This window comes from Euprymna scolopes, chromosome 7 (assembly GCF_053919585.1).
Source record: "Euprymna scolopes isolate OS-2025 chromosome 7, ASM5391958v1, whole genome shotgun sequence".
NCBI classification, from domain to species: Eukaryota; Metazoa; Mollusca; class Cephalopoda; order Sepiida; family Sepiolidae; genus Euprymna; species Euprymna scolopes.
In genome coordinates, this window is record NC_136488.1 from 126,514,008 (window position 1) to 126,635,473 (window position 121,466).

The 121,466-nt window shown below is 33.7% G+C and overlaps 2 protein-coding genes across 2 annotated transcripts in view; both read right to left on the reverse strand.

Moving 5' to 3' along the window:
- Positions 1–22,506: 22,506 nt before the first annotated feature.
- LOC145279933 (uncharacterized) lies at positions 22,507–100,342 on the reverse strand. The gene is made up of 3 exons (XM_080131508.1): positions 99,261–100,342; positions 36,556–36,666; positions 22,507–23,356 (listed from the first exon to the last, which is right to left on the reverse strand). Exons 1-3 carry the CDS (start codon positions 99,709–99,711, stop codon positions 23,109–23,111), a joined length of 810 nt encoding a protein of 269 aa, XP_079987634.1. The 5' UTR covers positions 99,712–100,342; the 3' UTR covers positions 22,507–23,108.
- Positions 100,343–113,340: 12,998 nt separating this feature from the next.
- LOC145280245 (uncharacterized) overlaps positions 113,341–121,466 on the reverse strand; it is a 19,991-nt gene continuing 11,865 nt past the window's right edge. The window contains exons 3-4 of the mRNA XM_080132022.1: positions 120,421–120,502; positions 113,341–113,598 (exon numbers count right to left, since the gene is read on the reverse strand). Coding sequence (XP_079988148.1) covers positions 113,414–113,598; positions 120,421–120,502 — 267 coding nt within the window. The 3' untranslated portion in view covers positions 113,341–113,413. The remainder of the gene's footprint in view (positions 113,599–120,420; positions 120,503–121,466) is intronic.

Consider the following 121,466-nt stretch of genomic DNA (forward strand, 5'->3'; position numbering starts at 1 on the left):
AACTGTACTGACATGCAAAAGTTCAAGTGTAATGTGAACAGATATCTTGCTGCTCAACTCCCTACATAGTATCTCTGCTATTAGTAGCCCCCTACATCAAAGTTGCACTGTTTGGGGGGAAAATGGAATTAAAAAAAAAAAAAATTTGAAAGAAAAAAAAAGTTACTCAAAACCGTGAGAAACAACCTGAAAATATAATTGATGACAAAGTTGGACACCATAATGCTATTCAACTTGTACTAATTTGACAAAAGATTTAGATGAAGAAAAAAAAAATTTCTGTTACCAATGGAAGCCAACAATTAGATAAAAGAATCTCTGCGTGGTCGTGCTGTTGCTAGGCAACAAACTCAGATCGAGTTTCATATTGCCAGACAATAAGTTCAAACCGATTTTCAACCACAGAGCATTTTTTTCGTGATTTTATTACACAATTAGATATGCAGTCTCAACTCTTCCTCATCTATTCTAATTTTAAATGCGTTCAAATTAAAATTCCATCCATGATCATCCATTCATCTTAAATACTTCAAAACATCATAAGTTCTTATTCAATTTACCATTGTTTCGTAATGAGAGGGAGGGGAAGATAAATACAACTAAACATGTCGGTTATTAAGTCTCTTCCAATCCTCTTTGGGTAATAATGATGATCACTCCCTTTCATCTTTGTGACTCAAAGTAAACAGAGTGGGATCTAAGTGAAAGTGTGGGTGACTGGCCGAACAATTTGAGCTAAAATAATAGGGATGAGACTAACTGGAATGATATAACTTTAATATTCTTCAGAGATAAAAGAACAATTAAAAACAAAAAAAAAAAAAAAAAAAAAAAAACAGGACACTTGTGGGAGTGGGTGGGAGAGGTCACAGAGTATTTGTAATTCGCAGAAAGGGAGTCATAATTGTTAAGCTTTTAGCACTGACCTTCATTCCAGACCTAAAATGGGAGACTTACATCAAATCTATTGCTAAGGTCGCTGGGAAAATAGTTGGATCATTCTATCGCTCTATAAAAATGCACCTCACTCCTGACACAATCCTTTACTTGTATAAAAGTCAAATACATCCTAAGATGAAGTTGCCACATCTGGAAAAGTTTCTCTTAGACTATAACGATGACGACGATGCCTCTGTTTAGTCTCGAAAGACAAAGGATATACCCTGTAGGGGCAGCTGTGCGTATAATTGTGAGGCAAGGGTTGCGCAATCCCAACCACACCTCTCCTGAATCGACACTGTTTGAGTCCAGCGGCAAGGAGAGGTTTAGGACGACTGAAAACAATGTTGAGATAAGCAAAGAGCACATACAACACCTGGAAGTCCCAAATGGTCACCCATTTAGTACTGAACAGGTTCAATGTTGCTTAACTTCGGTGATCCAGCGGGAACCGGTGTGTCAACGTGATCATGCCGTACTTAGACTATGGACACAGAATATCAAAATAAAAAAGCTACTCACAGCATCAAATTATTGCGCACTATTTGCTTTGATTTATATCTATTAACTAGCAGGGTGATCCGACGTTACCCGATATTGAATGATGATCAACGAGTGTTTTACATTCCCATATTTTATTGTCATCAGAATCAATGAAATCGGCCATTTTTCAATCAAATCGATTTATTGCCTGCTTTAGTTGAGGCCTGGTGGGAGATGTCCTTTTTTCTTCGCTGCAACCTCTATCTCACAGAAGAGATGTTGTGAGTTTGTCTCTGCTTTATTGTTATTTTCATGGAAAGTGTTCGACTGAGCTTCAATCTATCGTCCCCCCTCGCCAAACTTTCACAAGAAACACTAGACTAGCTGAAAACATTATCAATAATTTTCCCCACTCTTTATCTTTGCCTAAACCTAAACATAGATTCCATGATCAAAGCTTCTTTCTTAGAACTGCACGCCTGTGGAATTGTCTTCCGTTTTCTTGCTTTCCAGCTGTCTATAATATGGTTGTCTTCAAGTCCAACGTGAACAAGTTTCTAATGAGCCGTTCCACTTAAGTTAACAAATTTACCGAACTTCCATTACTATCGATTACTATATTGTCCTTTTGACTACTGTACACTCTTTAACCCTTATCCTTGAGTGGCCTATCAGCCTTGATAAGTGGTGACGCCTATATAAAAAAAAAAAAAATACATTGTAGCCTACATTGCACTGTAGAGAACCTACTGTTGATTTTATAAAATTATTTTTTATATATAATGGCTTGAATTTAAGTTTTAAATGCAAAAGTCAAATATCATGTTTCAATTATGCTTTAAACAGAAACATTCATTTTGAACACGCCCTTGTCATATTAAAGAACCTACTGTTGATTTTATATGTCAGGCCTTTTGAGTTGTGTGGTAATAAAACTTCTTCAAATGCACTTGTGGTTAGGTTGTGTAAGGTGTTGACTTTGCTGAAAATCGCCTGTTCCTTCTTTCATCAGATTATTTTGATTATCGATTATTAATACTTGGCGCAAACTTTCTGATACAAAACCTAAGAACACTGCCAGGCACATAAAATACCTTCATAATAAAATCTGCCCAGCCGTTTCTGAGTCCATAAGGAACAATACTCCTACTTTTTATCTTTAGATTCAAATATTAATAACTACATTTTATTTCAGTATTTAATTTATGTATTTCTGTTTTATTAAATGCTAGCGTTTTTCTCGTCCATAAATGTTTATTTACCTACCAAGTTGATTGCAAAAATAGATTAGGTAATTGTATTCATTTTTAGTTCGTGAAAGTATCACCATACTTTCCCTTAAACACGTCCGTTGGACTTTTAAGTATAATACTTAATAATTTTTTTTTTTTTTTAATGGAGAGTAGAAAACGCATTGTGGATGCGTTATCGGTAGCTCCCGTTACTCTCGCTTCTCCTTATTTGTCCCTCAGTCCTTATTTTTTAATGAGTGATTTTTCTGACAAAGGGAGAAGAAAAAGCTGTTTTCTAGGTTGGCTGTATTTTGCGCGAACAGTTGGCAGAGATGGTGGAAATTTTCTGTTTCTATGTCTATCCTTGTAGCCATGTCACTAGTAAGGGTGCTGGAGGTAAACGTTTTATCTGGGCTGACATTATCCGCCTGATAGTCAGGGACCCAAACCTTGGATTAACCACTAAGGAGCAAAGTACTGGGACTGCTGTATTGCCATTTCGTGAATGAATTCTGGACCATGCAGTAGCTTCTGGTGGGGCCTCTCGATGCCATATTAGTGGGCAATTGTTACGGCTTTACCTTATCATGTTCTACAAAAAAAAATTCTTTGTTTCTTTTTCTCTCTTAGTTTCCTCTCTCTGTCTTGCTCTAAGCAAATCTGACGACCTAGTTCACAAATTCCAAAATTTCATCATAAGTTTCAAGAAAAAATACACGATTAAACCTGGTTCTCCAACTTCCAACGTAGATCCCCACTACCATGTCTCCTTCTCCAATATCAGGGGTCTCCATTCTAACCTTCCAGAGGTTGAAACCCAATTACAGGAGACTAAACCAGATCTTTTATTTTTAAGTGAAACTGGCATTGGACAAGCTATTTCCCTAGAAGAGTTCGCAATTAAAGGATATTCTAACTTAACTTCTAAATCTGACCCCCAAGATCGCCATGGGCATGGAATATGTGCCTATATTAAAGATGTCTTTCCATGTGGTAGGGACATCTCCAGAGAAGTTCCTAACTTACCCTATATGTGCTTCCGGGTTGCATTAGCTCACAGTACTGCATTTATATTTACCCTCTATCGCCCCCACAACAGCGGAGTTAATCTTTAAAAGCATGTCTGAGAAAATTGACCAAGTTCTATCTGCTTATCCTTCAGCTAACATTCACGTATGTGGAGACTTCAATGTTCACAACGTGGAATGGTTTACTCACTCAAATAAGACCGATGATGAGGGGAGGTTCTGTCATGATTTCTCCATTGCTTATGACCTCACTCAGATTGTTCACGAACCCACCCGTGTGCCCCACAATGATGGCCAGTATGCGAGTCTACTAGACCTATTTCTCACAACTTGCCCTGAACTATGTTCAGTTTCTGTTCTGTCTCCTCTTGGATCTTCCGACCACTCTGTTGTATCAATTAAGATAAAAATGAAATGTAATAAGTCCCCAGACATACCTCTCCATCGTACAGTATATCGATACACTAAGGCTGACTGGGAAAGCTTCCGTACATTTATATCGGATCTACCTCTGCGTTCCATGTTTAAAAAGGATGTGCCCTCTTAGTATCAGACCTGACGGAATGGCTAATTGTAGGTATAGATCGTTTCATACCCTCGAAAAAGTTCCAGCAAAAACCTAACAGCCAGCCATGGTTCTCTCTAGAATGCGCTGCTGCCATTGCGCACAGAAATCATTTTTTCCACTGCTTCAAACGTAATAGATGTATGGAAACTAAAGCCACTTTCAGGACTGCCAGCAACCATTGTAAGAAAGTAATAAAGAACGCAAGAGAGTTGTATGCTCAGTCCGTTAAGTCCAAAGTAGCTGAGCAGTGGCTTGGTTCCCACCAGTTTTGGCAAATAGCAAACAGAATCCTGAACAGAAGTGTGTGCTCTATCCCAACTATCATCAATGGACCTGAGGTAATCTCGTCAGCATCAGACAAAGCCAAACTCTTTGCCAAGAACTTTGTAGCTAATTCTACCCTTTGCAACCAAGGCCGCCAACCCCCAATATTTCCTCCTGTATCAGAAAACACACTATGTGATATACATATATCTGTACATGATGTTGCCAAGCTAATCAAAAACCTTGATTCCAGTAAAGCAACTGGCCCTACAGCATCCCAGTTATAGTACTCAAAAAACTTCAACCAGAACTAGCGCCCATACTTACAAAACTGTTTAAACGTTGTCTTAAGGAGAATAGCTTCCCATCACCCTGGAAAATCTCATCAGTATGCCCTGTATTAAAGAATTCAGGTGATCGCTCATCCCCCTCTCAGTACAGGCCAATAAGTCTCCTGTGCGTCATGAGTAAGTTGCTGGAATCTGTGTTAAATACAAAAGTAATCAACCATCTAAACAAAAATAACCTTCTTAGTGACACTCAATATGGTTTCTGTTCTGCTAGATCTACAGCAGAGGTGCTTACAGTTATATCTCATAGGATTAGCAAATCTCTCGATGGAGGCAACCTTTCTAGGGCAATTGCTCTTGACATATCTAAGGCCTTTGATAGGGTATGGCATAAAGGTTTACTTCACAAGATCTCTAGCAATGGTAGAGCTGGAAATGTCTTCTCAATTATTAAATCATTTCTTTCTGATAGGTTCATAAGAGTAGTAGTTGAGGGGCAAAAATCAGAAGCTCACAGTATTAATGCTGGAGTCCCTCAGGGGTCCATCCTGGGCCCAACTCTATTCCTGATCTACATTAATGATCTTCCAAATCACATGCTTACATCATTTGTAGACATTTATGGTAGCACATCTAAGACAGTAAACGACCAAGTTCTCTCCGATTCTCTCTCCTCTGATCTTGAGCACGTGGTACAATGGGGAAAGGAGTGGCTGGTTACTTTTAATGCATCTAAAACCAAGCTTCTCTCTTTACATCATCAACATTCTGATCCACATCTGACATCAATTGAAATGAATGGCTCTTGTCTTCAGGAGGCCTCAAGTTTTGACAAGCTTCTGGGCTTGACCATTACTCCTGATCTTAAATGGAACACGTACATCAAATATGTTGCCAAGGCCACTGGAAAAATGGTGGGATCTTTCTATCGATCCAGTAGATATCTCACTGCTGATGCAATTCTCTATCTATATAAGAGCCAGATATGTCCAAGGATGGAATACTGTTGCCACATCTGGGCAGGAGCTGCTAGAAAGGACTTGTCCTGCCTTGATAGAGTTCAAAATAGACTCCATAGCCTCGTAGGAGATTTCCTTTTCTCTTCCCTGCAACCTCTATCTCACAGAACAGATGTTGCGAGTTTATCTCTGATGTATCGTTATTTTCATGGAAAGTGTTCGACTGAGCTTCAATCTATGGTCCCCCCTCACCAAACTTTCACAAGAAACACTCATCTAGCTGAAAACACTATCAATAATTCCCCCCCACTCTTTATCTGTGCCTAAACCTAAGCGTAGATTCCATGAACAAAGCTTGTTTCTTAGAACTGCACCCCTGTGGAATTGTCTTCCGTTTTCCTGCTTTCCAGCTGACTACAATATGTTTGTCTTCAAGTCTAACATAAACAAGTTCTTGATGAGCCGTTCCATATAAGTTAACAAATTTACCAAATTGATTACTATATTGTCCAATTTCTACTGTACACTCTTTAACCCTTATGTGGTGATGCCTGTGTAAAAAAAAAACAAAAAAATAAAACTCACACACAGGCAGTCAGACAGACAGACAGACAGAAAGTTCCTTTTATATAATAATAGAGATAAAGGTAATGGAGATTTTGTATCTGTCTATCTGGAGCATAAACTCTATTATTATCTTTTAACGTTTAATTCAGTTTACTATACTATTTTAGACTAACTTCCTCTCTAGAAAGTTAGACACAAGGTCAAATGTGAGTTTGATGAAAGTGTTTCTGTGGAACCAATTAGATTTGAACCTGGCACACACATACTTTTAGTCTGTGTCATTAACCACTTAGCAAACGTCACCCCTTATTCCAGACTAATATGCTATCTTTCAGTGTGCAATTCAGAAAATAGTGTAGTATCTGTTCCGTTTTCATGATACCATCTCTTAGGCATTACTTCCTTTTTATGGGGGCGAGCAGTGTAGTACATGATCATTCGGCATATATACTAGCAAAACTAATTGAAGTACCTACGTACCCTAGACTTAAAACCATATTATGGCATCCCTTTAGTCATTATGAATGAGGTTTTGAAAATCCAATCAAAGTTATTTTTGTGTACTAGCAAAAGAAGTTGTATATACTATTGGTCCCCCGATTTTTAAGTTTAACTTTCTTTTTCTTTACTTAAATTTTTTTCATTATGTAACAGGCCATCTACCTGGAATCGCATGACTGGGCTAGACCTTCCCTCCCGATTTGAAATGGAACACATACAGGGTGTCCATAAAGTTCCTGTGCACTTTAAAAAATTTATAACTTTATTTATATTTGTGATAGAAATAATCTGTAAAAAATGTTATAACGTTTCATGTATCTAGTTTTAAGTATAGTTATTGAATAATTTTTCACCACAAAATTCGTAACAATTTTTAGATAAGTAAAAAATAAGTAAAAAATATTTTCCTTTGTTTTTCAGAATCAATTTGATACCATGGCTTCAATTGAGGAAAAAGTAAACTGTGTCCTTTGGTTGGCTGAATTGAAATCTACTATTGCTGTACAAAGAAAGTTTAGAATTGAATACAATAAAAAAAGCGCCTCATAGGAACACCATTATTAAATGGATGAAAAAATTTAAAGAAACAGGCTCTGTCCATGATAAACCATGGTCTGGAAGGGCATGTGTCAGTGACGAAAGTGTTGCTTCCATAGAAGAATCGTTTACTGCAAGTCCAAGAAAGTCTGTAAGATGGGCATCATTGGAGCTCGGGCTGCCAAAGTCTACTGTGCATAAGATTCTGCAGGCAAAACTTAATATGAAAGCTTACAAAATTCAATTACATCAACAGTTGTTAGAAGAGGATTATTATGCACGGCTAACTTTCTGTCACCAGTTCAATGAAAAACTTTGCAATGATGATGCATTAATTTACTGTTTTCTGATGAAACAACATTTCACATTAGTGGCAAGGTCAACAGGCATAACTGCCGAATTTGGGGAACTGAAAACCCAAATAAAACTGTTGAACATGAAAGGGACTCTCTTAAAGTTAATGTGTGGTGTGCTTTGGGAATAAATCGAATCATAGGGCCATATTTTTTTGAAGATCGTGTTATTAACAGTGACAGCTACTTAGATATGTTGCAGAATTACTTTATTCCGCAACTTGAACAATTAAACTTGAAAGATGATACAGTGTTTCAACAAGATGGTCTCCTTGTCAATTAGCTCGGTTTTTAAATCAGGAATTTCTTAACAGATGGATCGGAAGGGGTGGACAATTTATTGGCCTCCACGTTCACCAGATTTTACTCCATTAGATTTTTTTTATGGGGACATGTGAAAACAATTGTGTATGCAACCAAACCTAGTTCATTGGAAGATTTGAAAGCTAGAATAACTAATGTGATTTCAGGCATTACTATCAATCATTTGGCAAGTTTTTTTCGTGAACTGCAAAATCGTATTACCCTTTGTATTGCTAATGATGGAGGGCATGTGGAAAGTTAAATAAAATTTCAATAAAACCTTAAAAAACATAGATTTACTTCTTTCAAATCAATTTTACAGATTATTTCTATTGCAAATACAAATAAAGTTATAAATTTTTTAAAGTGCACACGGACTTTATGGACACCTTGTATATCAAATCCGTTGCCAAGGTCGTTGGGAAAATGGTAGGATCCTTCTTACCGCTCCTGTAGATATCTCACTCCTGATGCAATTCTCTACCTATATAAAAGCCAGGTATGGCCAATGATGGAGTACTGTTACCACATCAAGACAGGAGCTGCTAGAAGCAGCTTATTCTGTCTTGACTAAGTTCAAAATAGACTTCGTAGCTTAGTGGGGGATACCTTTTTCTCTTCTCTGCATCTCTTTCCCACAGAAGAGACGTTGCGAGTCTGTCTCGGCTTTATCATTATTTCCATCGTAGGTGCTCGTCTGAGCTTCAATCTATGGTCCCTCCCCCCCCCGCCAAATTGTCACGAAAAACACTCGTCTAGCCAGAATCACTATCAATAATTTCTCACACCTCTTATCTGTGTCTAAACCTAAACGTAGATTCCATGAACAAAGCTTCTTTCTTAGAACTGCACGCCTGTGGAACTCTCTTCCGTTGGCCTGCTTTCCAGCTGACTACAATCTGATTGGCTTCAAGTCCAATGTAAGCAAGTTCTTGATGAACCGTCCTCCTACGTAATCCAACTTACAAAAATCCCACTACCTATGTTAAAAATAATCTATAATCACATTGACTAATGTATACCCATTAACCCTTATCCTCACGCAGTCTCCGGGCCTTAATAAGTGGTGATTCCAGTGTAAGAAAAAAAAATCAAATGGGGTTGGTGTTGTCATCAGCAACCGTCAATTTCGGGAGACGATGGTGTAGCTCTGGTGTCTATCTGCACTGCCGAGAATGGCTATACAGTTCAACTCTGGAGTGGTAATCCTTGCTACATTTATTACAACACATTGAAGTTCACAAATTGTATTTGTACCTGGGTCGATGCACATTTTCCTTGTGTATACACTTCTGTATGATCCTTCTCGACTAAAGCAAGCCTGCAAATAAATTCTTTCAAACCTTGAAAAAGAACTAAGTCGATATAAAACTACTGAAGACAAAGGAGGTGTATTCCCCTTGATCTTCATTCAAAATCACTGACAAGCGGGGTGGGGTGGGGGTTATAGAGAGAAAGAAGGAGAGAGATAAATCAGTTTTTTTTTGGTTTTTTTTTTACAAAGGAGTTACCATTTATCAAGACCAGAGGCCATTCGAGGATAAGAGTTAATAAGTGTACATTGGCTACTGGGACAATGTCGTAGTAATTGTTAGTAAGTGGAAATTTGGTAAATTGGAATACTTAAGGGGAACAGCTCATCAAGAACTTGTTTACGTTGGACTTGAAGATGACCAGATTATAGTCAGCCAAAAAGCAGGCAACTGGAAGAGAGTTCCCCAGGTGTGCAGTTTTGTTCATGGAATCTACGTTTAGGTTTAGACACAGATAAAGATTGGAGAAATTATTGATAGTGTTCTCAGCTAGAAGAGTGTTTCCCGTGTAAGTTTGGTGATAGGAGACCATAGATTGGAGCTCAGACGAGCACTAGTCATGAAAATAATGATAAAGCAAAGACAGACTCACAACCTCTCTCCTGTGAGAAAAAGATTGCAGGGAAGAGAAAAAGGCATCCCCCACTAGGTTACGAAGTCTATTTTGAACTCTGTCAGGGCAGGATAAGTATTTCTTGCAGCTCCTGCCCAAATGTGGCAACAGTACTCCATCCTTGGATGTACCTGGCTCTTATATAGCTAGAGAATTGCATCAGCAGTAAGATATCTACTGGATCGATAGAAGGATCCCACCATTTTAGATCTATTTTCTTTTGCACTTACATGTAATCTCTTACATCGTGATTGATTCCTGCTTTGCTTGGATAACGCAGGCATGCTCAGATTTGTGTAGTGATACATTGAGCCATTAGAACATGTTACGCATGCGCAATCTTTCTCACACTGTCGCTTAAGCCTGTTTTGCGCCTTTTACAATCAGTTCCTCGGGAATTGTAAGACAAGCTGCCATATTGCTTTCCTTACCTCTTGCCAAAACTAAATGGGAATTCCAGTCAAAAATTCCGATCCAAACAGATATATATTTTGACTGTCATCTCATCATAACTGACCAAAATATCTGGACTCAATTTCTTTTCTCTAATACATGTCGGTCAAACCAGCATTTCTTATATACTTGTGTGCCCAACTCTTGGATTTTATTTTGTGTTGATGAAACTGTTAAATGAAGTTGATATAATTGTAGAGAAGTTTGACTTTCTAACCGAAACTTGGTGACCCTTTTGACTCATTCATCTCAAGCAAGTCCAGTAAGATGAATCTTAGGGAAATATCAAGCATACCAATGATTAAGTGCTACAGGGCTTATGAAGAAGAACCTGAAGTCCTACCTAACTAATATTCCTGATGAAAATCAAATGCAGGAGAAATCCAGACAATTGCACTTAAGGGAACAGCGAGGATACTAAAAAGAGCTCTTGGTTGGTTTCAATAAAAAGCAGGGGAATGTTGGCAGCTGGTTTGGCTGCTCCATACCTAGCATTACAATCTTCAAAGAAAGAAAATGAAAAAAAAAAAAATAAATAAATAAACCTGCAGATGCAACTACAGAATTTCCAACAAGCATCTCACAATCCCACCAATACCTCATCAGTTCATTTATAAAACTACACGTTCACACTTCTAGTGCTTCCAAGTTCAGACTTCTTACTCATTCTCTCTTCGAGCCATATGAAGTCATCCAGTTCTATCAATTCCCAGTTTCAGTAATTCTAATCTCAAGTTTTGCAGCTTGACTCTGCCGCTTCTGACTGAACCTTCATGTCCTGTTATTCTTGATTAACTGTCCTATGAATGCGTTTACTTACAATTCAACAATACGATAGCAAATTACAAAAGAACCAGCAAAGAATTCTACTGCAAAAACTAATCAGCGAGATTCTATTATGATCAAATAAGAATTTACAAAAAGCCTTTTTCTTTTAATTACTTCTTAGGTTTCCTTGTTTTGAATTGTAAGCTTAAGCTGCCAAGAATGATTAATATGTGCTCAAATTAAAATTACACAGATTTTCATATTTGCTACGACAGAATCTACTTACAATTAATCAAAAGAGAGTTGAGAGGAGGAGCAGCAAATTTCACACTCGCATCCGAATGCTATTATCTACACAAAAGTTTATTTTTGCCAGAATAAGCAATAAAGACCAGATGGTTATAAATAACAATAGCAGTAGATAGAAAATATAAATCTTGAAACATTCCTAAGCTAGAATTGACATTTTGACTAGAATATGGAAAATAAGAATCATGAGGGTTTCTGATTTAAAAACAAGGTTTTGATTTTATCCTCCAGCCTAACAAAAGTTTTTACTGAGATGTTGAAAAAAAAAAAAAAAAGAAGTGGAAAAATTAATTATGAGCGAGATGAAGGAAGAATGGAGGAATTCTTATCAAGTTTTGATAACAGATTAGCTGAAGGAGTCCATTTTGCATGTCTTCCATTTTTTAACTGCTGCTAATAGAATTTTCCATTTAGTAGAATCCTATGATTCTTCAGGACCCCCCCCCAAAAAAAAAAAAAAAAAAAAAAATTCATATCATGGTCAAAACCAGCAGCTGACCTAAGGAGATAGAGATAGATGACCATTATTCTTATGAGTCCCAGCATTCTCTAAACTAATATTACCTAAAAACTATCTCGACTCACGATACAATTATATAGACATTTATTTAAAAAAAAATTTACAGCCTTTTTCTCTGCTCTAACAAACATGTTATATTACCAACAGCAATTATCAGAACGAGTATCTGCTTCCAGCATATCCAAATAGCAGTCTACACTTGAGGATAGGTGACAATTGTTACCATGGTCCTGATCAACTATGGTTAGTCATGGACTACACAGCATATACTGATCCCATCATTAGATGATTGATACACACCAAATTAACACCTTATATTTAGAGGCTAACCACATCAACCAAGTACTGCTAGATCTATTCACTCTACAGATGGGTTAGATGATGGAAGCACATGTAGTGGGTGAACGGTTACAACTATCAAATTAAACCATAAAATAAAATTACAAATTTTAATAAAAAAAACAAAAACAAAAAAAAAAACTCAAGTATTTGTTAAATTAAAACAGAAAATTAATTTCTTGTACATAATTTTTAAAAAGTTAATATTCTTTTGCCCAATGACATGATGGAGAGTATTAAGTCTCAATTTTGTTTTGCTTTAAGACAATAATGAGATGTCTTATGGTGTTTGCTTCAACAGAGCACATTTCAATACGAGATACACTATATGTTTTGCCACAAATTATTAAGTTGAGTGAGGTTAAAGATCATAATTTGTCAGTTTCAGCAAGTTAACATTTCTAAGTGTTGTTACTTCATTTTCGTTTAGTTATATATCATCTTTATTGTATTCATTCTTTTTTTTGTGGACTGTTATCCTCATCTTCATAGTTGTTTCACCACGTTTTGGCAAACTCTCTCTGGCCTTCTTCAGGTGATTAACCGCGATGGGATAGGAATGTTGAGTTTTGTGACTATATCTCAAGTCTGAAGAAGGCCAGAGGATGAGTTGGCCGAAACGTGGTGAAGCAACAACTATGGGATAACAGTTTGTAAAAATTACTACCTTCCATAGTTGTTGTCTCACCACGTTTTGGCCAATTAATCCTCTGGCCTGCTTGGGAAGGATTGAAACTGCTATCTTCGGTCAATGCTCACTTGAAACCGTAGAGACTCAACACCTTTGTCCACTGTGTCATGGGCCCAGAAGGGCAATCAGGTCATATTTTTTGGTCTTATAAATCCAAGTTTTTATTCTTATCTGGTTTTCCATTTTCGGGTCCGTACCGAATGGTATTATATATTACAGTTACAAAATTCAACATTCATATCCTATCATGGTTAATCACCTGAAGAAGGCCAGAGGATGAGTTGGCCGAAATGTGGTGAAGCAACAACTATCAGGATAACAGTTCACAAAAAAGAATGAATACACAAATTACTCCTCTCAAAGAATTCCGATAAAAATAATGTATAATCATGTTATTGGTTATTTCACCCAATGTTAACTAATAACTCTTAAGCAGCATCAAAATACCTATTGTAATGTCAAAGAAGCTTAGTTTGCCATTTTTTATTGAATTGTATACATTTTCTGTAATGTCTAAACATTCATAGCTCATTATTGCTATTTTTTATGTCTTTAAAAAAAAAAAAAAAAAAAAAAATTTTAAGGCCTTGTCTAGTATTGCTTTCTTTGAGTGAAGAGTAAAATTATTTAATATCAAGTTGCATAATTGTGCAGTTTCTTTCATTGGTTTAGTTTTTTTTTTATCCTTTTCAAAAATATGTAATTCAATCTATATTAGTTTTCTTTTTATTAAGGATTCAGCGATTTATAATGTGAATGGAGTTAAGATTTGCTTTAGGTGGAAAAAAGTGTAAAAAACAGACAGATAATTTTCATCTTTTATTATGTGAGATTTGGTATCTGTCTGAAACTATTTTATTACTTCTATTAATGTACTATTGTACTATATTTTGATGCTCAATTCAATTTACTATACCATTTTCAACTAATGAGCCCTTTCAGTTTTCAATTCAAGGGTTGGGTCAGCATAGTATTTATTCTGTAGCCATGATTAGGGCTAAGACAACAGCATATTCTTTTCATTGGTTTGACTCTCGAGTATACATCCAACACAGACACAATTAACCAACAGAGAACCACATCACTCTACATAAAAATATATAAGATATCAATGGATATATACCTGAGAATCAAAACAAGGAAAGGAATATGCTGTTGTCATAACTCTAGTCATGATACCATCCTTCTAGGGATTACCTTTCTTTTTCTGGTTGCATAATTTTTTGTTAGTATAAACAGAATGAAAAAAAAAAAAATGAAGACAAATGCTGAATTTTGTTTAAAATTTCATTCAGTGATTAACAAATATTTCAAATACACAAGATCAAATCCAGGAAAGTCATGGATTCCAATTTCTTCAAAATCTCATCCCCTTGATGATCGGTGATGAAATACATTGCATGCTGAAACTATATATACGCATGTTCACACACACACACACACACACACACACACACACACACACATTGTGCCATGAAATAATATTATTGTGCATTTAAGAGGCCATGGGTTGAAGTTTGGTTATGATACAAAAATCCTTGCATCACTTAAAAAAAAATTACTTAAAAATAAAAAAAATTTTTTTAAATAATTTAAAAACAATAAAATAAGATTCTTTCATAAATTAGCAAAATGATTTGATTAAAAATAAAAATATTTTCAAACAAAAAGCATACAAATATTTCATGTATTATTTGGATTATTCAGACTCCTGTTGTCATCTTGAGTGTTGTTTTGCACAATGTTTTCGACGACCTTCTGGTTTATCTTGCCAAACTTGGGAAATTATATATTTGTGAGGATAAAACCCAAGATGAGAACAGTAATCCAAATTATCAATCCACATCTAAAAAAATTCCGAAACGAAATATTTAACGTTTCAGAATTTCGTAATGAGGATTGATAATCTTATTATTGTTCACATCTTGGAACTGTGGCACAATGGATAAAAGTGGTAAGTTCTAAGCGACGATCTTTGTGTTGAAGTTTCAATTTCCAGCATTTAAGAATTACTAATTATTTCTACCTAGTTATAATAAAATTTCTTCTGTAATGGCCGATGGGACAAATAAATGGTTTTGTTTTAAATTCCATACAGAGTTCGACAAGATTCACCTGAAGATTGGCGGTTACATCAGCCAAAACGTTGTGAGAATGACATGGAAGATGAAGACAGTAGTTTGAATAATCTAAAAAAAATTTTTTAATTAAAACAAAAAATAAAAAAAAAAATAAATAAAATCGGTTTATCAATTAATTTGCAAATATTTATTTTTTTTTAATTAAATTGAAATAGTACCCACCAACATAAAATGAAATAAAAAAAAAAAAATTTACATAATTTTTGGATTTTTGTCTTTACAATGATAAAACCAATATTTAAAAAAAAAAAAAAAAAAAAAAAATCTTTCTCAAAATTCATTCATGATTTCTCAATAGTTTTTTCTTTTGTTTCAAGTTTTTGTCTTTGCTTTCCTTTTGTTTTTACAAATCCTTCTTTGTCATAAGAAGATATCCAAGAGCGATGAAAATGAACATCCACCAATCTCGGCCAAAAACTTTATAATTCAAATATATCTTTTAAACATAAAAAAATACACGTTTTACACACATGGAATTTAAAATGGAGATATACAAGAGCTATATTCTCCCGAAAGACATTAACAATCATGGTCTTCAACCATTTCATTTGCTCTTGATGTATTTTACACGATTGTCCACAATGATTAATATTAACAATCAACGTTCCCTCGAAACTGCATAGATGTTGTAATGGTCCCGCGCGCATGTCAAAACGTTACCGCTAATTTTATAAAATTAAATTGTTCTTGTGACCATACATTTATCATTTCCAAAATAGACATTCTTTTGTGAGGAAAAAAGAAAAAAAAAAAAAAAATGTCAAACGAATTTCCACTCAACTTACTTCAGTGTAAGTGACAGGGTTTGACTAAAGTTCACCTGTCGCCCGATACGAGGGTAGATGTCGGATTGGTTGGTTTAAACCATATGACATAGAACGATTTTGAAGTTCGATTAGTTGTAGCTTAAATGTTTAAGTAAGGAAACATAATGGAAGGTCATTTTTAGATAAGGGTTTTTAGACCCCTTGAGTCGTCTTTGAAGATAACCAAAAGAAACTCTTAGTTAAGGAAAGCGGGATATCCGCTGTTAAGATGAATAAAATTGGCAAATGTTACTATTGGAAACCTAAACGATTTCAAAAGGAAATACAGTTGGAAAATTAGTAAAAAGTAATTTATCTTAGCTTATCTCCTCACAATGTATTTGTGTTAAAAAGAATTTAATAAAAAATATAAGCATGTTAAGTTAGTTAGGATTGCTTTCACATTACTAGTTAGTTCTTCATTGGTCATGTTTTTTTTTTGTCTTCTGAAGGCAATCCTAACCAACCTGAACCTTCAGTTTTATAGTTTCTATTAAATATTTCTTCAAATATCTATACAGTAGAACCCCGGGATACAGTGGCCCTAGGATACTTTTTTTTTCAGGTTGCAATGTGGAATACAATGTTTTCCAGGCCCCTGGTTACGGTATTTGCTCACCTTACAGTGTTATTCATAATGTTATTTGATTATATACATGTGTATTATATACTGTACTATATTTTGTTAATAAATTTTTAATGCTGTATCCCGGGGTTCTACTGTATCGTTATATTTTCAAATATTTATTCATGATATTAGGTTTGATTCGTCTTTTTGTTTTTTTGTAAAGAAAAATTGTTTCTGTTTTTGACTCTGAAAAACTCAATCATGTTCTGCAAAGGGAAAGAAAAAAAAAATATTAATGTTTGATGCATTTTAAATCAGGATTGGTTGGTTGGTTGGTTGTTTTACAGCATATCAACCATTTTCGAGTTATTTAATGCCGAATCCAAAGATTTTGAAGAAAATTTTTTTAATAGAATATATTTGTTGTTTTCAAATCAGTTTCTATTTAATCATAGTACTACCACTCCGGGTCAGAGTGGACCTGGGAGCAATGGTAATTAAAGGGTGGCTCCACACTCCCCAAAGCCTGCAAGCTGGGGCCTCACCACTGGATATAGTTTAAGGTTATATCCAGGACCCTTAAATCAGGAAACCGGTATCTTCAGACAGCCTGATCTGGTTGGTTGTTTTTGTTTAATGGCATATTAACCCTTTTCAGGTTATTTAATGCCAAATCCAGTGATTTTGAAGAAAATTTTTTAATAGAATATATTTGGGTTTTTTTTCAAGTCGGTTTCTATTTAACCCATAGTTGGGACCCTAACAGGTACTACCACTCCAGGTCAGAGTGGATCTGGAGCAATGGCTCCACACTCCTCAAAGCCCGCAAGCTGGGGCCTCACCATCGGACATAGTTTAAGGTCATATCAAGGACCAACCTAATGTGGTAGCACCAGACCTAACCAACCTGAATATTAACTTGAAATTCTCATATTTTCTATGAAATATTAAATAATTTCTTCGGCAAATATGACACAGACGAGAAAATAAAGCAAAATAAAGTGGTTTTGACTGATTTTCTAACTCTTTCCTTTAAAATCTATTAAGGCACCAATAGTAATGTTTACCAGGACCTTGTCATCAGCATCTCCTTCTTTATATTAGAACATGTTCCAGCTACCCGTCCGAGAGAAGAAGAAACAGGAGAACAGCATCACCCTTAACCTCACGAGAAATTGAGCCAAACAAACGTTCATACCTTCACTCGTCAGTTATGTAATTTGTTCATTAAAGGATGCTCTTTAATTCACAGCAAAATGTGACAACTGTCAAATGTAGCTTATTATTAGAGAGTAATGTGAAGTTGAGTTACGAAGCTATGATTGGTCGAACATGATCATGTGAAGTTAGAGAGAGGGTATTTTGGAAATAGTTCAAATAAGGCAGTTGGTGAAACACAAAGCTATCATCAGGTGGCCTTCCCAAATAAAAAAAAAAAAAATGGGGAGGGGAGAGGGGGGAATGAACAGTGAAAAGTCATAAGGACTAATGACGAAACTGAGCGACAGGTGATTGTTGTGAAATTGAGTTAATGAATAAATATTTTAGATGTTTCATGTCACCCAGAGTCATCAATTCATCCTAATGCAAAGACGAGATATAAAGACGACAATATGGTGGTCAATGATGTGGTCCACATGTGGAGATGGAAGTCCAAACAAAGTTATTGAACACCACAGAAGAAATATCAAAACATTGTTATCTTATTATAAATACTAATAAAATCTTTAACACAACCTTTGATGATGAACAATTCTTTATACAAACAAATAGAGCACTCTTTGTCTGTGGATATTGTTCATATAAACAGTAAATTTTCTATTTTTCATTTGTGCTGAGAGTGCAGTACATAAAAGCTCAGACTGCTGAGAAAACAACTGGATTTCAATCTCAGCCTAGAGCATTAGTTACACTGAAGAACTATGATATAGCGCCAAAGTTTGTGCATGATCAAGATATTTTGAAATGTTTAGGAGTTGAATATACAAAAATTATCGTGATTTTTATGTATGATTTTACTATAATGAAGTGCTCAATTGTATAAATATAACCTTTTTAAAACGCAAACTTGCCTGAACTGCAGGAGTATTATTAAAATACAATCAACATAATACAAATAAATATAAAAAAGTTACTATATTGTCAGAATGTAACAGAATCGCTGACAGTGATAGCAGCAGCAGCCTGCATAAAGATATGCAAATGACCAAGCCAGTTGTGCGAAGTTATGTCACGGAGATAAAAGGACACAGGTGTTCAGAGAAGTGGTGTGCAAGACGTGACAAGAGAAGCACGTGTTCGAGACACGTGGGTGACGTCACAGCTGAGATGAAAAGTCACACGCGGCCGGAGAAGTAGAAATGATCTTTTTAAATATTTAGAAAAAAAATGTGTTGAAAATATCAGATGTAAAGGCATTTGTTTAAAAAGAAACCGATTAGAGTCCACCCCCCCCTTCTGTTTCTTTGATATAACGGCTACTTTCCAATAAATAGAGAATCTACTTATGTTGCATACTACTTAGCAACAATTTACATTCAAATTTAAGTTTAGATAGGAATTGCCAGATACAATGGGTTATGAGGCATGATTGACAAAGAGTATGATTTTAGGGTCAGCTTAAACCCCATATGAAAGTAGAGAGCAGATTTGTTCGTTTATCATATGACAAGATTTGAAGTCGGTTTTCAGTTGTAGGCTAAACCCTACATTTGTTGTGATATGTATGTTAAAAATAGTGTTAACCCCCCCTCCCAAAAAAAAAACAAAGAAAAACAGGAATTTCACCATATACAAGATAAAGAAATCTCTCATTAGAAATTAGAGCCACATGTACAGTATATGACATTATAAGAGGAAATCCAAAGTGATATGCAAGAATGAAGAGAAGTCTTTTTCGCAGGCGAGTTGACTGGGTTCAAATACCTTTTCTTTTTTTGTTTTTAAATGTCAAAGGGTTTGAGTTCCATATTGAAATGTTGATTTAATTTGAATAAAATAAGATAAGCATTAAGTGCGCTTGAAAGCCAAATCACAACGTAATATTAGGAAAACAAACAAATATTTTACTTGTTTGAAATTTATAACAAATATATTTTGGAGCTAACCTCCATACTCAGTATGTTTTTTTCTTTCTTTTTAAAAAAAAAAAAAAAAAAAAAAAAATCCGACATACTGAGGATGGAGTTTAGCTCCGAAATATATTTGTTATAAATTTCAAACAAGTAAAATATTTGTTTATTTTCCTAATATTACGTTGTGATTTGGCTTTCAAGCGCACTTGATGCATATTTTATTTTATCCTTTTTTTTTTTTTTTTCTTTCAAACTCCATCTTTATCTGACCCCTTAGGGAGCTGAAGAGAAGCTCATACAACGTGTAAAAGAATAAGACATCAAAGGGCATGATGCCATTAAACAAATATGTATCACCGTTTTGCTTTTCTTTATTACGTCATTGTAGTTACAAAGAAAAAGGAAGACAGAAACTTCGGCTGCTACATCACTACTACAACCACCTTTACAACTAGACATCACTATCCATACTTATAACATGGAGTCTCAATGGTGGAAACAAACTGGATCCAGGGCCATAAAAATCAGTGTGTATCACCTATCACTATTGAAAGGTTATTTCGGATTTTCTCTCCACTAGCGTCTGTATTAAATACTATTATTGTAAGTATAAATGCACATTTGGAGTTGGACATGAAAGGAAGGAATATCATTCTGGGATATGATGAAATAACTCACGAACTAAAAAGTTGAGATCTACTGACTTAGAACATGTGGTTACAGTCAGCTAATGTACTTAATTTCTGGTGTAGTGCTACCGGAAGTGGTGATAAGGCAACTCTGTTCCTTCGCTTTTTTCTTGAACGTTTATATCTCTCCTGTGCATGTATTCATTTTTTTTTTTATTATGTTTTTCCAATCTTTCTTTTTTATTATTATTTAATAATCATTGAAAAGTTGTTTTTTTTTCCGGTCTTACAATAATTAAGAATTATTGAAATTAGTTTTTTTTTTTTTTTTGTTTTTTTAAAGAATTATTGAAAACACTTTTTAAAAAATATTTTAAAACTATTTTTGGAAAGATAATATATTGGATACGTTTTTTTTTATAACGTTTTAAATTTTGTTATTTTGATTTCAATAATTTTATAATTTCATAAACATATTTATTATATAAATTCAAATAAAATAAAAACATTTAAAAAAAAATGTTATTAAAAGTGAAAATAAAGACTAATTGTGTTATTTTTCTCTTTTTATAATTTCGTTACTTTTTATAGTATAAATTTTTCAATAATGTTCTTTTCTTATATGCCAATAAATCGCTTCACAACAGAAATGCTGAAGAACAATAAAAGTGAAGGAGCTGATTTGCCTTGTTACCGCTTCCAATAGCGCTACGCCAGAAGTTAGGAAGCATGTTAGCTGAGTATGACTGAACGTGTCAATGAGAAACTCGGCTGTTTTCCATTAATTAAGATATCATGTGGCCATCTTTATAGGGATCAACAAAGTCCCCTTCACAATGTTACACATGTCTAGAGAAATAAGGGAGTTTAGACCTCATGCTGTTGGGATAGTTCAGCCAAAAGTAACTCTTCATTAAATAAATGCATATCCCCTTGTTTACATGCAAAGAGTAAAAACTATTTTTGGAAAGATAATATATTGGATACGTTTTTTCGAACTTCAAAGACGAAATCTGTTATCACTTGCATAGCAAAGGGTTGCAAGGAGAATTGATTCTGGCATATATCATCATCCAGCAAGAAGCAATTCCTAGTTAAGAAAATTCGTGTTTGTTTTGCTATACACAGATTCGAAAAATTTGTCAAAAAATGTAACAAATAAATGTTATCAAAGTTACTTTTCTTCCAAACTGGATAATTTTTTTAGTGTTTATTCGGCTCAAAAAACACAGTGTTTACCAATGTATTTGAAAAATACAAATGGCGGCGGAATGTGTTGAACACATTAAGTTTGGGAAAATGAGTTAAAACTAAAAAACTACAAAAAATACTGTTAAAATCCCACCGAATATATGTCAGCCTACGGTAACATATATTGAGCAAGTTCCTAACAGTATTTTGTATAGTTTTTTAGTTTCAACTTATTTTCACAAACTTAATGTTTAACACAGAGTATACAGTCATTTGTATGTTTCAAATACATCAGTAAACACTGTGTTTTTCAAGCCGAATAAACATTTTACATTAAATAAAAACACTTAAAAATTATTCAGTTAGGTAGAAAAGTAACTTATCTTGCCTTTGATAACATTTATTTGTTATACATTTGTTTTTTTGACAACTATTTCGAAATACAAACCCAAAAATTAATATTCACCTGTTAAATAAATGTTATGGGGTAGAGTATATCAGCTTATTTAAGACAATAAATACAGTTATATTTAAAACATCGGGGCAGTGATTTGTGGCAGTTATGGTCCCAGAATCATGACGTGTACTTTTGTAATATACTTTTATTGATCATATTACTATCTCTTTATTATCACTGGCTGCAAGGTTACAGCAGTAAATAAAGTATAAGTTAAAATCATTAGCCATTTTGTCTGTTCCTAAATTAAACTAAATGTAGCCAACATTTGGTCCCTTTATGCATAGCAAGTGTGTTTCAAAATTAATAATGATCTGTTAATTAGTATAGAAGTAAATCTTGTATGTACAAATATATGAATGTACCTGTATAAATAGAGGTGGCGTCCACCATGAATGATTAGGGATCTTTTTGGTAGCATTAAAAAAATATGTGCGCGATAAAATGAATTAAATTTCTGAATATCACATCAGATTTTGTGTTAAATTAGTTTGGCACTTCTTTAAGAGTGCACAACCAACTTTTGTTTTTGTTGTTTTAAACTGTTCAATTTTTAGAGGTGGCTACTCCAATTGTCAAACTTTTAGAAGGTCAATCCATTTCATTAATAAACGCATAGTTTTTGTATTTTTTTTTTTTTTTTTTTTTTTTTTTTAATTTATACTTTTTACTGCTACTCCACACTATCAAGGGCGTTGTCATCTTGCTGGAATTAATTTTTTTGAGTACCACACAACAGATTTGAAATTAAAATAGTTTTCTAACTACCATCAAAAGTTCTGTTTAGAAGTTTGTTGAAAAATAAAAATAGAGGGAACGTTGATCACAATCAAATTAAATAAGTTTTTTTTAATTTAAAAACAAAAAACGGCAAAAATGAATAATGAAAGAAAAAAAAAAAAAACGGCACACTAATTACAGTGACAGTTCCAGTCAAATTTTGAAAAGTTTTTTTTCTTTGATATTTAAAATATAAGTTAATGTGCTAAAAAAAAAAAAAAGAGAAAATAAAGGCAGATGTGCGTTTAATGTCTTACTGATGTCAGCAAAAAAAAAAAAAAAAAAAAAAAACCTTTTAAGTCAGTCATTCCCATGATTCAACAGTATAGCTTCCAAGACAACGTGATCACAAAGCGAGTAACTTTTGACAGCTTCTACTTCCTCATCCCTAGATCACTATGATTTTTTAGTCTCACTTGAGTGAAGGGGTTTTTACTCAGCGAGTGCCGATTCATATGATGGGAGTGGCGTAGCAACATCTGAATATTTAGGCGGAGACAGAATTACTGCTCGCCCATCTCTGTGAATGTCCACTGTGGTGAGGATGGTGTCAGAAGTGGTCGATCGACCGAGATCGATCATTCCGATACTGGTGTGGTGGTCGCAGGCAATGCTGTCGTAGGCGGGAGGCGGGTCCAAAAACACAGGACTGATTTGGTCTTGGGAATGGGTGTAAACCACTAAAAGAGAGAAAACAAAAAAATTAAATGAAAGTAAGCAAAAAAATAAATAAATAAATAAAATAAAATAAAAAAAAAAATAAAAATAAAAAATAAAAAAGAAAGGGTGGGGGTCAATTGAAAATCAAATTGTTGATTAAAAAAACAAAATTGATGAAAAAAAAAAAAAAAAAAAAAAAAAGGATCATTTGTATTATTTGGGATTATTCAGATAATTTTTTTATTTGCAAAATGGCTCTTCCAAATCATCTCTTTCCACAAAATTTCTCAAGAGAACATGAAAGAGTCGTCTGAAATGTGTTAAAATTGTTTCAATGATTGGAAAAATGAAAATATCAAATAACAAAACAAGTATATATAAAAAAAAACAATTGGTGGTCACCCCACTCATTTAAACACATTTTTTTTCTCAGAATCTCTGTACCCCTTTTACATATATATATATAGCTGTACCTTTTTTCTTGTTGCTATTGAATCACCACTTATCAAGGTTAAGAGCTACTCAAGCATAAGAGACTTAATGAGATGGAATCATTATCAGCTGAAAGATAAGAAACATTATGGGAGTACTAAAATTGATCAATAGTATTAACCACGTTCAATTACTTAATCAGCAATGCCTGGTAGACTATTTATATGCAATTTCTTCCTTTTTCTTTTCTTTTTTATATTAACCTATATCGGATTTTGTCATTTTTTTTTTACAGCCAAAATATACTACATCTTGATTAGAAAAAAATATCACTTTAAATCCGACCCCAGGACTAATTTTATTCCTGGTGATCCCTAAAATGATGTTCATAGTTTGAAGCCAATTCATTTCACAAAATCACTTTCATCTAGGATGTTGGCAACCTTTATGTTATCCCTACTGTAAGTACCCAATATCTTCTATATATATAAAAGCGGAAATGTATGTGTGTATGTGTGTTCGCTTTTTGTGTATGTCTTCAAAAGGCTTTTTTCCGGTGGATTCTCAAGGCCGTCGCTCATTTTTAAAACTTTTTATATCACGTCTAAATGATAATATCTATGACTTAACAATGGTGGTCGCCTCTCTATTTAATTTGCCCGATTTTGAAACGTTAATTATTCAACATTTTCGGATCTGCACGTGTTGCATTCGTTTTTCGATATAAAAAAAAAAAAAAAAAAGAAAAAGAAAAAAAAAAAAAAGCGAAACTCAATTCAAAATACTGGCCCACGGCCAATGATCTCTAGAAAGCTATGTAACGTTTGGTCAATGTCGGCTTCGTCATATCAGACGGTTGCTTTCATTTCGAGACAAGACACCCCCCTAATAAACAGGGAGCTGTTTTTTTTCCAAAGTTAGTTAAACACAAACAAACCGGTTTATTGACCTCATTAACAACTGTCCCGCAGAAAATGTTAATTGCTGAATAGCTATCGCGTACCATCGCCGCATGTGCATTAAGCTTTTTTGTATAAAAAAAACAGACTCGCGTTAAATAAAACACTGTCCCGCACTCAAAGTTCACGTCAATAACTCGTCAAAAACGGGCACCTGTTTTTTTTGTTTTTTTTTCACACTTTACTATTTTCCAACTGCGCGTCAAGGCTTCGTTTTTCTTTTTATTTACCCAAAACCACACACACTTCCAAACACCCGGGCAATGCCGTGTACCCTCGCTAGTATATATATAAAAGCGAAAATGTATGTATGTATGTATGTCTCGCAAACACTGACACGGGTCACGGATTTTCGCCAGATAGGTATCATTTTAAAGCTCCAACCTTCGCCCGATAAATAGTGAAAAATTATCCAAAAACATTAATTCCTTCACCCTCAAATCATCAGTTTTGTACAGGGAGGGGTGCCGAAAAGATCGTCCCTTCATTTTCTCTGTTCCTGCTACTACGACAATGACGTCATGTTTGACCTAGAAAATGTTGACATTAGTTTAAAACCACCTGCAAGTGTTTTTAAAGGTTTAATTTTATCCGTTCTCAGTTGTATGTCTTTTTGGTGTAGGGGTAAAGTGTCGGGCATTTTTTTTTCCGCCTTGGCCTCGATGTTTCGGGTTCGAGCCGGTCTTTCTACCTAAACTTTTTTTCCTCTTTCACACCTTTTTTTTTTTCTTCTGTTTGCTGTTTTGCTTTGTATTGGTTTTCCCAATTTTTTCTTAACATCGTGTTTTTTTTTTATAATATTAAAACAGGATCCCCCTCTCCTACATACACCCCCCCAAACACCCGGGCAATGCCGGGTACCCCCGCTAGTCTATGAATATAAAAGTGAAAATGTATGTATGTATGTATGTATGTATGTTCGCTTTTTCTGTATGTCTACAAAAGGCTTCTTTCAGAGAAGCAGTCGCTCGCTTCACAACTTTTTAAAACTTTTTATATCACATATAAACTGTAATATCTCACAGTTAATAATGAAGCTCGCCTGTCTATTTAATTTGCTCGATTTTGGGAAGATAAATATTCAACATTTGTCGCTCGCCGCATGTGGGTTAGTCTTTTTCCTATAACATCTCGGGGGGGGGGGAAAGCGTTCAGCAGTAAATACTATCCCGCAGTCAAACTTGACCTCATTAACTCATTAAAACGGGCACCTGCTAAATCCAAGTAATCAAATAAATTCAAACATGTTTCCGTTAGCATCTCGTGGTGGGGCAATGGTTAACGTCGCACTTTTTTTTTTTTTTCACACTTTAATTTACAACTTTGCCTCAAGGGTACCCCTCGCTAGTCTAATATATAAAAGGCAAAATGGGGAGGGGGTGCGTTTGCGTATGTCTACGAAAGGTTTTTTGCGTTGGGGTTCTCACATCAGTTAGATTGCAGGAGGAGTTTTTGCATACTTCCTGGATCCTAAGATCTCAGATTCGCAAACGGACATCGTCTATCTTTTCTTTCATCGAATTTTAAAAAAATTCCTCGTTTGTTTGTCTTTTTCATATAAATAAAGCGAAATTAATCAAACGCAAGCGTGGCCTTCGTTATAAAGATGGCCGGCCAGCTGAAAAAATGACGTCATCGCCGAGGTCCCAACAAGCAAGATATGTGGAACTCTTAGACTGTCAATAATGAACAGTAATTTTTACAGACAGCGTTACAAAACTTCAAAATTGGATTGAAATAAAGAAAGAACACGATGATTTATACTGAAACTCATCTAATATTAATAATAAAAAAATAATAAAACACAAGTTGTTTGTTTAAGTATTATAAGCAATTGAATATTTTGTTGTATTATAGATTTTAAAGATTAGAATGCGTTCTTTAATTACTTATAAATTACATTTTTAAAAAGTGAAGGAACACGATTTGATTTGTAGTAAACTTGAAGTTTATTTAATATAATTAAATGAAAATGTTATCAAAGGCAAGATAAGTTACTTTTCTACCAAACTGGACATATTTTTCGTGTTTTTATTCTATGTAACATGTTTATTCAGTTCGAAAACCATACAGTGTTTACCGATAGCAGTGTCAGAAATTTCGTAAAAATAGTGAATAATTCCACCCCATCTTTCCAAGCTTATAACTCCTCGAAAAATGTAATTCAAGCCCTAATTTTTTTTTTTCAATTAAAGGAGCAAGGACCAAGGTTTTATTAAAAAAACAAACAAAAAAAAACAATGTGTTTTTTTTTTTTAAAAAGGTTTTAAACTTCGGACTTTACAGGTAAATTTCTAAAAAAGGCATTTTTTTTTTTTTGTTTTAAATTTGAATATATTATTTATTGACCTTTTCTCTTCAATTTGTGATATATAAAACTCCGACATAAAATTATTTACTTTTTAAGAGAAAGTTAAAAATGGGTGACACTTGGGGGGGGGGGGGGGGGGGCGTGAATTTAAAAAAAAAACGTTTGTCTAAAATATTATATTCGGTTTATTGGAAAGAACATAAAATTTCACATTGACCCTGAAAATATCGTAAAAATAGAATCAATAAAAAAATTTTGATAGATTTTTAAAGTTTAAAAATTGAAAAATATTGAGTTCGGAAAATTCATTACTGTTTTTAAAAATACTATTAAAAAACCACCGAATATATATCAAGTTATGTCACGGTAACTTATATTGAGCAAATTTCTAAGAGTATTTTGTCTAGTTTATTATTTATTACACCTTTTTCCGAACTTACCGTGTTAAAGAGAGAGTCGGCCGCCATTTTAAATTTTCCAATACATCGGTAAAGACTGTATGTTTTTCGAGCTGAATAAATATGTTACATTGAATAAAAACACAAAAAATATATCCAGTTAGGTAGAAAAGTAACTTATCTTGCCTTTGATAACATTTATTTGTTTGACATTTATTTTTTGACTTTTTCGAATCTATGTGTACAGTAATACAAACCCGGAAATTTCAAGATGGCGTCTGACTCCCTCTTTAACACGGTAAGTTTGGGAAAAGGTGTTATAAATAAAAAACTGGTTAAAATACTGTAAAAAAACTCGCTCAATATATGTTACCGTGACATAGCTTGACATATATTTTTTCTAGTTTTTTTATTTATAACACCTTGTTTTTGGAGCTGAATAAACATGTTACATTGAATAAAAACACGAAAAATATATCTAGTTTGGTAGAAAAGTAACTTATCTTGCCTTTGATAACATTTATTTGTCATATATTTGTTTTTTGACAACTTTTTCGAATCTATGTGTACAGTAATACAAACCCGAAATGAACGCGCGTTTTTTTTTTTTTTTTACTTTTAAGTTTCATATATATATATATATATATATATATATAAGTATTTTTAAATTTTATCTTTCTAGCTTTAAAAAAAAGTTTAAAAATGTTATCAGCCAGCATAATTTATTTTTAAATATTGAAAATTTCAGGAAAATTAATTTTTGCTAAATTTTTAAAACGTGTCAACAGCTTAAAAAAATCGTCTCTTCAAAAGAGTCGATGTTGTCTCGCATTTTCATTAGTTTTGTATGCTGTAAAAAATTTTTTTTTAATATTAGCAATTTATTTGACGCTTCTTTTGAATGGTAAAAAACTTAGGATGATAATATTGAATTAAATTATAGTTACATCGTGTTAAATACAGGGGGGGGCACGTTAAAACTTACTTTGTTTAATGGAGATATCCACGAGTTACTACCGGTGTTTACCGGTGTAAAGAAACAACTAATGGACTACCCGTGATGACGTCAGCAGATTAAATTATTTTTGCCCACCGGCCATCTTGTCTTTTAAGACGGTCTTGACGCAAGCACCAACTACCAGCCTTCGCTCGGGTAGTATCTGTTCTGTAATTGGTCCTTGGTCAATGTAGGGGAAACCCTTCATACCGAGACAATTACTATTTATTTAGATACTTCCAGAGTTCCCCCCTTTTTTAGGGGGAGCTGCATTTCTCCCCGCATTAAAAACGACTTTCGCGGGAGGTTCAAAAGCAATGCCATTTCTGCAAGTCATCTTTTTTGATTGACTACGTTTAATTTGAACGCTTTACACTTCCGGTTGTGTCATGGAGTAGGGGTAAGACATCAGGGTTTCTTTCAATTTCTTTTCAACCTTTGCATCGCGGGTTCGAGCCTGCCTGCCTACTACCATTTTATTTTTTAATTATTTTTTACACCTACAAACACCCGGGCAACGCCGGGCATCCAGTCTAGTTCTATATAGAAAGAATTCTGACCAATGCCAATAATAGAATCTCCGAATTCATGCCATACGATGATGATCAGTTAAAAATATTTTAAACCAAAAAATAAAAGCAATTTACTTTTTGTTGCTAATAATTATGTATGTGAAGGGAGAATGGTGGCTTATCTTGTTGTCTTGACTGAAACCTATTCATACATTGATATAAAGAGAAATGTATTGTACTTGAGCAAATCAAATATGTCCTTTGAAATGAGGACGGATACTTTGCTTGATTTGTTCACGTAATATTGTCCATTGTGGCCATAAAAGGAAGCCAAGTTATAAAGTGAGTCGCCGTCAGTGGTCAGTCCAGTGTCAGGTATTGATTGGGAGGCGTCCATTGTGTCACATCAGCAGTGAATCATCAGATGGATTGCGATGGGATTTGAATGAAGCTTGTCTTTGCATTGAAATGAGTCAAGGTAAGCAGAGAAGAAGCTGAATAAGGATGTAGGAATGGAGAGAGTAGAGGAATGAGAGGGAAAGGATTTAGTACAAAGAGGGGGACAAGGAATGAAAAGTAAAGAGGGGGAGGAAAAGGAACGAGCTAAGCAAATAAGAGAAGGAGGGAGAAATGAGCTAGGCAAAGAAGGGTAAGAGGAAAAAAGAATGAGCTAGGCAAAGAGAGGGAGGAAGAAAAAAGAATGAGCTAGGCAAAAAGAGGGAGGAAGAAAAAGGAATGAGCTAGGCAAAGAGAGGGAGGAAGAAAAAGGAATGAGCTAACCAAAAAAGGAGAGGAGGAAAAAGGAATGAGCTAGGCAAAGAGAGGGAGGAAGAAAAAGGAATGAGCTAACCAAAAAAGGGGAGGAGGAAAAAGGAATGAGCTAGGCAAAGAGAGGGAGGAAGAAAAAGGAATGAGCTAACCAAAAAAGGGGAGGAGGAAAAAGGAATGAGCTAGGCAAAGAGAGGGAGGAAGAAAAAGGAATGAGCTAACCAAAAAAGGGGAGGAGGAAAAAGGAATGAGCTAAGCAAAGAGAGGGAGGAAGAAAAAGGAATGAGCTAACCAAAAAAGGGGAGGAGGAAAAAGGAATGAGCTAGGCAAAGAGAGGGAGGAAGAAAAAGGAATGAGCTAACCAAAAAAGGGGAGGAGGAAAAAGGAATGAGCTAGGCAAAGAGAGGGAGGAAGAAAAAGGAATGAGCTAACCAAAAAAGGGGAGGAGGAAAAAGGAATGAGCTAGGCAAAGAGAGGGAGGAAGAAAAAGGAATGAGCTAACCAAAAAAGGGGAGGAGGAAAAAGGAATGAGCTAGGCAAAGAGAGGGAGGAAGAAAAAGGAATGAGCTAACCAAAAAAGGGGAGGAGGAAAAAGGAATGAGCTAGGCAAAGAGAGGGAGGAAGAAAAAGGAATGAGCTAACCAAAAAAGGGGAGGAGGAAAAAGGAATGAGCTAGGCAAAGAGAGGGAGGAGGAAAAAAAAGAAATCATGAAATTACAAATATTTGTTGATTTTAAACAAGCAGAAAAACTAAAGTTTACAGATCAGCACTTACAAAAATATAGGTACATATTACATGGATTCTTACGGTAATCCAAAAATTAAAAAAAAGTAACTAACTATACAACTCTATAGCTTAATATTTAGAGGTTTAAAATGAATCCATTGGTAATTGTATCGGAATCGGAAATTTAGAACAAAATCGGTAATTGTATCGGAATTAGGTAACATTTTGGAATCATCTCATCACTAACATATATAATATTGTAAATCTCAAAAAACCGTTATGCAAAACCATATTTTTTGGGAACTCGGACTTTATAAGGGTTATTATACGTGATGATTCAGCATCACAAGTTGATTCAAGTAGAGAAAAAAAAAAAAAAAAAGAAAAAGAAAATAATAGGATTGGGCAGTGGAAAATATTGATGCATTAGAAAAGCATCCAATTGGAAAATTCGATGACTCATCTTTTGTTACCAAAGGTTTTACTGGGTTAACAACACCTTCATTCCATCACTGCTGTATCTTGAACATTACATCTATTATTATATTAAAGCTGAGTCAATCAAAGTTTGTTTTTCCTAAAGCTTTTATCTGTATACTTTAACACAAAATATATACTAAAATATACCTCAGTTCTAGAATTCAGTTTTATATACGTATATAAGACACTTTGTGTGTATGTATGCACAAATTCATTCCCTATGAACTCCAAAACAGTTAGGAAGATTTTTTGAAATTTCACACAAATGTACTTTGTCTCTGGGAGTGTTCTTGGATAAGTTTTGTATCAAAATGTTCCTAATAAATATCGAAAATTGTAAAAATCTGATTAAAGAAGGAGTCAGTTCGATTTTGACCAAAGCCTCACATCACAAGTGCATTTGAAGTTTTATCACCCTATGAACTCCAAACAAGCACAAGCAGAAAGACCCAGCATATAAAATTAACAGTAGGTTCTTTAATAAGATAGGGGCACATTCGAAATGAATGTTTCTGCATGGTTGAATCGTGATACTTAACTTGAGCATTTTAAACTTTAATTCAGACAATTATATAAAAATGATTTTATAAAAAAATCAACAGTAGGTTCTCTACAGTGCAATATAAACTATAATGTATTGTGGATCAAGTCACTGCAAGGATACATGTAAAGTTTCCTTTTGATGCACCATGATGGGCTCAATTTGATTGAAAAACCAACAATTTCACTGATTTTGATGACAATAAAATTATTGGAAGTGTGGAACATTCAATGATCCTCATTCAAACCCAAGCAACGTAAGGTCTCCCTGCTAGTGTGTATATATATATATATATATATATATATATATATATATATATATATATATATATATATATATAATAAATGACAAAAATTTATATTCCAAAATTCATGATGTTGACAATCTTATAGTTTATTCCTTTAAATCAGTTGATTTATACAATTCTTGGCAGTATCTGTTTTGTAGCGCAAAATCAATCAAATTCAATATGGCGTAATGGAAAAATAAAAAGGTATTTGCAGCTTATCTTCCAATTTTCGGATTTTAATCATGTCAAATCACATTTTAATTCCTTTTGATGGATTTATTGTTGCTATTTCTTCTGAAGAGTTAAGGGCAAAATAGATTCACTAATTGATATGATAATTAAGTGATTGATTTTGTGCTACGAAACTGATACTGTCAAGAACTGTATAAATCGACTGATTTAAAGGAATAAACTATAAGATTGTCAACATCATGAATTTTAGAATATAAATTTTTGTCATTTATTCTATATATTGCTCTGTAATCATATTGAGATTCTTATATAAGGATTGATATATAATAAGAAAAATATATTTCTACAGAAAAAAAAAATATATATTTATATATATATATATATATATATATATATATATATATATATATATATATATATAAGGATATAAAAATACACAATCTATACTATATTTCTCTTAGTCTGTCTATCTGCCCAGCCGTCCATTCCACCTTTTCTCGGAAACTACTGGCTCGATTTGGACGAAATTTTGTATGGATATTTGTTATGAAATGGTGCAGCGAACTATGTATTATGGTGCCTGATGCATAATTAGAGATTAATAGGAGTTAGTATTTAATGCAAAAAATGAGCATATATTTAACCATATTCAATTATTAATTTAGCATAAAACACTCATTTTAAGTGCTATAACTTTTGCCTGTTTTTAACGTACATCATAAAATGAAATGCTGTGGAGACAGAATGTATGAAAAAGATAAAAGGAGGGGGGGGACAATTAAACATGGGAAGAAATAATCGAAATGAGATTTACCGCTTTTTTTCAAACCAATGAACATCTTCACAAAAGGTGAAAATTTGAAAAACTTTAAAAAGTTTTAATCTATTATTTATGGATAATTTTTTCCTACTTCGTAATATAATCATTAATAAATCAAACAATTTAACAAATATTTTCAAAATAAAAAAATACATTCCAATTATAGAAAATAATTGGACTTGATTATTTGTAAATAATTAAATAAATTGATGAAAACAAATTAAAAATATAAAAATATACAACCTAAAATATAATTGAGAACTTTTTCGAATTTTTAATTAGCACCAGCTCACAATTTCCAACTCTGAATGTGGCAGCCATGAGGAAGTGGATATTTTCTATTTTACCTATTAATTTTATGAATTTTTTGCAACAGCTATTTACTACGTGTACTATGAAGATACAACTTGCAAACAATTTTAAATATAACAATGTACATCTCCAGCACTCTCCTTCAACAAGTTTATTGGTATTTCTTAACATGAACCATCACTAACAAAAATTAATACGATTCTAATTAGAGTCAAGACAAGTTGTTTTATTTTAAAGAACAATATTCAATCAGTAAACTCAAAATGTTTATTTTTACCTTTGAACTTCTTTCAATTTTTAACATTTTTAAATTTAAGTGCAATATATTTTATAACCATGCATAGTATGTAAATTTAAAAACAAAAGGTGCAAAAACAAAACGTAAGATGCTTCGAAAACAAAGGTTAGTTAGTTGGTTGTTTTTGTTTTATGGCATATCAACCCTTTCCAGGTTATTTAATGCCAAATCCAGTGATTTTGAAGAACAAATTTTTTAATAGAATATAATGTCTTTTTTTCAAGTCGGTTTCTATTTAACTCATAGTTGGGACCCTAACAGGTACTACCATTATGGGTCAGAGTGGACTTGGGAGCAATAGCAATTAAAGGGTGGCTCCACACTCCCCAAAGCCCGCAAGCTGGGGCCTCACCATCGGATATAGTTTAAGTTCATATCCAGAACCTCGAAAACAAAGGAAAAATTGAAGTTTTTTTTCTTTGCAACAAAATGCAACTGCAATGGTGACTGCAATTTGTAGGTTGTTTAACCGGTTTATTTGAATAAAAAATTGCATACACTATCAGAGCAATAAATTAAAGTTTCACAAAAATCTTTATAAAAAAAAAAAAAAAAAAAAATTATTTCCTACCAGCATGCAATGTCTACTTTGTTGTTTAGGTTTTAAAATTTCACAATTAGTTATTATTGTTTTATTTTAAACATATCTCCTTACAATTAGCTTCCATCTTATTTTTACAATAAAACATTAAGGTCTCATCGTTTTATCTGATCATTTTTAGTGTTTTGTTTTATGGCATATGAACCCTTTTCAAGTTATTTAAATCCAAATCCAGAAATTTTGGAAAAAAAGTTTTATGCTTCAAGTTCTTTATATCTTCAAATATTTATTCATGGTGTTTGGTTTGGTTGTTTTGTAGGAGATTCTTGTCTTTGTTTTTGGCTTTGCAGACAATTACAAAGGGAAAAGAAAAAAAAAATAACATCAATGTTTGTAGCATTTTAGACATTTTATCCAAATTTTAGTTGATATTCATGGTTTTTCAAATTATTTAGTTGCTAGCAGGGAAACCCGACGTTGTTCGGGATTGAATGATGATCAACAAATGTTTCACACTCATATATTTATTGTCATCAAAATCGGTGAAATAGCATTTTTTTTTTATCAAATCTATTGACTGCCTGCTCTAGTTGGGGTCCCACAGCAGGATCCCACAGCAGTAGATTGGGAGGAAGCTTCACATGCCTCCCCTGCATGCAAAGACTTGGTCCACAATACATTATATAGTACATTGCACTGTAGAGAACTTACTGTTGATTTTATAAAATTATTTTTATATATAATGATTTGAATATAAGTTTAAAATGGAAAACTCAAGTATCATGGTTCAACTGTGTTCTAAACAGAAACATTCATTTCAAATGTGCCACTGTCATATCAAAGAACCTACTGTTGATTTTACATGTCAGGCCTTTCTGCTTGTGGGGTAATGAAACTTCTCAAATGCACTTGTGATGTTAGGCTGTATAAGGTGTTAACTTTGGTAAAAAAATCCCCTGTTCCTTCTTTCATTAGATTTTTTTTTGATTATCAAATACAGAATTAATAGCTCGTTTTAATTCTTCAAGAGATAGAGGCCGGTGGCTGAATACTTTATATTTTCCCTCCAAACCTCTGGCCTTGATGGAGGGGAGACAAAAACTTGCTCATATGGTTACAAATGATCTGCAATAACCGCAAGGGGAGACTTGATTCCATATATTTTTCATATGTTATATCTCCCCTCTTTTGGAAATAGAGTACGATTATGAATATCTCCAGTACCAAATAAACGTTATACGCTGTGAAATTTACTTTATTATGAAAACCAAAGAGAGGAGATATAACATATGAGAAATATTTGGAATCAAGTTTCCCCTTGTTATTTCAAATCATTTGAAACCATAGCAGCAAGTTTTTGTCTCCCCTCCTTCAAGGCCAGAGGTTTTGGGGAAATATCAGATATTTTGTAATTCATATGCAAAACTAGGAAAACAAATGGCTATGATTGAAGTATTGGTAAAGGTGTAGTATCTTTCCACCCACACAAAAAATCAAATAAAATTGCCACTATTACAGGTTTTCAAGGGTGCTGAAAACAAAAATCACAGTAAAAATCCCAGAAAATGAGTAGTTTCCAAGATATGAAGAAATTATTAAGTGGGGGGGGGGCACGGTTCTATATTAATTTAATGTAAAATGAATATCCACTTTATAACCAAGGTGGCCATAAAGTGGGTGCTCATTTTTTAAAATTAATATAGGATCCCCCTGTGTAACCTTAAGGGCAAATATCACATAGCCCACTGCACAATTCAGATCATTAACTTTCCAATGAGCCTCATTTGTTAAATTCTGATCAGTAGTTGCTGAGATTTCGAACTTATAAAATTGCCCCCAAAAGTGGTATATCTATATATGGATATATCGATACTTGTCGCCAACTTGAATATTGAAATCTTTGGATCTATGGGCTGAAACTACATGAAAATTTGCAGGCTTTTTAGGTTATAATACTATTCTATAGTTAAATTTTTGTGAAAATTAGTTATAAAGAACCTATATTCTTAACCCAATAAAATATGCCCAAATTAGCATGCATTTATGTAAGTGTCCCAGCAAACCAACTTTAGTTTTGCTGCTTTGGGATGAATTTTGCTCTTGACTTTTTTTCCTTGGTTGTCTCCCCTGTGGCCTTGCCAGGCCACTATTATATATATATATATCGTCACCATCCTCCCCTATATTATATTATCCCCCTATTTCTCATATCCTCTATTCCTTCTAGCTCCAAATTTCTCTCAAGTCACCAATTAGCTTAAGTTAGTTGCAACCTAGCTCCTAGTCCCTCTTCTGATGAGAAGCATTAGGCTTCGAAATACCTAGGTATAAAGAGCATATAACACCTCTCCCAATTATAGCTTTTCCTTATTACATCAACAAATAAATTTATGTGTACCAATATATAGCTCTATCTTGTCTATATTTTAAGCTCCACTGTACCTGCTGAGCTATACACATCTTGATCTGCATTTAAAGAAGCCTTTAATACTTCTTTAACACGCTTCAAATATTCTTCAAATATACACACACACACACACACACTCTCTCGCTTGCACACAATACTTGGAAAAACGTTTCGTTTTGTTTGTTTCGTTTGGGGAAAGGAAAAAGAAAAAGAAAGAAAGAAAAATTGTTCTCACCCGAACATGTTTGAAAACATGCATGTGTTGGCTGAGGTGGCCTTCTCCAATCTCTGGATATAAATAATTTACCAAGTATCACAACCCCAACCAAAATGATGGCACCACAAACTGAAAATAGAAGCAAACAAATCGGACAGTTGAGTCAAAAGCCAACATCGGTATTTTAAGACATGTTTACATATGGCAGGAATGTATTCTTATGTAATTTGAATTACTTCCACATCAATGCAACAGGTGTGAGCAATTAGCAACAGTTATGTGAGCGCGTGGGGTAAACAGATCAGCGCTTGAAGAATTTCTTCCAAGAACTAGGTTCAAGTATCGATGCTGAGGTTAATGTTTTCACAAAATATGCAGAAGAGAGTTGAAGTGATATATTACCAGTTTTATATTATTTACGAGAGGAACCTGTGGAAACTCTTTCATCTCTTGTACTATATTACTGCCATGCTTAAAAACATTTCCAGTTTATGGATGCCCGGCTCGATCTCGGACCCTATAATATTATGAGACTACATTTGTTCAAATTGAAAAATATTTATCCAAGTACTTTAGTTAAATGTAGGTTCAGTATATATTTAGTTATATGGGCCAATCTAAAAGAATTTTGTAGGAATTTATGGAATATTTGGATGCAGAACCACAATATTATTGTACTATATCCAGACAAAACAAAAATTACAGTGATTCTAGTCTGAAGACTAGGAAACTGTATTTTAATTTGAGTTTCATGAATAAGTAAATAAAAACTTTTTTCATTGCCTTTTTTCAGCAATGAGGCAATAGAATTAAAAAAAAAAAAAAAAAAAAAAAAGGCGGTGGTGGTGAAGGGTTATAACGTACGTACATAGATGAAATTGCCTTAGCATATTATTATTAGGGCTGTGACAACAATATTCTTTTCATTCTTTTGACTCGAGTATATATCCGACAGTCAATCAACCGAGAACCACATCAGTTTATATAAAAACACACAAAATATTAATGGATATATATACTCAAGAGTCAAAACAATGAAAACAATATGCTGTTGTCACACCCCTAATTATTATACAGATACTTGACGTATTTGTCACTCATTGGATTATAACCACTACCCAGCTTTTTGTTTCCAATTCATATATTATCTTATAAGACACACACTCACACAAGTGATTGACGATTTCAATATGTCCCCCCCCCACGATACAGATACAAGTACTGATTTCGTACTAAATTCACAATTCAGATATATTACCGATTTTGATTCTTTATAAATCTCTAAATATTTAACTATAGAATAGTTATTTTGTCTATTATGTTAAATGTGCAAATATTTTCTCAAACGTAAAAAAACACACTTGTGAGGGGGAGGGGTCTATAAATTTTAGTTTTTTTTTTTTTAGTTTTACTGAAAGTTAAAATCAATAAATATTTATTATTATACTCGAAGTGGAAGATTTTTATTAAATCAAAATCAAATAAAATAAGATAATTAAAGGAATCGTTTTTCACATCAGAAAAATAGACACAATTTTATCCAATTTCGATACCCAAAAAAGTTCCAATTTTTCAGATTCCGTTTAATTGTCCGAACGAACACACACACAAAAGGTGAATTTTTTTCTTGCTTTGACGTTAATATTAAAACCTACTTTTTCTATTTAAAAATGATTAAAACGAACTTCTTAATACACTCAGTTACGGATATGCAAAAACTTCATAATTGTTAACTAATTTACATATTTCTTTGAAAAATGAATTTTATTAATTATTCATTTTTTATGATTGGACGATTGGATTCATTTAACTATTACACTCAATTGTACTTATGCATAGTTTCAACACTGTACATACTTGCATAGCATTTAGGGTAAGAAAGTTGGAGCAAACGCACATGTATTTATATTTGTATCTTTATATATGTATAAAAGTGACCTTGTCTACACGTGTGCGGAAAGTCTCTACAAAACTCCTCTCTGAAGTATGGATCTCCATACTTGAAACTTGATATATAGGAGATTTGAACCTATGGAACAATTTCGATTTTGCTTTTAGCCTATAAAAATAACTGCTAAGGAGTCAAAAATTACAAAAATCAGTTGATCTTGGGAAGAATAAGTAAAATAAAGCTGTTACTTATGTGCAAAATTAAATATTCATAGGTTAAAATTGCTTAATTTTTAACTCTTTGTATCCATTCGTAAGTAGCTCAGACGGTAGTGATGCTGGAGTAATAGATAACTAAGGTTGGAGTGCTAAACAAACCGTTTAGAGCTAAACGTTCTGGTTTCAATTCTAGTGGATGGCACCCACGTTTTTTTATATAACTTTTGAAATCATTACTAATATATATATATATATATATGTGTGTTTAAATATAATGGGCGGAAGTCTCGAGAGCTCTTTCAGCTATCATCTCATCAGGAGAAAATCGATAGCGTAAAAATAATACTATGTCGAAAGTAAAGAGTTCTGATGGGGAACTATTGAATGTGCCAAAAATTACGGGGACACTAAAATAAAGTTTATTAACGTTTAGAAAACGATTAAAATAATGGTACAACGAGGGGGGAAAAAAAAAAAAAAAAAAAAAAAAAACGGGAGGAAAGATTTACAATTCCCCAAAGAGAAACAATGCGTTAGATGTTTCTTTCTGCCGGCACAAAGAAGGTTTCCGCACCGCAATAGAGACAGACTCCAAAATCTTTAAATGGTTTCTGGAGTCCGCTCTAGGTAGCACCTCAAACCATTCAATTTTATATCTATCGGCACAGCACGGGTTGTCAACCAAATGCTGGCCAATAGCAGAGTCCAAGGCTGTAGAAGGAGGGAGACTACAAGACCCCATCCTCCCTTGTCTGATCTTCGATGGAACATGCTGGTTTATATGAGTCAAAAGATGCAAGGATATTCGCCCAACATAACCAGCATTACACTGGCATTTGAATTATATTATATTTAAAACTTTATTTAAATTCTGTACCTCTAAACATACATACACATATATATATATATCACACACACACACACACACCTCTGTGGCAGCATTTACCTGGTGAGAGTTGATCCAGCTCCATACAAATTCACTACATCTCATACCAAGGCGGCCCATCCACATCAGTCAGTGGTCAGAGTCCTCTGCAAGAATGAGCTACTCTTATTCCAGCAATAAACACCGTAGATTCAAAGCCCCCAAAACATGCTCCAAATGGAATTATCAGCTATAGGTAAATAATATGGTAGACTAGACCTCTAGAAGAAGGAAAACTCCAAACTAATACAAACATTTCCCTGCTTATCCCAGCATCATTTCCTGTCATTCAAAACCCCTACTTGCCACTGGTTATGAATCAATACCAGTTCAGAAGATATGTGGTTGGCGATTATGCAACCCTTGCTTCACTAAAGACTCCTCTAACACCACCGTAACATAGGTGAAGAGTATCGATTGTTTCTTGAGACAGGAGACTTTGGAGAATTAGATTTCAGCAAGATGGGTGCTCCGACTAAACTTTTAGTAGAAAATTAGGTATGCTCATATACCTCCATGTACAGTATTCACTCCTACACTAATTAACCAATCATTATGAATTTAGGAACACAGCTTCTAAGTGTAAGGAGTGCAAATATGGGCTATATCTAGTTTACTTTTATGTAGAAGAGGTACATAAGGGTGCGTGAAAATTTTGATCAGTCCAATTTTTGCAAAATTCTATCAATAGGTATCATGTTAAAGTTGCAGTTACAAACAACGGGGAAAAAAATAAATAAAAAATCCGGGTCAGCATTTTTTTTTTTTTTTAAAAAGTTTTTATTACTGTTACTCTCCTGTTTCGACACCACTTAAAATATCTCTCACTGCCACATGCCCATCTAGCCCGACCTGTGTTTCTCTTTCTCATGGCCACATGCTCGCCACAGCCGGCCCATTCTTTTCTTCGACCTTACACATCCATTTTCTTCAATACTGACTTTTCTTCTCTTGACCACGTGGTGTATTTTTTTTCTTATTTTTTTTCCTTTTTCTGCTCACGCACACTTCCTAATTTGCATATGCATGGTTTTCGGCTGCTGCTAATCTCTTCGCAAGCCAGCCAGCTATCTTTCGCTGCTGCTGATATTTTCACACGTGCTAATATACACTATTTTATAATGATACATGAATCCATATTCAGATTTTAGTTTCTATGGAGTATTTTAAAAAGGTTCTTGAGAGCATGAGTCACTCTCACCCCCCCCCCCCCCCGAGTTGAAAATTAAAATATTTAAAAATTGCATTGAATTTATTGTATCTTGATTTTAATCTTTCTAAAGGAAACATAAAAGTGCAAAAAATGTTTGGTTTGGAATCTTGAACCAAACCTTACCCGTTCTGGGACAGGTTTTCTTATTATGCATAATGTTATTACGATTTTTACCAAAAAACGTTCCATATATTTTTTGTGCTACAATCTATACATATAAAAGTGGCCATGTTTGTCTCTGTGTGTGGAATGGTCTCTACCAAACTACTTTACTAATTTTTGGTCTACAGACTTCAAACTTTTTACATAGGTGATTTGGACCTGTGAAACAAGTTTGATTTGGTTTTTAGCTGGTAAAAATAGCTATTAAGGGGGCAAAATAGAAAAAAAAAAAAATGGAACTTGATAGGCGTAAATTGACTAAACATGTAACTTCTACGCATGTGCAAATATACATTTAAGAACATTATTTTTTTTAAGTTTTTATATGCATATGAACGTGGCTCAGATGTTTTGGTTTCGATTCTAGCTGATGGCACCAAAGTCATTCTTATTTTTGTTAACTTTTCAAGTTACGATATATTGAGTACCATATAATAATCAATACAGAATTTACTCTATAATAATAAATACAATACCTACATAAATTAAAATATATGTAAGCGTATTTTATGTCTGGGCAAGGTCGAGTGGCATGCTAGTAGCTAATAGTTATATTGTTTCTTACAATAAAGTATTATCAGAAATCAAACAGGAAGTGGCAGATTAAACACTTTGTCACAAAACCACCAGCTGTCGCATATCAAATGGTAACAGACTGAGATTTGAACGCTTCTTAATGAGATCACCAGCTGTCGCAAATCCAATGAGGGGTTGATTTAGAAGCACTTGTTAGTGCCACAGCAAGCAAACTGTTTAATGCATGATCAATTGCATTTATATTGGACCGCCATTTGCATAAGTGATGAAAGGGCACCTGCAAAGCGCACAGTTTTCTCCACTCGCATGCTCATTACACACTTTTTTTATTTTATTTATTAACTAGCCTGGGTGCTCGGCGTTGCCCGGGGTTTTATAGGTGTGTGTTGAGGAAAAAAAAAAAAAAAGTTGTAGTAGGCAAGCAGGCTCGAACCCGTGATGTGAAGGCGGAAAAGAAAGTGGAGGTGTGTGTAACGGTGTTAGCTGGACAAAAAAAAGAGTAGCGACTCGAACCTGGAATGCACCAAAGGAAAAGGAGGTGAAAAAGAAAACAAAAAAAAACGGTCTTCTCGATGTGCCTACTGCGATTGTGACGGCACGGGCGGTTGAAATAACGTCTTGTATGTGACGTCGTTGACACGAGGTTTAAATGACTTGCAAAAATGTCAGTAAAAAAAGCGACCCCTCCCTGTAGAAAAGTGCCTAGTTGAGGGTTAAGGAATTAATGGTTTTGGCCAATTTTTCAATATTTGTCGTCCGAAGGTCTGAGCTTCAAAAGGTTCGTCAGGTAGTTAACCGCAACGGGATAGGAACGCCAAATCTAATTGTATCCTTCCATAGTTGTCATCTTATCATGTTTTAGCCAACTAAGCCTCTGGCTGGTTTTGGGATAGCGGTTCCAATCCTACCCAAAGCCAGCCAGAGGCTTAGTTGGCCAAACCATAGTGAGACGACAACAACTATGGAAGGCAGGAATTGCTGAGAATGCAGTTAAGAGATTCGGAGTTCCTATCCCGTCGCAGTTCACCACCTGACAAAGGCCAGAAGAAGAGTTGGCCGAAACATCATAAAACAACAACTAATAAAGGATGAGAATAATAGTCCGCAATAAATAAATTAATGAATAATCCCATATTTTTGTCATTGAAATCTGTGAAATCGACCATTTTTTAATCAAATCAATTTATTTCCTGCTTTAGTTTGGAACCTGCAGTGACTTACTCTACAATACATTGTAGTCTAGATTGCACTGTATATAACCTACTGTTGATTTTATGAAATTATTTTTATCATATATAATGGCTTGAATTTAAGTTTAAAATGAAAAGGTCAAGTATCATGGTTCAATTGTGCTCTAAAGAGAAACATTCATTTCGAATACACCCCTGTCATATCAAAGAACCTACTGTTGATTTTATATGCCAGGCCTTTCTGCTTGTGCGGTAATAAAGCTTCTCAAATGTATCTGTGATATTAGGTTGTATAAGGTGTTAACTTTGGTCAAAATCGCCTGTTCCTTCTTTCATCAGATTTTTTCGATTATCGATACTTATCAAAGACATTCCAATACATAACCTACCTAAGAACACTGTCAGGCACATAAAGTACCTTCGTAAGAAATTTCATAAAAATCAGCCCAGTTTATAGGAAACAAACTCACAGAGTTCTTTTATATAAAATAGTAGATTCCCTCTCTCTCATATATATATATATATATATATATATATATATATATATATATATATATATATAGAGAGAGAGAGAGAGAGAGAGAGAGAGAGATTTTGTTAAAATAAAAAATTTTTAAAAAGCACATGCTGACAATGTCCGGACGTTTACTCAGTTTTTTTTTTGTTTTTTTTTAAACTTATTTTTTTGAATAGGATTTTGAAGATTTAATTTAATTACTACGATATTGTTCAATCATTAATTAACTGAACAAAATTGTTATAAAACTATAAGTTTGTTAATGTTGTTTTAATTAATCGTTATTAATTATAGGATGTAAATTGGTATCAAATTTCTCAATCTTTTAAGACATGAAGATTTGCAAGGAATTTTAAAACCAGAAATGTTTTGCTATTGACAGAATAAATGCTTCCAGATTCCTAAGAGTCACAAAGTAATTTATTCTTTGTTTTCCTTTGTTTTTTTGTGTGTTTTGTGTTTTTAACTATTAACAAAAGATTTAAATGGCAGAATGAAAACAAATGCGTTCTGGCAGATTTAATTTCGTAATTAATTAAAGAATAAAAATTATTCCGTTTTCCTGCTTTCCATTCCAACTGACTACAATATGGTTGTCTTCAAGTACAACATGAACAAGTTCTTGATGAGCCGTCCCCTTAAGTAATCCAATTTACCAAATTTCCACTACTAACAATTACTACGATATTGCCCCATTGACTACTGTACACTCATTAACCCTTATCCTCGAGTGGCCTCCGGGCCTTGATAAGTGCTGACTCCTTTGTCAAAAAAAAAAAAAAAAAAAAAAAAATGACTACAAGAATAACTGTTCATGTATAAGTAAATTAATGTATATGAATTTGTATCCATTTTCTGATTCCTTAAGCAATTAATTTTCTCCGGCTCCACAGCCTTGGTTTTAATATTAATCATTAACATAAACGGTGATCAATAGAGATTTAGACACGAAAGACAGTGAGAACGAGTAAAAAAAAAAAAAAAAAAGCAATTAATCCCAGATTAAGCAATCGGATCTAAGTCCTACAATAAAAATACACCAGTCAATAAGAATAATCATCTTTATAATCCAAAAAACATTTTAAAACCTGATTAGCTTATATGCTTCATGTAAAGTTTCTTTTTTCTTAAATATATATATATATATATATATATATTTACACACTAGCAGGGGAGACCTGACTTTGCCCGGGAATGAATGAGGAATAACAAATGTTTCACACTTCCAATACGTTCATTTCATCTGTTTATTTTATTTAATCATTTTTACATAATATTAATACAATATTTATTTTATTTAATCATTTTTACATAATATTAATATAATATTTATTTTATTAAATCATTTTTACATAATATTAATATATTTATTTTATTAAATCATTTTTACATAATATTAATATAATATTTATTTTATTAAATCATTTTTACATAATATTAATATAATATTTATTTTATTAAATCATTTTTACATAATATTAATATAATATTTATTTTATTCAATCATTTTTACATAATATTAATATAATATTTATTTTATTAAATCATTTTTACATAATATTAATATAATATTTATTTTATTAAATCATTTTTACATAATATTAATATAATATTTATTTTATTAAATCATTTTTACATAATATTAATATAATATTTATTTTATTAAATCATTGTTACATAATATTAATATAATATTTATTTTATTAAATCATTGTTACATAATATTAATATAATATTTATTTTATTAAATCATTGTTACATAATATTAATATAATATTTATTTTATTAAATCATTGTTACATAATATTAATATAATATTTATTTTATTAAATCATTGTTACATAATATTAATATAATATTTATTTTATTAAATCATTGTTACATAATATTAATATAATATTTATTTTATTAAATCATTTTTACATAATATTAATATAATATTTATTTTATTAAATCATTTTTACATAATATTAATATAATATTTATTTTATTCAATCATTTTTACATAATATTAATATAATATTTATTTTATTAAATCATTTTTACATAATATTAATATAATATTTATTTTATTAAATCATTTTTACATAATATTAATATAATATTTATTTTATTTAATCATTGTTACATAATATTAATATAATATTTATTTTAATAAATCATTTTCACATAATATTAATATAATATTTATTTTATTAAATCATTTTCACATAATATTAATATAATATTTATTTTATTAAATCATTTTTACATAATATTAATATAATATTTATTTTATTAAATCATTTTTACATAATATTAATATAATATTTATTTTATTAAATCATTTTTACATAATATTAATATAATATTTATTTTATTAAATCATTTTTACATAATATTAATATAATATTTATTTTATTAAATCATTTTTACATAATATTAATATAATATTTATTTTATTTAATCATTTTTACATAATATTAATATAATATTTATTTTATTTAATCATTGTTACATAATATTAATATAATATTTATTTTATTAAATCATTTTTACATAATATTAATATAATATTTATTTTATTAAATCATTTTTACATAATATTAATATAATATTTATTTTATTAAATCATTTTTACATAATATTAATATAATATTTATTTTATTAAATCATTTTTACATAATATTAATATAATATTTATTTTATTTAATCATTGTTACATAATATTAATATAATATTTATTTTATTAAATCATTGTTACATAATATTAATATAATATTTATTTTATTAAATCATTTTTACATAATATTAATATAATATTTATTTTATTAAATCATTTTTACATAATATTAATATAATATTTATTTTATTAAATCATTTTTACATAATATTAATATAATATTTATTTTATTTAATCATTGTTACATAATATTAATATAATAGTTCAAAAGTCAAGTTCAATTGTGCTCTAAAAAGAAACATTAACCCGCCCCCCCCCCCCCCCCCGTTTTATAAAAGAACAGTCGATTTTATAGGCTGGGCCTTTCTATTCATGCAGTGATAAACTTTCTCAAATGCACTTGTGAAGTATAAAAGTGTGAACGTTGTTCAAAATCAGTCTTTTCTTTAATCGGTTCTTGTTGATTATCGATAATTACTGCAAACATTCTGATGCAAGACTATGTACGAACACTATCAGACAGATAAAGTACCTACGTGTGAAATCTAAAAAATAACCCCCCCCAAAAAAAAAACAACAGTCCAGCAGTTTCGGAGTTCATAGGGAACGAACTCACACAACGTTTCTTTTATATAATAGTAGAGATACATATCAAAATGGTTAATTTCATTCTTAAATCATAATTACGTGTTTTTAAACGAAATGTCACTTAGATTCTATTCTGAAAGCGCTAAATTAGACATACTTGTACATCTCGTTTGGAGAAAATGTATTAAAGGCTTGTTTGTTTTAAGAAATAACTATGCTCACTAACTTATTTAAAACATAATTGCATCATTTTTCTCTGTATAATAGTTTTACAAGTATAAATTATACTTTTTTACGAAATTTATAAAAGTATAAGAGATATTTTTATGAAAATCACTCCAGACAAGACATGGAGCCATTAGAAGTAAAGAGAAGCTTAATATATATATATATATATATATATATATATATTAATTTTCTTACCAAGTAAATCCATACCTTTATTTTAATTTTTTCCAGATACATCTGCCTTACTTTTAATGCTAGGTTTATTTATGGTGTCTTTTACATATAATAAAAACCCTTCCCAATAATTTGCTGATGAGGAAACTTTGTTAAAAACACTATATGTAAAAATTATTGTCCGTAGCTTGATGTCTACCACAATAAAAACATTGTTTTCCGAAACGATCGTACAAATTACTGATTTTGTTGTTGTTCCTTATGAAACGGATTTTTAATTTGATTCTAATTTGATTTTTAAATTATCAATCACATTACTAAATATTAAATTAGCTCTAGGATATTTACCTATAGAGCTTATTATATATCTAAATTACAACGAGCACCTTTTCTTTCCCTGTATTTTAATTAAACTAGTAATTTTACTATTACATTAAAATACACTCTGCTCTTTAGACTATTGTTCTAATCTCCTTATATATATATATATATATATATATATACTACTCCAATGTCAAAAACCAGCCAGTAATAAGTACGAGATGAATAGATTCCGACTAAAAAAATAAAAAACAGCAATTCTTCCCCATTTGTCAAAAGCATTGCTCATGAAATGTGAGGACTAAAGGACGAAAATAAGGGAAGCGAAAGTTACGAGGTCCACTTGCTACTTTCCTTGTACTTTGAAATCCTCTTAATTAAACTTTTCAGATGATTTTTTTTTTAAACTAATATTTGATATTTAGATTAGATAATCCGTTTACAATGTAAATTTAATGTAAACTGGTATTGATGTCTTTTCTACTTCAGCTAACAAATCAACTTAAAAATTCAACAGCCTGATCTTTCCTAGAGCCTTCCAGATTCATGGGTGAAAAGTCTTATACTAGAAAGGGCTGCTGTCGCATATAATCTCACCAAAGTTTGTTGGTGTTAGAGTAGTAATGTAACAATGTTGAGCTGCAACCATGTTTAAGATAATCATTGTATGCTACCAGACTCTCGAGCCTGTATACATTCCCATTTTCTCATCGTAAAACTTGTAGAGATAGCTGTACATATTTGTTTTATATCAGTGTCCGTCTGGATGATCTAACAAGATATATAGGTCCAACATATCAAGAAGGGTAAACCTGCACCCGGGCAGTAGACCAGGTACATTTATGCCTCCTCCCCCTGCAAGATTAAAAAAAAAAAAATACACACATTAAGTTTCTACTTAGAATAAGTTTTTGAGACCTACACTAAAAATTTAAAGATATATTTCTTTCCATATAAAATTTGCAGTGACCTCATTACACTACATAAGACAGGACTGAATTATACACTCAGTAAATTAAGTAAGTCGTTGCAGTTTGGTAGAATTAAAATTCAAAACAAAAAATTATGCGTTATTGTAAAAAAGATAATTTTTTAAAGACAAAATTTCAGTGAAAATAAATTAGCTGTTTTGTCATATCACAACCTTTTAATATAGCTAGATGTGGTGAGTGTTTATTGTCAAGATTCGAAACTTAACTGCAGTTGGGATACTTTACCTTGGTACAATTACACTTTCTATTATATAAGGGAAATTATAGTGCTTATGTTTGTTTACATTTATACTATCGATTTCCAAGAGAGCTCAATTCTTTTTTTTTTTTTCTTTTTTTTTTTTTGACAGCATAGTACTTTGATTATATTAGGGATACTGGATTTTATACAGGATATAAACTGTAAAAATAGAGTAGAAAGATGAAAGCTAAACAAAAACTGAAAGTTTGCATTTTTTTTAACCCTTGTAGGCATTAAACATTTTGTAACACTTTAGTGTAAACAATATTATGTGTTTTCTCATTGAAATGTCAAAACAAAACATGAGGTGTTTCAACGTATAGTTCAAGATGAACGGGGAGAGGGTCAGGGTGCATCACTTTGCAGGCCAGCAAGCATCAAAAGTTTTCCCTTTGTATCGGAAGAACACCTTTGTATCGGAAGAACACCTTGCAGCCAATGAAAAAAATGTAACATTGTTTACAGCAACGCCATACCTCGCCTTTTCAATGAATAAAAACATTTAGGTATTCATTATTTTAATTTTTTTTATTATATTCTTAGATCTTTGGCAATGCTAATTATCTCTACTGGAGTGTGTGTGTGTGTATATATATATATATATATATATATATATATATATTGCAAGGCGGTTACCACTTATCAAGGCCCAAAAGTCACTCGAGGATAAGGTTTAATGGGTGTATGGTAGTTGTCAAAACAGTGTCGTAATCGTTAGTAGCGGGAATTTGGTATAATTGGATTATTTAAGGGGACGGATCAGCAAGAACTTGTTTACATTCGACTTGAAACAACCATATTGTAGTCAGTTGGAAAGCAAGTCAACAGAACAGAGTTTCACAGACGGGTAGTTCTGGGAAAGAAGCTTAGTTCTTAGAATCCACGTTTAGATTTAGGCAGATAAAGAAGTTAGATATATACATATATATATAAGGAAATTATTCATGGAATGTTTTACCCCAATATGAGATATGAAGATGAAAAATTAAAATAATAAATACAGAACACACACGCATGCAGGTTAGGACTTAGCTAGAGAGAAGAGTGCAAAGAATGACGCCCCCCCCCCTTTTCTTTTTTTGTTTTAAATATATATTAGTGTTGAGACGATTAATCGGAATCGAGAATTGGAAAAATTGATTTGGGGGTATCGGAACCGGAAAAGTAGGCGCTTATTTTCGATGCCAAAACGATTCTTTTGATTGCCTTTGTTTATTTGATTTTGTTCAAAGCAAAATTTTCCATCGCTAGTAATAATAAAATAAATATTTATTGATTTTTTAAATGCCAGTAAAGCTAAAATCGATAGATCATCATCCACAAGTGCATTTTTACGTTTAGGCAAATATCTGCATATTTAACAAGTGTTTTTATGGAAATTGGGAAGAAAACAATTCTATAGTTATATATTTAGAGATTTATAAAGAATCGGAATCGGTAATTGTATCGAATCATGAAAAATATTGGAATCGTCCCATCACTAATATATATATATATTTATATATATATAAAAACAAATGATGAACGATTTATGGAAAAATCAAAAACAACAACTAATTAGTGTACGATTGTTTCTGAGAGGATACAAAAATGTTTTTTATTTGTTTCTCATCAGCACCAGGATTAGACATTAAATAAAAACTTTAAATATATGATCAGTACCAACAATGCGAGGATACCAAAATATTATACAGCAAATCAAGGTTTAAATGCTGTAAAGAGGCAATTATAATCTACTTAGAAAAATGCTTATAAAGGGCTATATTAGGCAATTAGAAATACTATTTTAATACAAGTTTGTACAGAATAAGTTCATAAACGAATAAAACAATTATGAATTTTGGAACATATATTCTCAGCAACATGGTGAGTAACATGGACACATTTAATTTAATTTTTTTTTTAACTTTAACATTTAAGAGAGGGGTGAATTTAATATTTTTTTTGTTTGTTTTTAATGAACCCATTGAAGGAACTGACAAGAGGTTTGGGGGTTAGTTGAGTTACAGCAGTTGAAGTAGAGTAACAGTATGGATGCATGTATGCAAATATCGGCACTTCTGCATGTCAGTGACATTAGGCGAATGTGTGTATTTTCGTTTCAAGAACCGCCGGTAGATGTCGCTTATCAGCCAAAGAACAGGGGCCGATAACTCTTCCTTTTCTAAAAATGTGTGCAAACTAAAATTATATTCTGATACATTTTTATACAATTTTTCGGTACAAAAAAAACAAAACAAAAACAAATTCTTAAACCTCTATAAATGTTTCATGTTTTTCAAATTATATTTTGTTATATTTTTATACAGACTTAATGTAAAAAAAAAAAATAATTCTAAAATTAATCTAGAAATGTGTTACATTTTTTATATTTATTATTTTATTTTCAGTTATGACTCATTTATTGAAAATAAATTATATTAATACATTAAAATTATATTTTGATACTTTTTTATGCAATAAATGTTTCGATTTTCATATATTTTTGTGTTATTTATTTTGTTATTACATATTTTTTACATTAACACTTATTTATATTTGAGGTTCACATAATGGCCGCTAGACGTCATTTCCCTTTCGAAGAACAGAGGTCGATAACTTATCTCTGTTGCTAATATGTCACTATCCTGTAAAAGTGCCTAAATGTCGAGCCGCGTGTGAAGAAAAAGATTTGAAAAGAGTATCCACAGACCGACGATCACGTTACAGACATGTGTGACGTCACAGCTACAACAAGAAGTTACGCGTGGCGAGAGAATGCGTAAATAGAGGTCCTTTCTTAAAACCTGAAACAGGAGTTGAAGTTCTTTCTTATTCTTCGTCACCTTTGAGCCTACAACGTGTTGGGTCTATGTGTGTAACGTTACAATGGCAGGTTCAATTAGTAGGGAAAGATCAAGGAAAACATGAAAAGAAACGATAAGAATGAACACAAGAGAAAGAGGAATAAATAAAGGCCTGACCATGGTGGGTTAATTTGAAAATCTAGTTTTAAAACGGTAGCATGTTAATGGTGGTGGTAGTCAGTAATCATAAATCTACCACTAGCCTTTTACTCTTAAAAAGGTAAAAAAAAGTCTAAGATCAAAAAAGAAAAAAAAAAAAAAAAAGAAAAAAAAGAAAAAAATCTCAAATCTAATAAGTCCTACACACTATCGGCCAAGTTCCAATCTCTGCCTCATCACCACAATATTGCATCCCTGTATCTGTTTTACAAGTATGTTAATGGAATGCGCTCTGATGAACTCATACTTGTGACCCTCCTTCAACATACTTAAACCTGACAAGCAGAAAAATTCCAGGCCTAAATGCCGGAAAGCCTTCTACTCTAATAACTTCTTCCCTCAGACTGCTAGACTTTGGAATTCCCTCCCTTCTTCTGACTGTACTAACCTGCAGAAGTTTAAATCTAATGTGAACAGACATCTCGCTGCTCAACTCCCCACAGTCCCTTGTTGGGCATGATCTCAAATAGTAACCCATTATGTTTCAAGTGACAATAGGCCTTATTTGTGATGAAAAAAAAAAAAATAAATAATGATGATGATAATCATCATCATTGATGGTAATAATTTTTTTTTTTTTTTTTAAACTCCACATTCCAAGTCAGACTCCAAAAACAATGTATTGCACAGGATTTCTAAGTAACAGATTTTTGTTTTTAAATCTGCATCAGAATTTTTATCTCCCTCTAAAATAAACCTTGCCCTCTTTTTTTTATGATCTTATTAAAACCGATAGGTATAAAATGTGCAATTGTCAAATTCAATAGAGAACATCCTTTAAGGGTCACATTGTGAATCAGATTATGTCCAGAAACACAGATGAAAAGGGAACTTAAGTCGTTTAACTTATTTCATTATCTATCCATAATCTGGGATTAAAAGTAGAAATACCAATGCACTATATCCACCATTGGAATGTCGATAATCACGTCAGCTATGAGGATTATGCGTTCTTAAGCTTTCAATCTTGTTTAGACCCTAAACATTTTCACATTTAATGATCCTTTATCGTATAAAAAAGGTCAGTCTGGATATGACCCTTGAATTCATGGTTTTATTTAAGGTCGTTACTAAGTTATCCATGCTAAGAACTTTTTTTTTTTTTTTTTTTTTACCTGGCCAAATACTCATCTCTCGAGAGGTATTTATACACATCTCCCACAAGGACAACTTTGACACAAGATTTGGTATTTTTTAAGTGAATTGCTTGGCATCTAATACTACACTTTAAACCAGTGGCTTTATCCGAAGCCAGTCACTCAAGGCAAGTTGAACTGGTTTCCTCTGAAGGAGGAAGTGCCAAGGGAATATTAAATTCATAAGCAATCCTCAGTCGCATGTATATCTTGGTCAGTGGCAGATGTTAGGCTTTTGCCCTTCTTGCAGGGAGGTGTCGAGGCTCTCCTACATGTAGTGCCTGGTATTCCCAATTGGTTACCCATCTAGCTCTGACTAGGCTCAACGTTGCTTAACTTTGGTAATCTAATGAGAATCAGTGTGTCAACGTTATTATGGGGTTTTCAAACGTTCAGATTTCTCTTCACCAGTTTTCAGTTTTATGAAAGCAATTATGTCTTGGAGCTGGATCTAATTTTACATTATCTAACGTCGTGCCGCTTCAGCAAACCCAGTATTATTCACTTGCGGAATGCCACAACCATTGGAGAGTTCACTTTCGAGAATGAACAGTCTCCTAACGTAGTGTTTGATATCAATTTTATGGAAATGTTTATAAGAGGCAGGTCAAGATCAGTTTGGTATTGATTTTTAATTAAAACAATTCTGAGACTGAAACCATAAAATCTCCAAAAGAAAAAAAGAAAATGAAACAGATAAAATTAAAATTACAAAATTATTGTATTTTATTTTCATTTCGATTTTATTTTTTTCTTCAGAATTTTTGAGATGAGGATTGATAATTTGCATTAATTGGACTACTTATCTCATTCTATGTGTTATTCTTGCATTGTTTCGGCAGATGTACCCACTGACCTTCTTCAGGTGCATCTTGTCAAACTCTGTAATCTTTCTCTTATGTTTTGGTAAAATATGTTTTTTCAATTATATTATTTCACTCTTTGTGTATACTAACCACTTTGTTTACAAACTCAATGTGTGTTAAATATAACAGAGTATATAGAAAAGAATAATAGACCAGTTAGATTCCAAGATCCAAATATATGTTTTTCATACAAAACAGATCCTTCAGCATGTTAAAATTTTGATATATATATATTTTTTACAGATCCGTTTCGTTTTGCAGTTTTTTTTTCTTCTTTCAGCATTATATTGCCATGTTTTTTGTTTCTATCTAAGCAAAGAATTTCTAATTTTTCTGAAGAGTATATGCATGAAATGAGACGGTATTGATATAACCGTTTGTTTCTACATAACAAAACGGATCTGTAAAAAAAAAAAAAAAAAAAAAAAAAAAATGTACCATTATTTTAACATGCTGAAAGACCTGTTTTGCATGAAAAATAAATATTTGGATCTTGGAATGCAGCTATACTGTTATTTTTTATATATATAAGTAGTGAGACAACACACCCAAAACAAAAATAACAATGGTTAAAAGTGGTGATTAACAAAGAAAAGAATTCTCAGTAATAGTTTTCTTAATGTTGAAGGTTTAATCCTTACTAAAAGTAATAATAACTGAGAATTAATTAACTTATACTTTTACCCACTCATGGCTAACTGAACAAAAACAATGTACCTCCATGTATAAAAGGGTTCATTCAATCTGGAGTTTCGATACAAGAGTTTTTAAAAATGTATTAGAAAAAGAATTGAGGTCATTTCAGCTCAAACATTGCAAAATTAACAACCAAAATGGGAATAATAGCCCGAATAATACTATTATCATATTCGGTTTACCATCCGTTAACATGTTGGCATGTGTTGGACAGCTTTTAGAAACGGACTTGCAAATTAACCTATCTCTAACCAGGTCTTTTTGCCCTTCTTTGTCTTGTATGAATCCTTATCACTTCTTCCAAGGTTTCTCTTGGATCTACTACACTAACTGTTCTACATCTATTGACCCAAGAACTCTTGCCTATTCTTTCAATGTGACCATACCATCACAGTCTTTGAATAATTATTTTGTTTTATTTCAATTTGTGGAAATAAAAAAAAGACAAAAAAAGAAAAAGGAAAGCCTATGTTTGAAACTAAAAATTTAAGACACAGAGACACAGAGTAAGACACTATCTGTGAGTGTCTAAGGTCTATCTATACAGGGTCTTGTCAGACCAACCTGGCATGAAGATACTTTTCCCTAGAAGCAAACCCTGACCAAATATTCAAAATCACACAGTATTCACTGTCTAAATAAGATCTCCTTTCTATGGCTAACCCATATTAGCTTTTACGAGGAATGGTGCACCTTCTCCACGTGATGTTACCTCAGGTAATAACACAAAGCTGGATACTCCACCAGACTAGATAAATTCTTCTCCTGAAATCCAGTGAGACTAATGAAGGATATACTACAACATATGAAAATGGTTAATTGGAGAGAGGAAAATTATGTTCTCAATTTCTTTATTAATTCAGTGTTTGAGAGATAAAGAAGTTTAATGGAACATTCGAATATCTATGTATCTCATATAAACTTCAAGTGTTAGCCCCAGGTAGTGGGCCCCTTGATTTCTGAAAACTTCGACTGAAGTAAAATAAGACAAAAAAATAAGATTGGTTCAAGAGTGGGAGACTTCCATTTGATGAGGAAAAACCTATGGTAGCCAGTTGGGATTGTAGCTTACACACAAATGGATTTTAAAAAAATGGCTAGCCTACTAGCAAATGGCTAGTGTAGGTTTTGCCGCTCAGTGACTGAAAGCCCAAGCCCCATGTCTGGATGCCCAATCTTATTAACAGATCGTCTTGACACTGTCCGTCACAACAAAGTATGTAAATACCTTCATTGGAAAATTTGGAGAAATGCAATTTGGCAAATTGTCGAACATCTGAAAACATGAACCATCACTGATAGCATCAAACGGGAAAGTGACAATGTTTTATGACAAAGATATACAGGTAGGTAGATATGTAAAAGACAAGGCCATTAAACTAGACATTGTAATATGGAACAAGGCCATTAAACCAGACATTGTAATATGGAACAAGGCCATTAAACCAGACATTGTAATATGGAACAAGGCCATTAAACCAGACATTGTAATATGGAACAAGGCCATTAAACCAGACATTGTAATATGGAACAAGACGAAAGAACTGCGATCATTATTGATGTCACTATCCCAAATGACTATGGCTTTAATAGAGTTGGACGAGAAAAGATAAATATCAGGACCTAAAAAATTATTAAAAAACATGGTTTGTGAGAGAAATACACATTATACCGGTTGTGATAGGAGTAACTGGCCTAATGAAAAAAAAAAAAATAAATAAATAAAAAATACTTGGAAACAATCCCTGAAAGACCAAGCTGTAATGAAATACAGATAGCAGCCATAAAGGGGACAGCGTTTATTTATAAAAGAGCCCTCAGATATAAATTCAAATCATAATGAAATCAAGAGTTAGCTCGCTTGATCTCTTAAAAATTCATCAAAGTAAAATAATAAGATAAGGAGGAATCATTGTTTCTAGTCACAGTATCTTGTTTGAAGCTGGTATCTTGCAACATCGCAACAACAATCTTTAGATTGGGAAAGGACGATAATCAGAATCTTTAATACCTTTTACCATGCCTGCACAGTCCAAATCAGATGGTTTTCAAAATCCATTTTCCTCTCCCTCCAGTGAACATCCAACAAGCGCTAATACATTTTTCTACTTCCTATTTTTTTTTTTTTTTTTTTTTTTTTTTTTTTTCCAGGTCACTGAGGTCAGTTTTCATGTTCAGGAAATCACTTTTTTTTTTCTTTCATTTTTTCCGGGCATTTAACATACACCAAAAACATCCAGAACATGTAATCCCTTGGGTTAGTTCCTCTTTTTGACAAACTTTTATGTTGCTAAACCATGAGGGCGCGGATAGGGAGTTTCTTCTCAGTACATAATGTTTAACACTTAGAATCAAACCCATTGTATATATGATTTTACAATTCTCCACTGAAAAATCAATTAAGTGCAATATTGCAAGAATTTTTCTTATGAAAGAAAAAAATCTCAATGTGTGTGGAAAAGGAAAAGCCTAAATTATTATTATTATTTTATTTATTTATTTATTTTTTTTTACACACACACACACACACACACACACACACACACACACACACGTTTCGTCTTCATTTGGAGATTTTCTCAAGGTGATTGATTTGAAGAAATCTATCTATATATCTATAAAAGTGAGCGTGTCTATGTATCTGTCTGTGTCTCTTTGTGTGTGTACATTTCCCTACGCAATAACTGTCAATTTTAAGTTTACAGACTCGAAATTTTATATACAGAGTACTAAGGTTTGGGAAAATGGATATGATCGGTTTTCGGACAGAAATTTGGCTGGTAAGGGGTCAGAGGTCAACGATTTGACTTTTTAGAACTCTACCAAACTCCTCCGCCAATTTTGGGCCTAAACACTTGAAATTTTAGATATAGGTTCCTTGGACATGGATCTAACTTAATAACTTGATTTGAGCCTAAAACAATAAATGTTAAGGGGTCATAATAGGGGTCAATTTAAAAAAATTGACCTTGTTTTTGTGTGTGTGTTTTTTTTTGCTCAACATACACCTCCAAACACCCAGGCAACCATGCTAGTATATCTATAAAAGTGTGTGTGTGTGTGTGTGTGTGTGTGTGTGTGTGTGTGTGTGCATTTCCCTACGCAATAACTGTCAATTTTCGGTCTACACACTCGAAATTTGATATACCAGGTATTGAAATTTGGGAAAATCTTTGTAATTTGTTTTCGGCCAGAAATTTGGCTGTTAAGGGGTCAAAGTTCAACGATTTGACCTTTGAGAACTCTACCAAACTCCTCCGCCAATTTTGGGCCTAAACACTTGAAATTTTAGATATAGGTTCCTTGGACATGGATCTAACTTAACTTGATTTGAGTCCAAAACAATAAATGTTAAGAATCATAATAGGGGTCAAAGTTTTAAAAAATTGACCGCTTTTTTTTATTTTTTACTCAACATACACCCCCAAATACCCGGGCAACACTGGGCTGATATGATAGTACCTATTTACTATGCCTCCCCACGGGACAGAGTTAGACACCAGGGTCGTTTTTTAACGTGGAGAAAAGGTACAAAAATAAAAATTGTCTCAGTCGTGAAGGATTTCTCCTCCACCGAAAGAGAACAAGAAATGGCACAACATGTGATGCGTTTGTGATTTGACAAGAATGTTTTTGTTCAAAGTTTTATTATAGGAATGAAGTGTAAAACAACTAGCCTAAATTCATGTCCTGTTTGTATTAATTCGCTGATTAAAAAGGTAATAACTTGTAGAAGTCATTAAGTTAACTAATTGTTTGAGAGTTTATAATGAGTAACGATTAAGAAAGAGAAAGAAGCAACCTTAGTGGAAGTTAGTGTTCCCAATGATGCTGGGTTAAACAGAGCCGAGAGAGAAAAGCTAATGAAATACCAAGGTCTCATGCACAACATGAAAAGAAACTGGAATCTTGGGAAGATCTCTATCATTCCAGTAATTATAAAAGCAACTAGACTCATGAAAACGAATTTCAAAAATTAACTGACAAATATACCCAGTGAACCAAGCGCAAGAGATATTTAAATAATTGCACTTAAAGGGACGGTTACAATCTTTAAAAGACCTCTCGGTTGGAATATTTTAGATAGTGGGTGAATATGACATCTGGTAGGATACCCTATCTCTAATTTGAACATACTGATAAAAAAAATTAGAAAAAAAAAAAGAAAAGTTTTCACCGAGATTTATTTAAAGTGAATTTAATGATTCCAGTCTGTTTAAAGTTAAATGTTGTAATGCATGAGAGAATGGTTCATTTAGGGAATTCTTATTGTTTATATCTCTTATGTTCACTAAGACTTTTCTTTAGGTACCATTAAGTTTCAGCAATGTATATCGGATGACATGTGAAAGTATATTTACCTGCATTGGATGTGAGTTTGTTTTTCTTTTTATACGTTATATTGTTTGTGATGTCTGTTTTATGGTTGTATTGTATTGTATTGTATTGTTGTAGTTGATTTAGAGTTTTGTAAATTATTGTATTATTGGCATGGGCAGATAAAAGATGATTGTTTATAAGAGAGATGGTCGGTGCATATGATTTTGCTTACATGGTCATTCTTTTAACTTGAAAATACTTAAGATCACTCGAGGGTAAGGGATAATGAGTTGGTCAGATAGACACTGGAATAGCATCTTAAAGATTTGAGATGATGGTTGAAACTGCAAATTTAATTATTTAAAAGAATGACTAGACAAGAACTTTTTTTAAACTATGAATTTGAAAACAATCATACTATAGTCAGCTTAGATGCAACACCATGGTATTGTGTTCCGCAGACTGGAAGTTCTTGGAAAGAAACTCTATTCTAGGAAGTTTCGTTTGGTTTAAGATATACAAAAGAAAGGAAAATTATTTACAGTGGTAGTAGATAGACTAGTTTTTTTTTTGTTGTAAATGTTTTAAGCCATATCAAATTAATCAAAGTCGATTGATAGAGGGAGTCTAAAACTATCTAAAAAATTTAATATAAAATATATAACGTATAAATAATACTTAAAGTATATATATAAAAAAAAACACTAAAGATTTGTAAATAACAAACAATTTTCCTTGGGTAAACATTTTTTTTTTTTATTTGAGCGTCACCATTTATCAAGGACCAAAGACTGCTCAAGGATAAGGGTTAATGGGTGTAAAGTGGTAATGTTGTAATCCTTAATGGCGTAAATTGGGTAGAATTTGATTATTGGGGAGGGGGGGCTTAACAAGAACTTGTTTACATTGGATTTGAAGGCTACCATGTTGTATTCAACCAGGAAGCATGCCAGGGGAACAGTGTTCCACAGGTGGGTAGTTCTGGGAAAGAAGCTTTGTTCATGGAATCTGTGTTTAGATTTAGGCACAGATAGAGAGTGGGAGAAATCGTATATAGTAGTTGTAGTTAGTTGAGTGTTTTTTTGTGAAAGTTTGGCAGGGGGGGGAAAACATAGATTGAAATTCTGTTGAGCACTTGCCATGAAAATAATGATAGAGCCGAGACAGGCTTGTAATATCTCTTCCATGGGAAAGAGGTTGCAGGGAAGAGAAGGTATCGCTTACTAGATTATGAAGCCAGTTTTGAACTGTCAGGGCTGAATAGGGCGTGCTGCGTAGCTCCTGCCCAGATATAGCTAGAGTACTCCATTTTAGAATATATCTGGCTCTTATACAGATAGAGGATTGCATTAGCAGCGAGATCCATCCCATGCTTTAGTTCAGTCTTGAAAGACAAAGGATACCCCTTAGGGGCAGTAGTGCGTGTAATTGTGAAGCAAGGGTTGCGCAATCACAACCACACCTCTCCTGAATCGGCACTGTTTGAATCCTGTAGCAAGAATACCAGGATGACAGGAAACAATGCCGAGATAAACAGAGAGCACATAAAGCACCTGGAAGTCCCAAATAGTCACCCATTTAGTACTGACCAGGTTCGACGTTGCTTAACTTCAGTGATCCAGCGGGAACCGGTGTGTCAACGTGATCATGTCATATAACATAAGATATACCCACTGGAGCGATAGTGATCCAACCATTTATTCAGCAATCTTGGCAACAGATTTGATGTATGTGCTCCATTTTAGATTAGGAGTGAAGGTCAATCCTAGATAACTGTCAAGGCATGGAGCTTCCTTAAGACAAGAATCATTCATTTCAATTGAGATGTGATGGGGGTTAGAGTGATTATGATGAAAGGAGAGAAGCTTGGTTTTCTATGTATTAAAATTAACTAGCCACCTTTGTCCTCCATTGCATCATGTTTTCAAGATCAGAAGAGAGAGGATCAGAAAGATCTTGGTCATTGCTGACCTATTAAGTGTTGCCATAGACTCTCGTGTCGTCTGCAGAAATGTCTACAACTGATCTAAGAATGTGAGTTAAATACAAATAATGCAGGAAAGACATTTTTTAATAACATAAATAGGTTATCAAAAAATTAATCTGGAGTAAAAAGCAAGATATATTATCCGGAACGTTTTTGTTCTTTAATTTTTGTTTTTAACAAAGGAATCACCACTTATCAAGGCCCAGAGGCAACTCGAGGATAAGGGTTAAACAGTGTACAGTGGTCAAAAAGGACAATATCATAGTAATCGTTAGAAGTGTAAATTTAGTAAATTGGATTACTTAAGGGGAACGGCTCATCAATAACTTGTTTACATTGGACTTGAAGATGGTCACACTGTAGTCAGTTGTAAGCCAGGTAAACAGAAGAGAGTTCCACAGGTGTGCAGTTCTTAGAAAGAAGTTTTGTTCATGGAATCTACGTTTAAGTTTAGGCACAGATAAAGAGTGGGGGAAATTATTGATAGTGTTTACAGCCAAATGAGTGTTTCTCGTGAATGTTTGGCAGGAGGGGGGGAACCATAAATTGGAGCTCAGACGAGCACTTGCCATGAAAATAACAAGAAAACAGACAGGCTCGCAACGTCTCTTCTGTGATAAAAAGATTGCAGGGAAGAGAAAAGGGCATCCCCCACTAGGCTACGAAGTCTATTCTGAACTCTGTCAAAACAGGATAAGTCTTCCTAACAGCTCCTCCCCAGATGTGACAGCAATACTCCATCCTGGGAGGTTGTGCTTGATCAACACCGCTAGGGTGCCATTAAATAACGCACTGTTTTAAAACCTTGAAACAGTTTTTGATGGTAAACAACTAATGATCTCTTTAATGCTATTAAAAACAGAATAAATTCTTGGAAGCAAACTAATGCATCGATTGTAGGAGATTAATCGAATTGCAAACGGAAATTTTCCCATGAAGGACTTGAGATTAATTTTTATTTATTTTTTTTTTTTCTGGATTTTGAAGTCGCTTTTGTACCCTGTTAAGACATAAAAGAGTGCTCTAGGCGGCACTTTTCCATATGTGGCAGCAGTATTCTATCTAAGGAGATAGATATCTACACCACTTTAAACTGACTGTGCCAAACTTGCCTTGTGGAAAAGGTGAGTCAGTCCTCTTTCTATAGATATATATTTTTAAATGTTTTAAAAGGAAATGGAACAAAGTACTTTTTTTAAGGTAACAAACAAACAAAAAGAAAAAAAAAGGAGGAAATAGATTCCCTCTCCGCATCATTTAAATGAACGTACTTTATGGACGTACCGTGTTTTTTTTTTTTTTCTTTGATTTTTTAATGAGTTTGAAAGGAAGAAAGAAACTGCATAAGGACGAAAATGCGTATGGACAAGTATAAGTTCACAAAATGGTGACGGGAGTAACAAGCAGGAGGAGGGGAGAAAGTATCAAGTCGATAAATAAAAATGTGAATGAATGGGAGAAAGTGGGGCGGTAAGGGCAGCGAAGAGAAAGGAATGTGATCGTAAAAGACACTTCCGGTGTTATTTGCTTTAGAGAATTCTGATGCGTGTGTGGGCTGGCTGGCTGGCGGTGTTTCGCTCACCTGTTAATGGAATTTTTTTAAACATATCACACACGAAAGTTAATAAGATTCGACTTACTACGTCTTCCTTTTCTGTTTCATTCCAAGGCACTTAATTTATTATTTTTCCATAATACAATTATTCTTTTCATCAGTTTCCTTTTCTCTCTCATATATATATATATATATATATATATATATATATATATATATAGAGAGAGAGAGAGAGAGAGAGAGAGAGACACACACACACACAGACAGAGAGGAATCACCACTTACCAAGGCCGGGAGGCCACTCAAGGAAGAGTTAATCTTTATTCCTTTTTTATCTCTCGCCTGCATACATCTATCTATCGCATACATACATTCGAATATCTATGTATCTCATATAGAGTTCAAGGGTTGATCCCAGGTAAAAGGCCCCCAAATTTGTGAGAACTTTAAAGGAAAATTAAACGGGAGAAACATACACACATGCGATGCGACACCTTCGTTCACTCTGAAGAGACAATGGACACCCCCCTGTAAAGTTAACTGCGTGTGTAATAGCGATGCAAGGGTTGCGCAATCCCAACCACATCTCTCCTGAATTGGCGCTGCTTGGGTCCAATGGCAAGAGACCCAAGACTGACTGGACATAATGCCGAGATAAGCAGAGAGCACATACAGCAGCTGATATTCCCAAATGGTCACCCATTTTAGTATTGACCAGGTTCAACGTTGCTTAACTTCGGTGATCTAACGGGAACCAGTGGGTTAACGTGATTATGCCGCACACACACACACACATATATATATATATATATATATATATATATATATATATATATATATATATATATATATATATATATATATATATATATAGCGCCTTCTATTTCTAACACATTAGTTTAATCTCATCTGTTCACAGGAACATGATTAACATTTTGTACCTATTTGTCTCTCACGCACTTCCTCCTTGTCACCTGTGCAATGCAAAGAACAAATTGTAAATACCTTAGACACGGTCAATGGGAATGGGGTGAGGGTGGGGGTACAGTGTGCGAAATTGCTGACCCCTAGGAGAAGAGGATGAAAAAAAAAAAAAAAGTCGTGTCAACTTAGTTCATACGAGATGAAAATGAGAGAGAAAAAAAAAAGTTCAATTGGAAAAAAAAAAAAAAAAAAAAAAAAAAAACTCATTATCATCAATCTGTCTTTATTTGAGATCCGTGACTATTCCAGTCATCTTACCCACCCTCCACGCACACCGCTCCAGTCCTTGTCCTGTTGCCATGAAAACTCGAGTACACGAAATGTGAGAACCGATACAAACACCTTTTGTACAGCAAAAACCCGTGGGCGGAAGAGCGAAATGCAAAAATGATATAGAAAGAAAAGAAATTGGTGGAAAAATACGTAGAGAATTTTATCAATGGGTTTTCTTTTTCAACAAAGAACAGGAAAAGCTCAGATATAATTTCCTTAACGCATTTTTTAAAATACTACTTAGCTGGATTTTGTCAATGGCTAGATCGACAAGGTAAACGCGAGAGGAGAGAGAGAGGTATTGCCTTCTCCACCATACCAAAAAGGATCGAGCCAGAATTTAAGTTTATTACCAGATGTCTTATTTGGGTCATCTGTTTTACGTCATATCAACGCTCAATTTAATATAGAGCAAAGTCACATTAACACACCGATTCTTGTTAGTTAAGCAATGTTGAGCCTAATCAGTACCAGATGGGTGACTATTTAGGAATGCCAGACGCTGCATGTAGGAGGAGGTCGACACTTCCCTACAAGAACTGGAAAAGACCTAATGTTGTCATCTCCCTTAGCTGAGATATACATGTGACTGGAGACTGTAAATTTGATATTCCCATGAAACTTCCCCTTTGAAGGAAACCAGTTCAACCTGCCTAAGGTGAATGCCGCTTCAGTTGAACCCTTTTTAGGGTTATTTTTTGCTGATGCACATAACCTAGGAGAAATAATTCAAATCTGGTGGCTGTCCTTAAACCGGCCTTGATACTTTGGTCATAGTGATCATAGTATAGTACCTGTGTCTGCTGCAGATGTTTGTATTAGCCAAGATTTACTTTGGCATCATTTTGGAATTGAGAATGCTAACTTACCCACTCTGATATTTTTATAAGCTTCCAGAATGCCCTCTCAGGGGAGTTGGTTCTTTGCCCTATCACAATAACCTGACTTAATGACCTGCTTTGGAAGAAAGCGGATAAATAGTGAGTTACCGATTTGTTTGTTTTGTTCATTTTATAGCATCCGAACCATTTTTGAGTTATTCAATGCCAAAATGTAACTGCATGGGAGGAAGGGGAGGCATAAGTGGAGATTACACTTTGAAAAAGATACCAGAATCGTCTCACCCGCCAAAGATAAAGGTCACTTGATTACAATTTATTTTAGACATGTGTACCCCTTACTCCTCCAATGATGTCCAGTGAGTGAAGTCAACAAATTTGGACGTTCTAGGTCTTGGTTGGTCACTTGATATCTGGCGGTCACTCTGGTGAAGGCCCTAGGTGTTGAAAGGTCTTGTCTGATGAATCACCACTTCCCTCATATTGTAAAATGATCAGAAAGTTAAATCGCCCGGTACTGATCACTGTATCACTGAGGAGCAAAGATCATTTCAAGCCAAAAAGACAGAACATGTTGATGACTGGTCTTTTTGGATAAAGTAACAATAACTATTCGTAGAAAGATTATACAACTCTGGTCATTCACAAGTTTCCAACTTAAGCTCTTCATATTTGTGTCTGGTCGGTGTTAAGTCTAGTTTATTTTCGAGTTAATGATTTTAACCCTAAGTTGAGAGTCAGTCTCTTAACAGCATGAAATTGGTGAGTGAGCACAGCTGAGTCTGAAGCTCACTATGTTTAGTCTTATATTGAGAATCAAAGGGGCGTAACTGCCTTCCGTTCCAAATAGAATTTAATTCATAATTCTCAATAATACATTAATAGACTAAGTGGTCAATGGACTTTTAGGTCCACCCCTCTTCTGTTCTTTATTTTCATCTCTCTCGACTACCTAAAATTACAAATGCATTTGCTTATTGGCATCAACCACAATCCTTTTTGTTTAATTTGTTATCAAAAATTCAACTCCAGAGAAGGGTTTATTGGCAGGTACTTTAATTATTAACTCAGTCTTATCCACAGCAACGTGCGTGATCCTTTTCAGTTTTTGACAAACAATTCTTATCACTTGACTTATTTCAGAAAACTCAGTCAGTGGCATCTTGTTCAAGATATCGGTCAAGATCCTAACATTCTGAAAGACAGATAGATCTTCCCAAGATCAGCTGACAGGACCACTCTCAGTGAAAGATGTTTATCAGACCTGAATACAATCCATTACTTTTCTTTATTAAAACATCAGCCAATTTTTATTGTACAAATCCTGGGGAACGTGAATCCACAAAACTCTTATTATCAGATCAATATTTTCTTTTATTACCCAAAATAACTCTAAAGTTTTCCTTAAGAAACAGAACATTTCTTTATCAATCCCACTTTTATGACACCTACAAGCATTTAACACAGTTAAAAAAATTTCTTTCTTTCCTTTTTTTTTCTCTGCCTTTTTTGTTTTCCATCGTCTGAATTCCAAAGTTTGTCTTCGTGGCAGATCAACCTTTTTAATCCAACAACATTGTCACACATTGTTCAGTTGGTATTACAAGTGAATCTTATGGATCCGATTACATCTGCTTAGCCAATTCCATAGTCTGCGTCAGTATCCATTAGACCAAAAATATGAGTTACAGCAAGAGGCAAGCAGGCTCTTCAATAATAATAAAGTGACTCCTGAGCAGCAACTCCACTCTCCTAAATTTCAACCCTAACTTGATAAGAGTGCAGGCAACATGTCAGAGTTATGACATCTGAAAATTGGTTTGTTGCAGGGTAACCTATGTCAGACAGATCTGGTCTAAGCAGTATTAAGACTACAATTTGGATCATCATCATAGTCTTGAGCCCTTGGAGAGGCATAAGCCATCTGCAACAGTCCACCAGCGTCCATGGTCCTGGAGGATTTGCTCTAGTTCCCTCCAGGAGTAGCTGGTCAGCTCGACATTCGCCTCCAGGTTTCTTCTCCAGGTGTTCTTTAGTTGGCCTCTTTTCCTCTTCAATAAAAAGGTGTGCATCGCTGAAGCGTCCTTTCGGCTTTAAACCCAGCATGTCATACTTTCTGCAGGTGCAGGACCTTCTTCTCTCAGAACCGGAGCCCCTCGGGTTTTTGTGGATGCTTTTGTAGTGAAGAAATCTTTTTTTTTCAGAGTGAGGGTGCTGGCCCCATGCCAAACCTTCCCAGAAGGTAGCTGGAGTGCTCTTAGTCTGGCCTCTACCCATCAACGTGTCTGGCATGGGTGGCCCTACTAGGAGACGAATCTCCCGTCAGCTTAGCTCTTAGGGCTTTATACTACACCTGGATCTAGACAGTTCATCTAGTATGTGACCTGATAAAGGATCTATTCTGATAGGTCATCGATTATGCATGGAGGAAACAAATAAGTATACAAGATCAATGTCCAGAGTTTTAGCAGTATAAAGATATACCAATGTACACACTTCATTAAAAAATAGAAAAAAATATGTATACTTTATTTGTGTTCGCACTAAGCTGCCGACTATCAACTAGAAAGTTGAAGGTTCGATCTCTGGCTTGGGAATGGTGCTAGTCTAGCTGCACTGAAGAGCTGTGATACAGCTATAGATGACTACATAAGCCCCTTTTTTTCAGGTGGACCACTTTTCATTGGGTGAGGTCTCTTGCTGCTTCTTAGCAAAATTTTAAACTTTGTAAATAAACACATTGAACTCGGAAGCAGCAGTCAGTATAGACATTGTAAATATCATTTACGAGCGCTTCTTCCATAACCTAATGGTAAAAGCTGCCAACATTCAACGAGATAGTTGAAAGTTTTATTTCTGGCTTGGTGGCTATGCTAGTCTCACTGCATTGAAGAATTGTACTACATTGAAACAGTGTGGATTATATATATATATATATATATATATATATATATATATATATAATCCAATCAAGAAGAAAGAACCCAAAATCAAGGTCTTCAAAGCCTGCATAGAGTCAATCCTTCTGTACGGCTCAGAATCATGAACGCTGAGCGTATCATGCCGAAAACATCTCGATATTAAATATACAAGAATGCTTCAACTAGTCTACAACATATCCTGTAAAAGTCAGACAACAAACAAGTCATTGTATGGTGTTTCCAATATTGTGAAACAATCTTGCACTTTTTTTGTTTTTTTTATTTAATTATTTGGACTAAATCCTCATCTTCTAGTTGTTTTTATTATACGATGTTTCGACCAATTATTCCTGTGGCCTTCGTCAGGTAAACCGCAACGAGATAGGAATGTCGAATCCTCCAACAACATCCACAGCAATTACTGCTTTCAGTGGTTGTTATCTCACCACGGTTTGGTCAACTAATCCTCTGACCGACTTTGGATGGGATTGAAACCGCTACCTTCAGACAATACTCACCTGGAATCTTGGATATTCCTACATCTCTATCCGCTACGCCACGGGCCCCAAAGGGCAATCAAGGTTGGATTTTTTGATCTTATAAATTCACAATCTTCCAATTGTCGGGTCCGTACCGATTGTTATATTGAGTTAATTTATGGAATTATTTTGGAGATGAGTAAATTTCGGCCAATTATTCCTCTGGCCTTCGTCAGGTAAACCGCAATGGGATAGGAATTTCGAATCCTCTAACTACATCCACAGCAATTACTGCTTTCATTGGTTGAGATAACAACAACCACTGAAAGCAGTAATTGCTGTCGATGTAGTTGGAGGATTCGACATTCCTATCTCGTAGCAGTTAACCTGATGAAGGCCAGAGGATTAATTGGCTGAAACGTCGTAGAAAACAACAACTAGAAGATAAGGATAATAGTCCAAATAATTAAATAAAAAAATCAAATTTACTTGTCTCCAAAATAATTCAAAAAATTAACTCAATCTTGCACTTGCGAGTCATATTAGACGCCATGATGAATCGGCAGGAAAGCTTCTATTTTGGATTCCAGATGCAAAAAGGAGAGTTGGACGTCTATGTGTAACACTGAAATCCATTATTAAAGAGGAAACTGGTCTGGCAGGAACCAAGCTGGTTGCTGCAATGGTCAACCGAGAACTCTGGCAATCGGAATTTGTTCACGTTTCACCTACCCCTACTGGCGTTGGATGAAACAACAACAAAAAAAATAATAATAAAGACCAATGTGTATTCATTTGCATACAACTAAAAATGCGTCCTGTTACACAAAAATTAAAACATGTGCCTTTGGATGAAATGATTTTAAGTTAGGAGATTAAAAAAAAAGAAGCAAATCCAACAACTCTTGCCATCTAAAATGATTTTTTTTTTTAATGGAAAGCGCTCTAGGCAAGATGTGAAGCCACTTGATGTAAGGAGCTAACAATAACGAAAGCTGATTATTGTAAAGACAGGAGATGCCTACTGACCATAGTTTTGAAAAGACGAAGGCTGTAGGTAGAAGGAAAACAGTGAGCAGGACGAGAGTTTCAAAACCTTGCAGTCCTTGGAAAGAAGCTACTGGAATAGGAAGCTGTATGACAACGAGGAAAGAAATCCTTGACACTAATTAAAAAGTAAACGGTAGGGTTTTTTTTTTCTTTTTTGTTAATTTAGGTCATCAGAAATTAAAATTTATACATAAAAAAAATTAAGATTGACATAATTATAGAATTAAAATTATAGAAAAAAAAGTTGCAGTTTATTTTTTATTTTGAGTGAAGCAGTTTTTTCTGATTTCATTTTCACGGGCAACAATTGTTGGATTTTTTTTCTCTTCGCTTCGCCACTTGAAATTATTTCGTCAAAAAAAAAAAAAAAAAAAAGCATGTGTTTTACTTGCTAACCTTTGTGTAACGGGACGGATTTATTTTTAGTTATATATTAATGAATACACATTGGTCCTTATTATAGAGCGGTGGACTGTGGAGTTACGTTTTTCAAGTTAACTCTAAAGAAAGCATGGTTATATCGATAAATTATTTACACATTTATGCAGAAACTGTTTCAACGCATGTTGGAACCACATATAAGAAATGACTAAAGTGTTTTCTTGTATTACTAATGCAAAAAGATACTACTACCGCTACTACTAGTAATAGTATTAATATTACTGACATAAGGACGTGTGAAGATAACAGACATGAAATGATTTCGATGTTGAGGCCAAGCCATCAATTATCTCATATGCTTGCTTGAAAAAGGTCAATCGACTGCAGGCGAGACAAAAAAATAAAGAAAGAAAAACAAAGTTTGTAATATTTACAATCATAACAGGAAAAAACAGGAAACGTATTTAAGGTCAACGAAATGAATAATTAATGCGCCATACAAAGCCCAAAGAAAAAAAAGATAGATAGATCTTTGTATTGGGCAAAATAATATAGAAAAATGAACAAAAGCAACCTTGCTTAACTAGATATCGGATGTTTACATTTGAACAGTTTTTTTTTTTTTTCCTTTCTCTCTTTTACTATCGGGTCACCACTTATCAAGCAAGACCAAGAACCACTTGAGGATAAGGATAAAGGAAATAGGAATGAATGCCAACCGAAAGATGAGGAACACTGAGACTTGGAGTTCTGGTCAATGATATGAATTGCGTTTAATTATCTTTGTTGTAGCCCATGAGTTATAAATTCTAACAGTTTCATTTCGGACAAAAGTTTAGTTTGATTTACGGCATATCAACCTTTTCTTGGTAATTTAATGCAGAAAAATACCAACTGGAAACCATTTATTAACCAATATTTATTATTTTAGCCATGGTCGATGAGGAGTCTTCAGACCTTTCCCTAATATGAATAGCATAAATCTAACTGAATTTTAACTTGGCTGAGAGGATTTCATAGTCGGTCAATATCCATTAGTCCATTCAAATACTTCTCATCTAATATACAACGAAAATTCAGATTCTCAAAATTGCCTCTGGCAAGTCGATATTTTATTCTTGTAGTCAGTTTCTTGCATTAAAAAAAACCCAATTAATTTCTCCCGTAAAAATATAATTACTTGTCCATGCGTCTAGTGTCACAAAAAAAAAAAAATCATTATCACAAACATTAATTAATGAGAAACGAATTACCTCCCTTTATAGCCGCTCTTTATCAGTTAAAAATCATTAAAACCAAAGCCTCTCCAAAAATTAAAAAAAACAAAAAACATGGCTATGTTTATGGTTTGAAATTGGCGATTTTATTTTATAATTAAAAAAAAAAAGTCATCTTGAGAAGAGACTAACTTTTTATTATAGTTTTTTAAAAATTAAAAAAAAAATGTAAGTGAATTAACATCTATCCCTGTAGAATGTATATGATAAATTATTCAGAAAAAAGTGTTGTGTGTTGAATTTTCATTGAAAAAAAAAAAATCTAAATTTTTTAAAACAATTCTTTTTAGCTTTAAAATGTTAAAGAATTTGCTATAAAAAAAACTGTTTTAAATTCGTCGTTATTAGATTTATTTTCTTTTTTATTCATTTTATTTATGTTTTAAAATTTTTCAACTACCGTGGAATTTCCACGGGTTCTGCTAGTTATTATTCTTATCCCTAACTCTTTATTCAAGTCATCCACCTTTTTGTGATATCATGCAGTGTGCACGGTGATAAACAGGCAAGATTCACACAGTTTTAATGTTGTTATGGGCTTATTGTCTCTATTTTTAATTTAAGAATTATCTTGAAAAATTTATATTTCGATCTTTCAGGATGGTCGTAATAAAATTAGCAAAGGTACAAAAACATTCCAAAGTTTGTTTTCTCGTTTATTTAAATTTACATTTATTATTTTCTTTATTCAACGTTATTTTGTTAACCCGTTTCTGTTTTTTGTAGTACCCACTCCACATCAGTGTCCATTATGTATTCATTTACAAGAATTATTGAATTGAAGCCCTACCACTAGCTTATTTCTCATATTTACCAGATATCTATTTGATCTTCAGTTAAGTAAATAAAGCTAACCTCTATATTTAAAAAAATGGTGTGATCATTTTCCATGTGTCTGCATATGTGTTTCCCGTTTGGCACGAACTATATAGTTTTTTTTTTGTTTTTTTTTTTTAAATCACTATTAATCAAGTATTTATTGAAATCAAATTTGAAATAGCATAAGAAAATTATAAAATCGCATTTATAATTTATAGTTTTGATGAAGGCGGGTACATTATCGTGGGATCTACATTAGAGATTGGCATCCATAAAAAGTAAATACGTTTTTCTTTTCTTTTATAACCTTTTAATAAACAATAAAAAGCAACACCACACGCTACCACAACAACGCCACACGCAACCACAACGCCACACCGCAACCACAACGCCACACACAATCACAACAACACCATACACAATCACAAATACAGAGTTTTGATTAGAAGTGTAGTAGTCATGGCATTTCTTTCCACTAGTGGAGAACAGCTGTAGCAAGGTTGTTTGGTCACATGATGACCCATCAAACTAATTTTGACTGAACTTTTTACTGACACCTTTAGAGCGATCATGGAGCTGCTAGACAGCTACAAAGACGTTACAACTTAATCCTGACTGTTAATAAAACGCCGAGCAAAGCTATCATCACTTGAAAACGTTTTGGCAGCCAACATTCATTATTGTTATTAATTCATTTCTTCACTGCCTTAAGTTCTAGCAAACTACACCAGATGGTGTAGGCCATACAAATAAACATTTATAATTTGTCATTAAAAAAAAAAAAAAAAAAAAAAAAAACTCTTTTTTTCTTTCTTTAGCATTTTTTTCGAAAACTAGCAGAATGGATGCTCAGCTTTGCCCGGGCGTAAAATATGCTCAAATATGATATTTTAATTTGTCCAGATTTCGTATATATTATTATAGAGTCGTGATTTCAGAAGTAAAAGAAAAAAGTATTTGAGTGCCTTCAACTAGAATCGAAACCAAAAGCAAAACTGTAACATTCAAAGCTGTTGACGTTACTACTGGACTAACATGACACGCATATGAACTGACTAAAAATTCAAAATAAACTAAGATGAATGTACTAAATTTAACCCATTTGGACCCCTTAAAAACTATTTTAACCGGCTAAAGACCTATAGAAGAACAGTCCTTAAAAAATCCAATCATTTGAGGTCCCTAACGCTACTCTCTGCCAACTTTTTGTTTCGAAAGAGATAGAGTTTGAAAATATGGAGACAGAGAGATGGACAAACAGACATATAACCTTTTATATTTTAGGAGATAATTTTATTGGTTGGTGTTAAGATTAGTTCCTATAGAAGTGCACACAAATGCTCGTTGATTCCTTGCAAATGCCGAGTGATTCAATTTACAGGACATTCATTTCAATTAATCTCATTTTACTTGTACATCTTTTGATGGTGAGGACATCCCTGGGAGTCTCCTCCACTCACTCCTACAATTAAATATTATAAAATATTTTTAAAAAATAAAAATCATAGGGAAACGTCCTATTTTTTCTTATTCAATCACGGAAACTATTTTTGTTATTCTTGTTTTAATATAATCGCCATTCGTTAAAGAACAAAAACACACAAAAAAGAATTAAATTATTTCAGCGTAGAAATCTTTGAGCTGACTTATTGGCAAAGATTTGAAGTCTAATCTAAATGCTTAACCAACTAGTAAATTGCACGTACACATATGTAGACATATAAACATAATTAACTTAAGATGTCTCTTTCGTAGCTTCTGATTATATATATTACCTACAGGAGTGAAATGCAGATGGTGTAGTTTTACTGCCATATATATATATATATATATATATATATATATATATATATATATATATATATATATATATAGAGAGAGAGAGAGAGAGAGAGAGAGAGAGAGAGAGAGAGAATTAGACCTGGAGTTTAAAGAACAAAATTTATTTTATTGTATTAATACTTTAAAAAGAACAGTGCTCATAATAATGTAGATATATAATAATCTCAATGAATATATTTATCCTAGAGCTATATTAATATTGAGTATAAAGATTGATAATTGTAAATCAGTTTCAAAAGGAAAAACAAACAAAATCAAATTGAGTGTACGATCGTTTCAGAGACGATATTCATTTTATTAAAATTGAGAAATTTAAAATAATTGACAAATACTTTTGTTTTCGAATATGATCTCCTCATGCTGCTTATTTTGGTGCTTTAAACTCCCCCCCTCTTGTGCTGATGAGATTATATTCGAAACCTTCACAAAATTCATAATGATTGATTAATTAGTTTAGGAGTGAATCCTGAACATAAAGATATATAAACGTTTATATGGTAGATTAATTATCTATTATATATAAATATTTAGATTAATATCCGGTTTAGTAAAGTTATATAAAAGAAATGTAAAGGATATCATTTTGAACATAATTATAACCCCTCATCTGGTATAGTATTGTTTTCTGATTTTAGTGAAAAGGTGTATTCATGTCGGTGCTAAAGTTTTTGCCGGTTAATAGAAGGGGCATTTTAAACCAATGTAATTTATTTATACGGCACAATCAGGTTGACACCGGTTCTCGCCAGATCACCGAAGTTAAACAACGTCAAGCCTGGCCAGTACCAGATGGGTGACCATTTGGGAAGGCGAGGCATTGTATATACCGCAAGGTAAAATACCAGGTTGAGAAACTGGCATGGTCTATCCTTCTCTCAACGGTAGATGGGACTCTCTTAAGACGTGGTAGGCACCGTCTAGTGATGACGTCATGATAAAAAATACTCTTGATAGCCTTGGTGAAGCATCAAGTATTCAGCTACCGAAAAGATTTGAATTACACTAGAACCTCGTGTAAGGAGTTCAATCTCAGCTGCAGCCACGCTGGAATTTGTTATATATATATATATATATATATTATATTGTTATTACTTAAAAATATCACCAGGATTTATTTATAATTTTTTCTTTCAGATTATTAAAGCACCATTCATATTATTTTGCAATATTCTCGCCAGTGTTGATACGAAAACGACCTTCTGTAGTCAATAGTAAGGGAGTCATCTTCCATCGTGATAATGCTCGTCCTCACACAGCATTACTAACCAAACATCTAGGAATTTGGTTGAAAAAATCTTGTCCCATCCTGCATATTCTTCTGACCCAGTTCCCTCAGATTCTCACTTACTATCGGGGGGGGGGTGCTTAACACAGGCGTAAAATACGCTTAAATATAATTTAATTTGTCCAAATTTCGTATATATTATTATTATTATTATTATTATTATTATTATAGAGTCGTGATTTCAAAAATAAAATAAAGTATTTGGGTGCCATCAGCTAGAATCGAAACCGAAAGTAAAACTGTAGCATTCAAAGCTGGTGACGTTACCACTGTACCAACATGACACGCATATGAACTGATTAAAAATAAACCAAGATGAATGTAAATAATGTTTAACGATTTTTTTTTCCAATTTTTATCCATTTTTGACCCCTTTATAAACAATTTTAACCGGCTAAAGACCCATAAAAGAACGGCCGGTAAAATATTCAATCATTTGAGGTCCTTAGCGCCGCCGCTCTGTAACTATTAGTTTCTGAAGAGACAGAGTTTTAAAATATGGAGACAGACAGATATATCTGTCTGTCTCTATATATACAGACAGACATATAACCGTTTATATATTAGATTATCGAGGATTAAAAAATCATTTAGATGGCCTGAGATTGATTAATAGTTAGATCCATAGTTTACAGTAAAACCTAACGAATTTTACAAGCGAGGCATTTATAAGCTTATAGACAGATGGAATCTAGTTATAGCGAGTAAAGGTCGTTATTGTTATGAATAAAGATTTTCAAAATTGAATTTTGAATCGGCAAAAACTTTTGTGTCAACCCGATATCAATCAACACATTATGGACACATTTCTCTTCTCAATACATTTATTCTTGTCTATTAAAGCTGGTAAACATGCGATAAAACAAACCAAAGAAAGAATAACAACTAAGAAAGGTGATACTTCCTTCTGTCATTCATTCTTGACTGTTTCAATCAGGATGAGCAATGGACAAGTAATATTGATCCAAGGCGGAAATAGGCACGAATGAGAAAATCATGTTGACAGAAAGAACTGTAACCTTTCATCCGACACCAACGATTCAGTTTCGAGAGGAGAGAATGAAAAGGTCAGCTATGGAAGAAGACAAGCACAAGTATTGAAAGAAGATAAAATAAATAAATAAAACAAAGCACTTTTGCTCCGATAAAGTTGACAGGCTATCGTAATGCAGACGACACAACATATATAATTCCGGTCGTAAAATACGCTTAAATGATATTTTAATTCGTCCAGATATATATTATTATAGAGCAGTGGTTTCAAAAATGTAAAAAAAAGAAAGAAAAAAATATGTGGGTGCTATCAGCTTGAATCGAAACGAAAGCAAAACTTGTAGCATTCAAAGCTGGTGACGTTACCACTGCACCAACGTGACACGCATTTTTTTTTACAAAGGAAACCCCACTTATCAAGGCCCAGCGGCCACTCGAGGATAAGGATTAAAGAGTGTACAGTAGTCTAAAGGACAATAGCATAGTAATCGTTAGAAATGTAAATTTGGTCAATTGGATTACTTAAGGGGAACGCCTCATCAAGAACTTGTTTACATTGGACTTGAAGACGGTGTTTACATTGGACTTGAAGACGGCCATATTGTAGTCAGCTAGAAAGCAGGTAAGAGGAAGAGAGTTCCACAAGTGTGCAGTTCTTAGAAAGAAGCTTTGTTCATGGAAGCTACGTTTATGTTTAGGCACAGATAAAGAGTGGAGGAAGTAAAAAAAATGTATAACGATTTTTTTTTTTTTAAATTTTTACCGATTTTTGACCCCTTAAAAAGTATTTTGACCGGCTAAAGACCCAGAAAAAAAAAACAGATAGACAGGCATATAGCCTTTTATATACTAGATTTATCAGAAGGAAAAATAGGTTTGAAAATAAACTGCTCGCAAACCAAATGCATTATAAGTAAAAACCAATATATAAAATAATCCGACAAGTTGATGCATTTATCTACTTAGGACAAGTGATTTATGCTACAAATAATCCAGGTAAAACGTTCCGCACTGCATCCAGAGTTGAAGATTTTGGAAGCAGTCGGTGTCAGATATTTTTTTTTTTTTTAATCTATGAACAATCAATAGACAGCTTTAATAAAGTAAACTTTAAAATAAACTCTGCAACCCTGATTACAACACGACAGATTTCAATAAAAACTGATTAGTTTTCTCTAAACCACAAAAAAATTGGATGAAAGCAAAAATTATCAACACATATGTACTGTCAGTAGTATTATATAGTCTCGTGTGTGTCAAAGAGACAGAAGACAATAAAAAAAAAAAAAAACACTAAAACAAGTTAAGCATGCATGGTCCCCCGTGAGTGCACAGTGAACGAGACACAAAAAAAATGACTAAGTTTAGCATTTGTTCTCCCCTCCATTTAGCCCCAAATGTCCCCAGACACAAGCTCAGGTGTGGTGAGCTAGGTTTAGTCCATCTCCGTTAACTACTTAGTCACCATCTATATGGAGAAAACATTTGATGAACCAGAGTTTAGGAATTCGAGTTGAACATTAAAAATAAAAATTGACCTAAAACTCCCTAAATTTGTAGCTTTTTGTTTTGTTTTTATTTTAATTAAAACATTTTTAATTAAATTTTATTTTTTTTGTCTTATTTTTATTTTATTACGAAACAATTAACAAATGTTTGTTTACATAGTTTATTTTAGAAATATTAGCAAAAATATGCAACCCTCATCCTGAATTTAACACTAAAAGATAGTACAACAGTACACTAAACAGAATAATATAACTGGCTCCAAACAGACGGTTATCAAATCTCCATCAGTAATAATATAGATCATTTGCATTGACCAGGCTCAACACTGCTTAACTTCTGTGATTCAAAGTGAACCAGTGTGCCAACGTGATTATGTTGTATATATTGTAGAATAATCATACTGACACACCTATTCGCATTAGATCACCAAAGTAATGCATCTTTGAGCCTGGTCAGTACCAGATAGGTAGTCATTTTGAAATATTAAGCACTATATATGGGAGGACAGTGACACCTCCCCGTCAAACCTAACATTGTCAAAATTGATTTGCAGGCGACATCTGCAAAATATAGGTTATCCTCTATCTAATATCTGGTTTTCAATGCAGAGAGAAAAATGAAAAACTTAAATAAAATACTTTAAAGTTTGGAAATCCTAAACAAGGAGAGCACAAATACTATACTTGAACCGGGCAAAGAGCAGGCAGGTGCTCTGCCGAAACCGGGCAAAGAGCAGGCAGGTGCTCTGCCGAAACCGGGCAAAGAGCAGGCAGGTGCTCTGCTGAAACCGGACAAAGAGCAGGCAGGTGTTCTGCTGGCACCTGACAAACAAAACATGTAGGTGCCATGCAACACTGATCATAAGCAGAAGTATTGATCCATGCCTAAATAATCTTGTAATTTTTCATGGTATTAGGCTAATCTTTATTTAAAGTTAGGCATGTGCATATCTATATACATATAAAAATGGCCTTGTCCGTCTATGTGTCAAACAATCTCTACCAAATTATTCTGTCAATTTTTGATCTACAGACTTGAAACTTGATATGTAGTCGATTTGGACTCATGGAACAAATTTGATTTGGCTTTTAACTGGTAAAACAGCTAAGGGGTCAAAATTGAAAAATTGGAACTTGGCAGGCATGAGTCAACTTACTGTGAATCCTCTACGAATGCACAAATATAAATTTATACATTCAACTGTGTTAATTCGTAAAATTTTGATATGCAAGTATCCTTAGATCAGATGGCAGTGAATACCACTAGAGAGTTAAGTATTTTGATTTCGATTCTAGCTTATCGCACTCAAGTATTTATTTTTTTTAACTTTTGAAATCACTAAACACCTGATGAGTATGTGACTAAATATGCAGCAAAGACACAATCTTGCAGACTTGTTAGTTGCAATACAAAACAATATTTTAATGGCTACCGCTAGAAAAGTAATCAATGACCAACTGAGAAAACTTGATATTTAGAACTTGGAAGATTATTAAATTACACCAGCAGGGGGAGGGGGCTTTGCCCGTCATAAAATACGCTTAAATATGATATTTAAATTTATCCCGATTTCGTATATACTATTATAGAGTCGTGCTTTCAAAAGTAAAAAAAAAAAGTATTTGGGTGCCATCAGCTAGAATCAAAACCGAAAGCAAAACTATAGCATTCAAAGCTGGTGACGTTACCACTGTACCAACATGACATGCACATGAACTGATTAAAAATAAACTAAGACGAATGCACAAAACGTACAACGATTTTTTCAATTTTGACCTCCTTAAAAACTATTTTAATTAGTTAAAGACCGATAAGAGAATGGTCTATAAAAAAATCAAATCATTATTTGAGGCCATAGCAACGCTCTGCGACTTTTAGTTTCAGAAGAGATAGAGTTTGAAAATATGGAAACAGACAGACATAGCGAGTTTTATCTATAACACGTTTTTGTCTTTATTGTTTTGTTTTGACGAGGTATTCATCGACTCTAATTTTGGATTTGTTTTTGTTTCCAAAATTGGAACAGATTCCTTTCTTTAGGTATCCACTTCTTCCCCATGCAATGAGTAGCTTCAATAAACAGGTTAAAAATTCAAAAAAAATTTCTGACAGTTTTTTTTTTTTTTTCAAAATAAATCGCATCGCACATACTTTATGATTCTCAAATTGTTAGTGACCATAGATTTTAAGACTAGAAAAAGAAAAAAGAAAAAAATATGAAGGAAAAAAAAATGAAAGGGTAACCCACTAAACCACGTTCTTCCCCAACTCTCATTCAAAGTGGATTTGCTTGTTCTAATTTACAGAATGTGGGAAAGGTAAGCTAAAAAGAAAACACAATGAAGAACACAAGATTTATTTAACTAAAAGCCCCTCCCACTCACTATTGCTTCACAATTGCTTTTTGTTACTTGAAATCGTTGAAACGAAACTAATCAAGAAAAGAAAACTCTCTTAGTTCTATTTTATTACTTTTTTTTTTTTTTTTTTTTTTTATTACATTTTCACCCCAAACAAGGCAAATTGCCACTTTGGTGTAGGGGGCTACTATCAGGGGCAACAACTACTGGGGTACTATGTACGGATTTGGGCAGCAAGGTGTCGGTTCACGTTACACTTGAACTTCTGCACGTCAGTACTGTTGGGGAAGCAGGGACCTGGAATGGAATTCCAGAGTCTTGCGGTTCTGGGGAAGAAACTATTGGAGTAAAAAGATCTTTTACATCTCGGGATCTCTACAGTGTGGGGGTGGGATCTAGTAGCCTGTCGGGTTTGTCGAGGGTGCTCGCGTCGTGGGGGCACAAGTGATTGCAGTTCGTCAGAGCATTCACCACTAAAATACTTGTAGAAAAGGCAGAGGGATGCAACATTTCGTCGATGGGACAGAGGCTGAAGCTTAGATGCCAGTTCAGGGCCTATCAGGTTTGCGACTCTCTTTTGAACCTTGTCAAGGAGCGAGAGACTAGTAGCAGATGCACCAGCCCAGATGTGGCAGCAATACTCCATACATGGGCGAATGGTGGCCTTATAGAGGTACAGGATACTTTCGGGTGTTAGTAGTTTTCTAGCACGGTAGAGAGAGCCTACCTTTCTTGCAGCGGCCCTGGCAATGCCTTCAATGTAATTGTTCCAACTCATGTTTCCTGTGAACGTTAGGCCAAGGAGTTTAAAAGATGGACTCTCAGATAAAGAGTCGTTGGCCATTGCTATGGGTGGTAGAGAGGGTTTCTTGTAATTATTGAATGAAACTAGTTTAGTGAATAGTTTTGTGACTATATTAAAAGCTTTTTCTTTTTATTATCATCATCAACTATTATTAAGATTAAGTATCTCCTCCTTTACTGATAGTTTGTTTGCATATGTGATTATTATTTTTATTCTTATCAATTATTAGAATTAAGCCTCCCCTACTTTGCCCATAAAATAGAACTTGCATGTGATTATAGAAGCGAGCAGTATGTTCACTTTCAACATATCAATTACTAAGAGGAAGACCTGGCGTTGCTCAGGAATGAATGAAGGTAACTATGTATATTTTTCTACTATGATCATTATACCATATTATTTTCTTAGGTTTTTTATTGCTTACCTCCATTTCCGGATTCAGCTCCTTTCAATAAAGTTGAAGTTTTGGAAAACTAATAATTGGTATTTTATACATACAGTTTTTTTCTTTATTTTTTTATTTTATTTATTTATTTATTTATTTTTTTTTTTTTACACGGTGGTCACCACTTATCAAGGCCCGGAAGCCACTCAGAGATAAGGGTTATTGCTAGTACAGTACATTAATGTAGAGATTTAATGAAGTGTTTACTTAAGGAGGCGGTTCATCCGAAATTTGTTTACGTTGGACTTGAAGACATCCAGGTTGTAGTCAGGTGGGAAGCAGGCAGACGGAACAGAGTTCCACAGGCGTGCAGTTCTAAGAAAGAAGCTTTGTTCATGGAATCTACGTTTTGATTTAGGCACAGATAAAGAGTGGGGAAAATTTTTGACAGTGGATTCAGCTAGATGGGTGTTTTTCGTAAATGATTGGCGAGGGGGACCAGAGATTGGAGTTCAGACGAGTACCTGCCATGGAAATAACGATAAAACAAAGACAGGCTCGCAACGTCTCTTCTGTGGGAGAGAGGTTGCAGGGAAGAGAAAAGGGCATCCCCCACTAAGCCACGAAGTCTATTTTGTACTCTGTCAATACTGCTAAATCACATTGACACACCAGTTCCCGTCAGATCACCAAAGTTAAGCAATGATGAGCCTGGCAAGTACCAGATAGGTGACGATTTGGGAAAGCTAGGTGCTGTATGTGCCGCACAGAAATTTCCAGGTTGCTATCAAGGAAGGGATGCACCTCTGTCTCTGCTTTATCGTTATTTTCATGACAAGTGCTCATCTGAGTTCCAATCTATGGTTCCCACCTCGACAAACTTTCATGAGAAACACTCGTCTAGCTGAAAGCACTAATAATTTTCCCCACTCTTTATCTGTGCCTAAACCTAAACGTAGATTCCATGAACAAAGTTTCTTTGTTAGAACTGCATGCCTGTGGAACTGTCTTCCGTTTGGCTGCTTTCCAGCTGAGACTACAATATGGTTGTCTTCAAGTCCAACGTAAACAAGTTCTTGATGAGCCGTTCCACTTAAGTTAACAAATTTACCGAATTTCCATTACTAACAATTACTATATTGTCCAATTGACTACTGTGCACTCTTTAACCTTTATCCTCGAGTGGCTTCTGGGCCTTGATAAGTGGTGATGCCTATGTAAAAAAAAAAAAAAAAAAAGCAAGATGAAAAGCAACAGGAAACTACCGTCTTTACTTATCTTCCTGAAATTATCATGTCTCTACAATTTGAAGAGCCTTAGTCGCTGTTGCATGCATGCACGCACATACAGTTTAAATCACAATAAAATCGATATATGTATTGACAGTTTTAGCAGTGTTCTGTCCACATTATTAGTAACTTAGAAGTGGAGGCACATAGATATTTGACACAGGATTGAATGGAGAGATATAGAACTACTTTCATTGCCTCCTCTGGAGAAATTTTATACATCTTCTATTATATAAATCTCACCTGTCTGTTTTAATGTATGTATGTATGTACGTATGTATGTATGCTTGCATGTCTGCCTAAAACTTTTAACAGAGACGACAGATTTTCATGTGATCAGTATAGTTTTGAAGCTTGTCTCTTTGGATGATAAATATTGAAAAATTGGCTAAAATCATTAATTCCTTCACCTTTAACTGGGCAGTTTTCTACAAGGAAGGTCGGGGGGGGCCACTTTTGCCATATTTGTCACCGTATCAGTTGGAATGACTACTAATTTCAACGTTCCGAACTTCCGGTCGCGTCATGGAGTAAGGGTAAGATGTCATGTTTTTTTGTTTTTTTTTACTTTCTTTTCTGTTACTTCTATTGTAATTTAGTTTTTCCATCATCATTTACGAGATGGTCAGGTTTTGCATCCAACTGATAATCCCATTAATTTTATCTTCGAGTGGCTTTTGGCCTTGGTAAATGACATATTAGTAACAAAAGAAACTAACCACCAATATCGCCTATTCCACAGGCCATGACAGAATCACTGGGATTAATCACACGACCCAATGAATTCAAAATGAAAGATAAATAAATGAAAATAAGATAAACTCCTCACATTAATGGCGTGAGTCACTATTTATTGTTGTAACAAAAATGAGTACTTCCGTTACCAATACCCCTCCCTTCCACTACAGACAGGTGAAAAAAATCTATTTTTCCTTTTTCATTCAAGTCTGGAAATGTTAATCGATATGCTTGAATGAACCGAAAGACTATGAAGCTAGGTCACACACACACACATTATATATATATATATATATATATATATATATATATATATATATATATATATATATAATGTATATTAGCAGGGAGACCCGACGTTGCTCGGGATCAAATGATGATCAACTGTTTCACACTCCCATATTTCATTATCTTCAAAATCAACTGATTGCCTGCTCTAGTCAGGGACCCACCACGGTGCACCAAGAGGATACTTCACATGCCTCCCTACAGTGACTTAATCCACAATACATTGTAGTTTACATTGCACTGTAGAGAACCTCATGTTGATTTTATAATATTTATTATATATAATGGCTTCAATTAAAGTTTAAAATGCAAAACTAAAGTATTATACTTCAATTGTGCTCTAAACAGAAACTCATTTCAAATGTGCCCCTGTTATATCAAAGAACTTATTGTTGATTTTATATGCCGGGCCTTTCTGCTGGTGCAGTAATAAGACTTCTCAAATGTACTTGTGATGTTAAGCTGTATAAGGCACTAACTTTGGTCGAAATCAGATGTTCCTCCTTTCATCGGACTGGACCATCTTGCATGAATCAAGCATCAGTTTTTGAGTGGCATAAGAGATTCAAGGAAGGCAGGGAGTCTGAGGGATGATGAGGTGTGAGAGGAGTAAGGAAGTCAGAACACCATAGTTGATTGGCCAAATAAAGAATTTCATGGATAAGGACTGTCGTGTGTCTATAGAGACAATAAGTACACAGTTTGATGTCAGTGTGGGAACTGTGCCCACAATTATTCACAAGGAACTAAGGATGTCGAATATTTGCGCAAAGTTTGTCCCAAGGGTGCTCAGAGAAGATCTGAACTATTTAATCAAGATGGGCATCAAGACAGTTTCTCACTCCCTCTACCTTGCCCCCCACCCGTGAGTTTTGGTTATTCCCTAAGTTCAAGGAGAACCTTAGAGGCTGTCGTTATGAGATAATTGAGAAGATGAAAGAGGCTGTGACGAGGGTCACTGACAAGCTCACACAAGAGGATTTCCATGGGACCTTCCAGAAGTTGTTGGAACAGCACAAGTGCACTGCAGCCGGAGGAGATTACTTCGAAGGGAACTAGAGTGTCATGTGTCTACTATCAATAAAAGTGCCATACGAAAAAGGTCTGGAAACTTATTGAAGGCACCTCGTACAATGCAAACACTGGCAAAGCATAATTTTTTTTCAATCATTTAACTTTATACTTTCTAAATAACCAATGGAAGTCCCTATAATTACACATCAACTTTAGAGGCACACAATGATCTGGACTACAGAGGTTAAAAAGAAATAGAACCGCTTTTAAATGTTTTACCTTTTTTATTTAAAAAAGTCGTTAAGAGTTAGAGACTTAGGATGTAACGGTATCATCATCATCAAAATGTAGGAAACCTTTTAAACACACTGATAGCATTAGAACACCTGAATTGTACACAAGTACAGCACACCGTTGGTGGTAATCCTAGAAAATCCAAGAGGTCAATTGCCAAAGAACAGCGTGTCAGACAGAACAATCAGAAACAAAAATCATGTTACAAGTAGTGTTGGGAAAGATTAATCAGAACCAGGAATCAGTATTTGTGAAATATCAGGATCAGTATCAGAAAACTTTGTGCCAATTTTCCGATACCAAAAACGATTCTTTTTTAAACAAACCTTTCCATTGCTGGTACAAATGATAAATATTTATTGATTTTAAACTACCAGTAAAACTAAAATATATAGCCCCCTCGTGCACACACACACACACACACTTTTACAAATGTTGGGACGATTAATTGGAATCAGAAAAAATTGGAATATATGAGGGTAGCAGAATCGGGATCGGAAAAATTTGTACCGATTTTCCGATGCAAAAACAATTCTTTTAATTGTCTTTTTTTATTTGATTTTGTTTAAAGCCATTGCTGATAATAATGATAAAATAATAAATATTGATTGTAAACCACCAGTGAAACTAAACTCCAAAGATCGTCTGCCACAAGTGTAATTTTACGCTTAGGAAAATATCTGCACATTTAACATGTGTTTTTACAGTAATCGCAGAAAAAAAATACAACTATATGGTTAAATATTTGGAGATTTATAAAGAATCAAAATCAGAATCGGGAATTTAGTACGGAATCGGTAAGTGTATCAGAATCAATAAAAATATTGGAACCATCCCATCACTAATTTTTACATTTAAGAAAATATATACACATATCATATGGTAATCCAAAAATTAAATAAATAAAACTCTATGGCTAAATATTTAGAAGTTTAAAAAGAATCGGAATTGGTAATTGGATTGGAATTGCATGTACTCACATGCAGAATAGTAATGTGAACAGCTATCTTGCTGCTCAACTCCCTACATAGTATCCCGGTATATTTGGTCCCAATTAGTAGCCTCTTACAACAAAGTGGCACTGTGCATTGCTTGAGGTAAAATAACAGTAAATAAATAAATTGGAAATTTAGAACGGAATCAGGAATTGTATTGGAATTGGAGAAATCATTGGTGTCGTCCCATCACTAGTTATGAGTGAATACCATTTTACATCAGAAAAATTAAAGTAACCATCACAAAAGGTTCACACAATGTAGAAATAGATGGTCGAAAGTTTCATGATCACATGACCAACATTTCCTAGAAGTGAGTATACATTAGTTTGCAAAAATCTATAATAGAAAAGGCAAAATGGGGACGCACATTTTTGTATGTCCAAGAAAGGCTTTTTTCATGGGGTTTCTCGACAAGGTTACTATTTTGGAGAACTTTCCTTGTATTCCCTAGATGATAATATCTCAGATTTCGAAAACGGACGTTGTCTCTATCTTTCATTTGATCGAGTTCTAAAAAAAATCCCTCGTTTCCAGTATTTGTTTGCCTTCTTCGTAGGAATAAAGTGAAACGAAATCAAAATAAAGGCAACCGCTTCTCAGTCTTCCAGCCGGGACGTCCAAAACGGCAATCAGCTTTGATCAACGTGAGGGGGAAACCCTTCATATCAGACAATTGCTATTCATTTGGATACTACCAGAGTTCCCTCTTTTGGGGGGGAACTGGTTTTCCTCAACATCGTGGGGAAACAAGTACGAAGCTGAAAGCTGAACTGGCCTACAGCCAGACATTCATTTCTCCGCCTACATTTACTATCGATTTCTGCAAGTAAAGTTTTTGATTGACATCGCTAAATTTGAACGCTTTTCACTTTCTTTTGCTTCATAGCGTAGCGGTAAGATGTCAGGTTTTCTTTCACTTTTTCACGTTCGCGTCACGGGTTTGAGCCTGCTTGCCTACTAACACCTTTTTTTTGGAGCTCAACACTCACCTTCAAACATCCGGGCAACGCCGGGCACCCCTGCTAGTATATGTAGAAAAGTGAGAATGTGTGTGTGTAAGGACAACTCACAACCTATATACTCAACAAATTTTTTATCTACAGACTTGAAATTTGGTATATAGGGTATTCAGACATGTGGAAAACTTTTTAATCAGTTTTATCCAAAAAACGAGCTGCTAAGGGGTTAAAATTGAAAAATTGGTACTGGGAGTATCAGAGTTTTATCTGTCAGCTGTTTCATGACTGCACATGCACAAAACATTCACATGACAGCTTCTTTATGTTAAGAATAAGTAGTTTTGAAAACACTTTTTAAAGATCATGGCTAGCTGGCCTATCATACTTGACGGACTGTCTTTAGGTTTTGGTTTCGACCTCAACTAGAGTATTTGTTTTCTTACAAGAAGTGAACTCTTAAAAAAAACATAAAAAAACAAAAAAAAACATAATACACGCATGCACAAGTCTCAGTTTCCTTCCGTTTTTTTTTTTTTTGTTTGTTACTTCATTATTTTTTTTAAGAAATTTAACGTTACATTTAATGCCGAGCAACGCCAGGTACATCTGCTAGCAAAAAAATAAATAAATAAATAAAAAAATTATGAGATAATCCTGCCAATATATAACAATGGCAAGAGTTTTAAAATTCCGAGTTACAAATATTTATAAGAAAATAAACATTTAACAATTATTTTATATATATATATAAAGATTACTTTATTGGTTAATGCAATTCCACAGGTCGTTGTCAGGAAGACAAAAGAAGAAAAATAAAATCGGCTTTGTCCCGGCTCAATTCTAAAGATTCCCTACTTAAACCAGATTTTATGTTTATGTACAGAAGGCAGCCATTAATAACAATGGTTATAAAACCCTAAATGTCCGATGGGAAACCGAATAGAATAGAGTTCACAATCTTTTACTTTAAATATTATGTCTGTGTTGCAGAAAGACGCTATGGGAACAACGACACGGTAACCACAAAGTATGAAAAACATTTGAGGCTTGAAGTGAGCAGTGAGAAATGTTACCGGCTTAGTATTTGGATATTAGATTATTGGTTGAGGTGAAAAAATAAATAAAATAGAACAAGCGCAGAAACCAACAAGTCATATTCTCCTGCTCAAATCAGTAATCATCTAAGAGGTTCACACTGAACTCTTTAATTCATTGAAATGGATTCTTGTTCAAAGTCTTTCATAACCTACATTTTTTTCTTATGTTTCTTCAACAGAATTGAACTCATAATGTTTTATTCATTAGTATTTTTAATAGTCGTTCCATTTTGCAGCCGGAAGGTCTCTTAGGTCCAATACATATCCTTGTTCAGGGCAACTACACTATAATAGCAAATTCGAAATTTTTAATATTGAATTTCAAGGCAAGCCAATAATCTCAACTTTATTGTGATATTATGGTAACGAATATATCCAAAAATTGCGAAAAACGATAAAGTAGAAAAAAATTATTAAAAACATTTTATGAAAATTAGCAAAAATAAAATATTTGGCTAAAAAAACACCAGAGTTTCAAGGGGAGGTAATTAGCATGTAACTATTGCCAATTTTTTTATAAATATAAATTGTGTGTTAACAATCATAAATATGACTTAATTGCTTTGTTTTTAGCATAACTGAATTAGTTCCTTAGCTATTATGTCAGGTCTCGTGTATGATATGAAAAGAAATTATTATAGTTATTATAGGTGCCACAGGGTTTATGAAGAAGAACTTGAACTCCTATCTAACTAATATTCCTGGTGAACTAAGTGCAAAAGAGATCCAGACAATTGCATTAAGGGAACAACGAGGATACTAAAAAGAGCTCTCAGTTGGTTTTAATAAAAAGCAGGGCAATGTTGGCAGCTGGTTTGGCTGCCCCATGCCCAGCATTACAATCTTCAAAGGAAGAAAATTGAAAAAAAAGAAATATGAAATTTTTTTATGATAAAGATCGAAAACTCATGTTTTTTTAAAATAATGTGGTAATATCTCAGTACTTTTGACATACCAATTAAGTAGATATCACTGCTTTTAGTTTAAATTGACAAAAAAAAAGGTCAATAGATGCCATTGTTTTGTTTAAATCGATATTTTCATTTTCTGAATTTCGCTATTATAATGTAGTTGCACCGTTCATATTTATAGTGTTAAGTAGAACAGATAGCCTGAATTTTTTCTGCAGCTGGATACTAGATTAAAACAAATTTTTTTTTTTAATCTAGTGTCATTGTTTAACGTCTTGTTTAAATAGAACTAGATGATCTACCCGCATCGGCTGGTAATGAACGAGAACCTCTGCAAACTATTGCTTCCAACTTTGAACCTTATATTATCATTAGTGTTGGGACGATTCGTAAATTTTTTCCGATTCCAGGAAAATGTTGATTAATGATTCTGATTCCCATGGAATTGGTGTTTTGAAATATACCATTATATAATAATAAAAAGTTTTTGTGTAGCAAAAAAATTTGGTACAGCGAAAAAGTGGAAATACAATTAAGGGAATTTCGAAAATGATTTGATTTTTATAATAACACACACGCGCTATCGTATTAATATACAGATTATCAAATGAGGAATCATTTCAAGTTAAAATTTGAGTTTATTTTTACATAAACACAACATCAGGTCAAATTCGGTGGTCATTTTGTTTCCCTTATTATCCTCGAGTGTATTAAGGTCTCTCTGTACAGGAATTTGTCAGGAATACTTTTGGAGGATACTTATCCCTACAAGTAAACCCTGACTAAAAATTAAAAATCAGTCTTTGCAGCCCAAATATAATCGCCTCAGTATGGCTAACTAAAATTGGCTTTTATGAGGAATGATGCACCTTCTCTGAGTGATGTTACCTCAAGTAACAGCACAAAGCTGGATACTCAACCAGACTAAATTAATTCGTGCCCGGGAATCCAGTAAGGCGAAAAGACCACAAGAAAGACATACTAACATATTTAAATGGTCAATTGAGGAGAGGAAATCTATATTCTTAACTTTTTTACTTAGTGTTTGAAAGGTAAACGAAGATAACTTTAATGGAATATTCAAATATTTATGTATCTCGTATAGAGATCAAGTGTTAGACCCTAGGAAGGGCGCCTCTTGATTTCTGAGAACTTTGAAAATTGGGATATGAAAAAAAAAAAAAAAAAAAAAAAAAAAAAAAATCACTCGCAAATGTGACTGTTTCACTTGCAACGTAAAACCCTGGATATCAAAATCCTCATTTCATTATTATGTTGTGGTCATTTATTTTTTTAAAGATTAAATAATAGCACAAAGATTTGGATATTTCAGAGAGGGAGGATATTTCTCCTTACATATATATATATATATATATATATATGTATCACTTTTCTTTGAGTTAAAGTCAACCATATCCTTGATAGGATTTTAATTCGGTATAATTGATTCCATCATCTGTGACAACATCAATTAGGCCAATCAACCACACCCTTTAAGTTTGTTGTACCAATATAGGGAATCAACTGGCAATGAGTCATCTATGTAAAAAGGATTATATTAGTGATTCATACGTGACCAATAGTTTGGAAGGAAAACAGCAGAGTGGCGATATTGACGCAGTCTCTGCTCAGAAAAGCCCAATTCAGTGCATATGAATCTAGGGCAGAAATTTAGATAATATTAATCTAATCATATAGCAGGTTGCAGCTTTCATTAATAAAAAAAAAAAAAAAAAAAAAAAAACGGGGAGGGGGGGAAGAAGGTGGGGGTCTGAAATACCGATTATAATCTATTAGCTTGATGCAAAAATAATGTAGTTTTTTGATGTTCAACTTCATGTCAAAAAAACGACAATTTTTGCACCAACCTAATATTAAACAAAATATATACCATAGATATTAGAAACGTATGTGTCTATTTGTCTACAAACTACTTTTAGACTATTGTGGACTATTATCTTCATCTTTCTTAGTTGTTGTTTCACAACGTTTCGGACAACTATTCCTCTGGCCTTCGTCAGGTGGTAACCATGACGGAATAGGAACTCCAAATCTCCTAACTGCATTCTCAGCAATTACCGAGATTCAGAGTTCCTATTCCGTCACAGTTACCACTTGATGAAGGCCAGAGGAATAGTTGACCAAAACGTCATGAAACAACATCTAAGAAAGATGAGGAGAATAAGTCCGCAATAAATAAATTAATAAATAATACTCATCTCGATAACGAATTCCAATTAAATAATATATATACTTTTAAACTATTAGACCTAGGAAGATGAAATTTCATAAAATTTTGCAGATTCTTAAAATTTGAGTAAATTTGGATCATTTTTTTTTTTTTTTTTTAAATGCTTAAAATAGAAAATCTTTTCTAAGCTAATATCTTCAATTGCGCAAGCTTTGTTTTCATATACTTTTCACACATTGCTTTAAAGTGTTTTAGATTCTAACTTCTTGCACTTATTAAAGGATACAATCATATCTCAATATTATGAAGCATCCTGGAAAGCGTATTGTTGCAAATATATACCTGTGTGTGTGTGTGTGTGTGTGTGTGTGTGTGTGTGTGTGTGTGTGTGTGTGTGTGTGTGTGTGTGTGACTGATAATATAAGAAATAGTTATATACAGTAGCGTCCAAAACTAAGGGACAAAATTTAGAAAAAAAAATTTGTTAGAAATAACTGTGAAAAGCTGAAATTTTTGACAACTGGTAGTCATTATCATCCATAATAACATTCTAAAATTTGAATCATTTGCAAAGAATAGAAAAAGAATTATAACAATTATTTATTTATTATATATGTAATGATAGTTATTATATGTTATTATGGACGATAACGACTACCAGTTGTCAAAATTTCAGCTTTTCACAGTTGTTATTTCTAACAAATATTAGGTTTAAAAATTTTGTCCCTTAGTTTTGGACGCTACTGTAGCTTAGATTCTTATGATAATCAATTTCCAAAGAGAAACGAAGCTCAATATTTAAAGGTTTAAATATTAGGTTGGTGCAAAAATAATGTCGTTTTTTGACATTCAACTTATATATAAAGAACATTATTTTTGCACCAACCTAATACCATATATTTCAGCATATAAGGCGACCGTCAGATAAGACGAGGTACAAAATTGGAGCAAATTCATAAATTTCTCATATATCGGTTGTATAAGATGACTGCTAAATCACGAAACCGTCTTTGTTTAGCCTAGGCTAGAGATTGCAAGACCCAGTATCTTAGGAAATATTGGTTTTTAAAGATGATTTTTTAACTTTAAGGGCTGTCTTATACGTTGAAATATACGGTAGGAATTTAAAAAATTGCAATTCTTCTTTCCACCACGACTAAGATTTTGTTTGCTTTTTAATTTGGGTAGAATTCTATGCAAATACCTTATTTTCTTATTTAAGGGTAATTTATCTTGCCTTTCATAACAGTAATGTGTTGTACACTATTTTTATTTGTAAGAAAAACACTTTAAAATAAATTAAAACATAACTTATTTATGTAAGTAGGAAAGTAACTTATCTTGCCTTCGACACACATGTAATAATGTTTTCACCTGAAATGTGTTGGTTTAAAAGATCACCAATCTACACAAAGAGACCTCCAGAGCACTAATAAAACCAAGTTTCTAACTCTTCATCTGCTTTATTAGATATCAAATTATGTCCTCACACTTCTGATGCTACACTTCACCTTTTCTGTCCTCAGTCATTGGAGGAGAAATCCTTCATAACGAGACAATTTTTTTTTTTTCTATCTAGAGTGCTCCTTTTGAGGGGGATGGATTTCCCCACGTTAAAAACCGACCTTGTGTCTAACTCTGCCCTTGTGGGGAGGCAAGTAAATGGGAACAAACAAACATCGTGACAAGCAGATACAGAGTTTTAGTATAACAGATTTTTTTCACTTTCTATTGATATATAAGAGTCTCTTCATCTGTATCCCCCCCACTGCCACTATACAATATCCCATCTATAATATAAATCTCACCTGTCTGTTTAAATGTATTTATGTTTGTATGTCTTGCAAAAACTTGACAGAGGTGATGGATTTTCACGAGATCAGAATCATTCTGAAGCTTGACCCTTCAGACGACAAATATCGAAAAATTGGCCAAAAAATTAGATTCGAGCCTGCTTATTACTCCTATTTTTCACTCGCAATTTTCCTTCTTTTTTTTTTTTTTTGCTCAACCAACACCCTTACACACACCTCCACTTTCTTTTCCGCTTTTACGTCACGGGTTTGAGCCTGCTTGCCTACTACAACTTTTTTTGCATTTTTTTTTTTTTTGCTCAACACACATCTCCAAACACCTGGGCAATGCCAGGCACCCAGGCTAGTTCTATATAAGGTCTTAAAAATAAATTAAATTTTTAAAACAAAAACTTAAATAACTTTCTTAAAATGCAAATTTGTTTAATTCTCTAAGAAACAAAAGTGTTTAGAATGAAATAAGGAACATAATTTATATAGGTTCCATTAACAAATATTAAGTAGATAGTGCTAAAAATTACGATAAAAATTTTAAATACCCAAAAACAAGAGAGAATTAAGAGACGAAGAATGTCCTTGCAAAGCAAAACGTCTATAAGATTAGACAGCAGTAGTAGAAAACATTTTGTGTCCTGGCGCTTTCCTGCGAAAAAAATATATATCTTCATGTATCAGGTCTGTTTTTGCAGATATTGATAATCATGACTCTAGTCCCTTCTGCTTTCTGCCCTTCCATTGAGGTATATGGTTGCGCATCTCGTGATCTTGTTGAGACAACCGTGAACTTTGCCTTCCCCTGCCTTTCTTGCTGACGATTTTTTTTCTGACATCAAATATTTTTCCATTCCGTCTGCTACATTATATGTCCAAAGAACTTCAACTGTCTGAGATATATATATATATATATATATATACATATACATACATACACACCCTTCACCAGACTATCCATTCACATAAAATCACTTTTCTTCACCCTATTTCCTTTGCTTCACTTTTTGTTATCAAGTAAGATCTTTGACTTACTTGTAGTTTCATCAAATACTTTTGCAAGCAAAATCCGATCCTGCATTTTGCTAAATCCCACCCTCTGATGAGAAGGAAAGTATTTCTTCAAAACTCCGCGGAATAAGGACTATCCACTTATTTAGTGTTTCCTTTTCAAATTAAATGTTTTTAACTCTTTTTCAAAGTGTTTTTTTAACATGTTTTTTAACTTACTTGCTCTTATATATATATATATATATGAGCCAATCACAGGCAGTGTTTTGCTGTATCACAGCTCCTCAGTGTGGCTAGACAGGCAACTGCATAAAGTCAGGATCGAACCATTCAATCATCAGGGAGAGAGTGAAATCTAAATGCTTGTATAAACATTTACAATTACCGAAGAGTGTTTCATCTGTGTTCAAAGATCTTAGCATTATCGCTAATGATTTTTGGTGATATCATTTACCATAGTGCTTAACCCAAGAAGAGGATATACCTTGATTTTCAAGCAACAGATTTTGGGTAAAATGATACATCTATGATCAAAAATTACTGAATATATACAAATTATAAAAGTAAAGGCTTCCTTCAGTCTTTAACAGACTATGGATACCCACCGTAGGGGTGCCTGCGCGTGAAATTTTTGTGGAAGAAGGTGCGCAATCTCCAACCACACCTTTCCTGAGTCGACATTGTTTAAATACCAGTGGCAAGTGAAGTGCATGTACAGGATGACTGGAAACAAATGCTGAGATAAGCGGAGAGCACATACAGTGCTTAGAATTCCCAAATGGTCACCCATCTGGTATTAACCAGGCTCAACGGTGCTTAACTTCGGTGATCTGACGAGAACCGGTGTGTCAACGCGATTATGCCGTATTTATAAAATTACAATCACCCTAAAATGGCTATTTCATCATCTACAACTCATCGGTGTGGCTAGACGTATAAATCATACAGGGATCAAAACAACATTAACAAAATTAGTTATGGTTTTTATAATAATTTGATTCAGTTAATCATTTAAATGATCAAACAATACTGTGGTAAATATAGACGAAATTAGAGTAACATTTTGGAGCCTACGTTTAGAGGAATTTGATCTGTATATCTTTATATATTCTGTAACAAGTTTTTGTTGTTTTGTTTTCAAGTTGGGTAATTAATTGAAACAAGATATAATAAATGGTTTTGAATATCATTTTGGATTGGAATATTTGATAGGGTTTTCGAAAATACTGAATGAATGTTAATATTGATTAAAATGATATGTCCAAAGGATCATTCTTTTTTAAGGAGTCACTACTTATAAAGGTCCGGAGGCCACTCGAGGATAACGGTTAATGAATGAACAGTGGTCAATGGGACAATATCGTGGTAATCGTTAGTAGTGGAAATCTGGTAAATTGGATTACTTAAGGGGACTGCTCATCAAGAACTTGTTCCGTTGGACTTAAAGACGGCCATATTGTAGTCAGTTGGAAAGCAGGCAAACGGAAGAGAATTCCACAGGTGTGCAGTTCTAAGAAAGAAACTTTGTTCATGGAATCTATGTTTAGGTTTAGGCACAGATAAAGAGTGGGGGAAATTATTGATAGTAGTTTCAGCAAGACGAGTATTTTCTGTGAAGGTTTGGCAAGAGGGGAACCACAGATAGGAGCTCAGACGAGCACTTTCATGAAAATAATGGAATAGAGACAGGCTCGCAACGTCTCTTCTATGGGAAAGAGGTTGAAGGAAAGAGAAAATAAAGGTTATAGTAATATCCTCATCGAAATAAGCCTACCGCCCAAAAAATATGATATTCGACTTTTATTTTCAGGTGATTTACGTGAAAATTGAAAAATTTGTCAAGAAAGAGAAAAAAGTGTTTTAGAATTTAAAGTGAGGGATCAATTTTGCATATAAATTTAACACAATGATTCTCTATTTCCGAGCCATTTTAGAGCAGTTAACCTTTCATATTTTTGCAATGAAAGATAAATTCTGTGCTTTTTTTTTTTTTTTTTTTTTTTTTTGATGGGAGCACTTTTTGTTGAAGCGATTGTGTGTGGTTTTACACCCTTGGTGAGAATAAAAAATAATTAACTGCCCTAAAAAGTAAGAATTGTCTGGAAATGGGGGATCATTTTACTTTAATTTTACGTACGAAACTGATCCCTCTCTTTAAACTCTAAATTTTTCTTTTTTTCTTTGATAGGATGTTCCCACGTAATCGCGTAAAAAAAAAAAAAAAAAAAAAAAAAAAAATAGAATATCATTCTACGAGGAGTGGAGGACTGAGGGTGTGTGTTTTTTATGAAATCGCTCCAGACAAGACATGAAACTACTTGACGTAAAAAATTTAAAAAATGCTACTTCGAAGTAAAAAATGAGCCAACGATACGTTTTACTGTTAGATGGATTCCAACCCAGAAAAGAGCAATTATTCCCCCCCCCCTTTGTAAGAAACATCGCTCATGGAATGTGAGGATTAACACAAAAAAGAAAAAAAATTGTTCAGTTCTTTCCCCATTGCAAGACACTTGGACACCAGAGTCGGAAAGTGAGATTGAGGTCAGCGCCCTCGAGGAGGGGGTACTCTGACGTGCAAAAAGTGCCTCGGCAGCCCCGTCGACATTCCCAGTAAGGTCGCCTTAGGCGATTAGCGATAAACTAACCTTTTCTCAAAGAGAGAAGGATAAGCCTGGGAGGGAGGACCTCCTAGAACCGCACAGAACTAAACTCTCACCGCAAAATAGAGGCCAGGGATAAAAATCCCAAGCTGGAGAGTTACGAGGCCGCCAAAAGCAAACCACATGTCTACTTTTTATACTCTCTTTAGAAAGTGTCACTCTACAAATTTGCCAGGTGCTTGTTAAGATAGAGTCGACAGATAGATTTTTTAACTGTGTCGTTTTGAGCAGTACTTAATTGTCGTGTCGAAAATAGTAATATATCCAAAAAATTACGAAAATTCCTCGCGTAGAACAACTGCTATTGTGTTTTTAGTAAAAGTCTATCGTTATAAGGCTAAAAAATGTTGGTAGCCATGGAAGAGGCGAAAAGAGAGATGCCCCTCTGTATTTGCAATCTTCAAGGTGTTCAAATCTAGATAAAATGCAATTTCACCCAATTTTCCGTAAAAATTAATTTTAACTATAAATAATTTTCTACTCGATGAATTTTCGTAATTTTGGAATACATTACTATTTTCGACATGACAAGTATTTTTTATTTATTTTTTTTTTTTGCTTAAAACAACATATTTAAAAAAAAAAAAAAATCGCTGTCGACTCTTAAAACATTTGCCAAAACAAACTTAAATATATGTTAATATGTACAGCATTAAAAGACAATCAAAATTAGGAACAAGTTGACTCAAAGAAAAAAAAGGGGGGAGGGCTTAGTTTTCCCAAAAATAATAGACACACAAAAACACGACAAGAATGTTAATTTGAAACGTAACCAAAACAAAAGATCTTAACTGTAAAAATAAAAATCCATTTCAATTAAAAAGAAACATCTGTCGTCAGGTTTTTCTTTCTCACGCCTTTTTTAATTGATTTTATTTTATCTTCGACAAAAGCTCGTTTTTATTTATATTATTACTTATATTATCTTTCTTTTTCTCTTTGTTCTTATTAACGATTTGATTTCATAAAAGGGGGGGGGGCGGCAGTGAAAACAAAGACGTTGTTGCGCGAGGGGGGGGGTTATATGCCAAGAGGGGAGCGGAAAGGGATTAGTATGAAGACACGCAAACGAAGGTATGCGGTTTAACATTCCTGAATCCCAGACAAAATAACCGATAAAAATAAATAAATAAAAATATCACGGAAGTGTCTCGGTGTGGGTGGAGTTTTGAATGGCAGGTGAAAAAATAGAGAAAAGGACGAAGAACGAAAAAAAAAACAAGGTGACAAAAACGTCGGTTAGGTATGAACCTGTCGGGGGGACCTGTATTGGAATGTTATATTGTCAAACAGAAAAGTATATATATATATATATATATATATATATATATATATATATATATATATATATATATAAAGTAATAGGATTAAGAATCTATTTCTTTATGTGAAATCTTGCGTGTGCGTGAGAGATATGAGACAGAGAAAGGGTGGGTAAAGAGAGAAAGAGATAGAGGCACAAAGACAAACAAAGGGAGAAAAAAGATGGAAAGAGGAAAAGAAGCAAAGAGAGGGGGAGAAAGGGAAAGAGGAGGGGTAAAGGGAAAGAGAAAAAAGGGAAAGAGAAAAAAAGGGAAAGAGAAAAAAAGGGAAAGAGAAAAAAAGGGAAAGAGAAAAAAAGGGAAAGAGAAAAAAAGGGAAAGAGAAAAAAAGGGAAAGAGAAAAAAGGAAAAGAGAAAAAAGGAAAAGAGAAAAAAGGAAAAGAGAAAAAAGGAAAAGAGAAAAAAGGAAAAGAGAAAAAAGGAAAAGAGAAAAAAGGAAAAGAGAAAAAAGGAAAAGAGAAAAAAGGAAAAGAGAAAAAAGGAAAAGAGAAAAAAGGAAAAGAGAAAAAAGGAAAAGAGAAAAAAGGAAAAGAGAAAAAAGGGAAAAAAAAGAAAAAAGAAAAAAGAGAAAAGGGAAAAAAGAGAAAAGGATAAAAGAAAAGAGAAAAGGATAAAAGAAAACGAAAAAAAAAAGAGGGTAGCTCAGTTTTAGCAGTGATGAAACCTCAGAAACCTTTCATTCATAAATTAAAAAATAAAGCGTTCGGCTTTAACGATCTTTTTTTTTATGTTTAAAATCTGCATTCTCACGAAATGGCAAGACAAACAAATAACATTAAAACAAAAAGGTTTTGTATTTATTTCTTAAATGAATCGCTTGATTTCGTGTTCACCGTTAAAATCTTTTAAATGAGCAAAAAAAGTGCTCGGTCAAAAAATGCATTTTGTTTTTTTGTTTGTTTTTTTCGAAATAGACAAAAGTAACACATAACCGTTATCCCACCCATGTGTGCGTGTCTTTCTCGCCTAAAGGTAACTTTGATAAATACACAGCGAATTATGCAAAATACGACACTGCTATTTTTATTCATTTATTTATTATTTTGGATAGGATTTTCAAGTTAAATTCCATTTTAAAGCATCTTTCTTAAATTGCAGGTTTTAAAAGACCCCCACCTCCGCATGTTAAGAATGGGTTTCTAAATAATATTATTTCAGCACAGTCCGTATTCTGCATAAGTACGATTTTTTATTTATTACATCTTTAATTATTTATTCAATTGGATTTTTAAAAAGGGAAAAGAAAAAATTAAAACTTAAACGATCTTTTAAAAATTCTATTTTTGGCTAAGAGTAAAGTGCAGTATATGTTCTTCATACTACACTTTATCTTTTGTCTTCGGTTAGTGAAGAAAAAAAAAACTTTATTTTTTTAAATTTTATCCTAATCCAGAGTGCTTCTTTTTGGAGAAGCTGTTTCCTACTTATCAATATAAGAAAAACGACACAGATGAAATATGACAGTTTAAAATAAGAAAACTCGTGCCAAAAATTACGGAAAATTATCGAGTAGAATTTTAAATAAATCTAACGTAGTATTCGAAGTCCACGAACTCCAAGAAGCGGCAATCGCTAGAATCGTAGAAGAGTAAAGATGACACGCTGGCTTGTCGTTCGGTCAGAGACTCCGAATAAATTCATTTTATTTAGGCGATTACGTGTGATCGCCCATGAAAAAGATTCTTGAAAAAAAAAAAAAAAAAAAAAAAAAAAAAAGATAATTTAGAATTTAGAGTGGGGGATCAATTTCGTATATAAATTTATTATAAAATGATACTTCTTTCTCGATCATTCTAACTTTCTAAAGTAATTTAGAAAATTTGTTAATAATACTAACTCTAAATCCGACTGGTAAGGTCGTAAAAACACATAATCGCCGAGTATTACCAAGACCGTCTTACCTTCCTCAATAAAAAGACACAGAATTAGTACTTTTACAGAATTTGAACTTAACTCCTTTTTTATCCTAACCTAAATTTTAGATTTAGTCCGACAAAGTCGGTTTGGTTCAGTTCAAATTCTGTAGAAGTACCAATTTATCGCTGATAGAAAAAACATGGTTAACTGTCCTAAAATGCTAGAATGACATGGAAATGGGGAATTATTTTACGTTAAATTTATACGTGAAGCTGACTCCCTACTGTTAATTCAATTCTTTTTTTTTTTTTTCGGTAAAATTGTTCCCAGGTAAATGCCTAAAAAAGTAGAATCTTTTTTTTTCTTTTTGTATCTGAGGGCGTTAATCTGCAAGCTATAATATCGATTTTATTACTTATACAGAATTCAGACCGTGCTATATTTTAGATGGGCTTTTCAAGTTGAATTCAATTTTTTGTGATATCTTTTGTTTATTAAATTGTTAAGGTGAAAATAGAGAATAGTTACAAAGCGTTCGACTTTGTCTATAACAGAATTATTTCAGTCCGTAATATTCTGCTCAATGATTTCCGTACCACGATTTTTTCTTTTTTTTAAATATTAAAAAAAAAATAAATGAATAAATAAAATAATACATACCCATTCCCATGATACATAACATGATGGTGATCGAAATTTTCGATCGTACAGCTTCTGATATGAAGATACTTCCCAAAGAAAACATGATGAGTCCCACACAGGCGGCACTTACGAATCCAATGACCATTTGTCGCCATAATTTCGGACCGCCGGGTTCTTCGATTTTCCAGCCTCGACATCTTTGTCCGCAATTGTCACCACGACAACATCGACTTGGGGGACGACACGGGCCATTCGTCGTACCCCCACTAGTATTATTATTCGTGTTTAGATTACTAGCACCACTTGATCGACTGTTGTTAATAACATTATTGACGTTATTAGGAGTACCGTTTGTGTTGTTATTGGCGTAAAGGTTAGGGTTATTACCAATGGGATTGTTAAGCTGGTGATGAGAGTTCGATCCTGACGAAGGTGAATATACAGGAGGTGAAGAAATTGTCGGATTCATTTTTTTTTTTTTTTTTTTTTTGTAATATATTTTCTCTCGTAATGATCTATTCGAAACTAGTAAATCCGTTAATAATTGTTATAATGACAAGATTTCAATGTGTGTTGTCAGGACGATACTATTTGGAAAATAACTAGCCATATTTTGGTAGTTCTTCAATGTTCGTACGTAATATTTAAAAAAAAAAAACAAAAAAAAAACACGAGAAATAATTTACGATATGTATTCCTTTGAGGAGGATAATAAATAAATACACAAACGTAAGCTTAAAATCCAGTTGATCACAGACGAAAATTAATAATAATAATCTTCAATCGAAAAATAAAAATTATTTTTTCTTTAAATATTTCTTTTTGATTTCATCGAAATTTCTTGTTCGTATGAAAGAGTTCTCTAAAGAAAAATGTCAACATGATTCCCGTATCGTAACACCTGGACGTCTGTCGCTTACACACGAGACTGTTTTCCTCTTGGTAGGTAAATTGGGTAGGTAGAGAGTAAGTAAGTAAGCAAGCTCGACCAGTACCAGTTCCCCTGCCTCCCGTCAAACTGATTATGACGCGGTTGCTATGAGGACTTTAAAGCGAGTCGCCACAGACACGGCTTTCCCATTGGCATCCATATTACGACTAGAGCATCACGGGAATTTTTTTTTCTCCCTTCTTTTTGTCCGGGTCGTTTTAAGTTCTTACTATTTTATTATTATTTTTTTTTTTTTAATTACAATTAATTCAATATTTCTCTAAAAATAGATTCGCTTTCTAAATAAAACTGCAAAACTAAGTCAATATAAACAAAAAGTGATTGACGCAAAATATTTCAATAAATCTCTGGCTGCTGACAGTGACGATGATGATGACGACGACGATGATGATGACGATGATGACGTTAATAAAAAAAAAAAAAAAAAAAAAGGAGAAAGGAATTTTTCTAATATAGTCTGCGTAGAGAACGTACCCCTTTTTTCCCCCACATAAAAAAAATGAATTTAAATAATTGAAAGGAGGTAAAATATATATTTTTTTTAAATAATCATTTTAAAATGTAAAGAATGTGCTGTTTACTTGAACTTTTGCTTGTAAACAAAAACATTTGTTTATTATTTAAACATATTCAGCAGTTCAGCACATTGTCCAATGTCCATGAGTTGAGTTCCATCCAAAATTCGACAGACAGACAGAAAACAAGCAAATTAATAACGTTAGATTTGGTATGTATTGTTGTAGATTAACAGTAGCACCTTCCACTAAATTACCTCCCCACAGATTCTACTTTTTTACGCGTTAACATCCAGAAAGAAAAAAAAAGAAAAGAAAGAACTTCACAGGAAAAAGAAAATTTAGAAGTTAGAAGAGGGGATCAATTTCGCATACAAATTTAATATAAATTGATCCCTCATTTCCGGGCCGTTTCAGGGTTGGGGGCAATTAACCTTTTTATTTATTTATATATTTTTTTAAAGTAAATTCTGTGCGATTTGTTTTTCTTCTCCTTTGTTTTCATTATTTTTTATTTTATATATTTTTTGTGAGGGTGGTGTCTACACTTTTAGGAGATTACATATGGTTTACGACCTTGCCACTCGGACGTAAAGAATCTTTGTATTGAACTAGGAAAGAGAAAATCATTAATTGCTTAAATAACATGTGGTTGTGTGTTCAATAGGTAACAGCAGTTCGAAATAGCTTGTTGAAAGGAATTAATTCTCGTTCGATATGGTACTTTTCCATGCTGAGAATTTATGTGTATGACACGCGCGAAGTCATGTTAGTGGTTTAACATCACACAAGAACGGAGTCGGCAGCGATGTTGTTCACTCCTAAAACTGCATCCTGAACTGGTTTGAGTTATGTGCACAAAAGCTTATATAGGAGAGTTCTAGAACATTCCGGACCATTTGTTGTATCACTGAGCACGAAGCATAACGTAGTTCCTTTATTGCATGTGTGCGGATGGACAAATTACGACATTGTGTCTTTACGCGTTCTTCAAACATGCGCGTGTTGAAAACGGTGATTGCTAAGAAATGTCTCTGCTGAAGACTTGTTCCGGCCATATATAGCAGATGCTACAACTTCTATCAGTCATGACTGATGAAACAAGAGCTTGCTACCCCTATAGATGTCTGTTTGAAATTCAGTATAGATTCCCAAGTCCAACAAAAAAATTTCCGAGTGCAACAGGATACACCTAAAGAAAATTGGTGGAAACATCAACTGAAATGTTGTGCAAATAACGCTCAAGACGAGAACAATAGTCGAAAGAATTCAAATAATGTGAATAATCAATCCTCATCTCAAAAGGTCAGAATTCTAAAAATTCTCATTTGCAAGTTTGTTGTTCAGTAAACAAAACAAACTTTATTGTAACCTAAAAAAAAAAACCCAAAAAATGTATTTGTTTTAAACTGGAGGTGCAAATTTATTCGAAAGGATGATTATTAAAGTTGTTGGAATCAAGTAACAACTTTGCACTAACACAACAAGTGGATGATCACAGCCTGTGCAGTGAACGCACACAGAACATGTTCCTACTAACCACCATATGTAGAAATAGAACACCAAATATTTAAAATTGTTCATCACAAATAAATATTTGAAGATGTTGGGAATTTGATGCATAAAACTGTTACCGAATTGACTAGATTTTACATCTAATAACTCCAAAATAGGTTGATATGCCATAAAATAAAACAACCATTTGCATATATACATAATTACTTCCATAATCAAACCCAACAAGATCATAGCTTATATAAACACCTCTGAACTCGAAACCCAAATCTCTTGCACGCAAGGCAAGTTCTCTGCCACCTGGGCAACCATGCCGAACACAAGAAAGTCTATTAACCAACACAGATGAAGCAAATTATATCATCTCTCACATTCTGAAAATTCTAACATATATACATGTACATTTCCAAGAAGTTTTATTATCTGTCGTTGTTTCAGATATAAAATTGGTTTGCTTTGGCATATATTTTTGGCCCATATAATTTTTATTATTTGAATTTTTATGGGAAGTATTTATGAGAACAGTTTAAAGAAAGCTACCAGATTGTCTGACTGTTGGAGGTGGTGTGGGGAGTGGCGTACAGAGATTAAGATTGTTCTTTTTTGTTTTGTTTTGTTTTTTGTTTTTTTTGTGAAGTGATGGTCTCCATAAACCTTTGTCTACCTATTTCCGGTAGACATTTTCTTTTCTTACTAAATGCAAATACGTTTTAGACTGTCTGCACTGACTGTGTAAGACATTAACTTTTAAAGCTTAAAGAAATTGAATATAATATGAACCTCAAAATACTCTGTGTCATTATCTACTCACTGGAAGTTCTCACGAGTCATTGCCAATGATCGTTCACTGACAGCAACAGGTGGTGTTCCCTGGAGTCTGGGTGATAATAAGTCTACCCAAATGTTTTAATACTTTCTAATCCTATCGGTAATAATTATAAATCACTTTGTGTTCTCACAACATCTGTTTACCATTTATTTCTTGCTGGTCATAACGATTGTCTTTCTTTGGAATTTGAATGGTAATAAGCTTCCTCGGGATTTAATTACTTTCTGTACTCTTTGTAAGGGACTGAAAAGAATATCTGAGAAGGGAGAAGAGATTTGTAGACCGTGGATATAGGGTTTATTAACTAACAAAGAATACACGTGCTGTGATTCTTGTACAGTGTTGTAATGGTGGAAGGGCTTCTTCCGGCCAATGGGGATAACCTATGTTATTTTATTACCGCTAAGTGTCCTTGGAAAGAATAGAGCCAAAAGGGCAGGGGCACAAGGGTAATTTAAAGCTTTAACACTCGTCCAGTAGATATCTAGACCATGCTCTCCTTTCTCAGTCTTTTAATTTGGGTCACCAATTGTTGGAGACTTGCATAAATCCCTTGAAATAAATAAATAAAAAGAAATACGTTACAAAGTAACAAAAATAAACTTTTTTTTTTTTTTTTTGTTAAAAGAAAAGGAATTACTTTTTAGTGTGCGCCAAGGTGGCATCCGCAAAATAGGTTTTTTTTTTTTTTACCTCTTTTTCCTCGGGTGCGTTATGGATTTGAGCTTGCTTACCACTATTTTTTTTTTGCGCTCGCAATTTTCCTTCTTTTTTTTTTGCGCTCGCAATTTTCCTTTTTTTTTTTTTGCGTTCGCAATTTTCCTTTTTTTTTTTTTTTTGCGCTCGCAATTTTCCTTCTTTTTTTTTTGCGTTCGCAATTTTCCTTCTTTTTTTTTTTGCGCTCGCATATATATATATATATGTATGTATATAATAATTATTCATTTATACCTACATTAGTGTTTCATTCTTATGCAATCATCAGTGTAAAGTAACAATTCTTGCCAATCATGAGATTCGAACCCAGCTGCAAAGCCACTTTTTGCTCCATTTGCTGAGCTTCTACCTCATGGCTACAAAACAATTGCCACAGGAATAAAGGAAATTAAGAACTATTAAACGCCATATTCAGGCAAGTACAATGACAATCTAGAGTGTTCACACAAATGAAACAAGAACAATTTTCCACAGGATACTCTGGATTTGTCATTTCATACTTGTAAAATGAACTAAGTGTAGAAAGAGGATGTCTGCCTTGAGATTCATGAATGGCAATTTCTGACTGTCTCAGGCAATAGGTTTTGAAGAAACTTCACTAACGTTGAAACTAATCGTAAAATTAAGATGAAGACCCTTGCCCGCAATTATTGTAGCATGTTGAAGGTGCATATACGCAACCGCACACATGACAGCTGGTAGCCAAACGCAATGAATGATGGGATCAGGATATCATCGGTGGTGAAAGGTTAACTATTTGATGCATGCAGCTGTCAAGGTGAGTACATCTGCAGAAGAGCAGGTCACATATATAGCCCAGAGCAAAAGACAAAAAAAAAGAAAAGAAGCCTACAGTCAGCCTGCAAGCAATATTTGCACAAGCTTATGATTCCATCCACCCACCTCCCCTGTCTACACTCCATCTTGAGCTGAACCCACCCACATGTGGCAATAAAGAAAGAAACAGAAACTAAAAGTTTTTATATTTTTATACAAAAACAAAGTGTTATGAGTTTTTTCTGGCTGATGAAAAATCGACTACGCAACATTAGTGGCCTGGGATAGATGTCAATTTCGAAGAAAGACTGAACCACTACTACTTGCGTCATTAGTCCAGGGGCTTACCTGCTAAGACATCGCTACATCCTTGAGAGTGATCAACAAGACCTTAGCATCGGGTTCATGGTGACTGTGCAGATTATAATGGCCAAAACTTGTTTGTTGTTCTGAATGCTTATTCAAAATGGATTCATATACAAATAACAGGCACAGCTTTATCAACAACAAGAGTAGAAAATAGGTGAGGAGCTGTTTTTGTGACTCACAAGTTCTAGTTAGCAACAATTGTCAATGTTTCACCAGTTTGGAATTCAAATAGTTCACAAAACGATATGGCATCTAACACAAACTTGTCAGCTCACATCAGGCATCAAATGAACTAGATGGATATTCAGGAGAACAGGTTTTAAATGATATCAAGAGGAAGTCTGCAAAAATATCCTGTTGTCTGGTGACATACCGAACAATACAACAGGCAACTTTTTCTTCTTTTCTCCACCCTCTCTTTCACAGACGAAACTTTACTATAAATAGAAGAGGCGTTAAAAAAGTAATGCCTCCTGTTTTTTATTCCGCCCGAATGGATCAGAGGGGATTGCAAATTGCATTGTTATGATGATGTCCTGAAAATTTCATTTCTCCGTTGCAGATATTGATGGTGTGAAACTCTAAGAAAGCAACCCCTGTCATGGACGTGCGTCAGAAACAGATATGCATCATTCAATTCTGTGTGCATTGATGTGCATTGAGACTTGTGGTGACTATGTAGGAAAATAGACGAAACTTTACTATAAATAGAAGAGGCGTTAAAAAAGTAATGCCTCCTGTTTTTTATTCCGTCCGAATGGATCAGAGGGGATTGCAAATTGCATTGTTATGATGACTGAACTTATGCCTTCATGTCCTGAAAGTTTCATTTCTCCGTTGCAGATATTGATGGTGTGAAACTCTAAGAAAGCAACCCCTGTCATGGACGTGCGTCAGAAACAGAGATGCATCATTCAATTCCTTGAAAATGTGCATTGAGACTTGTGTAGGAAAATAAATTCTGGAGCAAAAAAATGGTCGCTTGTTTTAATGGTATCATTCCCGTCTTGTAGCTCTTCAACATTTTGAGTTAAAAAACAATAGGGGGCTTTACTTTTGGAATTACCCTTGTACTATTATAGTACGTGTTCTTCAGAATTGTCTCATCTATTCCTTGCTCCCTTTGTTCCAACTTCTTTGTCTCCTTGGTCTAGTGGTTTCCATCAATTCTGTTTTGATACCTCTTTGTAATGCAGCTTCCTATTCCAATATTCCAAGAACTGCAAGGTTGTGGAACTCTCTTCCTGCTGACTGTTTTCCTCCTACGGTCTTTTCAAGATTAACTCCAACCGACATCTCCTGTCTTTGTGATAATCATCTTTCATTCTTATTAGCTTCTTACATCAAGTGGCATCACACCTTGTCTGGAGCAATTTCCATTAAAAAAAATAACCCGGATAATACCACACACAACTATAAGGACTACCAAAGTTGCTGATGAAATGAAGATTGTACACCAATCTGGATCGCCTAAGGTTTGCTACTTTGACCATTGTACACCACAATCAATTAAACCATAAATTCCACCATAACAGATCTATTTTTTCTTACTCATATTCATGCCAAACAAGGTAAACTCCTTGGCCTAACCTTTACAGGGAACATGAACTGGAATATATACATTGAGAGCATTGCCAAAGCTGCTGCAAAGAAAGAGGGCTCTCTCTACCGTGCTAAGAAACTACTTACGCCTGAAAGTATCGTGTACCTCTATAAAGCCACCATTCGCCCATGTAGGGAGTACTGTTGTCACATTTGGGATGGTGCATCTGCTACTTGTCAGGGTTCAAAAGAGAGTCGCCAACCTGATAGGTCCTGAACCGTCATCTAGGCTTCAGCCTCTGTCCCTTCAACAAAATCTTGCATACCTCTGCCTGTTCTACAAGTACTTTAATGGTGAATGCTCTGACCAACTACAAGCACTTGTACCCCACCCCCGACGTGACTACCCTGACAAGTAGCTAAATCCCACCCCTTCACAGTAGTGATCCCTAGGTGTAAGAAGGCCTTCTACTCCAGTAGTTTCTTCCCCAGAACTGCTAGATTTTGGAACTCCCTTCTGGGATACTGCTTTCCCAACTGTATTGACATGCAGAAGTTCAAGTGTAATGTGAACAAATATCTTGCCACCCATCTCTCTTCATAATACCCTCGTAACTTATGCCCTCAATAGTAGCCCCCTACTTCAAAGTAGCACTGTGCCTTGTTTGGGGTGAAAATTGATTAAAAAAAAAAATTGCCACCGAGATGTAAGGGACTACCGTAGATTAGGTATCTAAGTGAGGAGTTGAGCAATGAGTTGTATATCCACATCACACTTAAACTTTTGCATGCCAGTACAGTTGGGTAAGTAAGATACAGAGAAGGAATTCTAGAGTCTAGCAGTTCCAGGTAAAAAAAAACAAAACTTTTAGAATAGAAGACCCTCCTGCATTAGGAGTACCCCTCCAGTGAAGGCATGGGACTTTATCCGTTTAAATACATCTATTTTATGAAAATCAGTCTTTGCAAAAAACTTTGTGATTAGATGGCCGTGTTGTGGAAAGAGTATCTCCCCAATAATTCGGAATCAGACTGGAAGATATCTTTTGATTTTGGCTAGACGAGTGTTTTTTGTGAAAGATTGCCGAGGGTGGGGCCATAGATTTAAGCTCAATTGAACACTTGTCATGAAAATAGCGATAAAACAACGTCTCTTCTGTGGAAAAGAGGTTTCAGAGAAAAGAGCATCATCTACTGGTTACGAAGTATGTCTTGAACTCTGTTGAGGTAGGATATGGAAACAGTACTCCATCCTAGGACGTAATTGGCAGGTAGAGAATTTCATCGGCAGTGAGGTATCTAGTGGAGCGGTTGAATGATCCAACCATTTTTTCAGCGACCTTGAGAACAGATTTTATGTATGTGCTCCATTTCAGATCAGGGGTAAAGGTCAGATTCAAGAAATTCATTTAGAGACGATTTTTAAGCTTTTTCACTGCAAACTGGCTTCAGATGGTCAAAACTTGACATACTGACATCAAGTTCCTTGAATATTTCTCTGGCACTCTCAGCATGTTTTGTCACAAATTTACATTCAGTCATTGTTTATCAAAAGTGCAGGACCATATTCTACCATCATCATCAATGCTTTTATTAGCAATTTCTGAAACCACCTTTTTTTTGTCAAGTTAGACCTCATTTTTGTGTCATAGGAGTCAACATCTTAACCCTTAACAGAAAGTAAAAGCAAACCAGAATTTGTGAAATGGAATGGAATCTGGTTTCAGAAGCGGCACCTCAAAACATAACAGGTCCACAAACTTCACTTGCACATGAAAATTCATCTGACTATTGTTTAGAGATCTGAGTAAACGTTTCTGCAATTTTAAGATAAGGATTAATATTTTGTAATATTTGGTTGCTTTGGACTACTGTTTTCATCTAAATTCAAATATGTGAAAATATTGAAAATTCAGGTATGGTTGACTACCTATAGAGGAAAACGGAATCTACCTATCCTTATGAGATGAAGTAAAAATTATAGACAGAGAAGAGTGGTAGAAAATAAAATGACTCAAAGAAGCAGCACATGTGTTAAGTAATGATGAGCTACTACACAGACTTAGTATAAAATTTAATACAATATGGAACCATTAATTATAAATAATACATCAGGTGACCATTAATATATATATATATATATAATATAAAGCTGCGTGGGGGGGTCACGAATAGGCTCCTATATGGTTGACTATTTTAAAAAACTAATTACATATAATGATAGAAGATGTATCGAGACACAGGAATGGGTATGTTTGATCTGGCAGAATGGTGGTTCATTAAAATTGTGGGGGTTGCGTTCGCATCTGGTCCACAAAGTATGGAAATAATACTTTGATAAGTATGTTTTAACTTAAATAGGGATGGTATAATAAAATTGTGGGGTCTGCGTTTGCACCTGGCCTCCATAGAATGGAAATAGGCACAAACTTTAATAAAGACTTTTCATATCTATCTGTGTAAGTATACTTTGATAATTATGTTTTAGTTTGAAAAAATATGGCATAATAAAATTATGGGGTGTTCGTTCGCGCCTGACCTTCATAGAATGGAAATATGTCACAAAGTTTAACAAGGTTTTTTTAATATAGATCCACAGAATATTGTGATAAGTGTTTCAGTGTGAACAGGAATGGTATAATGAATTATGGGGTTTATCTATTTTATTTTTACTTTCATCATATTTTGCTTTGGTCTTGATACCCCCAATTCGAAGCTATCTCTTTACAACCCTTCCTTTTCATAATCTATCATACTTTCATAAATCAGAGTCCATTTTCTGTAGGCTGCTTTTGAACCCAGTCAACGACGGGTACTTTTGCTAGTATATATATATATATATATATATATATATATATATATATATGTAAATAAATGATTAGCGTAATTGTTAGGAGCCTTGACTGTCGTACAGATGGTCGGGTTTCAATCCTGGCTTGAGGTAGTTGCCTGTCTAGCTGCACTGATGAGCTGTGAAACAGCGAAACAGTACTGCATGTGGATGACTATAATGCTCTTCATCTTGAGTTGAGCATATTGAGAAGTGATACACGAATTACCATTAGCGTATAAAGCGATGCTCTTTGTGTAAACAAATCGAGCTTAGGTATTTCGGACGATGTCGAAATATCGTTAATTCACAACTCACACAGCAGTCACCGATTAGTGTAATGGTTAGGAGACTTGACTGTCATACAGGCAGTTGGTTTTCAATCCTGGCTTGAGGTAGTTGCTTGTCTAGCCACACTGATGAGCTTTGAAACAGCAAAACAATACTGTATGTGGATGACTATATATATATATATATATATATATATATATATATATATATGTTATGTATACTTTTTATTTGTTTTTGCACAGTCATGAGCATGTTTCAGTCAACTAGTTATAAATAACTAGAGACATCACCAGGAGATATTGCATTTCCAAAAGTTCAGTCCTTCATGGATTTTAGAGACAGTTCACAGAAGTTCTGGTCTGGAGAGCAGTCACATGGTATTAAAAACATATTAAATAAAATAAATTACTATAACAATGCTTAATGAGTGAAAAAATATAAGACAATACAGTAAGACAAAAAAAATATAGATATATATATATTAGTGATGGGATAATTCTAATATTTTTCCTGATTAAGATACAATTCCCAATTCCATACTAAATTCCTGATTCCAATACAGTTACCAATTATTGTAAAGTCACATGTCAAATATTCAGATATTTTCTCAAACGTAAAAACACACTTGTGAGGGATGATCTATCAATTTTAGTTTAAGTTTAGTTTAATATCAACAGATATTCATTATTTTATTATTAGGAAACATGAGTTGGAACAATTACATTGAAGGCATTGCCAGGGCCGCTGCAAGAAAGGTGGGCTCTCTCTACCGTGCTAGAAAACTACTAACACCCGAAAGTATCCTGTACCTCTATAAGGCCACCATTCGCCCATGTATGGAGTATTGCTGCCACATCTGGGCTGGTGCATCTGCTACTAGTCTCTCGCTCCTTGACAAGGTTCAAAAGAGAGTCGCAAACCTGATAGGCCCTGAACTGGCATCTAAGCTTCAGCCTCTGTCCCATCGACGAAATGTTGCATCCCTCTGCCTTTTCTACAAGTATTTTAGTGGTGAATGATCTGACGAACTGCAATCACTTGTGCCTCCACGACGTGAGCACACTCGACAAACCCGACAGGCTGCTAAATCCCACCCCCACACTGTAGAGATCCCTAGATGTAAAAGATCTTTTTACTCCAATAGTTTCTTCCCCAGATCCGCTAGACTCTGGAATTTCATTCCAGGTCCCTGCTTCCCCAACAGTACTGACGTGCAGAAGTTCAAGTGTAACGTGAACCGACACCTTGCTGCCCAAATCCCTTCATAGTACCCCAGTAGTTGTTGCCCCTGATAGTAGCCCCCTACACCAAAGTGGCAATTTGCCTTGTTTGGGGTGAAAATGTAATAAAAAAAATAAAAAAAATAAAAAAATTACTATCAGAAGTGAAAGATTTTGTTTTAAGCAAAATCAAATCAGAAAGATAATTAAAAGAATCATTTTTTGGCATTGGAAAATAAGCACAGATTTTTCAATTCCGATACTGATCCCGATAACTCAAAAAGTTCTGATTTTTCAAGAATAGTTTTAATGGTCCAAAAATGTGTACTAAAATTGCCCACAAGGATCCATAGTGTAAAAGACAAAATGCTAAGTAAAATTCAATTCTAAGTGACACTCTTCTGGAGGTAGAAGGTTCAATTCTCAGTGCAGGCAATATAAAGCATACAACTCAAGACGTCTACCTGGTCATGACTGATGAACAAGAGCATGCTACCCCTGTAATTATTTTTTATTGTATTTTCACCCCATACAAGGCATAGTGCCACTTTAATACCTGGGACATAATTGCAGGGACACTATATAGGGAGTTTAGCAGCAAGATGTCTATTCAGATTGCACTTGAATTTCTGCATGTCAGTACAGTCTGGGAAACAGGAACCCAGAAGGGAATTCCAAAGTCTAGCAGTTCTTGGGAAGAAACTATTAGAGTAGAAGGCTTAAATGAATAGTTCCATTCAAAATGTCTTGTAGATTCCTGAGTTTGACAGGAAGATTCCCGAGTGCAACAAGATACATCTAAATAAAGTCTGAGGTTACATTGACTAAAACGTTGTGAGAATAACACTCAAGATGAGAGCAGTAGTCCGACGAATCCAAATATTACAAGTGAACATTGGCTTCCTTCTTAATTAAAAATAAATTTTTTTTAAAATTCTTTTTGAATTTTGATCTCACAGATACAGAATGATTCTCGACCATATTAAAGGGGTCATAGGGGCAGTCTACCTCACTATCCTTCACGAACAATGGAATTTAAGGAAGAGAAAAATAATGTACGTTCACAGGATACATGAATTAGCAGTTGGATCTAAATAGCATTTAGACAAATCAAAATTTAATTCTGATTAGCCAATTTTCATTTGTTATATTTGTATCATGTTAACATACTTCCTGTAATGTGTCTATATATATATATATATATATATATATATATATATATATATATAGTCATCCACATACAGTACTTTCACTGTTTGACAGCTCATCAGTGCGGCTAGACAGGCAACTGCCTCAAGCCAGGATTAAAACCCGACCATCTGTACGACAGTCAAGGCTCCTAACCACTACGCTATTGGTGGCTGCTGCGTGAGTCATGAGTTTAACGATATTTTGACATCGTCCGAACTACCTCTGCTCGATTTGTTTACACAAAGAGCATCGCTTTATACGCTAATGGTAATTCGTGTATCACTTCTCAATATGCTCAACTCAAGATAAGGAGCATTATAGTCATCCACATACAGTACTGTTTCGCTGTTTCACAGCTCATCAGTGCAGCTAGACAGGCAACTACCTCAAGCCAGGATTGAAACCCGACCGTCTGTACGACAGTCAAGGCTCCTAACCACTACACTATTGGCGGCTGCTGCGTGAGTCATGAGTTTAACGATGTTTTGACATCATTCGAACTACATATATATATATATATATATATATATATATATATATATTCATTTAAATGCATAATCTTGTTCATCATCAGTTTGTTAAATTTAGATATACTTAAATAAACACCTAAAAAGAAAAATCAGCTAAGGGAAATAACTCTTATTTTTTAAGTATTTTCCTTATTTGTATTTCTAGCTTAACACATCACTGAATATTTCCCAGGACTAACTAATAAAACAGCTTTTAGACAAAATTCGACATAATGCCTTTCTAAAGTGATACACTAATTCCAATGCTTCTCTAACTATTCAATGTTTTTTTTTTCTAGAACAATTTATCTTTGACCTCCAGATAAACCTCAGTTTCTGATATTTGTTTTTACATTGGAGCCAAATTTCTTTCTCTGGAGCATTCTTCTGAGGTTTGCAAACAACCAGATCTGAAAGATAGGATCGATGTGGAAGAAATTTTAAGTGTAACTCATGTAGTTTTGCCATGATGATATTATACATTGTTTTAGCGAAAGAGCATTGTTTTCATCTTCATTTGCAATGGTAGCTTCACTTAAATAACTGTAACTTGTAAACTAATTATCCAATTAGGCTCAATTTTTGACACATGTCATTTGAAGGTTAGTACTTCGTAAAAATCGTATGGACTTTTAATTAGTGGCGCCATCTGGAACTTATTGAATGATGTGTTAAATACTGAAAAAAAAAAGATGTTTTACCGAACAAAACAAATTTTTATGTAATCGATCTCGGGCAATGCCAGGTCGGTAAAGCTAGTTCACTGTACAACAAAAAATTAACAAATTACAACAAAAGAAGCAACAAGTTACAAATAATTGTATTGACATGACACAAGACAAACTTTTTCTAATTTTATTTCAATGCTTTTTTTTTACTGCATTATTTTTGTTATGTTATAGTCGTGATCCTGCTTACAAAGTATGTATGATTAAATTTTTTGTGTTCAGCTTTCCCAAGATGATGTTATGCTTAATGGCTTCCAAGACAGCCTTAGCAGCACATTCAACAGCCAGCATCTGTTTCTTTTCCGTGCAGGTCTTTTCAATGCCTGTTGTCTTCTCACTTACGACAGCTGTGCATTTTGCGTGTTTCCCAACTGAAAATAAATAATATTATTAGCCAATTGGGTTACACAAAAATATTACAAAAATCAATCATAACTAGATTGTCATTCAGTAGCGAAAACGGAAATGGATCTAAATTCAGAAAGGGATCGTTTATTGTACCCCTGCCCCCCCCCAATAAAACAAAAAAGAAATCTAATGTACAAATGTGGGAGATTAGACATTGAGATGCGATTTGATTTGAACGAATGCTAAAATGCAAATGGTTCTAATTGTTTACCCTCTTTTTTTTCTTTGGTTCATTTTGATACACTCTCTTCGTCACTTCCTGTTATAGAGGAGTGAGTGGAGTTGTAAATGGCAGAGTAAATTCTGAAGAGCACATTTGGCTTTCTGGGCTTGCAAAGATGACGTCAATAGAGGCCGAACCCAGGAAAGTCAGAGTCAGGACAACGATCCTAGATCAAGGTAGGCCAGCAAAATGCAGAATTCCTGGGGATTTGGTATCAGTGGTATTGATCAACATTTCAGACAATAAACAGAAAAGGCATGGAGGAACGTTCTGATGTCATCTTTCCCTATACAAAGAGAGATAACCAGACAACAGCAGAAAAGAAGCGGCTGCAAGAGGAAAGCGGACATATTATACCTCTGCTATTTTGCATACACACCACCGCCACCCTGTTACCCCTATTTGCTGTCAGTATTGCCACTGGTGGATAAACATTGTTTCTAATCATTCAACTTACTTGTTATTAAAAATATGCAGGAGACTTTCTTTTGCTTACGTCTGATTGTGGAGGCACACATAATTGTATGGATTCAGACAACCCACGACCAGGTAATTTTATGAATAGCACTACATTTCTAAAGCAAGAAGGTTTTAACAGCAAGGTGTTAATTTAAAAAATTTTTCACCATTGGAAATGTAAAAAAAAAAGCAACACCTATATGTGAACGTAGTAAGACCTAGTTAAAAAAATCAGTTTTGGAAAGATTTTACTAGCTAGCCGAAGAAAGGAAAATATTCTCTACAGACCACCCTATGCTCTTTAAGGCCAAGGATGATGAAAAGAAAAGAACTCAATGACTCACAGTCCAGCTTAATTCATACATGCACTAATAAGTAAAACGAACACACAATGCCACACAGCTAAAATACTCACATGTATATATTCACACAAATTACTCATGCTTTGAACATATTGTGACTATTATTTTATTTATTGTGGACTATTATCCTCATCTTTTTTTTAATTGTTGTTTCACAACGTTTCGGCCCAGGTAACTGCGACGGGATAGGAACTCTAAATCTCCTAACTGTATTCTTAGCAATTACTGCCTTCCATAGTTGTTGTCGTCTCACCACTCTGGCCGGCTTTGGGTAGGATTGAAACCGCTATCTTCAGACCATGCTCACCTGGAACCATAGAGATTCAACATCTCTATCCATTGCTCCACGGACCCTGAAGGGCGATCAAGGTTGGATTTCTTGGTCTTATAAATCCACGTTTATTTATTATCTGATCTTCCATTGTTATGTCCGTACTGAATGGTATATATTATTTATTTAATTGGAATTCATTGTTGAGATGAGTATTATTTATTAATTTTATTTATTGTGGACTATTATTCTCATCTTTATTAGTTGTTGTTTTATGATGTTTCGGCCAACTATTCCTCTGGCCTTCGTCAGGTGGTAACCACGACGGGATAGGAACAGTAATTGAGTGAATAATAATCATAATATATTATTTATTTAATTGGAATTCATTGTTGAGATGAGTATTATTTATTAATTTTATTTATTGTGGACTATTATTCTCATCTTTATTAGTTGTTGTTTTATGATGTTTCGGCCAACTATTCCTCTGGCCTTCGTCAGGTGGTAACCACAACGGGATAGGAACAGTAATTGAGTGAATAATAATCATAATATATTATTTATTTAATTGGAATTCATTGTTGAGATGAGTATTATTTATTAATTTTATTTATTGTGGACTATTATTCTCATCTTTATTAGTTGTTGTTTTATGATGTTTCGGCCAACTATTCCTCTGGCCTTCGTCAGGTGGTGACGAATAGTTGGCTGAAAAGTTGTGAAACAACAACTAAAAAAGATGAGAATAATAGTCCACAATAAATAAAATTAATAAATAATACTCATCTCAACAATGAATTCCAATTAAATAAATAATATATTGTGATTATTATTCACTCAATTTTCTTTATTCAAACATGTGTTTGTTCTATGAACATTTACTAACATAAAAGTAAATTTTATATTCTTATTTCTTATATAAAAATGTTTTCTTTTAAACTTTCATATTTCTCCATTTTTTTTTTTTTTTTTTACAAAACTGTTTATATGTTAGGTAGCACTTACTTCTTGGTGGCCCTTCTATTATTTTAATGTTTCATTAATCATTCAAACATTACCGTGTTTTAATATATGGTTAAATGTTAGTCTTACTCATTTAGAACTGCTTTAAAGCTTCACCGCTCACTCATTTTGCGACCAAATTGCAAACAATTTTTACAGTTCATAGGTCACCTTCTCAGCTATATTTTGAAATAAAAAATTTTCAACTTTCATCCATTAAAACAAAAGTTATACTAAAATTACTGGTGTTCGGAAGTCCTTAGAATTAATAAGGAATGTGAGAGATGGTTTCTTCTGATTGGTCGTTGGTTACCATAGCAACTTTTTCAACATTGACATTTTAGAGACAATTTCTTCTGATTGGTTGGTGGTTACCATAGCAACTTTTTCGTCATTGACACCTCCATAAATCATAGTGGGAATGTGGCTCGCATGCCATTTTATTTGAGCTATATAGAGTTAACTCTTTGTCGTGATGGGGCTGATAATATTTTGCTTATGACGTCTTTTATTTGTTTTTTATTTAGTCAATTTAAGAAGTTGGTAATCATTTTTTATGGATTGTTGACAATGCGTATGATATCGAGCACAAAAATGAAAATATTATTTCAAAGCAAAGCCTGGAAAAATCATGGATTACATAGAAAATGCGAGCATGAAAAGTAATATGGTTAAGATTAAGCTTAGAAAAGTAAAAGCACTAGTTGTTAAAACTGGAAAAGAAAAAGACAAGATATTCTCGTAAAAAAAAATATAAATTTCTAACTTAAAATTTTGCAGTATTAAGAATTTATATATAATGTTAAATTAAATTTTTAAAAAAATTCTTAATGAAGAAATAACCTTTTTTTACCCCAATTCATATTAAATGTCAGTGTGGTTCTTAAATATACATAAGGACACTCCAAAATGGCCTTTACTATGGCCAGTGACTACAACACACAAAGACAACTATTTTTGGTATTTTCACAATGTATATTTGTTTATTTTTAAATCTAATGGAGGAGGGATATGTTAAATATTTATATTTTAATGTAGTTTTGTTTTTTTTATTTATATGGTTTTTGTTTTTTTTGCCAGAAAGTCGGCTTTTAATATAAAGAAATATTTATTTCAAAAAAGAATGGGGAGATATATTAAATATTTATTTTTTTTATATAGGGTGCATGTTTTTTTTTTATTTACAAAACTTTTTATTAAGGATAATTATTTTACATCTTAGTTAATAAAACCCAAATAAAAAAAAGCATAATTAATAAAAAATGCACACAAAATGAAAAAATGAATATTTAATATATTTCCCCACTTTTTTAAAAATAAATCTTTCTCTATATTAAAAATAGAATTATTTCTGACAAATAAAAAAAACAAAAAAACAAACAAACAAACAACTCAGTTTAATTTTTTCATTTTTTTAGAGATGCTTGTGCAAATGTATCAACCGGTGTTGACTAGAAGTTGTTCCTATGTTTCTTTTATTTGATGGGGTCTTTAAATCCTAAGTGATCCTTATATTGTAGTATTCCGTGTATTCAAACATTATTATTTGCTTCTTTAATCACTTATTCATTTCTAAATTGTAATGAAAGATTTCTTTTAAAAAAGAATGGGAAGATATATTAAATATTTAGTTTTTAATATAGGGTGCATGTTTTTTTTTATTAACAAAACATTTTATTAAGGATAATTATTTTACATCTTAGTTAATAAAAACCTACATAAAATAAAGACATAATTAATAAAATAAAAAAAAGCACACAAAATGAAAAAATAAATATTTAATATATTTCCCCATTTTTTTTAAAATAAATCTTTCCCTATATTAAAAATGGAATTTTTTACACTCCCCCCCCCCAAAAAAAAACAAAGTTTTAATCTTTTTATGCTTGTTTAAAGATGCTTGTACACAGGTATCAACCGGTGTTGACCAGAAGCTGTTCCTATGTTTCTCTTATTTGATGGGGGTCTTTAAATCCTAATTGATCCTTATATCGTAGCATTCCGTGTATTCTTTGTCTCTTTAATCACTTGTTCATTTCTAAACTGTAATGGAAAAGATGTATTTCTTATTTTAGAATTATTCATATTTTTGTATGCTAGTCTTTGTTGTTTCATATTCATATGCTGCAAATTAATTTTGTACGCAGTGTACCATCAATTTGTTTGTTTACACTGCACCTGCAGGTGGTAGTCTCCTTTTATTTTAAGATTATATCTTATTTTACTTAAATTTAACTCTAGTTATGTTTTTACAATCAAAATCAAGCGGAAGACATAAATTTGAGCTTTTAATAATCTCTAGCAGTTTACAGAGACAGTATAGGTGTATAATAACAATTAATTTTTTTTTTTTACTCTTATAAACCTCAAACAAGACACACTACCACTTGAGTGTAAGGGACTATTATGTGAGTATATGCCTACAGAGGCATTATGTAGGGAGTTGAGCAGCAAGATGTTTGTTTTATATTTAAATTTTTGCAAATTAGCACAATCAGTTAAGCAGGAAACAGGGACAGAATTCCAAAGTCTAGCTGTCAGGGAAGAAACTATTAGAGTAGAAGGCTTTCCAACATCTAGGGACCTCAACAGTGAAGAGGTGAAATTTTGCTGCTTGTGGGGTTAATCAGGAGTATTTATGTTGAGAGGCTACAAGTGCTGTAAGTTTCTCAGAGCATATTCCATTAAAGTACTTGTAAAAGAGGTTTGTTGATGAATTATCTATATATATAAAAGGCAAAATGGGGGCGAGCGTTTGTGTATGTTCACAAAAGGATTTTTGTGTCGAGCTTCTTGCGTTCGTAATATTCAGGGAGAAGTTTTCTTATACTTCCTAGATCGTAATATCTCAGATTTGCAAACGGACATTGTCTCTATCTATTTTTGATTGAGTTTTTAAAAATTCCCACTGTGCGATCATCTCTGCTGTTTGTTTGCCTTTTCGTATAAATAAAGTGAAACTAATCGAACGCTGATGTCAACTCCCAGCCTTTGCCCGAGTAGTATCTGTTCTGTAATTGGTCCTTAGTCAATGTAGGGGAAACCCTTCATACTGAGACAATTACTATTTATTTGGATACTGACAGAGTGCCTCTGTTTTTGCAGGGGCTGCTTTTCCTCCGCATTAAAAACGACCTTCGTGGGAGGTTTAAAAGCAACGTCATTTCTGTAAGTCATCTTTTTGATTAACATCGCTAAATTTGAGCGTTTTACACTTCTGGTTGTGTGATGGCGTAGTTTTCTTTCACTTTCTTTTCCGCCTTCGCGTCATGGGTTCGAACCTGCCTACCTACTACCACTTTGTTTTTTACACCTCCAAGCACTCGGGCAATGCCTGGCACCCCCGCTAGTTTATTATTAAGGTGAATTCAGATTGTCTAGCAAAACAGTTTATCCAATAAGTCAGTGTTGTGCCTGCATAAGTGTTGCAGAGCTACGAGGTCTATAATGATGGATTTTCCTCTCCACTTGGCGCGATCACAGGCTTGGTCCAGGCGGAGGCTGATTTTATAGAGCTCTTTTGTATGGGGAGTTTGTCTATCTCATCACCAGCCTTCCTCTCAGTCCAGAATCTTTTTTTAATCTTGTCAAAATCACAAAAGAAAACTTGATTATCCAGCTGCAGCCAGACTAGTTTACTTGCTGGCCAACAGATAGCTTTGTATGCAGCAAAATCAATTGGAAGCCATAGTGTTAAATGTTTATGCTGGTAAATTTCCATCAAAGAAAACGCTGAATGAGTATTTAAGTTTATAGAAATCCCTGGCAGCTTAGAGACAGTGTATAATTAGTTGGTTAAGGATGTTTTGATGAAGTACAATTAAGATGAAAGTCGATTGTTTGGGGCAAAACAGTTAATTTGTCAAGGGTCTGGAGGCAAGGAGGTCAGTAAATGCGTGTTTCACCTGCATTAATGTTGAATTAAAATATTTGAAAAATAGAAATTATTATTTTTTTTTTTGTATCTATGAATCAGTAAAGATTCTACTTTTTATGGAGATTACAATTCAGATATCCCCAAAAATATTTTCTTGCATTGTGGTATTTTTTTTTTTTTTACACAATTGAATTTTCGCATTTTCGAAAACAAAGCAAAGAATTGATGTGGCAATTAGACTCTCAGATTTCGATGATTTTTAATTCCAGGAAAATTTTGAAATAAAAAATGCCCCCCCCCTCTCTCTCTCTCTCTCTCTCTCTCTCTCTCTCTCTCTCTCTCTCTCTCTCTCTCTCAGATAGTGGCATACAGAGGTCTAGTGATGCCCTGATAATGTCATTGTTTGATTGTATGCCCCAAAGACTCATGTATGAGTCCTAGTGCTGAGAAATATTATAAGAAAATGGGATATTTGAATATGGTTAGGTACCCACTCACATCAATTTGGATGCCTGGGGCTACTGCCTCGTTAATTCCGCCTTTCGCTTCAGCATGCAACTGCCTTTGGATAGCATGAGAAAAAATACTTACGTAACATTCGCTTCCTTCCTATTTTGATTTTACAACTGTGCGCATGGAATTTAAGAACCAATGGTGTGCCTTCAATTGTAAACTGCAAATGAAAAATAAGATATAAATAATTGCTTTAATTCTTTTATTATTAAGTTAATTATAATGATACTAGTGGGAGTACTTACGATGAAAACTGTGTGAAAATAGACATTGCATTTAAGCCCCTCCCCTATTATCTGACTGTCATGAGAGGACATTTTCGTCTTTAAAATATGAAGAAATTACAATTTCTTACATAAATAATAATATAGAATATGATATAAATATAAAATATATAAATACATATAATAATATAAAATATATAATATATAATAATATAAAACTTTTATAATACATTACATTACAATTAGAAAATAAAAAAGATTCTTTTTAAACATTCCTGGAGAGTTCTAAAAATAGAACAGAAAAGTATTCTTTTTCCGAGGGTTCCAAAAAATTGCAGTGTTCTATTTGAGAAATTCTAGAATGATCGACTATAAATAGATGCTAATAGCGTCATAACTTCAGTTATTAAATCAGCTCTGAGAGGGAACACTGTTTTGGGGTGACCTTTTAACTATTTATGATCCCGGCCTATTTTTCCTGGGATAAAATCCAGTCATAAGGAATTCTTGAAACAAGCCAATTGCAAACACCCTTACAAAGAACTGGACTCTTGGTAAATATTGATTTTCTGAGCTTATATTCTGACCAAAGTAATATATTATTATTTCTCAAACCTGATTATTATTTATATAGTGTAAGAGCTAGATTTATCTCCCTTACAGCTTTTTTTCTTGTAAATATTTGTTTTCACTGTTAATCTGTTCAATAAATTCTTTTATTTTTCTCTTTTAATTTTTTTTTTCAATATATGTTGTGTGTCTTCCCCTAGACATTTCCTAGCATGTAACACTGACACAAAAAATTAAGTTGGTTGGATTTTACAAGTCAGACCAAAATACATACACAGCTCACAAATTAATATTTGATTCTAACTGACCAATTCATATTCATAATTTCTC

Coding starts and splice junctions, on each gene's coding strand:
- LOC145279933 (XM_080131508.1), bottom strand. CDS start 99,711: ATGAATCCGACAATTTCTTCACCTCCTGTATATTCACCTTCGTCAGGA. Junction 36,667..99,260: donor GTTATGTATCATGGGAATGG/GTATGTATTATT, acceptor TTCTATTTTCAG/TTTGTGGTGCCATCATTTTG. Junction 23,357..36,555: donor ATGTTTTCAAACATGTTCGG/GTGAGAACAATT, acceptor TCTCTCTTTTAG/TGGTTTACACCCATTCCCAA.